Source organism: Gorilla gorilla, chromosome 20, assembly GCF_029281585.2.
Source record: "Gorilla gorilla gorilla isolate KB3781 chromosome 20, NHGRI_mGorGor1-v2.1_pri, whole genome shotgun sequence".
NCBI classification, from domain to species: domain Eukaryota; kingdom Metazoa; phylum Chordata; class Mammalia; order Primates; family Hominidae; genus Gorilla; species Gorilla gorilla.
In genome coordinates, this window is record NC_073244.2 from 61,017,209 (window position 1) to 61,142,070 (window position 124,862).

Sequence of the window (124,862 nt, forward strand, 5' to 3'; positions counted from 1 at the left end):
GGCAAGAGACCGAGGACATGAGCTGTTCCAGTATAATAAAATATAAAACAAGAATAATTATACCAGATATAGATCTTAGATATGATTATATATGAATATCATTAATCATTAGTTTGTAGCAATTACTCTTTATTCCAATATTATAATAATCCTCACTCTACAATCATAACCTAGGAAAAACCAGGCCATACAGAGATAGGAGCTGAGGAGTCATAGTGAGAAGTGACCACAAGCCAAGAGTGCGAGCCTTCTGTTATGCCCGGACAGGGCCAGCAGAAGGGCTCCTTGGTCTAGCGGTAACGCCAGCATCTGGGAAGATGCCCGTTGCCAAGTGGACCATGGTCTAGCGGTAGCCTCAGTGTCAAGGAAAAACACCCGCTACTTAGCGGACCAGGAAAGGGAGTCTCCCTTTCCCTGGGGGAGTTTAGAGAAGACTCTGCTCCTCTACCTCTTGTGGAGGGCCTGACATCAGTCAAGCTTGCCCGCAGTTATCCGGAGGCCTAACCGTCTCCCTGTGATGCTGTGCTTCAGTGGTCACGCTCCTGTTTCACTTTCCTGTTCCACTCTGTACACCTGGCTCCACCCTCTAGATAGCAGTAGCAAAATTAGTAAAAGTACTAAAAGTCTCTGAAATGCAGAAATAATGGCATAAGCTGTCTCCTCTCTCTCTCCACCTGGGCTGCCAAACAGGGAGGGGCCCCCTGTCTGGTGGAAACGTGACTCATGTGACCTTATCAATCACTGGAGATGACTCACACTCCTTACCCTGCCCCTTTTGCTCTGTATCCAATAAATATCAGCGCAGCCAGGCATTCGGGGCCACTGCTGGTCTCCGCGCATTGGTGGTAGTGGTCCCCCGGGCCCACCTGTCTTTTCTTTTATCTCTGTCTTGTGTCTTTATTTCTACACTCTCTCGTCGCCGCACACAGGGAGAAGCCCACCGACCCTGTGGGGCTGGTCCCTGCGCTGTTAGGTTCAAAAGAAGCCTCAGGATGAGTGGTAGCAAATTTGAGGAAAAGCAGTTTATCTGCCATTGAAGTGCTTTGTTTTATGCTATTCTCTTCCCAGCTCCCTCAGGGACCTGTAAGTAGAATGCTGTCAGTTTCTGACACACATACAGACGCTGCTCGCTACAAATCAAAAGGCTTTATTCCTTATATAAACTCACACTTAGAAAAAATAGTTAATAAATTATAGGCAAACCAGTTGGTCTTAGCCACGCCTCCCACTGAGGTCCAGGGCAGCCGCTGCAGCAGCAGACGAGCGGGAAGGTGTGGCCACAGCTTGACTCAAGGGCGTGGTCTGGACTGGGGACGAAGGGACAGAGGAGGAAGGCAAGGTCTGGGTGAGGGCAGGGATGGGGGCTAAAGGTGGGTTCCTGAGGCGTGCCCAGGCTCTGGCCCGGGCAGCAGGGGTGAGGCAGGGGCTCAGCTCCTCCTGGGCCTGGGCGATGCGGCGTGCGAAGCGGCTGCGATCCCGAGCAAGCTGCTCCCAGGGGCCCTGGCGGGCGGCCTGGGCCGGCCCTGCCCAGACAGCCAGGAAATGGACAGTGACCTTCTCGGAGAAGTGCACCTGCGGGCAGACATGGGGACACAGGCAGGAGATGCACACAGCCACGGGAATCCGGATGGGGAGGGCGGGGAAGAGAGAGAGAGAAGCAAACAAAAATTAGTTATTACACAAAAATGCTTTCTATCTGGCTAGTCACTTGCCTGTCACTGTCATTCTCCATCTGACTCACTGAAGGAAGATGTGGTTTCCTGGGGCTGCTGTGAGCCACAGCTGCTCCCTCCTCCCCCAGGGGCCTGGCCTCTTACAAGGGATTGCGTGACAGCGTGCACAGCCTTCTCCATGGAGATGACATGCAACCCTCTGCAACATACAGGGACCCAGAAGTCTCGGCCCCCAGCCCCCTTCCTCTCTAAGACTCAAGAATCTGGGCTGTCAGCCAGACGTGGTAGCTCACGCCTGTAATCCCAGCACTTTGGGAGGCTGACATGGGTGGATCACGTGATGTCAGGAGTTCGAGACCAGCCTGGCAAACATGGCAAAACCCCCATCTCTACTAAAAATACAAAAAAAATTAGCTGGGCTTGGTGTCATGCGCCTGTAATCCCAGATACTCCGGAGGAGGCTGAGGGACGAGAATCGCCTGAACTTCGGCGGCAGGAGTTGGCAGTGAGCCAAGATCGCGCCGCTGCACTCCAGCCTGGGTGACAGCCCAAGATTCCAACTCAATTAAAAAAAAAAAAATAGAATCTGGGCTCTCAGCACCTACCTTTCTGGCCTTTAGGGGAGTCTCAGGGTCCGGATCATGAGTAGGGGTTTCTGGGCGCTTGAGCCGCCTTTGCAGTCGGAGGGGCAGCCTAGGAGGAGCCCAGGGAGGCGGTGGCTTCTCTCCAGGTACATAGATGGCGACTTGGAAGGTGCAGGGCTCAGCTTCTCCCCAGTCCTCAGCAGCTTCCTCTTCCTCTGTCTCTTTTCCAGGTCGATATACCCAGCCCCTGAAGTGGGCACTCTGGTCCGGGTGGGAGGGATGTGGGTCTGACTCAGCTTCTCCCAAGGCTGCTTCTGAATCATCTTCCTTATCCTCACTATCCACATCCTCATCTTCCTCCTCCTCCGTGTCCTCTCCTGGCCGATACACCCAGGCCTTCAAGAAAGCACTTGCAGGGGGTGTGGAAGCAGAAGTCTCAGCTTCTCTTTCATCCTCGGCTGATCCTGTATCAGTGTCCTCATCTTCCTCCTCCTCTGTGTCCTCTCCTGGCTGATAGACCCAGGCCTTCAAGAAAGCACTTGCAAGGGGTGTGGAAGTGGAAATCTCAGCTTCTCTTTCATCCTCAGCTGATCCTGTATCACTGTCCTCATCTTCCTCCTCCTCTGTGTCCTCTCCCGGCTGATAGACCCAGGACTTCAAGAAGACACCTGTAGCAGGAGTGGAAGAGGAAGCCTCAGCTTCTCCCTCTTCCTCATCTGATCCAGAGTCACTGTCCTCATCTTCTTCCTCATCTTCCTCTTCCTCTGTGTCCTCTCCTGGCCAATACACCCAGGCCTTCAGGAAGGCACTTGGTGGGGGGATGCAGGGAGGACACTCAGCTTCTCCATCCTTCTCAGCTGCCCCCAAAGCCTTGACCTCACCCTCCTCTTCATCACTGGGTTGGCACCACCAGGACTTGAGCTGGGGCCTCTGGGCTGGGGCTGAGGACTGCAGCCCTGGGGCAGCTTCTCCTTTCCCAGTTTCTTCGTTTGCCTTTTCCTCCTTCTCCTCGGACGCCTCTCCTGAACGATACTCCCAGGACCTGGGGTCGGAGCCTGAAGATGGGGGGGACACGGAGGTCTTCCTGGCTCCTTTACTTCTTTCTGTTCTTTTATCCTCCGTGGCTTGATTCTCTTCCTCCCCTGGGCAAGACACCCAAGTGCTGGGCTTGGATCCTGGAGACAAGGCAGAAGTAGAGGTTCTGCGAGCTTCTTTCTTTACAGCTTCTTCATCGTCCTCCTCCTCCACTGCTGGACAAGACTCCCGGTGTGATGGTGGATAAGAGAACTTGTTAACTCCCTCCTCTTCAGCAACTCCCTCTTCCTCGGCTTTCTCCTCCCCTGGGTTCTTATCAGAACCTTGCAGTGTCCTTATCAGAAGGCTGGGAGACAGGGGAGCACACTGGCCATCTGCAAATTGACTTCCCTGCCCTCTAGGGACACTGGTTGCCTCTCGCTCACTATACATGTCATCATCATCATCCAAAAGTCCCCAGGCTTCAGGAAGGGAACTGCTGGTTTTCAGCCCCAGTGTTTCTCTGTCCTCTCCAGGGCCTCCACTGTCTTCAGCCTCCTCTTCAGGGCATCTGCCCCAAGGGGTATGGGGGATTGCCAGAGGAGTCCTAGCTTCTCCCTCCAGGCCAGCTTCTACCAGAGCTGCTCCTTTTACTGCTTCCACCAGCCAGGGCTCTAGAGGTCCCAGGCCCCTCAGGCGGCTCCAGGCCCGGCTGAGGAGGCCCATCACTGGGGACAGGAGGAAGAAAGGGTGGGCATCCCTCCACGGGGTAGCCTGATGGGGTGCTTGGCCTGGGGCCATGTGTCTGGGCTGGAAAAGGGGGAGAAAAAAATAAAGTTTAGGGGCCATTTAGAGGATGGCATCTGGGCATGACTATGAGTCATAGCAACGGAAATAGTAACACAACTATTGTAAATAGCAACGCGACAGTCCCAAATTCCTTTCTGATCTCAGCCACGCCCATCTCTGTCCCTTGGCTCTGTTCTTATCTCTCAATAGCCAGGAGTCTGAGCCCCTAGTTCTGCCTTAGATCCAAGGGTCCAAGCCCCCAGCCCTCTCTTTCTTCAGACGCAGAAGTCCCAGTCCCAAGAACCAAGAACAAAAGTCTTTACTTGCTTCCCTTGGCGACAAAGTCATAGTCCCTAGCTCTCTCATTCTGCTGAAGATTGACAAATCAAACCCTCACACCCTCCTCCCTCGCAGACTGAAACATTCTGACCCGACCCCCAACTTGGCAGATGATTCCTTCACGGGGGACCCAAGAATCTGGCTTCCAGATCCCTCCTCCCTCAGGCTCAGGACTCCAGGCTCCCAACCCCTTCTCCTTTCTAAATCCGGGTCCCCAGCCCCGTGGGGACCCAGGCGTTCCGACCCCTTACTCACCGGCTGGGGGCTGCGCGTCACCCCGGGGGCAGGAGCGCCGGCTCGGTCTGCCAGAAGCGATCACAGGTCCGGACGGTTAGGGAGGCCAGCGCGTTCATCTCACCCTCAGGCGTCGGGCTCCGGGTAACTCAGAGTATCTCCGGCTGCCTCAAGTGCAGTGGCGACAAGCGGGCGCGGGGTCGTGCAGCGTCTTGCATAAGATCAACAACTAGGATGGGAACCGATAAGAGCAGCGCACACAATGGCCACTAGGCTTTTATAGCCTACCGCGCCCGGCGTGCTGACGTCACGAAGAGAGGCGGGGTTTCGAGACCGCAACCCGAAGGGTGGGAAGTGGAAGTAAGACAGGACTTCTCGCGGAGATTCCAGCTTTTGCAACGTCACGGCGGAGTTTCCGAGCGTGACCACGTCCCTCCAACAAGCGAACTGTCAATCAAATGCGTGGCCCTGCTTCAGCAGCGAGCCAGTTCTCTCTCAGCTCAGGGCCAATGCCTTCCCACCCCAATTTATTTATTTATTTAGTTAGTTATTTTGAGGCGGAGGTTTGCTCTTGTTGCTCAGGCTGGAATGCAAAGGGGCGATCTCGGCTCACCGCAACCTCCGCCTCCGGGGTTCAAGCGATTCTCCTGCCTCAGCATCCCGAGTATCTGGGATTGCAGGCATGTGCCGCCACGCCCGGCTAATTTTGTATTTTTTTAGTAGAGACGTAGTTTCTCCATGTTGGTCAGGCTGGTCTGGAACTCCCGACGTCAGGGGATCCTCCCGCCTTGGCCTCCCAAAGTGCTGGGATTACAGGCGTGAGTCACCGCGCCCGGCCTATTTATTTATTTATTTATTCATTATTTATTTTTCCGAGGCGGGATTTCACCATGTTTGCTAGGCTGGTCTCGAACTCCTGACCTCAGATGTTCTGCCTGCCTTGGCCTCCCAAAGTGCTGGGATTACAGGCGTGAGCCACCACTCCAGGCCTATTTATTTATTTGTTATTATTATTTTTTATTTTTTTATTTTTTTTTGAGATGGAGTCTCTCTCTGTCACCGAGGCTGGAGTGCAATGGCGTGATCTCGGCTCACTGCAACCTCCATCTTCCGGGTTCAAGCGATTCTCCCTCTTCAGCCTCTGAATAGCTGGGATTACAGGCACGCACTACCACACTCAGCTAATTTTTTGTGTTTTTAGTAGAGACAGTGTTTCGCCATGTTGCCCAGGCTGTTCTCGAACTCCTGAGCTCAGGCAATCTGCCTGCCTCGGCTTCCCAAAGTGTTAGGATTATAGGCGTGAGCTACTGCACCCAGCCTATTTATTTTTTGAGTAGGCGTCTCACTCTGTCGCCCAGGCTGGAGTTCAGTGGCGCCATCTCGGTTCACTGCAACCTCCACCTCCTGGGTTCCAGCGATTCTCCTGCCTGAGCCTCTGGAGTAGCTGGGATTACAGGCATGTGCCACAATGCCTGGGTAATTTTTGTATTTTTAGTAGAGACAGTGCTTCGCCATGTTGACCAGGCAGGTCTTTCTTTTTTTTTTTTTTTTTTTGAGACGGAGTCTCGCTCTGTCGCCCAGGCTGGAGTGCAGTGGCACGATCTCGGCTCACTGCAAGCTCCTCCTCCCTGGTTCTCGCCATTCTCCTGCCTCAGCCTCCCGAGTAGCTGGGACTACAGGCGCCCACCACCACGCCCGGCTAATTTTTTTTGTATTTTTAGTAGAGACGGGGTTTCACCATGTTAGCCAGGATGGTCTCGATCTCCTGACCTCGTAATCCGCCTGCCTCGGCCTCCCAAAGTGCTGGGATTACAGGTGTGAGCCACCGCACCCGGCCGACCAGGCTGGTCTTGAACTCCTGACCTCAGGTGATCTGCCCGCCTTGGCTTCCCAAAGTGCTGGAATTACAGGCGAGATCCACTGTGCCCGGCCTCCTACCCCAATTTAGCCCACAGGCCCCAGCCTAGAGTCTCCCATTTTCTTTTTTTTTCTTTTCTTTCTTTTTTCTTTTTCTTTTTGAGATGGTGTCTCACTCTGTCACCCAGGCTGGAGTGCAATGGTGCGATCTTGGCCCACTGCAACCTCCACCTCCCAGGCTGAAGCAATTCTCCTGCCTCAGCCTCCCGAGTAGTTGGGAGTACAGGAGCTCGCCACCACGCCCGGCTAGAGTCTCCTATTTTCACATGTGGTTGGTTTCCTCCCCGAGTGCGAGGGTGTCGTTGTTCCCATTTCACAGATGGGGAAACAGACTTGGAAATGAAGCCACTTGACCAAGATAGTCACAGCAGGGTCCAGATTCCTTGCAAATGAGAATGAGGATGTAAGCACTATGAGATCAAGCACTTTGCTGGGCTCAATGCTTTTCGAAAAAAAGTAATTAGGCTGAGCGCGGTGGCTCACGCCTGTAATCCTAGCACTTTGGGAGGCCGAGGCAGGTGGATCACGAGGTCAGGAGATCAAGACCATCCTGGCTAACACGGTGAAACCCCGTCTCTACTAAAAATACAAAATAAATTAGCCGGGCGTGGTGGTGGGCACCTGTAGTCCCAGCTACTTGGGAGGCTGAGGCAGGAGAATGGCGTGAACCTGGGAGGCAGAGCTTGCAGTGAGCTGAGATCGTGCTACTGTACTCCAGCCTGGGCGACAGAGCGAGACTCTGTCTCAAAAAAAAAAATAATAATAATTAATTTAGGCCGGGTGCGGTGGCATGCGCCTGTAGTTCCAGCTACTCAGGAGGCTGAGTCAGGAGAATCGCTTGAACCCGGGAGGCAGAGGTTGCAGTGAGCCGAGATCACGCCACTGCACTCCAGCCTGGCGACAGAGCAAAACACCGCCTCAAAAAAAAAAAACAAATTCTTTTTCTAAATAGAGACAGGGTCTCGCTATGATGCCCAGGCTGGTCTTGAACTCCTCGTCTCAAGCGATCCTCCTGCCTTGGCCTCCCAAAGTGCTGGGATTACAGGCGTGAGTGATTGCACCCAGCCAGGGCTCACTGCTTTCTTCTCAGTGGCTGCAACAGACAGTGCCTGCACACAGTAGGTGCTCAACAGGTGCATGGTGAATGGCAGTTAAACCAAAAGCTCGGATTCCTTTCCGGTCCCAGGCACGAGGCTCCACTCCTGGGTGTCATCTGCTTCAGACTTAGGCAATAGCTCTGCCTCCACAAGCCACGATTCTGCCTGGGTGGCACTCTTCGTGCGGGTGGGGGCGCTTCTGCTACAAGTTCCAGGCCCTGGGTGACAGTTCCAGCCCCCAGCTCTCCTCCCCTACCTACGGATGCATAATCTTGTTCCTCAAAATATACCAAGGAATCATGTCTCTCTCCTGAGGGAGTTGTCCTCAGTCTAGAAGAGAATTCTCACCTGGATCTGAGGTGGAGGTTTGGAACTCTCCATTTCACCCTGCCCTACTGGGACCATCCCCTTTTCTCCCTAGGGGACCTGGACAAACCATCCCTGGCCCCTTCCAAGCACAGCCATGTTTCCAGACCCCCAGCTCTTTCACGACTCAGGAGTCCTGACTCCTAGCTCAGACCTTCTCGGGCACCCAGGAGTCTGGATCCCTAACCCATTCCCTCCAGGGCTTTGGAAGTCTGAGTCCCCACCCCTTGCAAGACACAAGCCTCCTCCGTTTAGGACACCAGTGGCCCAGGCCCCCAACCACAGCAGCAAACCCACGGGGGCCCTGGAGTGCAGGCCTCAAGTCCAACTCTCCAAACACTGAAAAGTCCCAACCTTGGTCCTTAGGGGACCCGGGAATTGGGGGCCCAAGCCCCTCCCTTCAGCTATGGGGGCAGCTGAGCCAGAGGTCAGGCTGTAGTGGGGAGGCCAGAAGGGGCGGGGACAGCCGGGATTGGGAGGGGAGAACAGCAGCGTGGGCGGCTGGCGGAGGCAGGGAAAGACCAGCAGAGAGGAAAGAGAAACTGGGAGAGGGAGGAAGGGAGAAAGTGAGAAGGGAAATCGGAAAGAGAAAAGGGAGGAAACGGCAGAGACAGAGAGAGAAAGAGGAAGAGACTGAGTGTGAAGGAAAGAGGACACAGGGGATGACTGACAGATGAGACAGAGAGAGAGAGAGAGAGAGAGAGAGAATGAGATAGAGACTTAAGGAAGAGACCCTGTGAGTCTGACAATAAAAGATTTGGACAGAAACAGAAAGATTGGAGAGAGAGAGAGAGGGAGAGAATGAGTGAGAGAGAGACTGGAAGAGACAGAGATCAGAGGGAGACACAGAAAGTGAGAGTGGGGAGAGAGGTAGTGTAAAAAGAAGAGAGAGAGAGAGAGAGAGAGAGACCGTAAGAGACGGGAGACAAAGAGACAAAAAGTGTGAGTGAGCAGGTGAGGAGAGAGATTGAGAACTATGAGAGACAGCAGCTAAGAGACAAAGGAGGCGGGAGACTGCCTGGGTGCCGCAGCACCCACACCGTCCTCTTGCCCCCTGTCATTGGGACCCCAGAGCTGGGTAAGTTCCCTGGCTGGGCTGGGAGGGGCTCTCTGGGTTCACATTCCTGGTGCCGCAGGGCTTGGCTTGGGGAGTTGGCAGGGGTGGTTTGGGGGTGCGTGTGGGAGGGCGGGAGACAGGTAGCCTGGGGCAGCCGGAAGGAGGCAGGGAATGGGGGGTCCCTAAGCACAGAGAGGGTCAAATTCCTGGCCTGAGTGCAGTGGGCAGGAATAAAGAAGCCCCTATTCTCTGGCCCGGGCTGCAGACAGCTGCCCCCTCCCGCAGCTGCCAGGGCCGCCTACCTCTCTTGGCACCACTCTTGGTATGTGGTCACGGGCCATGGCCTCCCCCAGCCCCCCAGTCCCGAAACAACAGGCTCTTTCTCTGCAGCCTCCTCCGACCTCCAAGCCCCTGACCCCATCTCTGTCTTGCACCCGTCACTGCAGAGACACAGCCCCTTTCTTTCTCTCCCCCAGCCCTTGATGGAGGGGAGCCGACCTCGCAGCAACCTGAGCCTGGCCAGCAGCGCCTCCACCATCTCCTCGCTCAGCAGCCTGAGCCCCAAGGTTTGAGCTTCCTGGTGGGGATGGGGAGGAAGGTGGGGCTCTGGGCCGCCCATCCTTCTGTTTCCCCAAGGACTCTGGTTGTTAAGGACAAAGATCCTTAGCAACGGGGTCTGCCAGACATAGTAAGGTCCCAAATTGCCTACCAGCCGCAGCTAGGAATTCAGAGGCACTCCCAGCTCTGTCCCCACCCTTTGTATTTTCCTAATTCTAAACCAGAGTAACAACCTCCCTTGACCCTGGTTGCTAAGATAAAGCCGCTCCCCAGCCATGAGGCCCCTCGAGTTCTGAGAAGTAGTGGCTGCTCTTGATTAGTGCCAGAACTTGCTGTCCTATCTCTCGCCATCCAATCTACCCACTAATGAAATCCTATAAGGAGAGACCCTTCTCTGACAATAAGACCCAAGGGGCCTCCAGATACTTGCATCCCAAATCGGCATCCCAGCCAAAAGCTTAGGGAGACACTCATTTCTTTTTCCTCCTGCCATTCCACACATATTGTTTCTCAAGTTCAGAGCCCAGAGATCTGATCTCAGCCTTGGTCAGTACCACCGCTTCCAAGGAAGGGCATATTGTCGGGACCTGGCTAAGGATGCCTGAGATATCTGTGGGCATCAGGAGATGAGGCTCCATCCGGGCAGGATGGAGGGATTTGAGGCTTCCTCTCCTTGGACTTGGTTGCTAAGGGGTGTGACCGCAGGGCACAAGGGCATCCTTTGATTCACTGGAGACTCAGACCCTGATTATGGGGACCTCCCAGCCCACAGTCCCAGTTCAGATCCCAAAGGACCTACTACAGCTCTGGCTCTGGTGGCCAAGGGCATCTGCTTCTTGGCAGTGGGCCCTTGATCCCCAAATTGCTTCCCTACAGCCTCTTCCTTGCCTCTGAACACCTCCCTCCGCCCATCAAAAAAAGAGTCTCGGCCCGGCACAGTGGCTCACGCCTATAATCCCAGCACTTTAAGAGGCTGAGGCGGGTGGATCACCTGAGGTCAGGAGTTCAAGACCAGCCTGACTGACATGGCGAAACCGCGTCTCTGCTAAAAATACAAAAATTAGCCAGGCGTGGTGGCACGTGCCTGCAATCTCAGCTACTTGGGAGGCTGAGGCAGGAGAATCACTTGAACCCGAGAGGCAGGGGTTGCAGTGAGCCAAGATGGTACCACTGCACTCCAGCCTGGGGGACAGAGCGAGACTCTGTCTCAAAAGAAAAAAAAAAAGTCTCTCCCAGCCTGGGCAACAAAGTGAGACCCCCGCCCCCTACAAAAAGTAAGAAAATTAGCTGGGCATGGTGGGACATGCCTGTGGTCCCAGCTACATGGGAGGCTGAGGCTGGAGGATCACCTGAGTCCAGGAGGTAAAGGCTGCAGTGTTTAGGCCACTGCACTCCAAACAGCCTGTCAAAAAAAAAAAGAGTCTCTTAACTCTGCAATAAGAACACCTCCCAATTCTGATCTCCAATTTCAGCCCCCACCTTGACCCTTTTCTTTCTTTCTTTTTTTTTTTTTGAGACGGAGTCTCGCTCTGTCTCCCAGGCTGGAGTGCAGTGGCGCGATCTTGGCTCACTGCAAGCCCCACCTCCCGGGTTCATGCCATTCTTCTGCCTCAGCCTCCCGAGTAACTGGGACTACAGGCACCCGCCACCACGCCCGGCTAATTTTTTGTATTTTTAGTAGAGACGGGGTTTCACCGTGTTAGCCAGGATGGTCTCGATCTCCTGACCTCGTGATCCGCCCGTCTCAACCTCCGAAAGTGCTGGGATTACAGATGTGAGGCACCACGCCCGGCTGGTCCTTGACCCATTTCTCAGGGCAGCCAAGCGAGAGCCTACGGTTGCCTGTGTCCACCCTCATCCCCTCCCAGGACCATCCTAGGCTCTCCCTGTTCACTTCTGTCCCCTTCTCTCCTCAGAAGCCCACCCGGGCAGTAAACAAGGTCCACGCCTTTGGGAAGAGAGGCAATGCGCTCAGGAGGGATCCCAACCTTCCCGTGCACATCCGAGGCTGGCTTCATAAGCAGGTGGGGTCAGTAGGAGAAGGAAAAGGACACTGAAGTCTGTGCCCCGGCTGTCCTCTGTCTGTCTCCTTGCAAGTCCCCAAATAGGCTTTCTTTTTCTTGCTATCACTGCCCCTCCCCTTAGTCTGTCATTGTTTGTTTGTTTATTTATTTATTTATTTATTTATTTTTAAGACAGTGTCTCTTTCTGTCGCCCAGGCTGGAGGGCAGTGGTATGATCTCGGCTCAATGCAACCTCTGGCCTCCAGTTCAAGCAATTCTCGTGCCTCAGCCTCCCGAGTAGCTGGGCTTACAGGCATGCGCCATCATGCCTAGCTAATATTTGTATTTTTAGTAGAGATGGGGTTTTATCATGTTGGCCAGGGTGGTCTCAAACTCCCGACCTCAAGTGATCCACCCGCCTCGGCTCCCTAAAATGCTGGGATTACAGGCGTGAGCCACCGTGCCTGGCCCATTCATTCATTCTTTCTTGACTACTTCTTGAACACTTACAGTGTTCCCAATCCCAGGGCACACACCATGCAAATAACACAAAAGTATTTATATTACATTCCAGATTGGGTGGAGCATGGGTGAATAATAAATTAGTAAATAAATAAATGGACTTGGTCATTTCAGATCGCAGGATGGGCTATGAAGAAGTAACATAGGGGCCAGGTTCAGTGGCGTAACCCCAGCATTTTGGGAGGCCAAGAAGGGAAGATCGCTTGAGCTTAGGAATTCTAGACCAGCCTGGGCAACATGAAGAAACCTCATCTCTACAACAAATACACACACACACACACACACAAAACCTAGCTGAGCGTGGTGGTGTGCGCCTATAGTCCCAGCTACTCGGGAGGCTAAGGCAGGAGGATTGCTGAAGCCCAGGAGGCTGAGGCTGCAGTGAACTGTGTTATGTCACTGCACACCAGCCTGGGTGACAGAGTGAGACCCTGTCTCAAAAACAAAAACAAAAAAACGGAATATGATGTGCTTGAACGTGGCTGAGAGAGGAGAACTTCAATTTGACATTTGGTCAGGGAAAATTATCTCTGAGGTGACATTTGAGCTGGCTGAGCATAGTGGGTCATGCCGGTAATTCAAACGCTTTGGGAGGCTGAGGCGGGCGGATCACCTGAGGTCAGGAGTTCAAGACCAGCCTGGTCAACATGGCGAAACCCTGGCTCTACTAAAAAATACAAAAATTAGCCGGGCCCAGCTGGGGGGTGCTTGTAATCCCAACTACTTGGGAGGCTGAGACAAGGAAAATTTGAATCTGGGAGGTGGAGGTTGCAGTGAGCTGAGGTTGCGCCATTGCACTCCAGCCTGGAAGATAGAGTGAGACTCCATGTCAAAAAAAAAAAAAAAAAAAAAAAAGATCTGGAGGCAGATCGCATCCAAAAGGAAAAGGCCTGCAGCAGGCAAAACCTTGGTGTCGAGTGAGGCCAGGGGAAAAAGCCAGGAGGAGCAGCAGAGCAGTGGTTCTCAAAGTGTGGTCCCAGACCAGCAGCATCAGTGTCATCTGGGGACTTGCTAGAAATGCAAATGATGAGGTACCATCATAGATTTGCCAAATCAGGAACTCTGGGGATGGGGCCCCAGAATCTGTGTTTTAACACACCTTCCTGGTGATTCTTATGCACCTTCAAACTCAAAACTCCCTGCAAAGCAGTACATGGGCTGGGCGCGATGGCTGACGCCTGTAATCCCAGCACTTCGGGAGGTCGAGGCAGGTGGATCACAAGGTCAAGAGTTCGAGACAAGCCTGGCCAATATGGTGAAACCCCGTCTCTACTAAAAATACAAAAATTAGGCTGGGCGTGGTGGCTCACACCTGTAATCTCAGCACTTTGGGAGGCCGAGGTGGGCGGATCATGAGGTCAGGAGATCGAGACCATCCTGGCTAACATGGTGAACCCCCGTCTCTACTAAAAAATACACAAAAAATAATTAGCCGGGCGTGGTGGTGGTCGCCTGTAGTCCCAGCTACTTGGGAGGCTGAGGCAGGAGAATGGCGTGAACCCGGGAGGTGGAGCTTGCAGCGAGCCAAGATCATGCCACTGCACTCCAGCCTGGGTGACAGAGCGAAGACTCCGTCTCAAAAAAAAAAAAAAAAAAAAACAAAAAAAAAAAACCTAAATTAGCCTGCATGGTGGCAGGCACCTGTAGTCCCAGCTACTCAGGAGGCTGAGCCAGGAGAATCGCTTGAACCTGGGAGGCAGAGATTGCAGTCAGCCAAGATTGTGCCACTGCACTCCAGCCTGGGTGACAGAGCGAGACTTGATCTCAAAACAAAACAAAACAAACAAACAAACAAATAACAGTAAGTGATGGTAAGGAATTTGAGACTGAATTTTAAGTGTTCTTAATTCTCTGTTTTGAAAAGGGGACTCACGTGATCTAACTTATAATTTTAAAAGATCATGTGGGCTTCTATGGGAATGGGTTGAGGAGAAGAGGCACACGAGGTTGGAGATAGTTAGTGGAGTAGTTCAGGCAGAGGCGATGAGTAGTTCAAGCAGGTGGAGACGCTGCATTTGGGTCATGGCTCATTGCCACCTTCCTGGCCTCTCTGTGTCTCAGGCTCCAGAATAATTGGACTAAGTCTCTGGAGCTAAAGTCTGCCCATATGTGGTCCATGTCTCATCCAAACCTCCCTAAAACTTCTCAATCTCCAGCGGATAGATGAGAAAACATGAAGGTGGATTCTAGGTGGAAATGACTTGTTCCAGAGCATAGTTTGAAAGTGGGGGCTGGGTGGGGTGGCTCACGCCTGTAATCCCAGCACTTTGGGAGGCCGAGGCAGGCGGATCACAAGGTCAGGAGATCGAGACCATCCTGGCTAACACGGTGAAACCCCGTCTCTACTAAAAATACAAAAACAAAATTAGCCGGGTGTGGTGGCGGGCGCCTGTAGTCCCAGCTACTCGGGAGGCTGAGGCAGGAGAATGGCGTGAACCCAGGAGGCGGAGCTTGCAGTGAGCTGAGATCGTGCCACTGCACTCCAGCCTGGGCGACAGAGCGAGAGTCCATCTCAAAAAACAAAAAAAGAAAGTGGGGGAGGCCAGACGCAGTGGCTCACGCCTGTAACCCCAGCACTTTGGGAGGCCGAGGTGGGTAGATCATTTGAGGTCAGGAGTTCAAGACCAGCCTGGCCAACATAGTGAAACCCTGTCTCTACTAAAAATACAAAAATTAGCTGGGTGTGGTGGTGCGTGCCTGTAATCCCAGCTACTCGGGAGGCTGAGGCAGGAGAATCATTTGAACCTGGGAGGCAGAGGTTGCCGTGAGCCGAGATCATGCCACTGCTCTCCAGCTTAAGCTACAGAGCAAGACTCTGTCAAAAAAAAAAAAAAAAAAAAAAAGAGAGAGAGAGAAAAGAAAAGAAGTAGGGCTACTATTCTATTCTATCATGTTCAGAGGGCTTCCAGCTCTCCTTCTTATCCACTCCATTGCCCCAAACATGTGTCTCTGTCTCTTCTGTCTCTCTGGGTCTTTCTCCTGTGCCTCCACCCCACTCCCAGGCTCAAGTGATCCTCCCTCCTCAGCCTCCCGAGTAGCTGGGGCTACAGGCACGCGCCACCACACCCGGCTAATTTTTTTTTTTTAGTAGTAGAGATGGGGTTTCGCCATGTTACCCAAGCTGGTCTCAAACTCCTGGAATTGAGTGATCCGCCTGCCTTGGCCTCTCTAAGTGCTGGGATTACAGGTGTGAGCCATTGTGCTCGGCCTCACCCCACTCTCTTGATCCCTGCTTTATGTCTCTGTTCTCCTCTCTCCAAGTTTCTTTCTCTCTCCGGCTCTCTGTCCCCATCGTCACTGCCTTCATCTCCTTTTTCTGTTTCCCTTTACTCAGGCCCCTCCTCCCATCTCTCTCCCCAGGACAGCTCGGGGCTCCGTCTCTGGAAACGCCGCTGGTTCGTCCTCTCCGGCCATTGCCTCTTTTATTACAAGGGTCAGTGGCTGGCTGGCTGGCTTGGGGTGGGAGGGCCCCCCCGCCCAGTCTGCCCTTCTCTCTAGCATCTTGGCCTTCTGATCCCTGTGTGATCCTTGACCCCAGCCCCTCTTTGCAGACAGCCGCGAGGAGAGTGTCCTGGGCAGCGTCCTGCTCCCCAGCTACAATATTAGACCAGATGGGCCGGGAGCCCCCCGAGGGCGGCGCTTCACCTTCACCGTGAGTCCATCCATCCATGTTGTGCACCAGGCGATGGGAAATGGAGATGAGGGCGGGTAGATATCTGTCGAGGAAACTCCAAGTCCTAACAAGCACTGGAATATCCATTACTGGAGATAAAAGGTCTTGACAAGCGTCAATTGCATCCTCGTTTTGTTTTTTTTTTTTGGTTTGTTTTTTTGTTTTGTTGTGTTTTGAGACAGAGTCTCACTCTGTCACCCAGGCTGGAGTGCAGTGGTGCGATCTCGGCTCACTGCAACCTCCGCCTCCTGGGTTCAACGGATTCTCCTGCCTCAGCCTCTGGAGTAGCTGGGATTACAGGCGCACGCCACCACGCCCGGCTAATTTTTTGTATTTTTAGTAGAGATGGGGTTTCGCCATGTTGGCCAGGCTGGTCTCAAACTCCTGGCCTCAGGTGATCCGCCTACCTCAGCCTCCCAAAGTGCTGGGATTACAGGCATGAGCCACCGCGTCTGTCCAGTCCTTTCCTTTCCTTTCCATTTTCCTTTCCTTTCCTTTTTCCTTTCCTTTCCTTTTTTTCTTTCTCTCTTTCCCTCTTTCCTTTCTTTCTTGACGGTCTTGCTCTGTCACCCAGGCTGGCGTGCAGCGAGGCAAAGTGCAGTCTTCCTGCCTCAGTCTCCCCGGTAGCTGGGACTACAGGTGCGCTCCACCACGTCCGGCTAATTTTTTGATTTTTTTGTAGAGACGGGGGCGGAAGGAGGTGGAGGGGGGTGTCTCATTATGTTGCCTAGGCTGGTCTCAAGCCAACCTCCCGCATCGGCCTCCCAAAGCACTGGGTTTTCGGGAATGAGTCACCGGCCCGGCCTGTCCTCCTTTTTACAAGGCCCGGGAGTCCGGATTCCAAGCCTTCTCTTCCCGCAGGCAGAGCACCCGGGCATGAGGACCTACGTTTTGGCCGCTGACACCTTAGAAGACCTGCGGGGCTGGCTACGGGCGCTGGGCCGGGCCTCCCGTGCGGAGGGGGACGACTAGTGAGTAGAGGTCCAAGCCATGCTCCTGACCCTCCACCCTGAGTCAGTCTCATCATCCCAACTCCTCCCCTTTGGGGCCCTGCCCCCTTCAGTGTCCAATCACCAGTCTTCTAGCTAAGGCGCCTCGTCTTCTAGGCCCCACCTCCAGGGAACTTTTCCAATCAGCAAAAGTCTTTCTCCCTTAAGTTCCGCCCACCACTTTGTCCGTCCCCGCCCCCAAGCTGACCCTTCAGTCACGCACTCAGCTCTGCTCCAGGAATGATCAATATTCCACACTCTCTGATTGGCTCCTTCTGAAGTCCCCTGAGCTGCCACCTAAACAATGCCAGGTAAAAGATAGTGTCAGATTTTAAAAAAATGTCAGACTATCTCTTAGGCTCTGACATGGCCTGCGCCAATTATCAGGCTGGAAACTGGACTACCTGGCTGAGTCTATCCCATATTCCGGGGCATTGGGTCCAGCAACCTGGATAGACGTTGTGGCCTGGCGCACAGGTCAGTTTCACATTGGAGGCCTCAGTTTCCCCGTCTGAAGAAGGGGGACGATGATTTATAGCGCACAACTTTCCTTTTTTGGGTGCATCCTTGTGTTCTCACCTGTGACAAGAGAATAGGGCTGTTATGAAGTTCGAAGGAGTGATATCTTGTCTGTGTCCACTCGCTAGTGGGCAACCCAGGTCACCTGCACGACCCCAGCCCGGGGAGGGCCCCGGCGGCCCCGGTGGTCCCCCGGAGGTGAGCAGAGGGGAAGAGGGGCGCATCTCAGAATCACCGGAAGTGGCTCGACTCTCCAGAGGTCGTGGTAGACCCAGGCTGCTCACTCCCAGCCCCACAACCGACCTCCACTCTGGACTCCAGATGCGGAGGGCGAGGAGCCCCGAGTGAGTAGGGAGGACATGGTTGGGGGCGTGGCCTAAGAGAAGGGCAGGGCCGGAAACTGGTTGGGGGCGGGCCTTAGCGCTTTCTGCTTGAGTGTGTGTGACTTGCTGGGGCTCGCGTGGGGGTCACAGCCTGTAGCGGAAAAGAGTGGAGGGGAAGATGCCACAAAGCAGACATCACTGAGGATTTGGACAGTAGAGGAGGATTCTAACCCAGTGGGACAGTAAGACACAGTGAAGTGAGACATGTCCTTGAGGCTGACTTGATGGGTAAGGAGGTGGATGGAGAGGGCTCTAGTTGACTCAGTTCCCCGATTCTCTCCTTCCCACAGCCTGTTCACCGCCCTCTCTCGCCCTCCCTCGCCTCTGAGCCTCCCCCGTCCCCGTTCTGCCCCTGCGCGGCGACCCCCTGCCCCCTCAGGAGACACAGCACCCCCTGCCCGACCTCACACCCCGTTGAGTCGCATTGATGTCCGACCTCCTCTGGATTGGGGCCCCCAACGCCAGACCCTCTCCCGACCCCCTACTCCCCGCCGAGGACCTCCCTCTGAGGCTGGGGGAGGAAAGCCCCCCAGGAGTCCCCAGCACTGGAGTCAGGAGCCCAGAACACAGGTGAGCAGAGAGGTGAGAAGGAGGGGACTACGTCTCCCATCAGGCCTCAGGGCTGTCTTTCCGTATTCTCAAGGCCATTGCTCCCTGGGTGTCATGGGTATTGTAGTCCGTAATGATTTCAGCTGGGCTCAGGTGAGAGAGAGCTTGAACCTATCAGGTGTCCAGCTCCTATCAGGTGTCTGGGCTGTCTTTCTAGGCTGGTCTTCGGCCATTGCTTTTTTTTTTTTTTTTTTTTTTTTTGAGACGGAGGTCTTGCTCTGTCGCCAAGGTTAGAGGGCAGTGGCACGATCTCGGCTCACTACAACCTCTGTCTCCCGGGTTCAAGCGATTCTCCTGCCTCAGCCTCCCGAGTAGCTAGGATTACAGGCACCTGCCACCACGTCTGGCTGATTTTTATATTTTTGGTAGAGATGAGGTTTCACCATGTTGACCAAGCTGGTCTCGAACTCCTGACCAGCAGCTGACAGGTGATCTGCCCATCTCAGCCTCCCAAAGTACTGGGATTACAGGCGTGAGCCACCGCGCCTGGCCCAGCCATTGCTCTTTAAGCATCATGGGGATTGTAGTCCTGGATACTCTGTGCCAAGACAGTGCGGTGAGAGGTTTGCATCTCCCTTGTGTCCCCAGTTCACCTTGCAAGTTGGTTGCCTGCTGTTTTGTCTGAGCATCATGGGACGGTAGCTCAGAATATCCACAGCTGACTGCAAATCTGAGAATGAGAGTAGCAAATTCCATCATCTCGTGGAGCTGTTTTGCCAGGCTGGTGCATTTATTATCACCCTCTGTGTCCCCACAGTGGCACACAGCTGGAGAGCAGGTAGTTGAGGAAGTTGAGAGGGCCCAGTTCTGAACCTCAAAATATCTCCTAAAGCACTTCAATTATGGACATGCCCACTCTACTATTTGTCACTAAGACATGCCAGTTTCTTTTTTTTTTTTTTTAATTATTATTTTTTTTAATTTATCATTCTTGGGTGTTTCTCGCAGAGGGGGATTTGGCAGGGTCATAGGACAATAGTGGAGGGAAGGTCAGCAGATAAACAAGTGAACAAAGGTCTCTGGTTTTCCTAGGCAGAGGGCCCTGTGGCCTTCCGCAGTGTTTGTGTCCCTGGGTACTTGAGATTAGGGAGTGGTGATGACTCTTAAGGAGCATGCTGCCTTCAAGCATCTGTTTAACAAAGCACATCTTGCACCGCCCTTAATTCATTTAACCCTGAGTGGACACAGCACATGTTTCAGAGAGCACAGGGTTGGGGGTAAGGTCATAGATCAACAGGATCCCAAGGCAGAAGAATTTTTCTTAGTACAGAACAAAATGAAAAGTCTCCCAGACATGCCAGTTTCTAAACATCTCCATTTCAACGTTCCTCCCAGGCACCCTCTGGCGCCTCCACTTATCTCCAGCTCCCCCCGCGGCCCCCTGGGACCCGGGCCTCCATGGTTTTATTGGTAGGTATCCGGGAGTACCCCATATCTACCGGAGCCCCCTCCCTTCCTTTCTTCTCTATAAGGAATGTCATCTCCTGGCCTAGGGTGCCTAGAGAACTGTAGATATTTCAAAGCCCCTGGGTAGGTATTAGATTCAAGTGGTTGCTGTAACAAAGCACGTGGCCGAAAACAACAGAAATGGATTATCTTGCGGTTCTGGAGGCCAGAGGCCTGGAGTCAAGGGATTGGCAGGGCTATACTTCCACTGAAGGTTCTAAGGCGGAGCTTTCATTGACTCTCTCTTAGCTTCTGGTGGTTGCCAGCAATTCCTGAGGTTCTGTGGGTTTTTTTATGGCTACATCTTTGCCTGCATCATCCCATGATGATCTTCCTTTGTGTTTTTGTTGCTGTCCGTCTCCTCCTATTAGGACACCCCATGACATCGTCGTAACTTAACTTAAATCCACAAAAACCTCTTTCTTTCTTTCTCTTTCTTTTTCTTTTCTTTTCTTTCTTTTTTTTTTTTTTTTTTTTTTGAGACGGGGTCTCACTCTGTCGCCCAGGCTGGAGTGCAGTGGTGCGATCTCAGCTCACTGCAAGCTCTGCCTCCCGGGTTCATGCCATTCTCCTGCCTCAGCCTCCTGAATAGCTGGGACTACAGGCGCCCGCCACCACGCCGGGCTAATTTTTTTGTATTTTTTTCTTTGTTTTTTTCTTGAGACAGAGTCCCGCTCTGTCGCCCAGGCTGGAGTGCAGTGGCGCGATCTCGGCTCACTGCAACCTTCGCCTCCCTGGTTCAAGCAATTCTCCTGCCTCAACCTCCTGAATAGCTGGGATTACAGGCATGTGCCACCATGCCTGGATAATTTTTGTATTTTTAGTAGAGACGGGGTTTCACCATGTTGGTCAGGCTGGTCTCGAACTCCTAACCTCGTGATCTGCCCGCCTCGGCCTCCCAAAGTGCTGGGATTACAGGCGTGAGCTACCGCGACTGGCCTGCCTTCCTTTCTTTCTTTCTTTCCCCCTTCCCCTTCCCTCCCCTTTCTTTCCTTTCTCTCTCTCTTTCTTTCTTTCTTTCCTTCTTTCCTTCCTTTTTCTTTTTTTTTTTTTTGAGAAGGAGTTTCACTCTTGTTGCCCAGGCTGGAGTGCAATGGCGTGATCTCGGCTCACCGCAACCTCCGCCTCCTGGATTCAAGTGATTCTCCTGCCTCAGCCGCCCGAGTAGCTGGGATTACAGGCACCCATCACCATGCCCTGCTAATTTTGTATTTTTAGTAAAGACAGGGTTTCTCCATGTTGGTCAGGCTGGTCTTGAACTCCCGACCTCAGGTGATCTGCCTGCCTCGGCCTCCCAAAATGCTGGGATTACAGGCATGAGCCACTGCGCCTGGCCGCCTAGCTAACTTTTTCTACTTTTTATAGAGACAGGGTTTTGCCATGTTACCCAGGCTGTTTTTTTTTTTTCTTAATTAAAAAAATTATTTATTTTCTTGAGACAGAGTCTCACTCTGTCACCCAGGCTGGAGTGCAGTGGTGCAATCATGGCTCACTGCAGTCTCAGTCTCCTGGGCCCAAGCGATACTCCCACCTCAGCCTCCCTAGTAGCTGAGACTACAGGCGTGTACCACCATGCTCAGCTTATTTTATTTATTTATTTATTTATTTATTTGAGATGAAATCTCACTCTGTCACCCGGGCTGGAGTGCAATGGCACGATCTCGGCTCGCTGCAACCTCTGCCTCCCGGGTTCAAGTGATTCTCCTTCCTCAGCCTCCCAAGTAGCTGGGATTACAGGCACCCGTCACTACGCCTGGCTAATTTTTGTATTTTTAGTAGAGACAGGGTTTCACCATGTTGGTCAGGCTGGTCTCGAACTCCTGACCTCAGGTGATCCACCCGCCTCGGCCTCCCAAAGTGTTGGGATTATAGGCATGAGCCACCGCACCCGGTCCTATTTTTTTATTTTTATTTTTTTTGCAGACACAGGGTCTCCCTATGTTGCCCAGACTGGTCTTGAACTCCTGGGCTCAAGTGATCTTCCCTCTTTGGCCTCCCAAAGCTTTAGGATTACAGGAGTGAGTCACTGTGCCCTGCACTTTGTTTTATTCTTAGTCATAAATAAAATGCTAAATTTCTCCATTAATTATAATATTTGCCATGGCTATTTGATCAAGAGCCCATTATTGATCTTTCTGAAGCCAAGAATGTGGAAGTTGGCCTACTGAAATTTGCTAATGCTTAGAAGGAAGCTGATAAGGAGAGGGGTCGCTAGGCTTGGTGGCTCATGCCTGTAATCCTGGAACTTCAGGAGGCCAAGGCAGGAGGATTATTTGAGATCAGGAGTTCAAGACTGGTCTGGGTGACATAGTGGGACCCCAGCCCTAAAAACAAACAAACAACCAACCTTAGCTGGCACCGGTGGCTGGCATCTGTTGTCCCACCTACTTGGGAGGCTGAGGTGGGAGGATCCTTTGAGCCTAAGAGTTCAAGGCTGCAGTGAGCCATGATCATGCCACTGCACCCCAGCCTGGGTGACAGACCTTAACTCAAAAAAAAAAAAAGGCCAGGCATGATATGGTGGTGCATGCCTATAATCCCAGCACTTTGGGAGGCCGAGGCAGGACGATTGCTTGAGCCCAGGAGTTTGAGATCAGCCTGGGCAACATGGCAAAACCCCATCGCTACCAAAATCAACAACAACAAAAATTTTAAAACTACAAAAATTAGCCGGGCATGATGTGTGCGCCTGTGGTCCCAGCTACTCAGGAGACTGAAGTGGGAGGATTGCTTGAGCCCAGGAGGTTGAGCCTGCAGCGAACCATGATCGCACGACTGCACGCCAGCCTGGGTGACAGAGCAAGACCCTATCTCTAAATAAATAAATAGTGCAGTACCTATCAGTAGAGACAGGGCGTGGCTCAGCACTGAGTTACAAGAATGACCAGCCTGTCCCCTTTGACCCCTGACTTTTTTTCTTTTCTTCAGCCGGGTCCTCCCCTGGAGTCAACTTTCCACCAAAGCTTGGAGACAGATGTAAGTTCTCACTGATCTAATCCTTGCTGAGTTCCCAGAGTTGGGGAGAGAATGTTCTAGATGATGGGAGGAGCAGCAGGGGAAGAGCCAGATCTGGACCATCAGTAGCTCCCGCTCTCCTTTCTCCAGACGCTGCTGACCAAGTTGTGCGGGCAGGACCGGCTTCTGCGGAGGCTGCAGGAGGAGATAGACCAGAAGCAGGAGGAGAAGGTGCGGGGCCCTGGGCCGAGGACAGGGCGCCTGGCCTCTCTGCCTGCCCTGAGCCCTTCCTGACTGCGGAAGTCAGGATGCTGACTGGACGTCCAGGACGTGAAAGGACATCTTTTCTTTCTTCCTGGGACTAGGCATTGCTTCTGAAGTCTAACCACCTTCTGTCTTGGTGCAGGAGCAACTAGAAGCAGCTCTGGAGTTGACCCGGCAACAGCTGGGCCAAGCCACCAGGGAGGCTGGGGCTCCCGGGAGGGCCTGGGGTCGCCAGCGCCTCCTGCAGGACCGGCTGGTCAGTGTGAGGGCCACCCTCTGTCACTTGACTCAGGTGAGCACCTGGGAAGGGGCCTGCCCTCCTAGGAGGCCCCAGGACTATGCAAGTCGTTACGAAGGGGACCTGCCCCAGAGGGCTCATAGGAAGATCGTTCTTCAGAAGTCTACACTCCAAATTTTATTATTTTTTCTCTCTCCTCATTGTCTTGTAACCACTCTAATTTTGTTTTTTTTTTGGGGGGGACAGAGTCTTGCTCTGTCGCCCAGGCTGGAGTACAGTGGTGCCATCTCAGCTCACTGCAACCTCAGCCTCCTGAGTAACTGGGATTACAGGCATGTGCCACCACACCTGGCTAATTTTTGTATTTTTAGTAGAGATGGGGTTTTGCCATGTTGGCCAGGCTGGTCTCGAACTCCTAACCTCAGGTGATCAGCCTGCCTCAGCCTCCCAAAGTGCTGGGATTACAGGCATGAGCCACTGCGCCCGGCCTTAAGTAACTCTGAGAATTATTATATGTGATATGTGAAAATGAGTGAACGAATGAATGAATGAATGAATGAATAACACTTAAGGTACTTGGTACTTGGTAAAGCAATACTTAAGTGTCAGTTATAATTATTATCTGTAAAATGGAGACAATAATAGTAACTACCTCATAGGAATTAAATGAGAGCTGAGAACAATGCCTAGCACATGGTCAGTGCCCAATAAGTGTTAGCTGATATTATCATTGTTATTGTTGGTATTGGCAAGGAAGTTTCTGCTGCCCCAGGGTGAGTAGGTGCTGTGGTTATTTTTTTTGAGATGGATTCTTGCTCTGTTGCTCAGGCTGGAGTGCAGCGCCTGGATCCAGGCTCACTGCAACTTCTGTCTCCCTGGTTCAAGTGATCCTCCTGCCTCAGCCTCCCGAATACCAGGGATTACAGGCCCTCGCCACCATTCCTGGCTAATTTTTGTATTTTTAGTAGGGACGGGGTTTCACCATGTTGGCCAGGCTGGTCTCGAACTCCTGACCTCAAGTGATCCGCCCGCCTTGGCCTCCCAAATTGCTGGGATTAAAGGCCTGAACCACCGTGTCTGGATGGGTGCTGTGGTCTTTTAACTGTCTAATGAAATTCATTAGATCTGTAGACTCTGCTACCTAGGAGAGAGCAGAAGTAATCCTGGGGATTCAGGGAATGCTGTTATTTGTCTACACTAGCAGTGCACTGGAATTGCAGGTTCCATACAGACTTTGGGGTTCCCAGTAGTCCAAGCAAAGAGGCCCATGGGAATTGTAGTCCATATGCCTGCAGGGCTGCAGGGACCAAACTCCCTTATCTCCTCCTTAGCTGACAAATGATGGGGTGGGGAAGGATCTGGTGGGAGAGGGACCTAACCTGTCTCCCCCTTTATGCAACCTGAGGAGCGAGAGAGGGTTTGGGACACGTACAGTGGCCTGGAGCAGGAGCTGGGCACCTTAAGAGAGACGCTGGAGTACCTGCTGCACCTCGGTTCTCCCCAGGTAAATCGCTGCTTGGAGACCCCAAGACCCACCCCCAACTCCAAGTTCTGCCTGGAAATCCTTTCAGCATTTAATCTTCGCCCACAGAATCGAGGCCCCGCCCAGTTGACCCTTAGCCTCCTTTCTGTCGTTTCAATCTAAGCCCCTTATTTTAGTTAAGACCATGCCCTTTAGGGGTTTTTTTTTAATTCTCTCATTAAAATTTTAATTAAGCTTCAATTTTGAATGCCGTTTTCTCGAGCTGTTATTTAATTTCTGCTGTAAAGTTGTTTATTTGTTTGTTTTTAAGACAGTCTCACTCTGTCGCCCAGGCTGGAGTGTAGTAGCGCAATCTTGGCGCACTGCAACCTCTGCCTCCCATGTTCAAGTGATTCTCCCACCTCAGCCTCCCAAGTAGCTAGGATTTCAGGCACATGCCACCATGCCCAGCTACTTTTTATATTTTTAGTAGAGATATGTTGGTCAGGCTGGTCTTGAACTCCTGACCTCAAGTGATCTGCCTGCCACGGCCTCCCAAAGTGCTGGGATTACAAGCATGAGCCACTGCGCCAGACCTAATTTCTGCTGTAAAGTTGGCTATAATTTTACAACATTTTTTTTGGGGGGGGAGGGGGACAGAGTTTAACTCTTGTTGCCCGGGCTGGAGTGCAATGGCACGATCTCAGCTCACCACAACCTCTGCCTCCCGGGCTCAAGCGATTCACCCACCTCAGCCTCCCGAGTAACTGGGATGACAGGTGCCCGCCACCACGCCCAGCTAATTTTGTATTTTTAGTAGAGACGGGGTTTCTCTATGTTGGTCAGGCTGGTCTTGAACTCCCGACCTCAGGTGATCTGCCTGCCTCGGCCTCCCAAAGTGCTGGGATTACAGGCATGAGCCACTGCGCCCGGCCTACAACATTCTTTCTAAAAAATGTATTGTGGGTACATAGCAGATGAATATATTTATGAAGTGCATAAGATATTTTGGTACAGGCATGCAATGTATAATAATCCCATCATGGAAAATGGGGTGTCCATCCCCTCAAGCATTTATCTTTTGTGTTACAAACAATCCATTATACTCTTTTATTTTTTATTTTTATTTTTATTTTTATTTTTGAGACAGTCTCGCTCTATTGCCCAGGCTGGAGTGCAGTGGCACAATCTTGGCCCACTGCAACTTCTGCCTCCCAAGTTCAAACGATTCTCCTCCCTCAGCCTCCCAAGTAGCTGGGATTACAGATGACCGCCACTATGCCCGGTTAATTTTTCTATTTTCGGTAGAGAGGGGGTTTCACCATGTTGGTCAGGCTGGTCTCGAACTCCTGACCTCAGGTGATCCACCCGCCTCGGCCTCCCAAAGTTCTGGGATTACCGGTGTGAGCCACTGTGCCCGGCCTACTCTTTTATTTTTATTTTATTTATTTTATTATATTTTTTGAGATAGAGTCTCGTTCTGTTGCCCAGACCGGAGTGCAATGGTGCAATCTCGGTTCACCGCAACATCCGCCTCCCAGGTTCAAGCAATTCTCCTGCCTCAGCCTCCCGAGTAGCTGGGATTACAGGCATGCGCCACCATGTCTGGCTAATTTTGTAGTTTTATGACAGACGGGGTTTCTCCATGTTGGTCCGGCTGGCCTTGAACTCCCGACCTCAGGTGATCCACCCGCCTCAGCTTCCCAAAGTGCTGAGATTACAGGTGTGAGCCACCGCACACAGCCCTTCTATTTTTTCTTTTCTTTTTTTTTTTTTTTGTGAGACGGAGTCTTGCTCTGTCGCCAGGCTGGAGTGCAGTGGCACAATCTCGACTCACTGCAACCTCCACCTCCCAGGCTCAAGCAATTCTCCTGCCGCAGCTTCCCCAGTAGCTGAGACTACAGGTGTGTGCCACCATGCCCAGCTAATTTTTGTATTTTTAGTAGAGACGGGGTTTCACCATGTTGGCCAGGATGGTCTAGATCTCTTGACCTCATGATCCGCCCGCCTCGGCCTCCCAAAGTGCTGGGATTACAGGCGTGAGTCACGGCGCCTGGCCGCCCTCTTATTTATTTATTTATGAGATGGAGTCTCGCTCTATTGCCCAGGCTGGAGTGCAGTGGTGCGATCTCGGCTCACTGCAACCTCTGCCTCCTGGGTTCAAGTGATTCTCCTGCCTCAGCCTCTAGCTGGGACTACAGGCGTGTGCCACCATGCCCGGCTAATTTTTGTATTTTTAGTAGAGACGGGGTTTCACCATGTTGATTAGGCTGGTCTTGAACTCCTGACCTTCTGATCCGCCTGCCTCGGCCTCCCAAAGTGCTGGGATTATAGGCATGAGCTACTGCGCCCGGCCAATGCCTTTCGTTTTAATACCTACTTCAGATCCAGAGCTGCTCTCTCCTCTGGTTCTAAATCTCTCCTCTTGTTGAAGCCATGCTCTCACTAGCAAAACTCCAACCCTCAGCCTTTTTTCCATCTTGCAAGTTCATCTCTTGCATCCTGCATCCTGACTTTTGCTGTTAAATTTATCCTCTGGAGTTCCAGTTCTGAACCCATTCCCTTAGTGCAAGCTCTGCTCCTAAAATATAAACCTCATTGCTTAGCCTCAGACCTGCTTTTTCACTCTAAATCTAGCCATCAAGTTCTAAATCATGTATCTTTAAAAACACTGACACGGCCTGGCGTGTTGGCTCACGCCTGTAGTCCCAGCACTTTGGGAGGCCAAGGCAGGTGGATCACTTGAGGTCAGGAGTTGGAGACCAACCTGACGAACATGGTGAAACCCTGTCTCTACTAAAAATACAAAAATTTGCTGGGTGTGCTGATGCACGCCTGTAGTCCCAGCTACTCAGGAGGCTGAGGCAGGAGAATCGCTTGAACCCGGGAGGCGGAGGTTGCAGTGAGCCGAGATCGTGCCACTGCACTCCAGCCTGGGTGATAGGGAGAGACTCCATCTTAAAAAACAACACAACCCCAAAAAACAAAAAACCATTGATGCCTAGTTTTAAATGCATCTTCTCACTCTAAGCTGCTCCCACTAGATCTACAATCCAGACTTGGCAAAAACAGACCCATGCCAGCTGCAGTGGCTCACACCTGTAATCCCAGCACTTTGGGAGGATGAGGCAGGTGGATCACCTGAGCCCAGGAGTTTGAGGCTAGCCTGGGCAACATGGTGAAACTCTGTCTCTACTAAAAATAAAAGTGAAAAAATTAGCTGGGCCTGGTTGTGCACGCCTGTGGTCCCAGTTACTCAGGAGGCTGAGGTGGAAGGATCGCTTAAGCCCAAGAGTTCGAGGATGCAGTGAGCTATGATCAAGCCATTGCACGCCAGCCTGGGTGACAGAGGGAGGGACTGTCTCCAAAAACAAACAAAAAGAACAGACTCTCATATTCGTATGGTCACCTATTTATAATAGATGTAACACAGTAAAACAACATAGAAAAGACAGTTTTTTCTTTTTCTTTTTTTTTTAGAGACAGTGTCTCGCTCTGTTGCACAGGCTGGAGTGCAGTGGCGCGATCTCAGCTCACTGCAACCTCCACCTCCTGGGTTCAAGCAATTCTCCTGCCTCAGCCTCCCGAGTGGCTGGGATCACAGGCATGCACCACCACCCCCGGCTAATTTTTTTTTGTATTTTTAGTAGACACGAGTGTTCACCATATTGGCCAGGCTGGTCTTGAACTTCTGACCTCTGGTGATCCACCCGCCTCGGCTTCCCAAAATGCTGGGATTACAGGTGTGAGCCACCACACCTGGCCAAAAGACAGTTTTTTTCAATTCAACTGGATAACCACATGGGAAAAAAAATAAATCCCAACTCCATAAATATAGCCCAGCTGATTTCAGACCTTTGCAGGGGCCTATTAGCTGAAACCCTCCTGCGTTTTCCCACCTTTAAGTAACAAATTCCTTTCCTCCCTGCAGGACAGAGTGTCTGCTCAGCAGCAGCTGTGGATGGTGGAAGACACGCTGGCAGGTCTGGGTGGCCCCCAGAAACCGCCCCCACACACTGAGCCTGACTCCCCATCTCCCGTGCTCCAGGGCGAGGAGTCCTCAGAGAGGGAGGTAAGACGCACATAATTCCTCCCCACCCCCAGCTTCCTGTCCCACCTGTCCTTGACTCAGTCTATTCCCCACCCACCTCTTTAATTCTTCCTTGATCAGCTAACCCACCTGGCGCAAGTGTCCTAACCTCTGGAAGCCTTTGTTTTCTTTTTTTTGGGGGGGGGTTTTTGAGACGTAGTCTCACTCTGTCATCCAGGCTGGAGTCCAGTGGTGCAATCTTGGCTCACTGCAACCTCCACCTCCTGGGTTTAAGTGGTTCTCCTGCCTCAGCCTCCGAAGTAGCTGTGATTACAGGCACCCACAACCAAGCCTGGCTAAGTTTTGTATTTTTAGTAGAAACGGAGTTTCACCATGTTGGCCAGACTGGTCATGTACTCCTGGCCTCGAGTAATCCGCCTGCCTCGGCCTCCCAAAGTGTTGGGATTACAGGTGTGAGCCACCTCGCCCAACCAGGATTTTTTTTTAAAGATGGGATCTCATTCTGTCGGCCAGGCTGGAGTGCAGTGGTGTGATCATGGCTCACTGCAGCCTCGAATTCTTGGGCTCAAGCAATCCTCCTGCTTCAGCTTCCTGAGTAGCTGGGACCGCAGGCTCGTGCCATCATGCCTGGCTAATTTTTGGTTGTTTGTTTATTGTGGAGATGGAACCTCACTTTGCTGCCAAGTCTGGTCTTAAACTCCTGGCTTAAAATGATCCTCCAGTCTCAGTATCCCAAAATGCCAGGATTACAGGAGTGAGGCACCGCACCCAGCCCTAATATGATTATATATATAATGCACTTAGACACCAGGCACTGTTTTAAGTGCCACATATATATGGACTCAATCCTAATATCAAAAAGTAAAATGTTAATGAGCCAGGCACAGTGGTGCACACCTGTAATCCCAGCTACTTGGGAGGCTGAGGCAGGAGAATCGCTTGAACCAGGGAGGCAGAGGTTGCAGTAAGCTGAGCCAAGATTGCACCACTGCACTCCAGCCTGGCTGAAAGAGCGAGACTGTGTCTCAAATAAAATAAAATATGGCTCAGAGAGGTAAAGCAGCTTGCCGAAGGTCACACAGCTAATAAATGGCACAGTTGGGATTTGAAGCCAGGACATCTGGCTCCTGGTTTACAGTTTTTTTTGTTTTTTTGGTGACAGAGGGTCTTGCTCTGTCACCCAGGCTGGAGTGCAGTGGTGCCATCACAGCTCACTGGAACCTCCATCTCTGGGGCTTAAGTGATTCTCTCACCTCAGCTTCCCAAGTAGCTAGGACTACAGGTGTCTGCCACCATGCCTGGCTAATTCTTTAACTTTTTTGTAGAGACGGGGTCTCCCTATGTTGCCTAGGCTGGTCTTGACCTCCTGGTCTCAAGTGATCCTCCCATCTCGGCCTCCTAAAATGCTGGGATTACAGACGTGAACCCACTGTGCCCAGCCTAAAACGTTTGTTTTGTTTTTTGAGACGAAGTCTCTCTCTGTTGCTCAGGCTGGAGTGCAAGTGGCTCGATCTTGGCTCACTGCAAGCTCTACCTCCCGGGTTCACGCCATTCTCCTGCCTCAGCCTCCCGAGTAGCTGGGACTACAGGCACCTGCCACCACGCCCGGCTAATGTTTTTTTTTTTTTGTATTTTTAGTAGAGACGGGGTTTCACCGTTTTAGCCAGGATGGTCTCCTGACCTTGTGATCTGCCTGCCTGCCTCGGCCTCCCAAAGTGCTGGGATTACAGGCATGAGCCACCGCGCCCAGCCTTAAAAAATTTTTAAGGGAAGGGGTCTTGCTATGTTGCCCAGCTGGTCTCTAGCTCCTGGCCTCAAGTGAGCCTCCTACCTTGGCCTCTCAAAGGGCTGAGATTACAAGCACAAGCCTCCATGCTCAGATCTGGTTTATAGTCTTTTTTTTTTTTTTTTTTTTGAGGCAGAGTCTTGCTCTGTCGCCCAGGCTGGAGTGCAGTGGTGCGATCTCGGCTCACTGCAACCTCCAACTCCCGAGTTCAAGCGATTCTTCTGCCTCAGCCTCCTAAGTAGCTGGGATTACAGGCGCCTGCCACCACGCCCAGCTAATTTTTGTATTTTTAGTAGAGACGGGGTTTCACTATGTTGGACTAAGCTGGTCTGGAACTCCTCAGGTGGTCTGCCTGCCTCGGCCTCCCAAAGCGCTGGGATTACAGGTGTGAGCCACTGCACCCGGCCTGGTTTATGGTCTGAATCCTATTCAGACTGTATTCCAATGCCTAAATGCTTGCAACATGTTAATAATAATAATTATTATAATGATCATCATTATCCCCCTTTTCTAATCCGCACAGAGCCTGCCAGAGTCCTTGGAACTGAGCTCCCCTAGGTCCCCCGAAACTGACTGGGGGCGGCCTCCTGGAGGCGACAAAGACCTCGCCAGCCCTCACTTAGGTGAGCATCCTGGTTGGGTGGGACTTTACGGAAATTCCCGTCCTCACAAGTCCCGTTCTGTCTTTCCAGGTCTTGGGTCTCCGAGGGTCTCCCGGGCTTCCAGCCCTGAGGGTCGCCACCTCCCTTCCCCACAGCTGGGAACCAAGGTAGGCTGTAGGTCCATCCTGTAATCCTTGCATCTGACCATCAGGGACCCCCACACTTCTGGGAAACAGCTAGGAGTAGAGCGTTCTAAGGCCATACTCAGAGCAGAGAGAGCACTGCTTGTTAAGAGCATTGAGATTGATTTTTGTCTCTGTCGCTTCTAAGCTGTTTGACTTTGGGTCAGTTATTAAACCTCTCTGTGCCTTCATTTTTTCTTCTCTAAAATGGGGCTAATAGCAGAACCTACCACCTAGAGCTGACATCAAGATGAAAACTAGATGAATGAGGCCAGGCGCGGTGGCTCACGCCTGTAATCCCAGCACTTTGTCAGGAGTTCCAGACCAGCCTGGCTAACATGGTGAAACCCCGTCTCTACTAAAAGTACAAAAATTAGCCAGGCGTGGTGGTGGGCGCCTGTAATCCCAGCCACTCGGGAGGCTGAGGCAGGAGAATCACTTGAACTCGGGAGGCAGAGGTTGCAGTGAGCTGAGATCGCACCATTGCACTCCAGCTTGTGCGACAAGAGCAAAAATCTGTCTCAAAAAAAAAAAAGACACCCTGAGTGGAGCAGAATGCTGATCTCATGTGGCCCTGGAGTTCAGAAACTGGTTGACTTCTAGTGGCAGGAATGTTTAGGAATTGGTTGACTTTAAGCTGTGGAAGGGCTGTGCTCTGTGTCTGTTGCTGATTGGCTGGTTTTCAGAAGCATGGAGCTATCAATGATTGGCTGATTTTCAGAAGTACGGATCCATCACTGATTGGCCAGCCCTCAGAAGCATGTGACCATCACTGATTGGCTGATTTTCAGAAGCTTGGCTCCATCACTGATTGGCTGGCTTTCAGAAGTCTTTGGGGTACCTGTTGGGATTACTTGATCAAATAGATTTAAAAGCACTTCTTGGGGCTGGGAACCGTGGCTCGTACCTGTAATCCCAGCACTTTGGGAGGCCGAGGCAGGCAGATCACTTGAGGTCAGGAGTTTGAGACCAGATTGACCAACATGGTGAAAACCCTGTCTCTACAAAAATACAAAAATTATCCGAGCGTGATGGCGGGTGCCTGTAATCCCAGCTACTCGGGAGGCTGAGGCAGGACAATCGCGTGAACCCAGGAGGCAGAGGTGGCAAAGACCCAAGATTGCACCGTTGCGCTTCAGCCTGGGCAACAGAGCGAGACTCTGTCTCGAAAATAATAATAATAATAATAAATAAAATAAATAAGGCATTTCTTGGCCAGTGGTGTTGGCTCATGCCTGTAATCCCAACACTTTGAGAGGCCAAGGTAGGTGGATCAGTTGAGCCCAGGCGTTCAAGAGCAGCCTGGCTAACGTAGCAAGACCCATCTCTACAAAAAAATAATGAAAAGTTAGCTGTGACCGGGTGCAGTGGCTCACGCCTGTAATCCCAGCACTTTGGGAGGCCGAGGCGGGTGGATCACCTGAGGTCAGGAGTTCAAGAGCACCCTGGCCAACATGGCAAAAACCCATCTCTACTAAAAATACAAAAATTAGCCGGGTGTAGCAGCACGCACCTGTAATCCCAGCTACTTAGGAGGCTGAGACAGGAGAATCGCTTGAACCTGGGTGGCTGAGATTGCAGTGAGCTGAGACTGCGCCACTGCACTCCAGCCTGGGTGACAGAGCAAGACTCCATCTCAAAAAATAAAAAAATAAAAAATAAAAAGTTAGCTGTGCGTGGTGGTGCCCACCTGTGGTCCCAGCTGCTTGGGAGGTTGAGACGTGAGGATTGCTTGAGTCCAGGAGGTCAAGGCTGCACTGAGCCATGATTGCATCACTGCACTCCATCCTGGGCAACAGAGGGAAACCATGTCTTTAAAAAAAAAAAAGAAAAGAAAAGACCACGTGCGGTGGCTAACGCCTGTAATCCCAGCACTTTGGGAGGCCAAGGTAGGCGGATCACAAGGTCAGGAGTTCGAAACCAGCCTGACCAACATAGTGAAACCCCGTCTCTACTAAAAATACAAAAAAATTAGCCAGGCGTGGTGGCACATGCCTGTAATCCCAGCTACTCGGGAGGCTGAGGCAGGAGAATCGCTTGAACCTGGGAGGCAGAGGTTGCAGTGAGCCAAGATCATGCCATTGCACTCCAGCCTGGGCAGTAAGAGTGAAACTCCATCTCAAAAATAAAATAAAATAAAATAATTTTAAAAAAAGAAGGCATTTCTTGTGCTTACTTGTTATCATGGATACAAAAGCAATCGAGCCTTTCCTAGGAAGAGAGGAGAGGCACTTTTTGATTCTCAGTGGTGTGTCATGGGCATGGATGATTGGAGCCTCCTGGGAACATCACTTGTCTTGGGACATGCTCCTCCCTCACCCCAACCCCGTGGTTTCAGGGGCTGCCAAGGTCCAGAGCACAGGCGTGGTCTAGTGAGTTCCAGGGATTTCAGGGTTTAGCAAAGAAAAAGCTATGACCACCAGATGGCAGTAGCACACAGGAGCTTTATTTGGTGGACGCTGACAGATTTGTCTATGGGGGAGTCACACCCAGTGTGAGACCCTCCAGAGGTTGCTGTGTGAGGGTGAGGACCACTGCACAGGAAAGGAGGAAGGCAAGGGAGCTCCCAAGAGAAAGGGACTGGAGAAGGGGCTTACGTCTGGGTGATGCCAGCCACCAGCATGTGGAGGGTTCTCTGGATCAGAGAGGTCCAAAGAGCAGCAGGGGCTTGGGGCTCATCTTATCTATGGGTAGCAGATGTTGGGCACAGTTTCAGGGTATACAAAGCAGGCAGACTGCATGGCTAAAAATACCTGCTTATTAAGACTATGTTTAAAACAATTGGATGTGTAGAAATCTGAGTGTGCTGCTACCAAGCTTTTAGGCCAAAGGTCTGGCCTGCTGTGAAGAAATTAACAACATTGGCTGGGCACGGTGGCTCACGCCTGTAATCCCAGCACTTTGGGAGGCCGAGGAAGGTGGATCACGAGATCAGGAGTTCAAGACCAGCCTGGCCAAGATGGTGAAACCCTGTCTGTACTAAAAATACAAAAAAATTAGCTGGGCGTGGTGGCGGGTGCCACCTACTTAATCCCAGCTACTTGAGAGGCTGAGGCAGAGAATTGCTTGAACCCAGGAGGCAGAGGTTGCAGTGAGCAGAGATTGCGCCACTGCACTCCAGCCTAGGTGACAAAGCGAGACTCTGTCTCAAAAAAAAAAAAAAAAAAAAAAAGAAATTAACAACATAGGGTAATACACAGTGGCCACTGGCCATCGTTTATATAAACAGGACTCAGGATTGGTCAAAGCAGAGGAAACTGCAGGGACTGGTTCTACAATAAGCACAGATCCATGCTGTCTCACTGGGATGTTTAACTGGAAGCTTCAGCAATGAGTGTTCTCTCTCTCTTTACTTTTTACTTTTAGATACGGGATCTTGCCCTGTCACCCAGAGTGGGGTGCAGTGGCACGATCATAGCTCCCTGAAGCCTTGAACTCCTGGGCTTAAGTGATCCCCCTGCCTCAGCCTCTTGAGTAGCTGACAGGCATCCACCACCACATCTAACAAATTTATTTTTTGTAGAGATGGGGTCTTGCTATGTTGCCCAGGCTGGTCTCAAACTCTTGGCCACAAGTGATCCTCCCACCTCAGCCTCCCAAAGCTCTGGGATTACAGTCACCCACCACTGCACCCGGCCTTCTCCCTCTCTCCTTGTTTAAGCAACATATATATATATATATTTGAGACAGAGTCTTGCTCTGTTGTGCAGGCTGGAGTACAGTGGCATGATCTCAGCTCACTGCAACCTCCACCTCCGGCGTTCAAACAATTCTCCTGCCTCAGCCTCCTGAGTAATTAGGATTACAGGTGCCTGCCACCACACCCAACTAATTTTTGTATTTTTAGTAGAGATGGTATTTCGCCACAAGTTGGCCAGGCTGGTCTTCAACTCCTGACCTCGAGTGATCCTCTCTACTCAGCCTCCCAAAAGTGCTGGGATTACACAAGCCACTGTGCCTGGCCTAAAGGTTGGGTCTTGGGACGTTTCTCGCCTCCCTAGGCCCCGGTGGCCCGGCCCCGGATGAGTGCCCAGGAGCAGCTGGAGCGGATGCGCAGAAACCAGGAATGTGGACGGCCCCTCCCTCGCCCGACCTCCCCCCGGCTCCTCACCCTGGGAAGGACACTGTCCCCAGCCAGACGCCAGCCTGACGTGGAGCAAAGGGTGAGGGGAGGAGGGCTGGGGCTGGGCGGTGGGGTGGTAGTAGGTCCTCTTCGCCTACTTTGAGTCCCTTTCTGTAAAATGGAGATAATCTCTACCTCCTTCCTCCAAACTGGATTTCCGAATTTACCCCAGTTTGTACTTGTGTTAGAGTCAGCTTCCTCGCCTGGATAGTGGTGGGTGGACAGGAGTGGCAGTGAGGGGAGGACAGTGGGTGGGGGCGGGGGTCACACATTTGGATTGGAAGCCTAGTTTTTCTTCTCAGTTGCTATGTGTTGTCAATAGCAGGAAAGCAAAAAAGAAAATGTAAGCCAGCAAGAAAATTGATTTTATTCATGCCCTTTCAATAGGAAGAACGTCCCAGATCTGAACATCAGAGTGTCTCAGATATCTCAGGATGGTTCCCCCTTAGACGTTTTCCTTTTTCGGCCAGGCATGGTGGCTCACGCCTGTAATCCCAGCACTTTGGGAGGCCGAGGCGGGCGGATCACCTGAGGTCGGGAGTTCAAGACCAGCCTGACCAACATGGAGAAACCGTGTCTCTACTAAAAATACAAAATTAGCTGGGCATGGTGGCGCATGCCTGTAATCCCAGCTCCTTGGGAGGCTGAGGCAGGAGAATCGCTTGAACCCAGGAGGTGGAGGTTGTGGTGAGCTAAGATTTTGCCATTGCACTCCAGCTTGCGCAACAAGAGTGAAACTCTGTCTCAAAAAAAAAAAAAAAAAAAAGATGTTTTCTTTTTTTTTCAGGGACAAGGTCGCCCAGGCTGGAGTGCAGTGGTGCGATCTCCACTCACTGCAACCTCCCCCTCCTGGGTTCAAGTGATATTCATGCCTCAGCCTCCCGAGTAGCTAGGACTACAGGGATATGCCACTACATCCAGCCAATTTTTGTATTTTTAGTAGAGACAGATTTTTACCACGTTGGCCAGGCTGGTGTCGAGCTCCTGAGCTCAAGTGATCCTCCTGCGTTGGAAGGAGGTGCTAAGAATATAGGTGTGAGCTACTGCACCTAACCTTCCCTTAGATTTTTTTTTTTCTTTTTTTGAGACAGAGTCTCCCTTTGTTGCCCATGATGGAGTGTAGTGGTGGAATCTCGACTCACTGCAACCGCTGTCTCCCGGGTTCAAACGATTCTCCTGCCTCAGCCTCCCAAGTAGCTGGGATTACAGGCCCATGCCACCACACCCTGCTAATTTTTTTTTTTTTTTTTGTATTTTTAGTAGAGACGGGGTTTACACCATATTGACCAGGCTGTTCTTAAACTCCTGACCTCAAGTGATCTGCTCACCTCGGCCTCCCAAAGTGCTGGGATTACAGGTGTGAGCCACCAGACCCGGCCCCTTAGACTTTTATAGAAAGGATTTAGACAAGTCACAGGTGGTGGTGGTGGAGGTGGGATTTCTGAACTCATGTGCTGCTTTATAGGAACACAGGTAAAGTTAAACATTGTCAGTCACTGGGTGCTATGGCTCACCCCTGTAATACCAGTACTTTGGGAGGCCGAGGCAGGAGTAAGAGACCAGCCTGGGCAACATAGCAAGACCTTGTCTCTACTAAAAATAAAAATAAAAATAATTAGCCAGGCATGGTGGTGCGAGCCTGTAGTTCTATTTACTCAGGAGGCTGAAGCAGGATTAGTCCAAGCCTGGGAAGTCGAGACTACAGTGAGTTATGATCACACCACTGTACTCCATCCTTTCTAAAAAATGAATAAATAAAATAAATTAATTTTTAAAAGTGCAGTGCCTACAGAAGCATAGGAAAAACAAAACAAAACATTGCCAGTGTTTTTGGGCAATTTCATTCTCTTTTGGAGCCGCCTTCACTTCACCCTCAAAATGAGAATGTGGGGCTTCCAGGTGAGGAGTTCTAATGCCCCAATTCCTTTCCAGCCTGTCGTAGGACACTCGGGAGCCCAGAAATGGCTCAGAAGCTCTGGGTCCTGGAGTAGGTAAGGAACTGGAGGGCGTATCAAGGGAGCAGGAAAAAAAAATTTGCAAAAGCAAAGGGGAGTAGCATTATTATTAAAGTCTCCTGAATATGGAACTACAAATCGCAACCCTTCTAGAGATGCCTAAGTTCCCGGGGCATCTGCAACAAAACCAGAAAGCCCTAGATCCGTAGTGATATCTTTAGTTCCCCAAATTCCCTTGGTCAATAGCAGATCCTACTTCTGCATCAAGGAAATTGGGTGATAGTGACGCGTGAATGGACTACAAATCCCATAATGCATGTGGGCGTTATGAGGGTGGTGCCATGTTTAACATCTTTTAGAGACACGTGCTAGGAACTACAACTCCCAGAAAGGCATGTGCGGTACCCGGGTCTCCCCTGTGCCAGCTGTTTATTTTTTATTTTTATTTTTATTTTTTACTTTTTTTTTTTTTGAGACGGAGTCTTGCTCTGTCTCCCAGGCTGGAGTGCAATGGTGTGATCTCAGTTCACTGCAACCTCCGCCTTCTGGGTTCAAATGATTCTCCTTCCTCAGCCTCCCTAGTAGCTGGAATTACAGGCATCCACCACCATGCCTGGCTAACTTTTTTGTATTTTTTGGTAGAGACTGGGTTTCACCATCTTGGCCAGGGTGGTCTCAAAGTCCTGACCTCAAGTGATCCACCCGCCTCGGCCTCCCAAGGTGCTGGGATTACAGGGATAAGCTGTGGCACCTGGCCTGTTTTTTATTTTTATTTTTTTAATTTTTAATTTTTGTTGGTACATACTAGGTATACATATATTTACGAGATAAATGAGATGTTTTGATACAGACAGGCAATGTGAAATAAGCACATCATGGGGAATAGGGTATCCATCCCCTTTCAAGGATTTACCCTTTGATGTATAAACAATCTAGTTACACCCTTTAATTTATTTAAAAATGTACAATTAAATTATTATTGACTATAGTCATTCTGTTGTGCTATCTAATAGTAGGTCTTATTCATCCTTTTCTTTTTGTACCAATTAACCATCCCCTACCTCTCCCCCATGTACACACCCCCACCCCCAATCTTCTTTTTTTTTCTAGTCCAAGGAACACCACCCCTTACTTGCCGACTTCCGAAGGTCACCGGGAGCGGGTTCTCAGCCTCTCCCAAGCCCTGGCTACTGAGGCGTCGCAGTGGCACAGAATGATGACAGGTGACTGGCTGGGGATGTTGGACTTCTGGGTTTTAGGGAGGAGAGAGCTGGAGACCTGGAATCCCAGGTCCTGGAAAGGAGAGGTCTGGGGGCCGGTGGGAATTTTTTATCTTGGTGAGTAAAGAGTTGGGCAGGGTTTGGGAGTTTTAGGTCTCAGGCAAGAGGTGACTGGGGTCCGGGACACTTGGGAGGAGGGGAGGAAGAGGTCAGGGGGCAGGGAGAGGGCCGACAACTGAGTCTCAGAGAGGACTGGACTGGGGTATCCAGACTCCTGGGTCTGAGGGAGGAGGGGCTGGGGGCCTGGACTCCTGGGTCTGAGGGAGGAGGGGCTGGGAATCCGGAGTCCTAGCGCTGAAATTTGCCATTCTCATGTCCCACTCATCCTCTCCAGGTGGAAATTTGGACTCCCAGGGAGACCCTCTTCCCGGTGTGCCGCTGCCTCCTTCGGACCCCACGCGCCAGGAGACCCCTCCCCCCAGATCTCCCCCGGTGGCTAATTCGGGTTCTACGGGGTTCTCTCGCCGAGGGAGTGGGCGTGGAGGAGGTCCCACCCGCTGGGGGCCCGCATGGGATGCCGGGATCGCCCCTCCGGTCCTGCCACAAGACGAGGGGGCATGGCCTCTGCGAGTCACTCTGCTACAGTCCAGCTTCTAATCCGCCCACAAGCGGCAGCCAATCGGAGCGCGAGGACGTGGTCTGGAGGTACCGCCGGAGATCTGGGACCACTCAGGGCATCAGGGGGCGTGGTCTGGTCCCCATTGCGGGCCCGGGAGGGGAATGGTTTCTATGGCCAACGTTTGGTTTTCTCAACACTGTCTAAATTTGGATTAAAACTTTGAACTTTTAGTCAATAGCTTTGTTTCTGTCTGTTTGGGGTTGTGGCACTGGGGTCTCTGAGGGGCAGAGCTGGAGTCGTGGACTCCTGGGTCCTGAGAGAGGAAGGGACAGGGGGCTTGGACTTATAGGTCTCTGGGAAGAAGGGATAGAGAACCTGATCCCTCGGTCTGAGAGTGGAGGGGGCTGGGCCAGGATTCCCGGGTCTGAGGGAGGAGGGGCTGGGACCCTGACTCCTGGGTCTGAGGGAGGAGGGGCTGGGAGGCTGGACTCCTGGGTCTGAGGGAGGAGGGGCTGGGACCCTGACTCCTGGGTCTGAGGGAGGAGGGGCTGGGAGGCTGGACTCCTGGGTCTGAGGGAGGAGGGGCTGGGACCCTGACTCCTGGGTCTGAGGGAGGAGGGGCTGGGAGGCTGGACTCCTGGGTCTGAGGGAGGAGGGGCTGGGAGGCTGGACTCCTGGGTCTGAGGGAGGAGGGGCTGAGGGCCTGGACTCCCGGGTCTGAGGGAGGAGGGACTGGGGCTTCTGGATTCCTGGGTCTGTGGGAGGAGGGGCTGGGGCTCCTGGATTCCTGAGTCTGTGGGAAGAGAGGAGTGTCTGAGGGAGGAGGGGCTGGGGACAAACTTCCAGGTCTCTAGCCTTCCTGGCAACGCCCCCCGAGGCCGGACTTCCAGGATCCAGCCTCTATTGAGGATTTGATGCGACGGCCTCACGGGGCTTTGGAGGTGAAAGAGGCCCAGAGTAGAGAGAGAGACCGACGTACACGGGATGGCTACGGGAACGCGCTATGCCGGGAAGGTGGTGGTTGTGACCGGGGGCGGGCGCGGCATCGGAGCTGGGATCGTGCGCGCCTTCGGTGAGCCGGGTCTGACTGCTGGGAGCTGTGGAGTGTGAGAAAGGAAGGATGGGGGCGGGGTGATGGGGGCGGAAAATAGGGACTCCAGTACTGCAGCCAGGATTCTGATATTATAAAAGCCAATTTGCAGGCTAAAGTAAGCGTGTGGCGCTGTAGGCTAGGGCTGAGTCTGGCAGGGTCTCCGAAGGCAGTGGCCCCTTTCTCTGGGTCTGTTGGTGTAGCTACAAAACCAGTGGTTTGAGGAATGGCTCTGTCAGTCGTGGAGTTTGCTCTGGAACCCACGAACGGGGGTTCAGGAGCCTCAGCAGAAACAAGGCAAGGAGAGTATGTGTCAAGGCGTCTGCCCTCTGTCCTATGGGTGATCATGAGACTGGGGTCACGAGGGGAGAGGGAGATCAGCCCCAATCCAGGTGGCCACAAGAGGGCGGCAGAGGCTTTAACCAAGGCTCGGAGAGTAACCTGTTCCCTTCCTATTCTCAGTGGACAGCGGGGCCCGAGTGGTTATCTGCGACAAGGATGGTGAGTGACGGTCCCTCAGCCCTCACCCTGGCCCTTCCTCCCTCAGACCCAGGGGCCCAGGCACCCAGCCCCTCCTCCCTCAGACCCAGGGGTCCAGACCCCCAGCACCTCCTCCCTCAGACCCCGGAGTCCAGGCCCCCAGGCCCTACTTCCTCAGACCCAGGAGTCCAGACCTCAGCCCCTCCTCCCTCAGACCTAGGAGTCCAGGCCCCCAGCCCCTCTGCCCTCAGACCCAGGAGTCCAGGTCCCCAGCCCCTCCTCCCTCAGACCCAGAAGTCCAGGCTCCGGCACCTCCTCCCTCAGACCCAGGAATCCAAGTCCCCAACCCCTCCTCCCTCAGACCCAGGGGTCCAGGCTCCCAGCCCCTCTTCCCTCAGACCCAGGAGTCCAGGCTCTGGCACCTCCTCCCTCAGACCCAGGAGTCCAGGCCCCCAGGCCCTACTTTCTCAGACCCAGGAGTCCAGACCTCAGCCCCTCCTCCCTCAGACCCAGGAGTCCAGGCCCCCAGCCCCTCCTCCCTCAGACCCAGGAGTCCAGCCTCCCAGCCCCTCCTCCCTCAGACCCAGGAGTCCAGGCTCCCAGCCCCTCTTCCCTCAGACCCAGGAGTCCAGGCCCCCAGCACCTCCTCCCTCAGACCCAGGAATCAAGTCCCCAACCCCTCCTCCCTCAGACCCAGGGGTCCAGGCTCACAGCCCCTCTTCCCTCAGACCCAGGAGTCCAGGCTCTGGCACCTCCTCCCTCAGACCCAGGAGTCCAGGCCCCCAGCCCCTCCTCCCTCTGACCCAGGAGTCCAGGCTCCCAGCCCTTCCTCCCTCAGACCCAGGAGTCCAGGCCCCCAGCACCTCCTCCCTCAGACCCAGGAATCCAAGTCCCCAACCCCTCCTCCCTCAGACCCAGGGGTCCAGGCTCCCAGCTCTTCTCTCCCTGCAGAGTCTGGGGGCTGGGCCCTGGAGCAGGAGCTCCCTGGAGCTGTCTTTATCCTCTGTGATGTGACTCAGGAAGATGATGTGAAGGTAAGCCGAGTTCCTGTTCCTACCCCCATCTCCGCTAATGACCAGTTCTTTGTTCTCCTCCAGCCATTTGCATATGCCTTTCCCTCTACTTTTCCTTCCTCTCCTGGCTCTGCTGGACTCGTCAAAGGTTTCCACCCAGTGTCACTCCACACACAAGGTCTTCTGTGACTGATGGGCAGGTCACATGTTCCTTCTGTCACACCTCTCCAAGGCTCTTAGCACATTTAACAAGTGGATGGAAATGAATAAGTCCCTCAAGGTGGGTCAACTGGAACTGATTTTTCTGTCTCTTTTTTTTGTAAGTGTCACTGAGGCTCGAGTGCAGTGGTGTGATCTTGGCTCACTGCAACCTCAGCCTCCTGGGTTCAAGCCATTCTCCTATCTCAGCCTCCCGAGTAGCTGGGATTACAGGCGTGCGCCACCATGCCCGGCTAATTTTTTTTTTTTTTTTAAGACAGAGTTTCGCTCTTGTTGCCCAGGCTGGAGTGCAATGGTGCGATCTCGGCTCACCACAACATCTGCCTCCCAGCTTCAAGTGATTCTCCTCTCTCAGCCTCCCGAGTAGCTGAGATTTCAGGCATGTGCCACCACACCTGGCTAATTTTGTATTTTTAGTAGAGACGGTGTTTCTCCATGTTGGTCAGGCTGGTCTTGAACTCCCAACCTCAGGTGATCCGCCCGCCTCAGCCTCCCAAAGTGCTGGGATTACAAGCATGAGCCACCGTGTCCGGCTAATTTTTGTAGTTTTAGTAGAGACAGGGTTTCACCATGTTGGCCAGGCTGGTCTCGAACTCCTGACCTCAGGTGATCCGCCCACCTCAGCCTCCCAAAGTGTTGGGATTACAGGTGTGAGCCACTGCACGTGGTCTCTAACTGATTTTTTCTCCATTATTTCTGGGTTCCTATTTCTTCCTTTTAATCAGTATCTCTCTGTTATCTGCCCCCCTTGGGTAACTGTCCCCTACGCTCTCTCTGAATCCTTGTCACCCCCCTGCCCCACCCCCTGACCCTGGGTGTGACGACTGCAGTGTGGCTCTGACCAGCCCTCTGTCTCCTTCCTGTCTCCTGCTTGCCTGCTGTGTCTGCTGATCTTGGAGTTCCCTCTTCCTCTAGCTCTTGTCCCCTGACCTGGGAGTTCAGCTTCCCCCTCCTGCCTTGCATTTGGGAGCCCTGTCTTCTTTATGGCTGGACACCCCATCTACTGCTCATTCAAAGGACATTTCCTGGGCTGGGCGTGGCACCTGTAATCCCAGCACTTTGGGAGGCTGAGGCGGGTGGATCATTTGAGCTCAGGAGTTTGAGACCAGCCTGGCCAACATAGTGAATCCCTGTCTCTACTAAAAAGTACAAAAATTAGCCGGGCATGGTGGCAGTCGCCTGTAATCCCAGCTACTTGGGAGGCTGAGGTAAGAGAGTTGCTTGAACGCAGGAGGCTGAAGTTGCAGTGAGCCAAGATCATGCCAATGCACTCCAGCCTGAGTGACAAGAGGGAGACACCGTCTCCAAAAAAAAAAACAAAGGACATTTCCTTTCTCCTCAGACCCTGGTTTCTGAGACCATCCGCCGATTTGGCCGCCTGGATTGTGTTGTCAACAACGCTGGCCACCGTGAGTTGTGAGACCCCAGGGCCATTCTCCACCTCCTGCCCCCCAACTCTGTTTCCTGCACCTCAGTTTCTCCACTCCCTGCCCCTGATTCCCTCATCCTGCCTCATACCTCTTTCTAGCCACTTGGACAGGAGAGTAAAGCAATGGAAGCCCCCCAGGCCTGTGCTGAAACTGTGGCCCTGTTCCATCCCTCCTGTGTGTCCCCAGGGCTGTGCCCTCACCTGGCCATGTCTCTCTTCTTTTCTTTTCTTTTTTCTTCTCTTCTCTTCTCTTCTTTCTTTTCTTTTTTTTTCAGATGGAGTCGCACTCTGTCGTCCAGGCTGGAGTGCAGTGGTGTGATCTCAGCTCACTGCAACCTCTGCCTCTTGGGTTCAAGTGATTCTTCTGCCTCAGCCTCCCAAGTAGCTGGGATTACAGGCGCCCACCAGCACGCCAGGCTAATTTTTATATTTTTAGTAGAGATGGGGTTCATCATGTTAGCCAGGCTGGTCTTGAACTCCTGACCTCAGATGATCTGCCCACCTCGGCCTCCCCAAATGCTGGGATTACAGGCATGAGCCACTGCACCCGGCTTTTTTTTTTTTTTTTTTTTTTTTTCTGAGATGGGGTCTCACTCTGTCGCCCAGGCTGGAGTGCAGTGGCTCAATCTAGGCTCACTGCAACCTACACCTCCCAGGTTCAAGCAATTCTCCTGCCTCAGCCTCCTGAGTAGCTGGGAATATAGGCACCCGCCACCACACCCAGCTAATTTTTGTATTTTTAGTAGAGACAGGGTTTCGCCCTGTCGGCCAGGTTGGTCTTGAACTTCTGACCTCATGATCCACCTGCCTCAGCCTCCCAAAGTGCTGGGATTACAGGCGTGAGCCACTGTGTCCAGCCCCCGTCACTTCCTCTCTCTCTCACTCCCCACTTTAGACCCACCCCCACAGAGGCCTGAGGAGACCTCTGCCCAGGGATTCCGCCAGCTGCTGGAGCTGAACCTACTGGGGACGTACACCTTGACCAAGGTGAGGGCTGGCGACCCTGCCGCCAGGCCCGAGCAGCCTCCTGATAGGTGGATTGTGTGATGCATTTTGTCTAAGAGCAAAATGTTTTCCGTTCTTTTTATTTGTTTGTTTGTTGGAGACAGGGTCTCTCTCTGTTGCCCAGGCTGGAGGACAGTGGTGCGATCTCGGCTCACTGCAACCTCCACCTCCTGGGTTCAAGCGATTCTCGTGCCTCAGCCTCCTGAGTAGCTGGGATTACAGGTGCGGGCCACAAAACCAGCTAAATTTCATAATTTTTGGTAGCTATGCTTCTGACTGCAAGTGATCTGCCTGCCTTGGCCTTCCAAAGTGCTGGGATTACAGACTTGAGTCACCATGCCTGGCCATCTATTTTCTGTTCTTTAGTTTAATCTCCTTATTCCAAAAGGAAGATAAATGACTGCAAATCTCTACATCCAGCAAAAGCTACCTTTGTAGCTACATAGCCCAGTCTTAGGAACCTTCTAGAACCTTCCAGACCGGTGGTGGTAGGAGGGGATGTTAAGAACATATTGGGGCCAGACACAGTGGCTCACACCTTTAATCCCAGTGCTTTGGGAGGTCCTTGTGGGAGGTTCACTTGAGGTCAGGAGTTCAAGACAGCTGGGGCCATACAGCGAAACCCCCCATCGCTACAAAAAGTTTAAAAAATTAGGCGTGGTGGTGCCCTTGTAGTCCCAGCTACTCAGGTGGCTGAGGTGGGAGGATCGTTTGAGCCCAGGAAGTCAAGGCTGCCATGAGCTATGTACACACCACTGCACTACAGCCTGGGCAACATTGCAAGACGCTGTCTCAAAAATAAATAAATAAATAAATAAATAAATAGGCCAGGTCCGGTAGCTCACAGCTGTAATCCCAGCACTTTGGGAGGCCGAGGCAAGAGGATCCCTTAAGCCCAGGAATTCGAGACTAGCCTGGGCAACATAGTGAAACCCTCGTCTCTACAAAAAATACAGAAATCAGCTGAGCATGGTGGTGCGCCTCAGGTACTTGGGAGGCTGAGGCGGGAGGATTGCTTTGTTGTAACCGAGCGAGTTATAGAGAAACGCCACACTCTCAGACAAGCTCAGGAGTCCTTTATTAGCCGGCGACCGAGAGACGGCTAGCGCTCAAAATTCTCTCGGCCCCGAAGAAGGGGCTAGATTTTCTTTTATACTTTGGTTTAGAAAGGGGAGGGGGGAGTCTAGTTAAAACCGTCTTACAGAAGTAAAGCAGGCAAAAAAAGTTAAAAAGGTAAATGGTTACAGGAAAGCAGACAGTTCCAGGTGCAGGGGCTTTAAACACATCACAAGGTGATAGACGCTGGACGTTGGGCGCTACCAACCAGACAGAAACGCGGGGGCTTAGGGTACTATTAATCGGGCGACTGCCTGGGAACTGCGGATATAACTTGCCACAGTATCTTATCAGTAATTGCATTCTTTGATGTGCTGGGAGTCAGCTTGCACAAGTTAAGTCCTTGAAGAAAGGGGGGTGGGTAAGGGGCTGCAAGTGAAGGAGCCAGGATAGAGTCTGTCTGGCTCGCTCAGCTAAGGGAGAGTCAATTCAGGTTAAAACAAGGTTAGGGTATCACAGCTTGAGCCCAGGAGGCGGAGGTTGCAGTGAGCTGAGATCGTGCAACTGCACTCCAGCCTAGGTGACAGAGTGAGACCTTGTCTCAAAAAAAAAATAATTCATTAATTAATTTTTAAAAAGAGCATGGAGTCCAGGCATGGTGGCTCACGCCTGTAATCCCAGCACTTTGGGAGGCTGAGGCAGGCGGATCACCTGAGGTCGGGAGTTTGAGACCAGCCTGACCAACATGGAGAAACCCCATCTCTAATAAAAATACAAAATTAGCCGGGTGCGGTGGCACATGCCTATAATCCCAGCTACTCAAGAGGCTGAGGCGGTAGAATTGCTTGAACCTGGGAGGCGGAGGTTGCAGTGAGCTGAGATTGCGCCACTGCACTCCAGCCTGGGTGACAGAGTGAAACTCTTTCTCAGAAAAAAAAAAAAAAAATTAGCTGAGTATGGTGGTGCTCCTGTAATCCCAGCTACACGGGAGGCTGAGGTGAGAGGATCGCTTCAACCTGGGAGCTGGAGGTTGCAGTGAGCCGTGATTGTGCCACTGCACTCCAGCCTGGGCAACAGAGCGAGACCTTGTCTTAAACAAGAATTGGGGGAGAGCTGGGGAGGGAATGAGAAAGAAAACAAACATTTTTATCTGAGAAAGGAGAGCCCCTTTAGATGATCAGGATCAGGCCCAGAGGGGCTTTTTAACAACTTTTTAAAAAATTAATTTATTTATTTTTTGAGACAGAGTCTTACTCTGTCACCCAGGCTGGAGTACAGTGGCACAATCTCGGCTCACGGCAACCTCTGCCTCCCAGGTTTAAGCAATTCTCTGCCTCAGCCTCCCTAGTGGCTGGGATTATAGGCACTCACCACCACGCCTGGCTAATTTTTTTGTATTTTTAGTAGAGACGAGGTTTCACCATGTTGGCCAGGCTGGTCTTGAACTCCTGACCCCGTGATCCACCCACCTCAGCCTCCCAAAGTGCTGGGATTACAGGCATGAGCCAGTGTGCCTGGCCTTTTTATTTTTTAATAGAGGTGGGGTTTCACTATGTTGTCCAGGCTGGTCTCAAACTCTTGGGCTCAAGTGATTCTCCCGCCTCAGCCTTTCAAACTCCTGGGATTACAGGTGTAAGCCACCACACCTGGCTCAGAGGGACTTTATAAAAATGTATTTTAATTACTTTTTGAGACAGGGACTCACTCTGTTGCCCAGGCTGGAGTACCATCATAGCTCACAGCAGCCTCGAACCCCTGGGCTCAAGTGATCCTCTTGTATCAGCCTCCTGAGCAGCTGGGACCACAGGGGTGCACCACTATGACTGACTAATTTTTAACTTTTTTGTAGAGACAGGGTCTTTCTATGCTGCTCAGGCTGGTCTCGAACTCCTTGCCTCAAGCTGGGATTATAGGCATGAGCTACTGCACCCGTCCAATAATTACCTTTTGAGGCTACTTGGTTTCCGGACTCTAGACGACCTGATACCAAGTAGCTCTAAAGTGTCACACACTCTATAGTTCAACCATGTATAGCCAATCACTAATCAATGTGATGTCTGTAAACCAATGACAATTCCTGATGAACAACTTTTGTAATCACCGCCTCTCTTGATTCGTCCTTTTTTCTTTAAAAAGTTGAGCCCTTTGCCAGATGCGGCACCTCATGCCTGTAATCCCAGCACTTTGGGAGGCTGAGGCGGGCGGATCACGAGGTCAGGAGATCGAGACCATCTTGGCTAACGCGGTGAAACCCCGTCTCTACTAAAAAATACAAAAAATTAGCCGGGCATGGTGGCAGGTGCCTGTAGTCCCAGCTACTTGGGAGGCTGAGGCAGGAGAATGGCATGAACCCAGGAGGCGGAGCTTGCAGTGAGCCGAGATTGCGTCACTGCACTCCAGCCTGGGCAACAGAGCAAGACTCCGCCTCAAAAAAAAAAAAAAAAAGTTGAGCCTTTTTAATTATTATTATAGAGTTGGGGTCTTGCTCTGTTGCCCAGGCTGGTCTGGAACTCCTGGCCTCAAGCCATCCTACCTAGGCCTCCCGAAGTTCTGGGATTACAGACATGAGCCACTGTGCCTGGCCTGAGCCATTTTTTTTTCTTTTGCTCTCTGGAGCACTCCCCAGTACAACCTGGAAGTGTGTCCCAGGTGGCAGGGGACACACTTCTATATTAATAATCTCCTATATTAAAAAGGAAGAAGGTTCTCAGCCTGCCGCCCGGGACACACTCCTGTATTAAATAAATTCTTTGTTGGGCACAGTGGCTCACGCCTGTAATCCCAGAACTTTGGGAGGCCGAGGCAGGCGGATCACTTGAGGTCAGGAGTTTGGCCAACATGGTGAAACCCCATCTCTACGAAAAATACAAAAATTAGCCAGACGTTGTGGCACACACTTGTAATTCCAGCACTCAGGAGGCTGAGGCAGGAGGATCACTTAACCCTGGGAGGTGGAGGTTCCAGCGAGCTGACATGGTGCCGCTGCACTCCACCCTGAGTGACAGAACAAGACTCTGTCTCAAAAAACAAAAATAAATAAATAAATAAATAGGTAGATAAACTCAGTCCTATATTAAAAAGGAAGAAGGTCCTGAACCTGCAGCCCAGAATACATTCCTATATTAATAATCTCCTCTTATATAATCTCCTATATTAAAAAGGAAGGAGGCCGGGCGCGGTGGCTCACACCTGTAATCCCAGCACTTTGGGAGGCCGAGGCGGGCAGATCACGAGGTCAGGAGATCGAGACCATCTTGGCTAACATGGTGAAACCCCATCTCTACTAAAAATACAAAAAATTAGCTGGGCGCAGTGGCGGGCTCCTGTAGTCCCAGCTACTTGGGAGGCTGAGGCAGGAGAATGGCATGAACCCGGGAGGCGGAGGTTGCAGTGAACCGAGATGGCACCACTGCACTCCAGCCTGGGCAACAGAGCGAGACTCCGTCTCAAAAAAAAAAAAGAAAAAAAAAAGGAAGCAGAAGGGTTGGTCACGGTGGCTCACACCTGTAATCCCAGCACTTTGGGAAGCCAAGGGGGGTGGATCACTCATCAGGAGTTCAAGACCAGCCTGTCCAATATGGTGAGACCCTGTCTCTACTAAAAATACACAAAAAATTAGCCGGGCATGGTGGTGAGCGCCTGTAATCCCAATTCCTCGTGAGGCTGAGGCAGGAGAATTGCTGGAACCTGGGAGATGGAGGTTGCAGTGAGCCGAGATCGCACCACTGCACTCCAGCCTGGGCAACAGAGCAAGACTCTGTCTAAAAAAAAAAGGAAGGAGAAGAACACACATCAAAGCCTTTCCCTACACCCTTGCTTATGCAACAGCTGCACACAAACATCCACTCTCCATAACATCTTTATTCTCCGCATAGCACTTTTTAATTAATTAACTCAACAAGTAGTTATATAGCACCAGCAACGTGCGGAGCCCTGCGCATACAGCTATGAACACACAACAGAAGAAAATCCCTGTCCTTGCCAGGCGCGGTGGCTCATGTCTTTGTAATCCCAGCACTTTGGGAGGCTGAGGCGGGCAGATCATGAGGTCAGGAGTTCGAGACCAGCCTGGCCAACATGGTGAAACTCCGTCTCTACTAAAAATACAAAAATTAGCCAGGCGTGGTGGTGGGCGCCTGTAATCCCAGCTTCTTATGAGGCTGAGGCAGGACAATCTCATGAACCCAGGAGGCAGAGGTTGAGGTGAGCTGAGATCACACCACTGCACTCCAGCCTGGGCGACAGAGCGAGACTCCATCTCAAAAAAAAAAAAAAAAAAAGTGGGGTTTTAGGTTTGTTCTCCCCACCTCCAGCAACTGAGCAACTGACCAGACAGAGCTGCCATTCACTGTGGCAGGAAAGCCTGGGGAGGGCGCTGTTGAGCATGAACTGCCTGGTGGACGTCCTGGTGGGAATGGGCATTGGGCATGAGATCGTGGAGGTGGGGCTCTGGAGATACCAGCTTGCAGCTGACCAGTTTGAGGCTGGAGGAACTCAGGGGAGCAAGAGTAGGCAAAGAGGGGAGAGGCCTGGGGGCGGGCCCAGTGTCCAGGAAGCTTCAGGTGCTGACTCTGAGGTCGCATCCAAGATCCAGGTGAAATGTTCCCGGGAGGTTGGGCAATCCCCCGCTCAACCAGTGAACCCTGGCTCCTGTTCCAAATTTGTGTTGAATTTCTAGGATTAACCCAACACTAAAAACACCTCCACACGTAAAACGCACCTACACCTCAGCCCATGAAGAGTTAATATATGTATATATATATATATATATATATATTTTTTTTTTTTTTTCTTTTTCTTCTTTTCTTTTACTTTTTTTTTTTTTTTTGAGACAGTCTTGCTCCATCACCCAGGCTGGAGTGCAGTGGCAGGATCTTGGCTCACTGCAACCTTGACTACCTGGGCTCAAGAAATTCTCCTGCCTCAGCCTCCCGAGCAGCTGAGACTACAGGTGCCCACCACTACGCCCAGCTGATTTTTGTATTTTTTGTGGAGTTGGGGGTCTCACTATGTTGTTCAGGCAGGTCTCAAATTCCTGAGCTATAGCCGTCTGCCTGCCTCGGCCACCCAAAGTGCTAGGATTACAGGCGTAAGCCACCATGTCCGGCCTATGTTTTTTCATTCATTGCCAACATTTCACAAGACAGATTTCACATAAACCACCACATTTCTTGTTTCTCTTAGAAAGTTGGTCAAGTTGGGCCGGGCACGGTGGCTTACGCCTGTAATCCCAGCACTTTGGGAGGCTGAGGCGGGCGGATCCCGAGGTCAGGAGATCGAGACCATCCTGGCTAACACGGTGAAACCCCATCTCTACTAAAAATACAAAAAATTAGCTGTGTGCGGTGGCGGGTGCCTGTAGTCCCAGCTACTCAGGAGGCTGAGGTGGGAGAATGGCGTGAACCCAGGAGGCGGAGCTTGCAGTGAGCCGAGATCGCGCCACTGCACTCCAGCCTGGGTGACAGAGCAAGACTCCATCTCAAAATAAATAAAGTTGGTCAAGTTGGTCAACAGGACCTGCGGGGCAGGGAGGCAGAAATAACAAGTGGCTTGTTTGCCTAAATTCTCTGCCACTTCTTACCTGCAACGTCATGCAAGTTACTCAGCATTTCTGCTCCTCTGTTTTCTCACCTGTGAAATGGGGCCAATTGTGACAGAGTTGTTCTGAGGATTTAATGAGATTAGATTAAATACCCATGAAACCCTTATCAATATTTATCATGCTGCAATCTCAGCACTTCGGGAGGCTGAGGTGGGAAAATCACTTGAGCTCAGGAGCTCAAGACCAGCCTGGGCAACATAGCACCAGACCCCATCTCAACCAAAAATAAACAAAATTAGCCAGACAGGGTGGCACACATCTGTAGTCGCAGCTACTCAAGAGGCTGAGGAGGATCACTTGAGCCCAGGAGGTTGAGGCTGTAGTGAGCTGTGATTGCGCCGCTGCACTCCAGCCTGGGCAACAGAGTAAGAACTTGTCTCAAACAAAACAAAGCAAGAATAACTTGCTCTACCCGTTGACTCCTGCCCCCCCCACCACCCAGATCATACATTTTTTTTTTTTTTTTTTTTGCGACGGAGTCTCGCTCTATCGCCCAGGCTGGAGTGCAGTGGCACCATCTCAGCTCATGGCAACCTCCACCTGCTGGGTTCAAGTGATTCTCCTGCCTCACCCTCCCAAGTAGCTGGGACTACAGGCACACGCCACCACACCTGGCTAATTTTTGTGTTTTTAGTAGAGATGAGGTTTCATCATGTTGGCCAGGCTGGTCTGGAACTCCTGACCTCAAGTGATCCGCCTGCCTCGGCCTCCCAAAGTGCTGGGAGGCGTGAGCCACCGCACCCAGCCCAGATCATACAATTTTATCAGTAGGAACTTCATGCATACCATACCACCAGTGTATTAGAATGCTTTTTATTTTTATTTTGACATAATTTAAGACTTACAAAATATTCCTAGAATAGTACAGATAATTCATGTATACTGAAACTCCCCATTGTTCTTTTCTTTTCTTTCTTTCCTTTTTTTTTTTTTTTTTTTTTGTCTTTTTTTAGACAGAGTCTTGCTCTGTCGCCAGGCTGGCATGCAGTGACACGATCTCAGCTCACTGCAATCTCTGCCTCCCGGGTTCAAGCTATTCTCCTGCCTCAGCCTCCCGAGTAGCTGGGATTACAGGCACGCACCACTACACCCGGCTAATTTTTTTTTAGTAGAGGCAGGGTTTCACCATGTTGGCCAGGATGATCTCAATCTCCTGAGCTCGTGATCCGCCTGCCTCAGCCTCTCAAAGTGCTGGGATTACAGGTGTGAGCCACTGCGCCCGGCCGTTTCTTTCTTTCTCTCTTTCTTTCTTCCTTCCTTCCTTCCTTCCTCCCTCCCTTCCTTTTTTCTTTCCTTCTTTCCTCCTTTCCTTGTCTTCCCAGCTGGTGAGCAGTGGTGCCATCACAGCTCACTGCAGCCTTGAACTCTTGGGCTCAAGGGATCCTCCCACCTCAGCCTCTCAGCCCTCCGAGTAGCTGGGACTACAGATGCATGCCACAGCACCTGACTAATTTTTTTTTTTTTAGTTTCAGTAGAGAGGAGGTCTTGCTATGTTGCCCAGGCTGTTCTTGAACTCCTGAGTTCAAACTGTCTTCCTGCCTTGGCCTCCTAAAGTGTTAGGATTACAGGCGTGAGCCACCATACCTGGCCTTCTTTCTTTTTTTCTTGACTTTTACTTGTGGTTCAATGTTTAACATTTATTTATTTATTTATTTGATGGAATCTCGCTCTGTTGCCCAGGCTGGAGTGCAATGGCATGATCTTGGCTCACTGCAACCTCTGCCTTCCTGGGTTCAAGCCATTCTCCTGCCTCAGCCTACCAAGTAGCTGGACTACAGACATGTACCACCATGCCCAGCTAATTTTTGTATTTTTAGGAGAGACAGGGTTTCACCATGTTGGCCAGGCTGGTCTTGAACTCTTGACCTCAAGTGATCTGCCCGCCTCGGCCTCCCAAAGTGCTGGGATTACAGGTGTGACCCACCATGCCTGGCCTCAATGTTTAACATTTTTAAAAAAGAAAAATAGGCCGGATGCAGTGGCTCATGCGTGTAATCCCAGCACTTTGGGAGGCCTAGGTGGGCGGATTGCCTGAGGTCAGGAGTTCAAGACCAGCCTGGCTAACATGGTGAAACCGCGTCTCTACTGAAAATACAAAAAAAATTAGCTGGGCAGGGTGGCGCATACCTGTAATCCCAGCTACTCGGGAGGCTGAGGCAGGAGAATCACTTGGACCCAGGGAGGCGGAGGTTGCAGTGGGCTGAAATTGCGCCACTGTACTCCAGCCTGGGCAACAGAGCAAGACTCAGTCTCAAAAAAAAAAAAAGAAAAAAGAAAAGAAAAACATAGTAGTATAATAAATACCTATATGCCCATCATTTGTATTAGCATTTATTCACATTTTGTACACCATATATATGTGTCTGTATATACATAAATGTATATATTTCTTTTTGTCAAAGTATTATAAAGCATATTACGACACAATGACTGTTCATTTCCAAACACGTTAGTAAGCATCTCCTAAAAATAAAGCGTTATTATTATTATTATTTTGAGATAGTGTCTTGCTGTGTCACCCAGGCTGGAGTGCAGTGAAATGATCATGGCTCACTGCAGTCCCGACTTCCTAGGCTCAAGTTATCCTCCTACCTCAGCCTCTCAGGTTGCTGGGACAACAGACATGCACCACCACGCCCAGCCAATCTTTTATTTTTTTGTAGAGACAGAGTCTCACCATTTTGTCCAGGCTCAGGCCTTTTTTACATAACAAAAATACCATTATATCACCTAATACAATTAACAGAAATGTCTTAATACCATCTCATATTTAACTCTATTTAAATACACCCAGAAGTTCCCAAATGTTTTATTACAGCTGATTTGTTCACACCAGGATCCCGACAACATTTGCATATTGCCTTTGTTTTCCCTGAGGGCAAAGACTTTTGTCTGCTTGTTCATGCACTTGTTGCAAAGAAATCTTGTGAACACTTGTGTCGCTGCCATTATCACCGTCGTTATTTCCATCACCATCATTACCATTGTTACCACCCTCACCATCATTCTCACCATCATCCTCACCATCACCATTTTCACCATCACCATCAACACCATCTTCACCACCATCATTACCATCCCCAACCTCACCATCATCATCGTCACCATCATTACCACCATCATCACCATCAACACTGTCATTACCACAATCATCACCATCACCATCAACATCAGCATCACCATCATTGCCACCATCATCACCACCATCATCACCATCACCATCATTACCACAATCATCATCACCATCACCACCATCATTACCACAATCATCACCATCACCATCCTCATCATCACCACCGTCATTACTAAAATTTATCATCACCAACATCACCACCGTCATTACCACAATCATCACCATCACCATTACCACCGTCATCACCATCCTCATCATCATCACCACCATCACTACAATTACCATCACCATCATCACCACCATCATTACCACAATCATCACCATCACCACCATCACCATCCTCACCAGTATCACCATCATCATCACCATTACCACAATCATCACCATCATTACCACAATCATAACCATCATTACCACCGTCACCATCTTCACCAACATCACCATTATCATCACCATCATCATTACCAAAATCACCATCATGATCATCACTATCATTATCATCATCATCCTCACCATCATCACCATCTTCACCATCACCGTCACCATCATCATCACTACCATCATCAGCATCTTCACCATCATCCTTATCATCATCATCCTCATCACCATCCTCACCATCACCATCCTCATCACCACCATTATCACCATCATACTCACCATCACCATCATGACCACCATTATCATCATCACCATCATCACCATTATCACTATCATCGCCATCATCACCATCACCATCAAAATCCCATAGAAGCTCTCTTTTTTTCTCTTCTCTCTCAGCCATGTGACTTTGGAAGCTCTTTAAATGTTGATTCTGGGGCCCCTGCCCAGATCCCTTGAATTAGAATCTCCAGGTCTTTGGCCTTCCTGGTGGATTCTGATACAAGCCAAAGTTTGTGACTCCCTAGGCTAGGGAAAACAAGGGCGGGATTAAGGATATTTAGATAGTCAAGGAAATTATATTTTGTGGGCAGTAGGGATCCACAGAAGGTGTTGGAGCACAGGGGTTTCAGTTGTAGTCTCTCAGAGCTGGATTGTTCCTTAAAGATCTATCCATTCTGAGGCCAGGCGCGGTGGCTCATGCCTGTAATCCCAGCACTTTGGGAGGCCAAGGCGGGTGGATCACGAGGTCGGGAGATCAAGACCATCCTGGCTAACATGGTGAAACCCTGTCTCTACTAAAAAATACAAAAAATTAGCTGGGCGTGGTGGCGGGCGCCTGTAGTCCCAGCTACTCAGGAGGCTGAAATGGGAGAATAGAGTGAACCTGGGAGGCGGAGCTTGCAGTGAGCTGAGATCGCGCCACTGCACTCCAGCCTGGGTGACAGAGTGAGACTCTGTCAAAAAAAAAAAAAAAAAAAAAGTCTATCCATCCTGGCTTGGTGGGGTGGCTCACGCCTGTAATCCTAGCATTTTGGGAGGCCCAAGCAGGCAGATCACAAGGTCAGGGTTTTGAGACCAGCCTGGCCAATATGGTGAAACCCTGTCTCTACTTATTTATTTTTGTCTTTTTTTTTTCTTACTTTTTGTGGAGAATGGGGTCTCACCATATTGCCCAGGCAGGTCTAGAACTCCTGGGCTCAAGCTATCCTTCCGCCTCTGCCTCCCTGAGAGCTGGGATTACAGATGTGAGCCACCACACCCGGCCGAAACCCTGTCTATACTAAAAAATTACAAAAATTAGCCGGGCGTGGTGGTAGTCCCAGCTACTCGGGAGGCTGAGGCAGGAGAATTGCTTGAACCTGGGAGGAGGAGGTAGCAGTGAGCCGAGATTGCGCCACTGCACTCCAGCCTGGGCAAGACAGAGCGAGACTCCATCTCAAAAAAAAAAAAAACCTATCCATTCAGTCCTCTATTTAGTCAAGTACTGACCAAGCCAGGCAACGTTCTTTTATTTTGGAGATGGTGTCTCACTCTTTCACCCAGGCTGGAGTGCAGTGGTGCAATCTTGGCTCACTGCAACCTCCACCTCCCAGGTTCAAGCAATTCTCATGTCTCAACCTCCCAAGTAGCTGGGATTACAGGTATGTGCCACCACGCCTGGCTAATGTATTTTTAGCAGAGACAGGGTTTCACCATATTGGTCAGGCCGGTCTCGAACTCTTGACCTTAGGTGATCCACCTGCCTTGGCCTCCCAAAATGCTGGGATTACAGGCAGGAGCCACTGCACCCAGCCTCAGGCAACGTTCTTTTTCGGTTTGTTTTTTGTTAGAGATCGGGTCTTGCTGTGTTGCCCACGCTGGAGTGCCATGGTGTGATCATAGTTCATTGAAGCCCTGACCTCCCAGGCTCAAGTAATCCTCCCACCTCAGCCTCCCGAATACCTGGGACCACAAACACACACCACTATGCCTGGCTAATTTTTGTATTTTTGTTGAGATGGCTGCGAGGGAGTCTCACCATGTTGTCCAGACTGGTCTCAAACTCCTTGGGCTGAAGTGATCCTCCCACTTCAGCCTCCCCAGATGCTGGGATTACAGGCGTGAGCCACCGCACCTGGCCCTGGCAGTGTTATAGGTTCTGGAGATACGGCAGGGAGCCAGGTACATGTAGGCTCTGTCCTTGGGGAGTTTACAGTCCTGGGCAGCCAGGTCTTCCTAAACAGAGACATGAGTTCAGAAGAGTGTGTTTTGCTTTACGAGGGGGATGGGTGTGGTTCTGGGAGAGTGTGACCTGGAGGCTGGCCCGTTCAGGGAATGTAGCCAAACTTCCTGGAAGTAATGAAATCTGAGCAGCATTGACCAGTGGAGGAGGTGGAGAAAGAGATGGCAGGGCGAGGGCCTGGCAGCGAGACAGGGTTTGGTGCTGCTGCCAGCTGGGCCCAGTGAGAGAACGGGATGTTGCAAGAAGAGATTGGGGTGGGAACCAGCTCAGGCAGGGCCTTGAAGGGCATGCTGAATCATCTGGTCTTTATGTCAAGAGCAATAGGGAGCTGTGGCAGGTATTTGAGCAAGGGAGTGATGTGATCCTGTTAATATTATTAACAGATCATAGGCTCTGGCTCCTGTAGGTATGAGGGACAAATCTGAGGGTTAAGCATGAGAGTGGGAGAACCAGTATTAGGAGTTGATTGCATTTGAGCTGGGCATGGTGGCTCACGCCTGTAATCCCAGCACTTTGGGAGGCCGAGGTGGGCAGGTTGCCTGAGATCAGCAGTTCAAAACCAGTCTGGCCCACATGGAGAAACCCCGTTGCTACTAAAAATACAAAAATTAGCCAGGCGTGGTGGTGGGCGCCTGTAATCCCAGCTACTCGGGAGGCTGAGGCAGAATTGCTTGAACCTGGGAGGTGGAGGTTGCAGTGAGCCGAGATTGTGCCACTGCGCTCAAGCCTGGGTGACAGAGCAATACTCTGTCTCTAAAACAAACAAACAAAAAAAGGAGTTGATTGCATTTGTCCAAGGGAGAAGTGGGGGCCTTCAAGGCCTCATGATCTGGCCCCTGTTCTTCTCTGACCTCACCTCCGGCCACACTGGCCTCATTGCTCCCAAACACAACAGGCCTGCTCCTGTCTCAGAACCTTGGCACTTAAGAACTGGGGTCTCAGTATGTTGCCCAGGCTGGCCTTGAACTTCTGGGCTGAAGCGATCCTCCCACCTCGGTCTCCCAAAGCACTGACATTACAGGTACCTGCCACTGCACCTGGCCCCCAGCAGGTCCTTGATATAGAGCAGGTGCTTAGCAACCTTGAGGGGTGCGGGGAGAAGGACACTCAGGGAGTGTGGGACAAATATTTACTGAGCTCCAGCTGTGTGCCTCGTGCAGGGGTGAGGGTGGCAAGATCCATGTCTCAGCCCTGGTGAGACTCACGTTTGCAGGGTCAGGTGGGGGAGGAGATTAAACAGCAGGGCAGGTGCACAGACTGAGAGAGAAATGGAGCAAGGCGGGTGGGGTGGGCACTGGGAGGGAGGGAGGGTGTCACGGCTGGTGGGAGTGAGAGGAGGCGAGGATGAGAGGTTCCCTGAGGAGGAGGGCAGAGGCTGGTCAATGCCCACATCATTCACGTTCATATTAGAGCATGGTTTCTCTTTTTCTTTTTCTTTCTTTTTTTTTTTTTGAGACAGTCTTTATCTGCTGCCCAGGCTGGAGTGCAGTGGTGCGATTGTGGCTTACTGCAACCTCTGCCTCCCGGGATCAAGAGATTCTCCTGCCTCAGCCTCCCGAGTAGCTGGGATTACAGGCACGCACCACCACACCCGGCTAATTTTTGTATTTTTAGTAGAGATGGGGTTTTGCCATGTTGACCAGTCTGGTCTTGAACTCCTGACCTCAGGTGACTGCCCGCCTCAGCCTCCCAGAGTTCTAGGATTACAGGTGTGAGCCACTGTGCCTCGCCTAAAGTTCTTAATACTTAGAATTGTGAGAAATTGTTGTTTGTTTATGGGTTTGGGTCTCAGCCTGTCCAGCAGCAAATGCTGGTGCTGTCAGCTGTCACATGATGCCCTGTGGGCGTCAATCATCCCTCCATTCCTTAGTCTCCTCGCTTTTGAAATGGGACTCTCAGCTGTACCTCCTTCTTGTAGGTACAGGAGAATGTTAGAAGGATGCAATGAGCTAATCCATGTAAATTGCTGAGGACAGGGCTGGACACATACCAGGTCCTCCATTCATTCATTAATTCACCCATTCATTCATTCAAAGGATATTTATGAAGCGTGTGCTATGTGCCAGGCACCTTTAGTGCTGGGGAAGAAACAAAATAAGAAATCTTGACCATCCCTCATAGGTTTCTGCATGCTGGTGGGAGAGACAGAACATGAACAAACAAGTAAAATATATACGGCCTGTCAGAAGGGAGTGTGTGACACAGAGAAAAGACATCTGAAAGAGGGAAGGGGACCCAGGGGTGTGGGAACTGCAGTTTTATTTTATTATTTTATTTTTTGGGGCCAGGTGTGGTGGCTGACACCTGTAATCCCAGCACTTTGGGAGGCCGAAGCAGGCAGATTACTTGACCTCAGGAGTTCAAGACCAGCCTGGCTAACATGGTGAAACCCCATCTCTACTAAAAAATACAAAAATTAGCCAGGCATGGTGACACATGCCTGTAGTCCCAGCTACTCAGGAGACTGAGGCAGGAGAAGGGCTTGAACCTGGGGGGAGGAGGTTGCAGTGAGCCAAGATGACATCACTGCACTCCAGCCTGGGCAACAGAGTGAGACTCTGTCTCAAAAAATAAAACAAAACAAAAAATATTTTTTTGTTGTTAGAAAAAATAAAGACAGGCCAGGCACGGTGGCTCAAGCCTGGAATCCCAGCACTTTGGGAGGCCGAGCCAGGCAGATCATGTGAGATCAGGAGTTTGAGACCAGCCTGGCTAATATAGTGAAACCCTGTCTCCACTAAAAAAAAAAAAAAAAAATTATCCTGGTGTGGGGGCACATGCCTGTAGTCCCAGCTACTTGGGAGGCCGAGGCAGGAGAATCGCTTGAACCTGGGAAGTGGAGGTTGCAATGAGCTGAGATTGCACCACTGCATTCCAGCCTAGACAACAGAGCGATACCCTATCTGAAAGAAAGAGAGAGAGAGAGAGAGAAAGAAAAGAAAGAAAGAAAGAAAGAAAGAAAGAAAGAAAGAAAGAAAGAAAGAAAGGGTCTTGCTAAGTTGCCCAGGCTGGCCTCAAACACCTGGCTTCAAGCAATCCTCCCTCCTCGGCTTCCCAAGGTGCAAGGATTACAGGTGTGAGCTAGTGATCCTGGCTTGCAGCTTTAAACAGTATAGCCAGGGAAGGCCTCACTGAGGAGGTGACCTCGGATCAGGGTTTGAGGGAGCTGAGGGAGTGTTTACCCAGGACAGTCCCCGCTTAGCATTGACACTGTGGACTGAAAATACCATGTCCCCAAAAACCCTTCAGTCCTGGGCAAACTGGGATGGCTGGCCACCCTGAGTGGGTCATGTGGCTCTCTTAGGAAAAGGCACTCCAGGCAGAGGGAACAGCAAGTTCAAAGGCCCTGAGGTTGGAACACGCAGGGTGTGTCGAAGATACAGCACAGAAAAGGGTGGAGGTCATTTTGGAGGGGAGCAGAAATGGCTTGAAAGAGTCGGTGGGGGGAACCGGGCAGGGAGCTCATTTAGATTCCCACTCGGAGAGCCTGCTAGGGGTGCCGCCTTGTACCAATTAGTCTTAAGTGGCAGGAACAGGCCTTGCCTGGCCAGCTCAGCTTTCTAAGGCAAGCGAGATCAAAGATAGAATTTGAGTTTATCCAAGGTCATGTGTAGTCAACGAACACACACGCACACACACACAATATTTAGGGACTTCCCAGGTGGCCAGGGAGTTGAATTGCAGGAGAAACGGTGGCAGGAAACAGTGCATTTTTTTTTTTTTTTTTTTTGAAACGGAGTCTCGCTCTGTTGCCCAGGCTCGAGTGCAGTAGCGCGATCTTGGCTCACTGCAACCTCCACCTCCCGGGTTCAAGTAGTTCTCCTGCCTCAGCCTCCCAAGTAGCTGAGATTACAGGAATGCACCACCATGCCTGGCTAATTTTGTATTTTTAGTACAGATGGGGTTTCATCATGTTGGCCAGGCTGGTCTCAAAATTCTGACCTCAGATGATCCACCCACCTCAGCCTCCCAAAGTGCTGGGATTACAGGTGTGAGACACTGAGCCTGGTCTAGAGTGCCTTTCATGAAGGCCTCATAGAAACCATCTTCCCCTCCATGGATAAAAGAACTTCCTGGCTGGGTGTGATGCCTCACGCCTGTAATCCCAACACTTTGGGAGGCCGAGCGGGGAGGATTGCTTGAGCCCAGGAGTTCGAGGCTGCAGTGAGCTACGATCGTGCCACTGCAGTCCAGCCTGGGCCACAGAGACTTCACCGGAAAATAACTTCATCCCATTTTTGAAAAATATGCAGCCTTCTGGATCTCTCATCCATTTTCCTGTCTTGATATGGACAGGAATTTGAGTAACATACAAAGACCAAGGGAGAAGGGAACAGAGATAGAGACAAAGACAGAGAGTCAGAGACCGAGGAGAAGAGAGAGAAATCCCTTCCCGCCAAGGAGAGACTCCTTGAGTGCTGAGACCCAGCGACCCCAGGGCAAACCAGAGAGGGTGTTATGTTAGATGCCGTCTCTAGCAGTCACTGAGATCAACTAGGAATACGCCAGGGAGGTGGCTGTCATCCCAGACATCAGGATGGCTGTGGCTGTGTTTCAGTGGTCTGGGAAGATGCAGGGCTTGTGTAGCTTACTTGGCCTCTTGTCTCCCTAGCTCGCCCTCCCCTACCTGCGGAAGAGTCAAGGGAATGTCATCAACATCTCCAGCCTGGTGGGGGCAATCGGCCAGGCCCAGGCAGTTCCCTATGTGGCCACCAAGGTATGGCAGCCCCTACCCCTTCCTTCCCTCCCTACTCCTTCCCATGGGCCTTGGCTTTGAGTCCAGACAACTTAGGAGCCAGACCTAGCAAGATCTTGGCCCTAGAGAGTCTCACACCTAACTCCCAGATTCAGCACCCAGGCATAACTGCCTGTGACAGATTTCTGTTTTATCTTTTCTTTTCTTTTCTTTTTTTTTTTTTTTAAAGATGGAGTCTCACTCTGTCACCAGGCTGGAGTTCCGTGGTGCGATCTCAGCTGCAACCTCTGCCTCCCAGTTTCAAGGGATTCTCCTGACTCAGCCTCCCGAGTAGCTGGGACTACAGGCGCACGCCACCGCACCCAGCTAATTTTTTTTGTATTTTTTAGTAGAGACGGGGTTTCACCATGTTAGCCAGGATGGTCTCAATCTTCTGACCTCATGATCCGCCTGCCTTGGCCTCCCAAAGTGCTGGGATTACAGGCATGAGCCACCGCACCCAGCAGATTTCTGTTTTTTCTTTTCTTTCTTTCTTTTTTTTTGAGATGGAGTTTCGCTCTTATTGCCCAGGTTGGAGTGCAATGGTGTGATCTTGGCTCACTGCAACTTCCGCCTCCCGGGTTCAAGTGATTCTCCTGTCTCAGCCTCCCAAGTAGCTGAGATTACAGGTGGCTGCCACCACGCCCAGCTAGATTTTTGTATTTTTTAGTAGAGACGAGATTTCACCATGTTGGTCAGGCTGGTCTCGAACTCCCCACCTCAGGTGATCCACCCGCCTCGGCCTCCCAAAGTGCTGGGATTACAGGCGTGAGCCACTGCGCCCGGCTAACTTTCTTTTTTTCTTTTCTTTTCTTTTCTTTTCTTTTTTTTTTTTTTTAGATAGGGTCTCACTCTGTCACCCAGGTTGCAGTGTGGTGGCATGATCTCAGCTCACTGCAACCCCTGCCTCATGGGTTCAAGTGATTCTCATGCCTCAGCCTCCCCAGTAGCTGGGATTACAGGCGTGCACCACCATGTCCAGTTAATTTTTGTATTTATAGCAGAGATGGGGTTTTGCCATGTTGGCCAGGCTGGTCTCGAACTCCTGGCCGCAAGTGATCCACCCATCCCGGCCTCCCAAAGTGCTGGGATTACAGGTGTGAGCCACTGCACCTGGCCTTCCTGTGACAGATTTCTATGCCAAGTTTCTCCCAAGAAACCAAGCTTGGTGCCTCTGAAGGCAGCCTTCAAGGAGGGCATGACTTCCCCATTCTGATGCCCCCCTGGCTGGCAGGAGACAATGGATGGCAGGGACCCCATGTCCCGGGGACTGAACTTTCTTCCCCGCTCCATTTTCTGCAGGGGGCAGTAACAGCCATGACCAAAGCTTTGGCCCTGGATGAAAGTCCATATGGTGTCCGAGTCAACTGGTGAGCTGCTCTGAGCAGGCGGAGAGCCTCCTGGGGGGACTGGGGTGACTGGGAGTGATCCCAAGTGATTCGAGACAGATTGCTTTGATCCCCCCTCTCCCTTCCTCTAGTATCTCCCCAGGAAACATCTGGACCCCACTGTGGGAGGAGCTGGCAGCCTTAACGCCAGACCCTAGGGCCACAATCCGAGAGGGCATGCTGGCCCAGGTAGGAGTGGGGTTCAGATCCAGGTGGTAGAAGGTGGCATGGGGGTGGGGGGCATGGCGATCAAGTGGGGCTCCTCTTGACCTCCTTCCCCCCTCTTTTCTCCCCAGCCACTGGGCCGCATGGGCCAGCCCGCTGAGGTCGGGGCTGCGGCAGTGTTCCTGGCCTCTGAAGCCAACTTCTGCACGGGCATTGAACTGCTCGTGACGGGGGGTGCAGAGCTGGGGTACGGGCGCAAGGCCAGTCGGAGCACCCCCGTGGACGCCCCCGATATCCCTTCCTGATTTCTCTCATTTCTACTTGGGGCCCCCTTCCTAGGACTCTCCCACCCCAAACTCCAACCTGTATCAGATGCAGCCCCCAAGCCCTTAGACTCTAAGCCCAGTTAGCAAGGTGCCAGGTCACCCTGCAGGTTCCCATAAAAACGATTTGCAGCCAGAAGGAGGAGGATATCGTTATTATTTATTTCCCATCCTTTAGACGAGTCCTTCTGCCCCACTTAGCCCTTGCACCCCAGACCCACAAGTTGCCTCGACCCTGAAGGACTGCAGCTCCCCCCGCCCCCCAACCCCAGGCCTTGCAGCAAGCAGGTGCCTGATGTTGCTAGCCCTGTCGCTGTCGCCAGGGGCTCCTGGGAAGGGTAGAGCGGTTTGGCTTCACCAGCGCGCTAACTAAAGGCCCACAGGGGAGAGTAAATTAAGCGCTAATTAGGAGGTAATGGAGGGGGAGACGCAGAAGGCCCTCTTACTCTTGGCCCTCAGGGAAAAGGAGTTTTCCTCTCACTGCCTGTAGAATAGGAAGGTGGCTGGCAAGAAAAGTCCAAGGGGAAGAGAAAGTAGGGGGTTGAGACATCTGGATCAGAGGGAGGAGGGGCTGAAACTCCTGGGTTTTGGTCCGCAGGACACTTGGGGACGCAGACTCCCCAGCTGGACCCAGGAGGGGCGCAGGGCCCGGGTGCGCTGGCGTCCCCCAGGTGAGGGGTGGAGCTGCAGGGCTGCTGCGGATTGGCTGTGGCCGGGGGGGCGTGTACACCAACCGCTGATTGGCCGCGGCGGGGGCGGGAGCTGTCAGTGGGCCCCGACCCTACAGCCCGGGGCTGGCGGGTGGGGCAGGAGGACTGGGGCGGAGCGCAGAAAAACAGGGCGACGCCCTGTGAGGGAAGGGTCCCGCGGTTTGGCTGTTTGGGCCTGTGGCTCTTAGGGGTGGCAGGATGACCTGTGACCCGGGGACAGGACTTGGGGGCACTGTGGGGGTAGAATTTGGAGACAGAGTGTCCCAGGGTAGGATTGCCGAGACACAATGGCCGAGGGATCCGATTTTTTTTTTTTTTTTTTTTTTTTAATTTGAGACGGAGTCTCACTCTGTCGCCCAGGCTGGAGTGCTGTGGTGCAATGTCGGCTCACTGCAACCTCCGCCTCCCGGGTTCAAGCGATTCTCCTGCCTCAGCCTCCCGAGTAGCTGGGATTACAGGCCCCGGCAGCACGCCCGACTAATTTTTGTATTTTTATTTATTTATTTTTTTTGAGACGGAGTCTCGCCCTGTCACCCAGGCTGGAATGCAGTGGCGCGATCTCGGCTCACCGCAACCTCCGCCTCCAGGGTTCAAATGATTCTCCTGCCTCAGCCTCCCTAGTAGCTGGGATTACAGGCGCACGCCACCACACCCGGCTAATTTTTGTATCTTTAGTAGAGACGGGGTTTCACCATGTTGGTCAGGCGGGTCTTGAACTCCTGACCTTGTGATCCGCCCACCTCGGCCTCCCAAAGTGCTGGGATTACAGGCGTGAGCCACCGCGCTCGGCCGGGGACCTGATTTGAGTGCCGCAGTAACCCGCAGGTTTTGGGGGCACAGTAACAGAGGAGCACAATTTAGGGGCCGGTGCCGCAGCTTTGAGTTGCTAGAGGTCAGAGGCATCCTGAAGGGCAGTGGTTGGCGAACTCTGGGGTCCTGATGCTGTGGAGACACTCCTGGAGGGATAATCAGGAAGCCCTGCGCTGGGGACTGTTCACCGATGAGTGCAGGATTGACAGTTTTCAGGCTTCTCAGATGATAAGGGACTGGAAGGAGCCCTGGTGAACCGTGTGTGTTTCTTAAAGAGTCAAGCCAGGCACGGTGGCTCACGCCTGTAATCCCAGCACTTTGGGAGGCTGAGGTGGGGGGATCACGAGGTCAGGAGTTCCAAGACCAGCCATGGCCAACATGGTGAAACCCCAGTCTCTACTAAAAATACAAAAATTAGCCGGGCGTGGTGGCAGGCGCCTGTAATCCCAGCTACTCAGGAGGCTGAGGCAGGAGAACTGCTTGAACCCGGGAGGCGGAGGTTGCAGTGAGCCGAGATCGTGCCACTGCACTCCAGCCTGGGCTACACATATATCTTTTTCGTTGACAGGAAAAAATATTGGAACAGGGCAGTATCCAGGCTGCAAAGTGAGGCTGCCCTTTATCCCTACCTGCGGCCCTCTTCAGAAGCCCTTCTCCAAAGCACCATTCCCGTTCCTGTGCATTGACGTGGTGTCCGCGTCGCTGATATTTAAGATGTGCTTTTCCCTTTCACAAAGGGATCGTGATACACGGAACGTCCTGCTCCTTGCCTTTCCCTTCCTTTACCTCGTGCTGCTTATGCTTGCCAGCGGTCCGCGACAAAAAATGCATTTTTGCTCCCAAGGAAATGCTTTTTTGAAAACCGTTGCATGCACGTTAGTACCTGGCTTGAGTGTGGCTGGAACACAGCCTGGGTGGGGACCGTATTTCTTTTTTTTTTTTTTTTTCTTTTTTTTTTTTCTTTGAGACGGAGTTCTGCTCTTGTTGCCCAGGCTGGAGTGCAATGGCGCCATCTCGGCTCACCGCAACCTGGGCCTCCCGGGTTCAAGCAATTCTTCTACCTCAGCCTCCCGAGTAGCTGGGATTACAGGCGTCTACCACCACTCCCAGCTAATTTTTGTATTTTTAGTAGGGCGGGGTTTCACCATGTTGGTCAGGCTGGTCTCGAACTCTTGACCTCAGGTGATCCGCCCGCCTCGGCCTCCCAAAATGCTGGGATTACAGATGTGAGCCACCAAGCCAGGCTTTTTTTTTTTTTTTTTTTTTTTTTTTTTTGAGACGGAGTCTCACTCTGTCGCCCAGGCTGGAGTGCAGTGGCACCATGTCGGCTCACTGCAACCTCTGCCTCCCCGATTCAAGCAATTCTCCTGCCTCAGCTTTCCGAGTAGCTAAGATTACAGGCGCCCGCCACCACGCCCGGCTAATTTTTTGTATTTTTAGTAGAGATGGGGTTTCACCATGTTGGACCAGGCTGGTCTCTAACTCCTGACCTCAGGTAATCCGCCCGCTTCGGCCTCCCAAAGTGCTAAGATTACAGACCTGAGCCACTTCGCCTGGCAGGGACCGTATTTCAAGTCCTGCCCCCCCAACCAGCGCCTGCGCCCCGCAGCAGTGTCCGGTTCCCTGCCGACGCCCTGGAGCTGGGACGGCCTGGGGCGCTGGTCGGCCGCCTTCCCCCAGAAGGAGGCGTGAGCGGGGCGTGGCCGGAACGTCTCTCTTCGGGGCCGCGCCCCGGGCGGGCACAGTTACGCGCCGCACGGATCATGGCCGCAGCCGCTCTGGGGCAGGTGGGTTCGCAGCCCCGCGCCGGGGTCTGGGAAATAACCGGGGGAGGCGCACTTCCGGGAAGACCACTGGCCTGCAGCCGGTCCGACTCGGCGCCGCTCCTCCCGCCCTGGGGTTCCGCTGCAGGGCGCGGAGGAGGATGGCGCCCTTTGGAAAGGAGCACGAGGCTTTAATGGGGTGAGGGGGAGCAGGTAGACGCGGATGAGGTGGGGCAAGTAATTGGTGGGGAGGTAAAAAAAAAAAAAAAAAAAAGGGAAACATGGTGGGGGACCCTGTAATGAGGGAGGCGTGGGGGTGGGGAGGTTGTGATTTGGGGAGCGGAGCCCTGGGGTGCGGTGGGGCATCAGCCTGTGCGGGAGCTGGAATAAAGGGGCCCAGACCTCCAGGGCCGGGTGCAGGTGAGGGCAGAGTTGGACCTCAAGTCTCAGCTCTGGGAATTGGACTCAAGGTCCTATTTTCTTGGAATGAAAGTTGAAAAAAATAGAGATGGGGATTGCTGTGCTTCCCAAACTCCTATCTGAAGCTTTACACCTGGATTAGAAATCGAGGCAGGGTCTCATGGTCAAAGTGACAGATGCTGCAGGCTGGCTGAGACGATCCCTTCTGACTGTGCGATGTCAAACAGCAGCAGCGTTTCCCAGAGTCTATGATTTCAGCGAACAAGGTTTCTCAGTGAGGAAGGAAACAGCCAAAGAAAGGGGTCATTACAAGCCTTCACAGCTGCGGTGTAACCCTGGGAGAACTCTCTCTTTGTTAACTTTACACCTGACTTTATTTGAGTCTCTTATCCTAGCTGATGAATGTCAGGGCAGAATTTCACTTTTTTCGGCTCTTAGTGACTGATAGGGATAGTCCTGGGATACCTGGGGTATGTGGGCAATCTGGGCTTTAGTGGTGACACTCCTGGACTGTGGTGGGGCAGTACTGGGCTTTGACAGGTCCACTTGGGACTGATGTGGACCGTCTCATCATGGCACAGTTCTGGCGTCATAGAATGGCCCTGAACTCATGATGGGACATTCCTAGGCTCTGATGAAGATAGAGATATCCTGTAATGGAGATAATTGGGCTGAGTCCTCAGCTGTGATGGGGACAGTCCCGGGGTGTGGAGGGGACAGTGCTGGACCATGGTAGGGACAGTCTGGAAGGTACTGGCCTAGACAGCAACATAGGGATAGTCCTGGGGATTGAAAAAGACAACAATGGGATTTTTTTTTTTTTAAATTTCAGACCTGGTGAATAGAAAATAAGCCCTGATATTTGGCAGAGACAATGCTGGTTATAATGGGAAAAAGTGCTGGGCTTTGGATGGGGGACATTCCTGAGCTGTTTGGGACAGTAGTTGGCTCTGCTGGGGACCAGTTCTGATAAGTTACAGGCACAATCTGGGCTTGTGATGTGGAGCATCTTGGGCCGTCATAGAACAGCCCTGGTCTGTGATGGGGGAGAGTCCTGGGCTATAAAGGGGGCAGTTCTAGACGTGATGGGGTCATGCGTGGGCTGTGACAAGGGCAGACTGCGGTATGATGGGGTCTCTCCGGGGCCGTGATATGGGGACAGTCCTGGAGTATGGAGGGCATTGCTGGGCTTTGACAGTGACACTCCTGGTCTTTGATGGTGATACTCCTGGGCTGTATGGGACATAATGGAGGTTCTATCACATTATAGAGACCTGCCCTGTGAACCCCCAAACGTACTTTATTTCTTTGTCTCGTCTTTTCTTTTTGACCGAGTCTTGCTCTGTTGCTCAGGCTGGAGTGCCGTGGTACGATCTCGGCTCACTGTAACCTCCGCCTCATGGGTTCAAGCGACTGTCGTGCCTCAGCCTCCCGAGTAGATGGGCTCAAGTGATCCACCTGCCTCAGATTACAGGCGTGAGCCACCATGCTGGTCTTTTTTTTTTTTTTTTAGAGAGACACTCTATCACTCATGCTGGAGTGTAGCAGTGTGATCATAGCTCACCACAGCCTTGACCTACTGGGCTCAGGTGATCCTCCCACCTTAGCCTTCTGAGTAACTGGAATTACAGGTGTGTGCCACCATACCTGGCTAATTTTTAAATTGTTTGTAGAGACAGGGTCTTGCTATATTGCCCAGGCTGATCTTGAACTCCTGGCCTCATGCAGTCCTCCCACCTCTGTCTCCCAAAGTGCTGGGATTACAGGCATGAGCTACTGAGCTAGCTGCCTACTTTCTTTCTTTGTTTTTTCTTTTTAATTGAGACAGAGAGTCTTGCTCTGTCGCCCAGGCTGGAGTGCAGTGGCACCATCTCGGCTCACTACAACCTCTGCCTCCTGGGTTTAAGCAATTCTCCTGCCTCAGCTTCCCAAGTTGCTGGGACTACAGGCGCCCGCCACCACACCCAGCTAACTTGCATTTTCTGTAGAGACAGGGTCTCCCTATGTTGCCCAGGCTGGTCTTGAACACCTGGCCTCAAGCTATCCTCCTGCCTCGGCCTCCCACAGTGCTGGGATTACAGGCACGAGCCACTGCGTGTGGCCTCTTTCTACGATTAGATCTATTTTGGCATCTCTTGTTTCTTGGCGTCAATTTCTGTTTTTTTTTTTTTTTTCTGTTTGTGCGCCCCTTTCTGTGTTTCTTTTTCTCATCCTTCCTCTTCCGTCTCTTACTCTCTTTTTTTCATCTTGGCTCTGAGGGCAGCTCTCCTGCCCACAGGCTGGCTGTCGCACTGTGTTTGTCTCTCTCGTACTGTGGGTGTCCTATCCCTCTGGGCAGAAGCATGGCTGCAAGGCTGAGCAGTCTAGATGTCGCCACCCAAAGGCAATCCGGGGACCCACGCTCTGATCACCCCGGAATCCCTGGAGCCTCACACCAGCAAGACCACGCTGCAGGCCCATCTCCCAGCAACTCACCTAGCGACAAGTGACCACGCCCATTCACGTCCATCTTCCAGAATCAGTGCCAACTCACCCAGCTCACAGGGCAGGCCAGGCCAGGCCACTCTGTCTCTCTCAACCTCATGCCCCAACGCCTCCCCACAGGGCTGGGGAAAGAGGCATTGTGAGGTCAAAGGTCACCAGAGAGGGCCCAGCCTGCTGGACACAGCCAGACCTGCTCTTCCTACTCCCCTCTGGGAGGACCCGCCTGAGCCTCGTGCAGTGAGGACTGCAGTGGCTCCCCAGGCCCCTGTAGCTGCCCCTCAGCCCCAGGGGCTGAAGGGAATTGGAGTCACTGCCAAAGTGGGTTTGGGTTTCAGGTAATCAGAGCCTAGTTGATCGAATACCTTCAGACAATAAGCACCTGTACTCCTGGGTCTGGCGGAGGAGGGGCTGGGGAACTGGACTCCTGGGTCTGAGGGAGGAGGAGCTGGGGGCCCAGACTTCGGGTCTGAGGGAGGAGGCAGCTAGAGTCTGGACTCTTACTTAGGTCTGAGGGAGGCGGGCCTGGGGTCTGCAGCCCTGAGCTCTGGGGGGCAGGACCTGTCGCTCCCCTGGTCTTCTAAGGCCCGTCAGCACTTGGGTACCCGGAGGCCTTCACTTACCTGTGTGCCTTCCCTGGTCGTTTTCTTGTCTGAGCTGATCTCCAGGCTGCGACCAAAGGTCTCTGGGGTGGGAGGCGCTTGCGTTTGACTTTGCCCCAGCATGGAGGAGGGGGCGGGAGCTGACTCAGCTCTTTCCAGGGAGCCCTCGTCAGGGCAGGGAGGGGACTTGGCCTCCTTCAGGACCACCTGCCCCTGTCTAGAATGGACTGAAACTGGGACAGAACAGGCAGGCCAGTGGGACCTCCAAGTGCAGGAGGTGGCGAGCGGGCTGCCAGGGCCCCTGCTGTGCCCCACTCACCCCCTCTCTCACTTCTTTCTCCACCCAGATCTGGGCACGAAAGCTTCTCTCTGTCCCTTGGCTTCTGTGTGGTCCCAGAAGATATGCCTCCTCCAGTTTCAAGGTGAAAGGAGGGAACTCGATGCTTGGCTCTGAGAGAGGAGGGGGCTGGCAGCTGGTTTTGGGCATCTCCAAAAGGTCCACAGCCCAGAGATGGCAGTGAGTGGTGGTAGCTTAACAGCCTGCCATTGGGCCGTAGACAAGGGATGAAACTGCATGTCCCAGAATCCTCCAGGGTGACAGGTCCTTCTTCTCTATGGGTCTGAGGCCCAGGGCTTCATGGGAGTTGTAGTTTTTCAGCTGGGAGGTTGTGGCCAGATTCTAGGATACCCCTGTCTTTCCTCAGGCTGCAGACCTGCAGCTGGAAATGACACAGAAGCCTCATAAGAAGCCTGGCCCCGGCGAGCCCCTGGTGTTTGGGAAGACATTTACCGACCACATGCTGATGGTGGAATGGAATGACAAGGGCTGGGGCCAGCCCCGAATCCAGCCCTTCCAGAACCTCACGCTGCACCCAGCCTCCTCCAGCCTCCACTACTCCCTGCAGGTGGCATGGCGGCCGGCCTCTCTCCCTGTCCCTGTCTGCATCTCCTCCTCCTTGCTGTGTCTCTTGCCAGGTGCACCTCTCTTGGTTTGTTTGTTATGTGTTTCTCCTTTCTGTGCATTCATCATTTGTTTTCTGAGGCCTTCCATGCTCCAGGCTCATGCTTGGTGATGCTGGGTTCCCCGAGATGAGCAGACCCGGTTCCTTCACTTGGAAAACCCCATGCTGTGGGCATAACTCAGTATGATCTGTGCTCTGATGGAGGCCCTGTGGAGGCCAGTAGAGACCCCCCACCTCACTTGAAAGAAAGCATGGCTTCTTCTGGCATAGAGGGAAGCTTGGGGGGGGGGTGGGAGAGGTGACAGGGTGATGGTAGGAAAGGGGACAGCCGGGGGGCTGGCGGGAGAGGGACAGCCAGGATGATGGCAGGAGAGGGGACAGCCAGTGGGCGGGGGGGAGATGGTGGGGGAGGGCACAGCCAGGGGGATGGCGGGAGAGGGGACAGCCAGGGGAGGGATGGCGGGAGAGGGGACAGTCAGGGGAGGGATGGCGGGAGAGGGGACAGCCAGGGGAGCGATGGCGGGAGAGGGACAGCCAGGGGAGGGATGGCGGGAGAGGGGACAGCCAGGGGAGGGATGGCGGGAGAGGGACAGCCAGGGGAGGGATGGCGGGAGAGGGACAGCCAGGGGAGGGATGGCGGGAGAGGGGACAGCCAGGAGAGGGATGGCGGGAGAGGGGACAGCCGGGGAAGGATGGCGGGAGAGGGGACAGCCAGGGGAGGCATGGCGGGAGAGGGGACAGCCAGGGGAGGCATGGCGGGAGAGGGGACAGCCAGGAGAGGGATGGCGGGAGACGGACAGCCAGGGGAGGGATGGCGGGAGAGGGACAGCCAGGGGAGGGATGGCGGGAGAGGGACAGCCAGGGGAGGGATGGCGGGAGATGGACAGCCGGGGGAGGCATGGCGGGAGAGGGGACAGCCAGGGGAGGGATGGCGGGAGAGGGACAGCCGGGGAAGTGATGGTGGGAGAGGGACAGCCGGGGGAGGAATGGCGGGAGAGGGACAGCCGGGGAAGTGATGGTGGGAGAGGGACAGCCGGGGGAGGGATGGCGGGAGAGGGACAGCCGGGGGAGGGATGGTGGGAGAGGGACAGCCGGGGGAGGGATGGCGGGAGAGGGACAGCCGGGGGAGGGATGGCGGGAGAGGGACAGCCGGGGAAGTGATGGTGGGAGAGGGACAGCCGGGGGAGGGATGGCGGGAGAGGGACAGCCGGGGGAGGGATGGTGGGAGAGGGACAGCCGGGGGAGGGATGGCGGGAGAGGGACAGCCGGGGGAGGGATGGCGGGAGAGGGACAGCCGGGGAAGTGATGGTGGGAGAGGGACAGCCGGGGGAGGGATGGCGGGAGAGGGGACAGCCCGGGGGGTGGTGGGAGAGGGGACAGCTGGGGGCAGATGGCGGGAAGGGAGACAGTTGGAGATGGCGGGAAGGGGGACAGTCGGGGGGGATGGCAGGAGTGGAGACAGCCAGTCCAAACCCCAAACGGGACTAGAGCCTGGTACATTTGGGAGAAATTGCGGTGTTGGAGCATGGTTAAGGAGGCTGAAAATGTCAGGGCCATGGAGGAGCTGAGGGGCTGGGGCCTTGTCCAAGGGTGCTGGGAGCCACTGAGGGCTCTGAGGGAGGGAGGGGCAGGGCCATGTCTGGGTATAGTAAGAGCCCTCTCAGGCCATGTGGAGGGCAAGAGTTGCAGGCTAGGAAGCCGGGCTGGTGACCAGGTAGACCTTGGGCCTGTCCCCACATGGGGACCCAGGAGGAGGAGCGGCTTTGTGGCACCTGGTGAGCCTGAGATACTGTGAAGTTTCTAGGAGACAGATCCAGGAGGCATTTGGTTTTAGGACTTATAGCTGCGGCTGAAAGCAAAGTCTTCAGGAGGAAACTTTGGTTGAGACAAGATTTAAGTGAGCATCTTACAGCTCCAGTAACTGGTTAGCAGGTTGGCTGATGTTAGTCCTCCAGGGCACGGTTCTGTGGCATGAAGACTTTTATTCCATTCCTTTCTTTCCTTTCCCTCCCTCCCTCCGTTTTTTCCTTTCTTCCTTCCTTTCCAGAATTTTAAGGTTTTGTTTTTTCCCCTCTCCCCTCCCACTCTGGACATCTAAGCAACACCAGTCGATTCTGTACAGAGCACACACAACTCCAATCGCAGCCAGACACTCCTGCCAGGACATAAGCGTGATGGGCAGGATTCCGCCTGCTGAGCCCCCAGGAAGCTGGTTACTTGGAGACCACCACACACGTCTCCCTTCAGCCCAGCACAGCAGTTGTCCTCTGGCTGGGGACCCAGTACTTTTTCTTCAGTTGAGTGAGAGCAGAGGAAGCCTGTGGCCCTGGCAGACAGAACGCACTGCTGTGATCCCGCGGGTCCAGGGGGCGGAAGGGGGAGGATGAGGGAGTAGGACAATGCTGTCCCTATGTCACCCACACTCCGGGGCATGTATGGATTGCAGGCCAACCACGTGTATTATTTTTTATTTTATTTTTTCTTATTTATTTATTTAGAGACAGAGTCTCACTCTGTCCCCCAGGTTGGAGTGCAATGATACAATCTCGCTCACTGCAACCTCCGCCTCCTGGGTTCAAGTGATTCTCCTGCCTCAGCCTCCCCAGTAGCTGGGATTACAGGCGCCCACCACCACACCCGGCTAATTTTTGTATTTTTAGTAAAGCCAGGGTTTCACCATGTTGGCCAGGCTGTTTTCTAACTCCTGACCTCAAGTGATCTGCCCACCTCAGCCTCCCAAAGTGCTGGGATTGCAGGCGTGAGCCACCATGCCTGGCCTTATTTTTTATTATTGTGGTACTAATACGCATACATAATAACACACAGCATCAAATGTGGGATTCCAACCATTTTATTTGTTTATTTATTTATTTATTTATTTATGAGATAGAGTTTCACTCTTGTTGCCCAGGCTGGAGTGCAGTGGCACAATCTTGGCTCACTGCAACCTCTGCCTCCCAGGTTCAAGTGATTCTCCTGCCTCAGCCTCCTGAGTAGCTGGGATTATAGACATGCACCACTATTGGCTAATTTTTGTATATTTAGTAGAGACATGGTTTCACCACGTTGGCCAGGCTGGTCTCAAACTCCCGACCTCAGATGATCCACCGCCTCATCCTCCCGAAGGGCTGGGATTACTGGCGTGAGCCACGGCGCCCAGCCTCCAACCATTTTAAAGCCCATAATTCAGTGGCAGGCAATGTTATGCAACCATCACCACCGTCAAGGTTCAGAACTGTTTAATCCCCCATACCTATTAATCAGTACCCATTGTCCCTAACCCCAGCCCATGACAACCATTAGTCTGCTTTCTGTCTTTGTCTACCTGTATTTGTTTATTTATTATTTTTAAATAATAGGGATGGGGTTTCACCATGTTACCCAGGCTGGTCTTGAACTCCTGAGCTCAAGTGATCCACCTGCTTCGGCCTCCCAAAGTGCTGGGATTACAGGCGTGAGTCACCAAGCCCGGCCACCTGCATTTTTGTTGTTGTTGTTGTTATGACTCTTTTTTTGAGAAAGGGTCTTGCTCTGTAGCCCAGGCTGGAGTGCAGTGGCACGATCTTGGCTCACTGCAGCCTTGACCTCCCAGGCTCCAGCGATCCACCTGCGTCAGCCTTCCCAGTAGCTGGGACCGCAGGTGTGCACCACCATGCCCAGCTAATTTTTTTTTTTTTTTTTTTTTTTTAGGGATGGGGTCTTGTTATGCTGCCCAGGGTGATCTCAGATTTCTAAGTTCAAGTGATCCTCCTGCCTCAGCCTCCCAAACTGCTGGGATTGCAGGCATGAGCCACTACATCCGGTGTATCCGGGCTCTATTTACCTGGGTTTTGTTTTGTTTTGTTTTTGAGACGGTGTCTTGCTCTGTTTCCCAGGTTGGAGTGCAGTGGCATGGTCTCAGCTCACTGCAACCTCCGCCTCCTAGGCTCAAGTGATCCTCCTGCCTCTGCCTCCCGAGTGGCTAGGACTACAGGCACACACCACCTTGCCCAGTTAATTTTTAAATCTTGTGCAAAGACAGGATCTCACTTTGTTGCCCAGGCTGGTCTCAAACTCCTGGCTTCAAGCAGTTCTCCCACCTTAGCCTCCCAGTTCTGGGGTTACAGGTATGAGCCATCATACTGGGCCTGGAAATTCTTCTCTATACCTTAAAGCTTAAAGAGCTTTTTCCATCTTTCTTGCAGCCTCATGCTGTATCATCCTGACAATGCACCTCCTTAGGCAATCCCCTATTGTTGGACACTTAGATTGTTTCCAGTCTATTATAAACAATTTTGCAATAAAGAATCTAGTACAAGGCCGGCTGTGATGGCTCACCTGTAATCCCAGCACTTTGGGAGGCTGAGGCAGGTGGGTCACCTGAGGTCAGGAGTTCAAGACCAGCTTTGCCAACATGGTGAAACCCCATCTCTACTAAATATACAAAAATTAGCTGGGTGTGGTGGCGGGTGCCTGTAATCCCAGGTGCTCGGGAGGCTGAGGCAGGAGAATTGCTTGAACCCGGGAGGCGGAGGTTGCAGTGAGCCGAGATTGCGCCACTGCACTCCAGCCTGGGTGGCAGAGCGAGACTGCATCTCAAAAAAAAAAAAAAAAGGAATCCAGTACACACGTCCCTTCTTTAGTCACTCGTTTAAGTGCAAATGTATCTAGAGGCTCAATTTCGGGAACTGTAGGTCAAAGGATATGTATGCTTGTAATCTTGATACGTATGGCCACATCTACATCTACAGGGTGTGTCAGTTTCCACACCCACCAGCAGAGCCTGTTTCCATACCTTGGACAACCCTTGTCCAAGTTTTAGATCTTTTCCAATCTCCCATGTGGTTTTAAAGGTATCTGAAACTAATTTTAATTTGCATTTTTCTCCCTAATGATTAATGAAATTGACTATCTTCTCACGAGCTTAAGGGCCACCTGTATTTCCTTTCGTCTGAACTGTCCATTTGCTAGGCTGATTTTTCTATCAGGTTAGGTTTTAAAAAATTCGTCTGGGGCTGGGAAGAAGAGGCAGGGGGATTGCTTGAGCTCAGGAGTTCAAGACCAGCCTGGGCAACATAGTAAGACCCTATCTGTACAAGAAATTGGAAAAAAAAAAAAAAGTCCAGTCGTGGTGGCTCACGCCTGTAATCCCAGCACTTTGGGAGGCCGAGGTGGGCGGATCACCTGAGGTCAGGAGTTCAAGACCAGCCTGGCCAACATGGTGAAACCCCGTCTCTACCAAAAACACAAAAATTAGCCGGGCGTGGTTGTAGGCACCTGTAATCCCAGCTACTTGGGAGGTTGAGGCAAAAGAATTGCTTGAACCTGGGAGGTAGAGGTTGCAGTGAGCCAAGATAGAGCACTTCAGCCTGGGCCACAGAGTGAGACTCCATCTCAAATAAAATAAAAAATAAAATTCCCAATCCAAGATATAAAACAGTTATTTTTGTTTCCTTCTATAGCTTTTATGGTGTAATATATATATATATATATTTTGTTTAGACTTTTAATGCACCTGGAATTTTTTCTGGTGTGAGGTGTGAAATCGAGATTCAACGTAGTTTTTCTCTAGATGGATATTTGGTTATCCATTCCATTATTCAGTCTGTTCACTAATATAGCAGTGTCACTCTGTTTTAAGTATTGTAGATTTATAATCTGTTTTACTACCTGATATAGCTACTCCCTGCCCCTGCCCCATCTTGCCCCTCATTTTTGTGGTGGTGGTTTTTATCCCCCCAAAATATTGTAGCTAGTTTTGCTTGTCTTCCATTCATTTATCTATTCATTCATCAAAAACCCACTATGGGAAAAAAAAAAAAAAAAGTCTGGCTGGGCGCAGTGGCTCACACCTGTAATCCTAGCACTTTGGGAGGCCGAGGCGGGTGGATCAACTAAAAATACAAAAATTAGCTGGGCGTGGTGGCGGGCACCTGTAATCCCAGCTACCCAGGAGGCCGAGGCGCGAGAATCACTTGGACATGGGAGGCGGAGGTTGCAATGAGCAGAGATCACGCCACTGCACTCCAGCCTGGGCGACAGAGTGAGACCCTGTCTCAAAACAAAACAAAACAAAACAAACACTCTGTGCCAAGAACTGCCTACCCTGGTGCATGGGACTGCAGGATAGGCTGTCTGGTAAACGTGTCAAGGGTAATCCCTGCCTTCCAGGCTCTTCCACTCTGCAGTGGAGCAGATGCTGAACAAGCCAACTTGGAACCATGGGGCAGTGATCAGGGACAGTCTCCAGAAAAAAAAAAAACCAGGTCCCAGGCTGGAGTGCAGTGGCATGATCGTGGCTCACTGCAGTCTCAAACTCCCAGGCTCAAGTGATCCTCCCACCACCTTCCAAACACCTGGGACTCCAGTCACGTGCTACCACGTCTGGCTAATTTTCGTATTTTTTGGTGGAGATGGGGTCTTGCTATAATGCCTGGGCTGGTCACGAACTCCTACACTCAAGTGATCCTCCTGCCTCGGCCTCCCAAAGTGCTGGGATTACAGGCGTGAGCCACTGAGCCCGTTTATGTCCTTTGCTGTCTTGAGTCTCCGTGTGTCTCTACCTGTTTGTCTCTCTGTCTATATCTGTCTCTCTTTTTCTCCATCTCTCTGACCCAGCTGCTAAATCTCCCCGGTGCTCTCCTCTTGGCCTCCATCTTTCAGTTGTCTGTGTCTTTGTGTATCCGTCTCTGTCTGTCTTGGTGTCTCCCATGACTGTCTGGAGAAGTCTCTGAGCCTCCCCGCCCGCGTGTCCCCGCAGCTGTTTGAGGGCATGAAGGCGTTCAAAGGCAAAGACCAGCAGGTGCGCCTCTTCCGCCCCTGGCTCAACATGGACCGGATGCTGCGCTCAGCCACGCGCCTGTGCCTGCCGGTGAGGGGTCCCGGTCCACCGGGGTGGGGAGGAGGGCTGGGGCCGGGGCAGGAAGGGCCCCTTGACTCATTCAGAATGCCACCCAGAGTTTCGACAAGCTGGAGTTGCTGGAGTGCATCCGCCGGCTCATCGAAGTGGACAAGGACTGGGTCCCCGATGCCGCCGGCACCAGCCTCTATGTGCGGCCTGTGCTCATTGGGAACGAGGTGGGCCCAACTCCAGGGCTGGGAAGCTGGGCTGTGGGGGTTGGATTCTGCAGGGCAGGGGTGGGGTCCTGGAGGCCTGGGCCTGGGGACGGGAAGGGACTGGGGGCCTGGACTCCTGATGCTGCCCCTTTGCCCGTCGCAGCCCTCGCTGGGTGTCAGCCAGCCCACGCGCGCGCTCCTGTTCGTCATTCTCTGCCCAGTGGGTGCCTACTTCCCTGGAGGCTCCGTGACCCCGGTCTCCCTCCTGGCCGACCCAGCCTTCATCCGGGCCTGGGTGGGCGGGGTTGGCAACTACAAGTTAGGTGGGTAAGTAGCACCCCCATCCCCAGAACGACTGGCGCACTGGGCGTTGGAGACACAGGGACCAGCGTGCATGCTTTCGGCCATGCCTCTGGATGTCACATGAAGGTGACATCATCAGCACCGTGCAGGGCTCAGTGCTAAGTGACCTCCCTGGTCCCTGAAAACAAACCATGGAAGGAAGGAGGAGGGGATTATTTTTCAGATGGACAAAAAGACTCACAGATGGGAAGGCATTGGGTGGAGGTCAATGGGGAAACCAGGACTGGTCCCTGGAAGCCTCCAGGAGCGAAGCTTACACTCAGCTCATTGGCTTCTCACCCCAGAAGCCTCCCCTGATCCCCCAGGCTGGGCTGCGCTCCCCATACCCAGCTCCCACAGTCGTTTGAGCCTCCAAAGCCCCTCACCCCCGTGTGGACTTTCTGTGTAAATCTGTCTCCCAGTGGCCTCAGCTCAGCAGGGCAGGAAGGAGACAGCTGGGTCTCCTGGGCAACCAAGGCAGAGGGTGGGCACTGGCGTGTTGGGACAGGAATGTGGCCCCAGCTGGGGGTGCATTCAGGTCCTTTCAGCCACATCCTGTGAGGTCTCCTGAGGGCCAGGCCCTGTGCTGGCAGAAGCTGGGGACACAGATGAGTCAGCCCCGAGCCCTGCCCTCCTGGGTCTCCCAGGCTGGTGGGAGCCCCAGTATTCGGAGCTGCATGTTCTCTGGTGAGGTGACCCAGGGCATTGTGAAAGCCTTCACAGAGGCCAGAGGCGGTGGCTCACGCCTGTAATCCCAGCACTTTGGGAGGCTGAGGCAGGCGGATCACGAGGTCAGGAGATCGAGACCATCCTGATTAACACAGTGAAACCCCATCTCTACTAAAAATACAAAAAAAAAAAATTAGCCGGGCTTGGTGGCGGGCGCCTGTAGTCGCAGCTACTCAGGAGGCTGAGGCAGGAGAATGGCGAGAACCCAAGAGATAGAGCTTGCAGTGAGCCGAGATCGCGCCACTGCACTCCAGCCTGGGCGACAGAGCGAAAATCCATCTCAAAAAAAAAGAGAAAGGTTTCACAGAGGAGGCAACCCTTCAACTAGGTCTGACGAGGAGGGAGGAGGGGGTTTCCTGGGTACAAAAGTCAGCAAACTGTTTCCAGTCCTGGGAACCATGTGTACAGGGACAGAAGGAATAGGATCACAGAAGATGTTCAGGTTACAAAAATAAGTCTGGGTTTTGAAAAATGCTTAGCAAGTATTCATTAGACCCAGGCAGGCCTGGAACACCGGAAGGAGGCTAGGGTCTTGTCCTGGGGCACTGGGGAGCCATGGGAGGCTTGTTAGCAGCTGAGGGGAGAGGCTATCTCTGGGAGAGAGACTCAGAAAGTCATCCAGGTAGCCCAATTGACTGGGGGAGTCCAGGGAAGGTCCAGCACCCAGCCTGGAGGTCTGGAAACACCTCTCGAGGAGGTGACAACAGAAATGGTTTTGGAGCCAGGCACGGTAGCTCACGCCTGTAATCCCAGCACTTTGAGAGGCCGAGGTAGGCGGATCACTTGAGGTCAGGAGTTTGAGACCAGCCTGGCCAACATGGTGAAACCCCGTCTCTACTAAAAATATAAAAAGTAAGGCCGGGCGCTGTGGCTCACTCCTGTAATCCCAGCACTTTGGGAGGCTGAGGCGGGCATATAAATATAAATGTAAATATAAATTAGCCGGACATGGTGCTGCATGCCCCAGTTACTCCAGTTACTCAGGAGGCTGAGGCACGAGAATCGCTTGGACCCGAGAGGCAGAGGTTGCAGTGAGCTGAGATCGCACCACTGCACTGGCGACAGAGCAAGACTCTGTCTCAAAAAAAAAAAAAAAGAAAAAAGAAAAAAAGAAATGGTTTTGAATGACAGCTGAGGATTTGGTCAGTATGAAATGGGTGAGGGCTGGGCGCGGTGGCTCACGCCTGTAATCCCAGCACTTTGGGAGGCTGAGGTGGGCAGATCACCAGGTCAAGAGAGGCTGAGGCAGGAGAATCTCTTGAACCTGGGAGGCAGAGGTTGCAGTGAGCCAAGATCGCACCACTGCACTCCAGCCTGGGTGACAGAGCGAGACTCCGTTTTAAAAAAAAAAAAAGAAAAGAAAGAAAAATGGGAAGAGACAGGAGAGAGGGGACATAACCATTTAGGGTCCTGATGCCAAATGAAAAGTCAAGGATTCCATCTCAGGGGAACTGGGGAGCCCTGCGAGAGCTGTGAGCAGGGAGACGGGAGAGAGTAGGATGAGCCTCCTCTGGGGCTGGGCTGGGGAAGGATGGGGCTCCCTTGGCCCACCCAACCAGGCTGCCCTCCACCAGGAATTATGGGCCCACCGTGTTAGTGCAACAGGAGGCACTCAAGCGGGGCTGTGAACAGGTCCTCTGGCTGTATGGGCCCGACCACCAGCTCACCGAGGTGGGAACCATGAACATCTTTGTCTACTGGACCCACGAAGATGGGGGTAAGCCCACCCATGACCCAGCCCGAACCCTGGTGGAAGTGGGTGGCACCATCATTCCTGGCAGGTTACAGGCCCCAGGGATTCTGGGATGGGGGAAGGGGGTGGCTCTTAAGACTGGGGTGCTAGGGGGTGAGAGGTAACATCTTCCACCCTTTACACCTGCCCTAGTGCTGGAGCTGGTGACGCCCCCGCTGAATGGTGTTATCCTGCCTGGAGTGGTCAGACAGAGTCTACTGGACATGGCTCAGACCTGGGTGAGGACATGGCATCTTCTGGTGACGGGCGCCATGTGCCAGGGGCCAGGGCATCAGAGGGCTGGGACTGGGGCACACTGGCATGTCTCTGCCCCTTCTCCTGGGTCTGTCCTCCAGTTGGGCCTCTGTCTTTCTCACTATCCTCAGGGAGGGAGAGGTGGAGGTCTGCAGCAGGGCAACCCTCTGGGGACACATGTGTCTCTGCCAACTGCCCTGCAGGGTGAGTTCCGGGTGGTGGAGCGCACGATCACCATGAAGCAGTTGCTGCGGGCCCTGGAGGAGGGCCGCGTGCGGGAAGTCTTTGGCTCGGGCACCGCTTGCCAGGTCTGCCCAGTGCACCGAATCCTGTACAAAGACAGGGTGAGGCGGGGCTGCCATTGTGGGTGGGAGGGAAGGAGGGGAGGGGCTTGGTCCTCACCGCACCTTCTGTCCCAGAACCTCCACATTCCCACAATGGAAAATGGGCCTGAGCTGATCCTCCGCTTCCAGAAGGAGCTGAAGGAGATCCAGGTGAGCTGCAGGGAGCTGGGGAATGGGCTGGGAGCTTGTTCCCTGGAGAAGTTGGTGTCCCATGAGCCCCTGGACTAACAGCCAGCCTCCTTCAGTAGTACCAGGAACAGATAATGGCCTTTCTTATTGAGGCCCTGGAGAGTGGGCTTTCCGTGCTGCTCTGTGGCCTGGAAAACCCCTTGGGGCTAAATCACCCTTTCCTGGGAGCTCCCGGAGCCCTGGATATGTCTTCAGCTTTGAAAACCCCCTCCTGTGATCCTCTGCGGCTCCTGGGTGCCCTGGTAGGAGAAACCCCCTCTCCGTGGGCCTCTGAGGCCCCTGGGTGCCCTGGTGGGAGAAACTCCCTCCCTGTGATCCTCTGCTGCCCCGGGTGCCCTGGTGGGAGAAAGGCCCTTTCCATGAATCACTGAGACCTTAGCCAGCCCTCTGGCCATCTCAGAGGTTGGCCTCCCAGGATTCCCTGGAGCCCTGGGCTATCCCTTTGGCCCGAGAAAGCTTCCTCCCATGAGCCTCTGGACCTTGGCCCCTCTCTGGCACCAGACTGTTTAATCCCATAAATCTCTGGGGGTATTCCCGTCTTCTGGGCCAAGATCTCTTTCCCAAGAATCTCTGGGCTCCTTTTCCAGACCTAGAGCTACATTTCTGTAAACTTTTGTGCATCAGGACCTAGAACTACACATCCTCTGACTATCTGGGCTTTCTGAGCTGAAAGTGACTTTTTCCAAGAGCCTTAGAGGCCTGGCCATAATTCCTGTCTTCAGAACTACATCCCCCGGAAACCTCTGCGCCGCCTTAGCCTTGATTCCCCGTTCCCATCATTGTTGGGGGCCCTCTGGGAAGTGGACTGCATTTCCCGTGAGCCGCTGGGGCACAGCTCCGTAGGCACTCGGCCTGGAACACCCCAGGGCCTACTGGGAGTTGTAGTGCAGCTTCCACCTCACGCACTGCCTCCGTTGTTCCGCAGTACGGAATCAGAGCCCACGAGTGGATGTTCCCTGTGTGAAGCTGCAGGCTGTGCTCCAGATCCACCGACCCGTAGCATCTCGTCACGCCAGCACTCGCCTCCCTACCAATGACTCACCTGAAGTGCAATACGAAATAAAAGGCCAGCGGGCGGCGTCTGGGTCTCTGGCGCCCCCATGTGGTTGCGACACTCCCAAAGCCGTAAGGGCCGACCCAGGCATCTTGGCCCCCAGCCCCTCGTCGCGGGTTCAGGTCCGCCCATTACTCCTTGTCGTGAGGTCAAGGATACACCTTGGCCCCGATTCCGGATCTCTCCGTTCTCAGGCCAGACCCCTGGTGCTGCCGTTGATTTTTTTTTTCTCTGTCTTTGCTGCAATTTTGAAATAAAATGCCAAAGAACACACATTGTCGGGCTTCTTCAGTGGCGTGACTCTGGGGCTTTAACCCAGGAATCCTGCTTCCTCAGCCCATTTTATTCTGAAGGACTCAGTCATCCGAGCCCCCAGTGTTCTGACGGTTTCTCCAACCTGGGGGAGCATTTCATGTCTCCGACACTGAACTTACTATCTGCCCCCCACCAACCAGCTCCTCCCCTAATTTCCCGTCACCCAGTCTCTAGGCCGGACCCCTAGGTGCTGCATCCTTTCCTCTCAAAGCCCACGAGGCCCCGATCCCTGTTCCTCCTGCCCCCGACTGTGCTCTCCGTTCCCCCGCCTCTTTGTCCCCTAGGCCCTGGCCTCAGCTCAGCTGTTGTCTTCTACTGGCACCCTTGTTCCAGCCTGCAGTCTGCTACCTGGCCCAAAGGGTCTTTTCTACACCCAGACGTGGCCCAGTGCCCTCAGCCAGGACTGTAGTCACAGGACCCTAGTGGGTGTGGAGTGAGGCACGATACTCTCACCTGCTGGAGGGATTAAACGTGGAAGAGTTTAGGCTGGGTGTGGTGACTCCCACCTGCAATTCCAGCACTGTGGGAGGCTGAGGCGGGAGGATTGCTTGAGACCAGGCTGGGCAACACAGTGAGATCCCATCTGTACAGAAAATACAAAAAATTAACCAGGCGAGGTGGCATGTGAGTATAGTCCCAGCTACTCCAGAGGCTGAGGTGGGAGGATTGCCTGAGCCCAGGAGGTCGAGGCTGCAGTGAGCTGTGATTGTGCCACTACACTCCAGCCTGGGTGACAGAGCAAGACTGTCTTGAAAAAAAGGCCAGGCACTGTGGCTCATGCCCGTAATCCCAGCACTTTGGGAGGCCAAGGTGGGCGGATCACCTGAAGTCAGGAGTTCAAGAGCAGCCCGGCCAACATGGTGAAACCCCATCTCTACTAAAAATACAAAAAAACCAGCTGGACGTGGTGGAGGGCGCCTGTAATCCCATCTACTTGAGAGGCTGAGGCAGGAGAATCGCTTGAACCTAGGAGGCAGAGGTTGCAGTGAGCAGAGATCACGCCACTGCACTCCAGCACACACACACACACACACACACACACGCATACACACACACACTTTATTTTATTTTTTTCTTGAGACAGAGTCTTGCTCTGTCACTCAGGCTGGAGTGCAGTGGCATGATCTCGACTTACTGCAACCTCTGCCTCCTGGGTTCAAGCGATTGTCCTGCCTCAGCCTCCCCAGTAGCTGGGACTACAGGCATGCACTACCATGCCCAGCTAATTTTTGTATTTTTAGTAAAGATGGGAGTTTTGCCATGTTGGCCAGGCTGGTCTCAAACTGCTGACCTCAGGTGATCCACCTGCCTCAGCCTCTCAACATGCTGGGATGATAGGCATGAGCTACCCAACCTGGCCCACATGTACCTTTTCATATTATAATTGTTATGTGGAGGTGTAGAGAGAGCCAGGCATTCGGATGGACGAGGCACATCCTCTTGCAGATTCGGATTCACAGCCTGCCTTGGTTATCGGCTGGCTGTGTGACCTCGGGTGTGGTGCTTAATCTCCTTGATCCAATTTGCTGGAGGGACACCCTATGGGACTATTCTGGCAAACACGATCTGTGGCCCATCCAGCAGCCGTCGGCGTTGACACTGAAAGTCCAGTTTTTTACGGCGTCAGCAGACCCATTACCACATCCTCTCATTTCCGGTTGTCAATGATCCCTCAAGGAAAGGTTAGAGGCCAAGGGGATCCTAAGGGAAACTTGCCCGGAGGCCTCTGGGAAGCTTTCTTCCCTTGATAAAACAATCCATGTGCTCACTTCGGCAGCACATATACTAAAATTGGAGTGATACACAGAAGACTAGGATGGCCCCTGTGCGAGGATGACACACAAATTCGCAAAGCATTCCATATTTTTTTATCCTCAGCAAACTAACACAGGAACAGAAAACCAAACACCGGTCTGAGCACAGTGGCTCACGCCTGTAATCCCAGCACTTTCGGAGGCCGAGGCGGGCAGATCACTTGAGGTCTGGAGTTCGAGACCAGCCTGGCCAACATGGTGAAACCCCATTTCTACTAAAAATATGAAAATTAGCCAGGCATGGTGGCGCACACCTGTACTCTCAGTTACTCGGGAGGCTGAGGCACGAGAATTGCTTGAATCTGGGAAATGGAGGTTGCAGTGAGCCAAGATCACACCACTACACTCCAGCCTGGGTGACAGAGACCCTGTCTCAAAAAAATAAAGAAGCCGGGCGCGGTGGCTCACGCCTGTACTCCCAGCACTTTGGGAGGCTGAGGCAGGTGGATCACGAGGTCAGGAGATCAAGACCATCCTGGCTACCACGGTGAAACCCCGTCTCTACTAAAAATACAAAAAAAATTAACCGGGAGTGGTGGTGGGCGCCTGTAGTCCCAGCTACTTGGGAGGCTGAGGCAGGAGAATGGCATGAACCTGAGAGGCGGAGCTTGCAATGAGCCAAGATCGTGCCACTGCACTCCACCCTGGGCAACAGAGCGAGACTCCATCTAAAAAAAAAAAAAGAAAAAAAGAAAACCAACCAAACACCGCATGTTCTCATTTATAAGTGGGAGCTGAACAATGAGAACACAAGGACACGGGGAGGGGAACAACATACACCGGGGCCTGTTGCAGGGCGGCGGGGAGGGAAAGCATCAGGATAAATAGCTAATGGATGCGGGGCTTAATACCAGGTGATGGGTTAACAGGTGCAGCAAACCACCATGGCACACATTTACCCACGTAACAAACCTGCATGTCCTGCACATGTACCCCAGAACTTAAAATAAAATTAAGGCTGGGCTTGGTGGCTCATGCCTGTAATCCTAGCACTTTGGGAGGCCAAGGCAGGCTCATCACTTGAGGTCAGGGGTTCCAGACCAGCTTGGCCAACATGGGGAAACACTGTCTCTACTAAAAATACAAAAAATAGACTGGGTGAGGTGGCTCACGCCTATAATCCCAGCACTTTGGGAAGCCGAGATCAGGAGTTCGAGACCAGCCTGGCCAACGTGTTGAAACCCCATCTCTACTAAAAATACAAAAATTATCTGGGCGTGGTGGTGGGTGCCTGTAATCCCAGCTACTCAGGAGGCTGAGACAGGAGAATCGCTTGAATCCGGGAGGTAGAGGTTGCAGTGAGCCGAGATCACGCCATTGCACTCCAGCCTGGGCAACAAGAGCAAAACTCCGTCTCTAAATAAATACATAAATGAAATAAAAATACAGAAAATCACCAGGCATCATGGTGCATGCCTGTAATCCCAGCTACTTGGAAGGCTGAGGCAGGAGAATCACTTGAACTCAGGAGGCAGAGGTTGTAATGAGATGAGATTGTGCCACTGCACTCCAGCCAGTGTGACAGAGCAAGACTCTGTCTCAAAAAGAAAATAAAAATAATAAAATTAAAAAAGAATTCACAAGCGTCACCTCTACATATATATATACACACATGTATATCTATAGGCTGGAGTACAGTGACGCAATCAGTGTACTGCAGTAATCACTGCAGCCTTGACCTCCCAGACTCAAACGATTCTCTCACCTCAGCCTCCCAAGCAGCTGGAATCACAGGCATGTGCCACTATGCCTGCCTAATTTTTTATTTTTATTTTTGTAGAGACAAGGTCTCAATATAATGCCCAGGCTGGTCTCAAACTCCTGCGCTCAAGCGATCCGCCCATCTTATCCTCCCAAAGTGCTGGGATTACAGTCATGAGCCACTGCACCGAGCCTAATTTTATTATTTTTTATTTTTTGTAGAGACAAGGTCCCACTAGGCTGATCTCAAACGATCCTTCCACCTTGGTCTCCCAGTGTGGAGGTTACAGGCACGAGCCACCGCCCCCAACCTAAGAGACTATCATCAATGATTTTTTTTTCTTTTTTCTTTTCTAGAGCAGGTACAATGTAATCAATTATTATTATTATTATTAAGACCGAGTCTTGCTCTGTCGCCAGGCTGGAGTGCAGAGGCATGATCTTGGCTCACTGCAACCTCTGCCTCCTGGGTTCAAGCAATTGTCCTGTCTCAGCCCCCCGAGTAGCTAGGACTACAGTTGTGTGTCACCACACTCAGCTAATTTTTTTTTTTTTTGTATTTTTAGTAGAGAAGGGGTTTTACCATGTTAGCCAGGATGGTCTCTATCGCTTGACCTCACGATCCACCTGCCTCGGCCTCCCAAAGTGCTGGGATTATAGGCGTGAGCCACCGTGCCTGGCCATCAATTTATTATTATGATGATGATGATTTTTGAGATGGAGTCTCACTCTGTCACCCAGGCCAGAGTGCAGTGGCGCAGTCTTAGCTCACTGCAATCTCTGCCTCCTGGGTTCAAGCGATTCTTTTGCCTCAGCCTCTCAAGTAGCTGGGATTACAGGTGCCTGCCACCAAGCCTGGCTAATTTCTTTTTTTTTTTTTTTTTTGAGATGGAGTCTCACTCTGTCACCCAGGCTGCAGTGCAGTGGCGCCATCTCGGCTCGCTGCAAGCTCCGCCTCCAGGGTTCACGCCATTCTCCCGCCTCAGCCTCCCGAGTGGTTGGGACTACAGGCGCCCGCCACCACACCCAGCTAAATTTTTTGTATTTTTAGTAGAGATGGGGTTTCACTGTGTTAGCCAGGATGGTCTCGATCTCCTGACCTTGTGATCCACCCGCCTCGGCTTCCCAAAGTGCTGGGATTACAGGAGTGAGTCACCGCGCCTGGCCTTTTTTTTTGTATTTTTAGTAGAGATGGGGTTTCACCATGTTGGCCAGGCTGGTCTGGAACTCCTGACCTCAGGTGATCCGCCCGCCTCAGCCTCCCAAAGTGCTGGGATTACAGGCGTGAGCCACCATGCTCAGCCTCAGTGATTTTTGAGAATGTGAAGAGGTCTTGGGACCAACGGGTTCAAGAACTGCTGTCCATGAGCAGTGCCGGGCACACAGCAAGTAGGTGTGAGTGTTGGTGCTGCAGCTCACTTTAGAAAATAACTTTGTGTTAGTGCCTCATGCCTGTAATCCCAGCATTCTGGGAGGCCAAGGCAGGAGGATTACTTGAGCCCAGGAGTTCGAGACCACCCTGGGCAACAGAGTGAGACTCCCCCCTCCTCTACAAAAAATAAAAAAATTAGCTGCATGTGGTGGCGTGTGCCTATGGTCCCAGCTATTCGGTAGGCTGAGATAGGAGGATGGGTTTAGGCCAAGAATTCCAGGCTGCAGTGAGCTGTGTTCATGCCACTGCACTCCAGCCTGGGTAACAGAGCAAGACCCTGTCTCAAAAAAAGAAAAAAAAAAAAAGAAAGAAAGAAAGAAAAAGAAAAAAAAGTCCAATTCTGTGAGAAAATGAATATCTGCAAAGATTAATTTTTTTTTTTTTTTGAGATGGAGTCTCGCTCTGTCACCCAGGCTGCAGTGCAGTGGCGGGATCTCAACTCACTGCAAGCTCCGCCTCCCGGGTTCACGCCGTTCTCCTGCCTCAGCCTCCCCAGTAGCTGGGACTATAGGCGCCCGCTACGACGCCTGTCTCATTTTTTGTATTTTTAGTAGAGACGGGGTTTCACCATGTTAGCCAGGATGGTCTCCATCTCCTGACCTTGTGATCCTCCCGCCTCGGCCTCTTAAAGTGCTGGGATTACAGGTGTGAGCCACAGTGCCCAGCCAGATTAAATCTTTAATTATAATTTAATTATATAAGACTTAGGGTATTATAGGCCTTCATGGCTTTAGAAAACTTTTTTCAAAATATTTAAAGACATTTTCATGCTTAAGGATGTCTTCATTTTAAAATAACAAACAGGACTGGGCACCATGGCTCACGCCAGTAATCCCAGCATTTTGGGAGGCCGAGGTGGGTGGATCACCTGAGGCCAGGAGTTTGAGACCAGCCTGGCGAACATGGCGAGACCCCTGTCTCTACTAAAAATAGAAAAATTAGCCGGGTGTGGTGGCGGGCACCTGTAATCTCAGCTACTCTGGAGGCTGAGGCAGGAGAATCGCTTGAACCTGGGAGGTGGAGGCTGCAGTGAGCTGAGATCACAATGCTGCACTCTAGCCTAGGCAACAGAACAATACTCTGTCTCAAGAAAAATAAATAAGTGTGTGTGTGTGTGTGTGTGTGTGTGTGCCCAAGATTAGGACACAGAGAATCACACAGAGGCATAATGGGGCCTAAAAACTGTTCTTTTTTTTAACTGTGGTTTTTTTTTTTTTTTTTTTTTTTTTTTTTTTGAGATGGAGTCTCGCTCTGCCGCCCAGGCTAGAGTGCAATGGCGTGATCTCGGCTCACTGCAACCTCCGCCTCCCAGGTTCAAGCAATTCTCCTGCTTCAGACTCCCGAGTAGCTGGGACTACAGGTGTGAGCCACCACACCGGGCTAATTTTTGTATTTTTAGTAGAGACGGGGTTTCACCATGTTGGCCAGGCTGATCTTGAAGTCCTGACCTCAGGTCATCCTCCCGCCTCAGCCTCCTAAAATGCTGGGATTAAGCCATGAGCCACCGCGCCCGGCCGTTAAACTGTTTTGTAAGCTCTGTGTGTGTGTGTGTGTGTGTGTGTGTGTGTGTGTGTGTGTGTGTGTGTGTGTGTGTGTTTAAGACAGTCTTTCTCTGTCACTTAAAAAAAAAAACCCTGGTAAATAGCGGGCCCTACCTTTCCTACTGAAAAATAAATAAATAAATAAAATAATAAATCCAGGTAAATACATCTCAGCTGTAACAACCCAGCCACAGCATGCTGTGCGTCAGGCAACGCTGTGATGTGCCTGCAGCACCATCTGGTGGTCAGTGTTGAGTATAAAGTCAAAGGCCCAAAGAGGAGAAGGCCGGGCGCAGTGGCTCACACCTGTGATCCCAGCACTTTCCGAGGCCGAGGCGGGAAGATCACTTGAGGTCCGGAGTTTGAGACCAGCCTGGCCAACATAGTGAAACCAGCCTGGCAGGAGAATCCCTTGAACCCAGAAGGCAGAGTTTGCAATGAGCTGAGATTGAGCCACTGCACTCCAGCCTGGGTGACAGAGTGACACTGTGTCTCAAAATAAATAAGTAAACTAAAAATAAAAAATGGAGAAATAAGGAAAGAGGCAATTCACAGAGTGAGTCTCCAAATACAATTTCATCAGTTAGCAATGTGTAAAAATGAAAGTAGAGCTTCCTCTTCAAAGAGACTTTCCTCCTCGTCTAATTAGGAATAAATAGTAACTTCTCTTAGACGCAAAATGTATTCAAAGACCTGTGCTAACATTCTTAAATATCTGCTAGGCGTAATAAAGAAATCAGTGTACTTTACGTTTTTAGCTCCCACAATTTACCCTAAATATTTGCCCTGGCATGCTTATACCGGTCCAAGCAAGCATTAGGTCACAGCCTGTTCCTCTTCCTTATTTGAAGGTGTTTTTACCTTTCTCAACATTCCACAAGTTACTTCCCCCTTCCTTTGTTCTCCTCTGCCTTTGCCTCTTTTAAAAAGTTCCAAGTTGCTAGCCAGTTGGGACAAATACAGAATGTGAGGTCCCGTTCCAGCCAATGGAAACCCGACACGGCAGTAGGGTGGATGCGTCAGGTTATAAATGACCCTGTCTCCTTTGTTCGTTGTGCTCTTGTGGCAAAACTGCTGGCGAGTGTACCTTTTCTGCAGAAAGTAAAAATGGCCTTGCTGGCCGGACTCGGTGGCTCATGCCTGTAATCCCAGCACTTTGGGAGGTCAAGGCGGGCGGATCACCTGAGGTCAGGAGTTTGAGACCAGCCTGACCAACATGGAGAAACCCCGTCTCTACTAAAAAATACAATATTAGCCGGGCGTGGTGGTGCATGCCTGTAATCCCAGCTACTCGGGAGGCTGAGACAGGAGAATTGCTTGAACCTCGGAAGCCGAGGGTGCAGTGAGCTGAGATTGTGCCATTGCACTCCAGCCTGGGCAACAAGAGTGAAACTCTATCTCAAAAAATAAAAATAAAAATAAAAATAAAAATGGCCTTGCTGAGGAAATTAATGTTCAAGTGCTATGTCTTTTTTTTTTTTTTTTTTTTTTGAGGCGGAGTCTCACTCCGTTGCCCAGGCTGGAGTGTAGTGGCGCGATCTTGGCTCACTGCAAGCTCCGCCTCCCAGGTTCACGCCATTCTCCTGCCTCAGCCTCTCAAGTAGCTGGGACTACAGGCACCTGCCACCACGCCTGGCTAATTTTTTTTGTATTTTTATTAGAGACGGGGTTTCAACGTGTTAGCCAGGATGGTCTCGGTCTCCTGACCTTGTGATCCACCCGCCTCAGCCTCCCAAAGTGCTGGAATTACAGGCGTGAGCCACCGCGCCCGGCCTCAAGTGCTATTTCTTTATGGCACCAAGGAACAAGCATTTCTAACAATGTGTGAGTGGTTAAAACCATTTTTAGGGCATTATACAAGTTTACAAACATCTCCAGGGATGAGTGTTTGGAAAGACTCCCCTGAGGCGATGTAACACTGGCTGGCTGATCACGGTGGCTCAAGTTTGTAATCGTAGCACTTTGGGAGGCCGAGGCGGGTGGATCACCTGAGGTCAGGAGTTGGAGACCAGCCTGGCCAACATGGTGAAACCCTGTCTCTACTAAAAGTACAAAAATTGGCCCAGTGTGATGGTGGGCAGTAATCCCAGGTACTCAGGAGGCTGAGGCAGGAGAATCACTTGAACCCCGGAGGCACAGGTTGCAGTGAGCCGAGATTGTGCCATTGCACTCCAGCCTGGGCGACAGAGTGAGACTCCATCTCAAAAAAAAAAAAAAAAAAAAAAAACACTGGCTTAGGCAGGGCGCGGTGGCTCACATGTGTATTCCCAGCTTTTTGGGAGACTGAGGGCAGACAGATCACTTGAGGTCAGGGGTTCAAGTCCGGCCTGGCCAACATGGGGAAACCCTGCCTCCACTAAAAACACAAAAATTAGCCAGGCTTGGTGGCAGGCGTCTGTAATCCCAGCTATTTGGGAGGCTGAGGCGGGAGAATCGCTTGAACCCCGGAGGCAGAGTTTGCAGTGAGCCAAGATCACGCCACTGCACTCCAGCCTGAGTTAGACTCCATCTCAAAAAAGAAGAAAACAAAACAAAACAGAAACACTGGCTTAGGCATTTATGAAAAACCCACAGCAAACATCCTACTCAATGGTGAAAGACTGACAATCAATACACAAAAGAAAGAAAGAAATTCGTAACAGACATAAATGGAAAGACATCCCAAGTTTATAGACTGGAAGACAATAGTATTAAGATGACAATGCAGCTGGGCACGGTAGCTCATGCCTATAATCCCAGCACTTTGGGAGGCTGAGGCAGGAGGATTGCTGGAGCCCAGGAGTTTAAGATCAGCCTTGGCAACTGATATGGTTTGGCTCTGTGTCCCCACTGAAATCTCATTATGAATTATAATCTCAGCGGGTCCAGGGAGGGACATGGTGGGAGGTAATTGGATCGTGGGGGCAGTTTCCCCCATGCTGTTCTCGTAATCATGAGTGAGTTCGCACAAGATCTGATGGTTTGAAACTGTGGTGGTTCCCTCCTCTAGCTCTTTCTCCCTCCTGCCGCTATATAAGCTGTGCCTTGCTTCCCCTTCCCCTTTTGCTATGATTGTAAGTTTCCTGAGGACTCCCCAGCCCTGTGGAACTGTGAGTCAATTAAACCTCTTTTCTTTATAAATTACCCCGTCTCGGGTAGTTAGTTTTAACAGCATGGACCTGGTCTCTACAACAACAACAACAAAAACTTAGCTGGGTATGGTGGCACCTGCCTGTAGTCCCAACTACTGAGAAGGCTGAGGTGGGAGGATTGCTTGCGCATGAGGTCGAGGTTGCAATGAGCCATGGGGTCGTGCCACCACACTCCAGCCTGGGCAACACAGTAAGACCCTGTCTCAAAAAAAAAAAAAAAAAAAAAAAAGATGATGCTTTTGAAAGTGATCTAGTAACTGAATTTAATCCATATCAAAATTTGAACATCTGGCTGGGCGGGGTGGCTCACAACTGTAAATCCCAGCACTTTGGGAGGCTGAGGTGGGCGGATCACCTGAGGTCAGGAGTTCAAGACCAGCCTGGCCGACATGATGAAACCCCGTCTCTACTAAAAATACAAAAATTAGCCAGGCATGATGATGCCTGTAATTCCAGCTACTTGGGAGGCTGAGGCACGAGAATCACTTGAACCTGGGAGGTGGAGGTAGCAGTGAGCTGAGATCGCACCACTGCACTCTAGCCTGGGTGACAGAGAGAGACTCCATCTCAAACAAACAAAACGTGCAGAATGCTAAAGACTAAGCAAATAAGTAACAGCTACCATGTCCAGAGGCTTCTTCTAAGCCCGCTAGAAGGCACTGCCCTACAGTATTTCTCTCATTTCCACTTGTGCAGATAAGAATACTGAAATTCAGAAGTCTCCTGCCCCTGGTTACTCCAGTAGTAAGAGGTGGGGGAACTCGGGCTCTCTCTCTTCATTGCCCACATCCTGAACCACTGCTCATGTTATATGCCCATATTTTGCATGTAAATTCAAAAGTTTTAGGCGTCAGGCCCCGATCCTTTAACCCCTGGTTACCAGTCCCTGTTCTAGTCCACCCCTCAGGAGGAGGCAGCTGGAGTATCTGAGGTCAGTCACACGTGCAGTCTGCCACGCCCACATGACCAACACTTGTTTAAAATTTTGTCCCCTGGACTGCGCACGGTGCCTCACGAATGTAATCCCAGCACTTTGAGAGGCTGAGGCGGGCAGATTCCTTGAGCCCAGGAGTTCGGGACTAGCCTGGGCAACATGGCAAAACCCCGTCTCTACTAAAAATACAAAAATTAGGCCCGGCATGGTGGTGGCTCACGCCTGTAATCCTAGAACTTTGGGAGGCCGAGGCGGGTGGATCACAAGGTCCAAGAGTTTGAGAACAGCCTGGCCAACATGATGAAACCCCATCTCTACTAAAAATACAAAAAGTAGCCCGGCATGGTGGCGGGTGCCTGTAATCCCAGCTACCCAGGAGGCTGAGGCAGGAGAATCGCTTGAACCCAGGAGGCAGAGGTTGCAGTGAGCCGAGGCCGCGCCATTGCTCTCCAGCCTGGGCAACAGGGCGAGACTCCGTCTCAAAAAAAACAAAAAACAAAAACCAAAAATTAGCCAGGCGTAGTGGCGGGCGCCTGTAGTCCCAGCTACTTGGGAGGCTGAAGCAGGAGAATCACTTGAACCCAGGAGGCGGAAGCTGCAGTGAGCCGAGATCACGCCGCTGCACTCCAGCCTGGGTGACAGAGCAAGACTTCGTCTCAAAAATAAATAAATACATAAATAAATAAAAATTAAAAAATTAGCCAGATGTGGTGGCGTACCCTTGTAATCCCAGCTACTCGTGAGGCATGAGAATAGCTTGAACCTGGGAGGTTGAGTCTGCAGTGAGCCGAAATCATGACACTGCATTTCAGCCTGGGTGACAAAGCAAGACTCAAAAAAAAAAAATTTTTTTTTTCATCCTAAGATCCGGGGTGAGATTCCCTGGTTGGCAATACTGCATGCGTTTTGGCACACGTCATTACTGGGAGAATTGAGCACTGTCTAGGACTCCACTGGGGGAGGACATCTGAAAGTTTACGCCTGGCGTCTCCTGGACTCTGCCCCATCCATGTTTTCCCTTGGCTGATGATGGCGATGATGATGATGATGATGATTTTGAGACGGAGTCTCGCTCTGTCGCCCAGGCTGGAGTGCAGTGGTGCGATCTTGGCTCACTGCAACCTCCGCCTCCTGGGTTCATGCCATTCTCCTGCCTCAGCCTCCCAAGTAGCTGGGTTTACAGGCGTGTGCCACCACGCCCAGCTAATTTTTTGTATTTTTTAGTAGAGACGGGGTTTCACCATGTTGGTCAGCTGGTCTTGAACTCCTGACCTCAGGTGATCCACCTGCCTTGGACTCCCGAAGTGCTGGGATTACAGGCGTGAGCCACCACGCCCGGCGTACAGTTTAAATTTATAAACATAAAAGAATTTGGGGGCCAGGCGCGGTGGCTCACGCCTGTAATCCTAGCCCTTTGGGAGAACGAGGCGGGCAGATCGCTTGAGCTCAGAAGCTCGAGACCAGCCTGGGCAACATGGCAAAACCCCATCTCTACAAAAAATTTAAAAATTAGCTGAGCGTGGTAGCGAGTACCTGTAATCCCAGATACTTGGGAGGCTGAGGTGGGGGATCGCTTGAGTCCAGGAGTTCCGGGTTGCAGTGAGCAGAGATCGCGCCACTGCCCTCCATCCTGGGCGACAGAGTCAGATCTTGTTTCAAAAAATAAATAAATAAATAAATAAGGTGAGGGGGGTATTTCTGAAATGACGTGGAAGCTCGGATTCTTTTTTCCAGAAGCCTCAGTTCAGAGTCTTTTCCAAGGGCCGGTTGCGGAGTTTGAGGATAGAGCGCTAAGAGCACCCAATAGGAACGACTGAAAGCCCATGACGTCACTAGTGGCTAGGCAACAGCTCCAGAGTGCCTCTCTCTGACCTGCTTCGGGAAGTGGCCCCCGGTTCGCGTCACATGCCAGCCCCTGGCCTGAGTCACAGACCAGGATACACACCCAAATCCCAGGGGCCAGGAAATGTGTTCCCCGTGAAACCAAATTTAGCAAAGGAAAGAATGCAACAACTTTTAAACTCATTAAAGTCTCCCTGGCCGGGCGCGGGGGCTCACGCCTGTAATCCCAGCACTTTGGGAGGCCGAGGCGGGAGGATCACAGGGTCAGGAGATCGAGACCATCCTGGCTAACACGGTAAAAGCCCGTCTCTACTAAAAATACAAAAAATTAGCCGGGCGTGGTGGTGGGCGCCTGGAGTCCCCGCTACTCGGGAGGCGGGAGGCTGAGGCAGGAGAATGGGGTGAACCCGAGAGGCGGAGCTTGCAGTGAGCCGAGATCGCGCCACTGTACTCCAGCCTGGGCGACAGAGAGCTGTCTCAAAAAAAAAAAAAAAAAAAAAAAAAAAAATTGTGTTCCCCTTCCATGGATCTTATCTAGAAAAAAACACCTGTTTTTCTCAGGCTCACACTCAACACTTCTGTAACCAGGTGTATGGGGTTTTTCCCACGCTGACAAATTCTCCTACCCAAGCTGGGTGTCCCACAATTCAGTCCAACTCTGACATTATCTACCTGGAGATAGCATCGGATCCCACAGGTGAAAGGCTCAGTCCCACGAGGCTGTCCACGTGGTCTCACCCGAGCTTCTGACTGACTGGCTAGGAATGGGGGTTCCCATGACTCCCTCCTTAGGCTCAGAAATTTGCTACAATGCCTCACAGAACTAAGGAAAACACATTTATCAGTTTATCATATAATAAAATAAAACCTGTCAGATAAAGAGGTGCAAAGGGCAACATCTGAACGCCTCCCGAGCACGGGAGCACAGGATGGGTTTGGGGGAGCTTCCAGGTTGGGCGTCTCCGTGGAGTTGGGGTGCTTCCCCACCCGGAACTGTGGGCAGAGAGTCACCCAGGTGCTGAGGCAAGAGATTGAAGGCACATACTGTTTCAATATAATAAAGAAAATACTTAGAATAAGAAAAGTTATACTAGCAATAGGATATAGAGATGATTATATATGGATATTATCAATTATTAGTTTTAGTATTAATCTCTGTTTTATTATTATAACTGAGGAAAAACCAGGCGATACAGAGTCAGGAGCTGAAGGGACATGGTGAGAAGTGACCAGAAGACAAGAGTGAAAGTCCTCTGCCACGCCCAGATAAGGGCTTAAGGACGCCTTGGTCTGGTGGTAGCACCAGTGCCTGGGAAGGCACCCGTTACTTAGCAGACCTCGGTCTTGCGGTAGCGCCAGTGCCTAGGAAGGCACCCGTTACTTAGCAGACCGGGAAAGGGAGTTTCCCCTTCCTTGGGGGAGTTAGAGAACACTCTGCCTCACCAGCCTCTTGTGGGAGGCCGGACATTAGCCAGGCCTGCCCACAGTCATCCGGAGACTTAAACATCTCCCCGCGGTGCTGTGCTTCAGTGGTCATGATCCTTGTCCACTTTCATGTTCCGCCTGTACACCTGGTTCCTCTTTTAAGTTCCTAGGAGATAGCAGTAGCAGAAATAGTGAAAATATTAAAGTCTTTGATCTCTCTGATAAGTACATAGAAAAAATGCTGACGTATGCTGTCTTCCCTCTCTGCTTTGTCTACCAAAAAGGGAAAGGCCCCCTGTCACATGGACACGTGACTTGCTTGACCTTATTAATCATTTCAGATGACTCACACTCCTTACCCTGCCCCCTTGTCTTGTATACAATAAATAGCAGCACGTCCAGGCATTCGAGGCCACTAATGGACTCCATGCACTGGTGGTAGTGGCCCCCTGGGCCCAGCTGTCTTCCATACTCTCTCTTAGTCTCATGTCTTTCTTTCTACAATCTCTCATCTCCACACACGAAGAGAAAACCCACAAGGCCCTGTAGGGCTGGACGCTACACGGAACCTCTCCCACCCCCGTACTTTAGGGACTTTTATGGAGACTTCAGCGCATAAGTAGGATAGATTAGTAATTCCAGCTCCAGTTCCCTCTTCTTCCGGAAAGATGTGGAGTGGGATGGGGCTACAGGTTCCATGCTTCTAATATTGACTGAGTCTTGCTGGTGATCAGCCCCCATCAGGAGCCCACCAAGAGTCACCTCATTAGAAAAAAAGGTGCTCTCAGCTGGGTGTGGTGGCTCACGCCTGTAATCCCAGCACTTTGGGAGGCCAAGGGGGTAGATCACCTGAAGTCAGGAGTTCCAGACCAACCTTGCCAACATGGTGAAACCCCCGTCTCTACTAAAAATACAAAAATTAGCCAGGCATGGTGGCGGGCACCTGTAGTCCCAGCTACTTGGGAGGCTGAAGCAGGAGACTTGCTTGAACCCAGGAGGCAGAGGTTGCAGTGTGTGGAGATTGCACCACTGCACTCCAGCCTGGCGACAGAGCCAGACGCTGTCTCAAACAAAAAAAAAAAAAAAAAAGGAAGAAGAAAATAAAAAGAGAAAAGAAAAAATGATGCTCCCATTACTCAGGAAATTCGAAGGGATTTAGGAGCCCTTTGTCGGGAACTGGGGTCAAAGATCAAATATTAGAACAAAAGATGCTGCTGGCATCCCTAACATTGCGGAAATTATAAGGGGTTTCAGAGCTCTGTCCCAGAAACTGGGGGGACAGAGACCAAATATATATTTGTTATCGTGTGACAGTGCCCCTGGGGGGATTATATCTTCCAGCACCCCTTGCAAGTCACTGGGGTTATGTGAGTGGTTCTGGCCAATGAGAAGAGCCCTGCCTCACTTCCAGCCACACCCATTAGGGAACTTCTAATGTGCCCTCTCCCTCTTCTCCACCTGCCGGTTGGATGCAGATAGCAGTGTAGTAGTCATCTATTGCTGTCTAACAAATTACCCCTGAGTTAATTCCTCACAGCTTAAACAACAAATATTTATTGTATCACATGGTTTTTTTTTTTCCCTTCTCTCTCTCTTTTTTTTTTTTTTTTTTTTTTTTTGGTAGCAGGGATTACAGGCACCTACCACCACACCTGGCTAATTTTTTTTTTTTTTTTGAGACGGAGTCTCGAGGCTGGAGTGCAGTGGCATGATCTCTGCTCACTGCAAGCTCTGTCTCCTGGGTTCACGCCATTTTCCTGCCTCAGCCTCCCAAGTAGCTGGGACCACAGGCACCCACTGCCATGCCTGGCTAGTTTTTTGTATTTTTAGTAGAGATGGGGTTTCACCATGTTAGCCAGGATGGTCTCGATCTCCTGACCTCATGATCCACCTGCCTCGGCCTCCCAATTTTTGTATTTTTAGTAGAGATGGCCCTGAACTCCTGACCTCAAGTGGTCTGCCTGCCTCGGCCTCCCAAAGTTCTGGGATTACAGGTGTCAGCCGTGGCGCCTGGCCTTCTCACATAGTTTCTGGAGGGTCAGGAATCCAAAGCAGCTTGGCTGGGTGTTCCTGGTTCAGGTTTCAGTCAAGCTTGTCAGCCAGGACTGCCGTCATGTGAAGGCTCGACAGAGGCTGGAGAACCCTCTTTTTTTTTTTTTTTCTCTCGAGACAGAGTCTCAGAGTCTCACTCTGTTGCCCAGGCTGGAGTGCAGTGGCACAGTCTCCACTCACGGAAACCTTTGCCTCCCAGGTTCAAGTGATTCTCCTGCGTCAGCCTCCCGAGTAGCTGGGATTACAGGCACGTGCCACCACACCCAGCTAATTTTTTGTATTTTTAAGTAGAGACGGGATTTCACCATGTTGGCCAGGCTGGTTCTCGAACACCTGGCTTCAAGTTATCCACTTGCTTTGGCCTCCCAAAATGCTGGTATTACAGGTGTGAGCCACTGAGCCTGGCCTATAGAACCCTCTTCTGAGCTCACTCACAGGGCTGTTGGCTGGAGGCCTTAGTTCCTTGCTGGCTGTTGATGTCTGCATGGGCTGCTTGGGCATTCCTGGTGTCTTGGCCACTAGCTTCTCCTAGAGCAAGTGATGAAAGAGAGAGTGAGAGAGAGACCACGATGGAAGCCACAGTCTTTGTAGCCTAGTCTCAGATGTCATATCCCACCATTCCTTTTTTTTTTTTCCTTGAGACAGGGTCCCCCTCTGTCATGAAGGCTGGAGTGCAGTGGTGCGATCATGGCTCACTGTAGCCTCAACTTCCTAGGCTCAAGTGATACTCCTGCCTCAGCCTGCCAAGTAGCTGGGACCATGGGCACACGCCACCACACCCAGCCAATTAAAAAATTTTTTTTTATTTTTTGAGACGGAGTTTTGCTCTTATTGCCCAGGCTGGAGTGCAATGGTGCGATCTCAACTCACCACAACCTCCACCTCCCGGGTTTAAGCGATTCTCCTGCCTCAGCCTCCCAAGTAGCTGGGATTACATCCCACTACGCCCGGCTAATTTTGTATTTTTTTAGTAGAGACAGAGTTTCTCCATGTTGGTCAGGCTGGTCTCGAACTCCCGACCTCAGGTGATCCACCCACCTCTGCCTCCCAAAGTGCTGGGATTACAGGCATGAGCCACTGCGCCTGGCCTAATTTTTAAATTTTTTGTAGAGATGGGGGCCTCAGGCGGGTCTTGACCTCTTGGGCTCAAGTGATCCTCCTGCCTCAGCCTCCTAAAGTGCTGGGATTACAGGTGTGAGCCACTGCCTGGCCCATCCCACCACTTCTGCCCTGTGATATCCATCACAAAGGCCAACCCTAGTGCAATGTGGGAAAGGAATGCACATTGCATAGATACCAAGAGGTGGGGATCATTGCGGTTCACCTGGGAGCCTGCGTCCCACATCCAGAGAGACCTTGGAGGCCACGTGTGAAAATGGCAAAGCTGGCCGGGCGCAGTGGCTCACACCTGTAATCCCAGCACTTTGGGAGGCCGAGGCGGGCGGATTACCTGAGGTCAGGAGTTCGAGATCAGCCTGGGCAACACCGTGAAACCCCGTCTCTACTAAAAATACAAAATTAGCTGGGCGTGGTGACACATGCCTGTAATCCCAGCTACTTGGGAGGCTGAAGCAGGAGAATCGCTTGAACCCGGGAGGCGGAGGATGCGGTGAGCCGAGATCGCGCCATTGCACTCCAGCCGGGGCAACAAGAGCAAATCTCCATCTCACCAAAAAAAAAAGAAGAAGAAAAAAAAAAAAAGAAAATGACAGAGCTGCTATCAGCCTGAGTCCTTGACCCTCTGTCTTTCTACTAATTCGACTTTACATGAATAGAAACAAAAGTCAACTGTAGGGCCAGGTGCAGTGGCTCACACCTGTAATCCCAGTGCTTTGGGAGGCCAAGGCAAGAGGGTTGCTTGAACCCAGGAGTTTGAGACTACTGGGCAACATAGTGAGACCCCACCTCTCTGTAAAAAAAAAAAAAAAATCAATTAGGCCAGGCACGGTGGCTCACGGCCACTCAGCACTTTGGGAGGCCGAGGCCGGCAAATCACGAGATCAGGAGTTCCAGACCAGCCTGGCCAACATGGTGAAACCCTGTGTCTACTAAAAATACAAAAAATTAGCTGGGCGTAGTGGCAGGTGCCTGTAATCCCACCTACCCCGGAGACTGAGGCAGGAGAATCGCTTGAACCTGGGAGGCAGAGGTTGCAGTGATCGCACCACTGCACTCCAGCCCGGATGAAAGAGTGAGACTCCGTCTCAAAAAAAAAAATTGTTCAAACCACTGATATTTAAGTGTGGGTCCGTCCCAGTGTTTCACATTGCTATAACTAATTCAGAGATCAATTACCAATGGGACAGCATGGGGAAGGTTAAACTGAACACGTAGCACCGTGTGACTTTACTGTGTACATATATAACTTTGATTAAAAAAGTAAATATGAAAAAGTGGGAATACAGAAAACCCATTCAATCCAAGTGAAGGAAGGAATAAAAAAATAAAAATAACCCACTGAATAAACTCCAGATGGATCAAAGACTTCAGTATCAGATAGGAAACCATAACGAGTGAGAAGTAAGCATTGGAAAATTATTTTATAACATGGGCATGACCGTGACTCAAACTTCAGAGGCCGGAAAAGAAAACATTGATATGGTCAAATACATTAAATAGAAATCGGCATTCTTCCCCTTCCCTAAATTTGTCTTCCTGAACGATAAAGTTCTAAGGTTTGAGGTGGGGCAGGCAAGGCCAGCTTGGGGTGTTGGGGGCACAGCGGCCCAGAAGTGGGGTGTCAGGGCCTTAGTGGGGTGAAGGAGGCATTTACTGATGTGAGCAGCTCAGCACAGTGGGGGGCACCCAAGTAGGAAATATAAGTCCCCCAAGCTAATAGGATTGGGGGGCTGTAGCTCGGGGAGTCAGCCCAAACTGGGTGCAGAGGGCGCAGGGAAGGTGGAAGGAGGGGACAGCTGTGGAGGTGAGAGATGGCTAACATAGAGGAGAATTGACCGATAAGGAAATTAAGAAAATGAAGTCATATTTCTCACTGTCAGAAAAGGCAGATATAAATATGCAAAGGGAGAGAACTAGAGGTATTGAATTTGTCTTTATTTATTTATTTTTTTGAGACAGAGTCTCACTCTGTTGTCCAAGCTGGAGTGAAGTGGCATAATCTTGGCTCACTGCAACCTCCACCTCCTGGATTCAAGCGATTGTCCTGCCTCAGCCACCCGAGTAGCTAGGATTAGAGGCCTCCAGCACCACGCCCAGCTAATTTTTGTATTTTTAGTGGAGACAGCGTTTCACCATGTTGGCCAGGTTGGTCTCAAACTCCTGACCTCTAGTGATCTGCCCGCCTTGGCCTCCCAAAGTGCTGGGATTACAGGCGTGAGCCACGGTACCCAGTCTAGGTGTTGGATTTCTTTTTTTTTTTTTTTGAGATGGAGTCTCACTCTGTCTCCCAGGCTGAAGTGCAGTGGCACCATCTTGGCTCACTGCAGCCTCTGCCTCCCAGGTTCAAGTGATTCTTCCACCTCAGCCTCCTGAGTAGCTGGGATTGTGGGCGCCTGCCACCACACTCAGCTAATTTTTATATTTTTAGTAGAGATGGGGTTTTGCCATGTTGGCCAGGCTGGTCTCAAACTCCTGACCTCAAGTGATCCACCCACCTCGGCCTTCCAAAGTGTTGGTATTACAGGCATCAGCCACCATGCCTGGCCAGATATTGGATTTGAATTGGATGTGTCATTCTCAATATGCAGAAATAGATATGGAAATATACAAATGTATACATACCTAATATATGTGTGTCTATGTATACATACCTCCTAAGTAGATATATATACACATATATACATAACATGCACAAAATAGATATAATAGATATATTACATGGTGGATATATAATATACAATGTGATATCTGTAGTATATAATGTAATATATGATGTACAATGTGATATATACAATATACTACACACATACATGTATATATTTGTTCGTTGAGACGGAGTGTCTCTCTGTTGCTCAGGCTGGAATGCAGTGGCACAATCATGCGTCACTGCAGACTCTGCCTCATGGGCTCGAGCGATCCTCCAGCCTCAGCCTTCTGAGTAGCTGGGACCACAGGTGTGCACCACCACGCCCGGCTAATTTTTTATTAGTAGAGACTGGGCCTCACTATGTTGTCTAGGCTGGTCTCGAACTCTTGGGCTCAAGCAGTCCTCCTGCCTCAGCCTCCCAAAGTGCTGAGATTACAGGTGTGAGCCACTGTGCCTGGCCCCACATATGTGCGTGGTGTGTGTGTGTGTGTGTGTGTGTGTGTGTGTGTGTGTGTGTAATCCGTCCACTCAGAGGATCCATTAGCAGACAAAATTCAAAAACAAAAGCAACGAGCCCTGTTAGTGTTTGGATCTTGGCTTCCCATTCTAAAAGGAACCAGGGCTCCTTGGAGAAACGGCTGATTCTAGAGCTGGTTTAGAGAAAGAAAAAAAATGAGCCTAGAACATTTTGCTGTACCAGAAATCGGGAACGACTCAAGTGTGACTAATGGAGGCATGTCAAAAACGCATAGTTTCCAAGCCCTTGAGAGCTGATTAAAACAAACAAACAGGCTGGGCGCGGTGGCTCACATCTGCAATCCCAGCACTTTGCGAGGCTGAGAGGCAGGCAGATCACTTGAGGCCAGGAGTTCAAGACCAGCCTGGGGAACATGGTGAAACCCCGTCTCTACTAAAAATACAAAAATTAGCCAGGCGTGGTGGTGCATGCCTGGTAATCCCAGCTACTTGGGGGGCTGAAGTGGGAGGAAGGCTTGAGCCTGGGAGGCAGAGGTAGCAGTGAGCCGAATCGCACCACTGCACTCCAGCCTGGGTGACAGAGCAAGACCCTGTCTCAAAAACAAACAAACAAACAAACAAAGCACATAGCCACCAGCTTGAGGGGGCTCCCATTGGGAAAATAGAGGACTAAATACAGAGTACCCCAAAAAGTAAATAAAGAGCCGGGTACGGTGGCTCACGCCTATAATCCCAGCACTTTGGGAGGCTGAGGCAGGCAGATCACAAGGTCAGGGATTTGAGACCAGCCTGACCAACATGGTGAAACCTCATCTCTACTAAAAATACAAAAAAATTAGCCGAATGTGGTGGTGCACGCCTGTAGTCCCAGCTACTCAGGAGGCTGAGGCAGGAGAATCACTTGAACCCAGGAGGTGGAGGTTGCAGTGAGCCAAGATCGCGCCACTGCACTCTAGGCTGGGTGACAGATGGAGACTCTGTCTTGAAAGAAAAAAAAGTAAATAAAAAGAGCATCAAAATAAATAAGTTTGAACACCAAAAATAGAGAATGATATAACTGATTATAACTCATGGAATAAAATAGGAAACCATGAGTCCATACAGACATAAATAAATCCATTAATAACTGGAAGGGCCAGGCATGGCATCCTGCAGTGATGGCATTCTGTTCCCAGCTACTCAGGAGGCTGAGGTGGGAGGATCACTGAGTCCAGTGAGGTCAAGGCTGCAGTGAGCTGTGATTGCATCACTGCATTCCAGCCTGGGCAATAGAGCAAGACCCTGTCTCTAAAAAATATAATTAAAAAAATAATAACTTGGGCCAGGCACGGTGGTTCACACCTGTAATCCCAGCACTTTGGGAGGCCGAGGTGGTGGATCACTTGAGGTCAGGAGTTCGAGACCAGCCTGGGCAACATGATGAAACCCCATCTCTACCAAAAATACAAACAATTAGCTGGGTGTCATAGCGTGTGCCTGTGGTCCTAGCTCCTTGGGAGGCTGAGGTGGGAGTCGCCTGAGGCTGGGAGACTGAAGTTGTAGTGAGCCAAATTGTACCACTGCACTCCAGCCTGGGTGACACAGCAAGACTCCATCTCAAAAAAAAAAAAAAAAAAAAAGGGCCAGGCGCTGTGGGTCACGCCTGTAATCTCAGCACTTTGAGAGGCCAAGGCGGGTGGATCACGAGGTCAGGAGTTCGAGACCAGCCTGACCAACATGCTGAAACCTCATCTTTACTAAAAATACAAAAATTAGCTGGCTGTGGTGGCATGCGCCTGTAATCCCAGCTACTCAGAAGGCTGAGGCAGGAGAATTGCTTGAACCCGGGAGGCAGAGGTTGCAGTGAGCCAAGATCGCGCTATTGCACTCCAGCCTGGGCGACAGAGTGAGACTCTGTCTCAAAAAAAAAAAGAAAAAAAGAAAACAAAAAATCCTGAAGATTTCCTGAGGAATGTGATATTAGTATAGTTTCAAAGCTCTCATGCTTGGCAAAGACAAGTCCGGCTGATGCCACTTGCATCATGTGACTGAAGCAAATGTCATCAGAAACTGGAGAGGTGGACGCCGTGAGTGACCTGACTTCCAGTGAGAAACACACAACATGATCTCAGTCGTTGTGCTGCCAAAGAATCCGATCACGAGGAAACATCAAATAAATCCACACGGAGGGAGAGACGACTCGATAACTGGCCTGTAATGTTCCAAATGCCAAGGTCATGAACACCAGCGAAGACTGAGGAACTGTCCTTCCTGACTTTCAAAGAGACCTGCCCTCAGAAGCAGTGCATGACCCTGAACTGCATTCTTTTTTTGGTGGTGGGGAGAGCAGAGTCTCGCTTTGTTGCCCAGGCTGGAGTGCAGTGGTGCAATCATGGCTCACTACAACCTCCACCTCCCGGGTTCAAGAGATTCTCCTGCCTCAGCCTCCTGAGTAGCTGGGATTACAGATGCCCGCCACCACGCCCGGCTATTTTATTATTATTATTATTATTATTTTTGAGACAGAGTTTCACTCTTGTCATCTGGGCTGGAGTGCAGTGGCACGATCTCGGCTCACTGCAACCTCCTCCTCCAGGGTTCAAGTGATTCTCCTGCCTCAGCCTTCCGAGTAGCTGGGGTTACAGCCACCCATTTTTGGTAATTTTTGCATTTTTAGTAGAGACGGGGTTTTGCCATGTTGGCCAGACTGGTCTCGAACTCCTGACTTCAGGTGATCCGCCCGCCTTGGCCTCCCAAAGTGTTGGGATTACAGGTGTGAGCCACCGCGCCTGGCTCTGAACTGCATTCTTTTGCCATAAAAAGCATCACTGGGACATGTGGCAAACATGAAGGAGGTCTGATGATTCCAGAGTAGTCGTGGGTCAAGGCTACTTTCCTGATTTTGGCGGCTATGCTGTGGTTGTGTAGGAGAATGTCCTTGTTTGCAGAAAGTACACACTGGAGTATGTGTTAATGTAGTGATGGGGTTTCAAGGGCACATGTGACTTTCAAATGGTTCTGGAAAATAAGAATTGCTTGCACTGTACTTCCAAATTTTTAAATGTTTGTGACTGTTTCCAAGTTAAGAAAATTTATTTATTTATTTTTAGAGACAGGGTCTTGCTCTGTCACCTAGGCTGGAGTGCAACGGTGCAATCATAGCTCACTGCAGCCTCAAACTCCTGAATTCAGGTGACCCACCCACTTCAGCCTCCCAAGTAGCTGGGACTGTAGGTGTGTGCCACCATGCCCGGCACATTTTTGTATGTGTTTTTAGAGACGGTGTTTCACCATGTTACCCAGGCTGGTCTCGAACTCCTGGGCTCAAGGAATCGATCCTCCTGCCTCGGTCTCCCAAAGTGCTCGGACCACAGGCGTGTGCCACAGCGCCTGGCCCACTCTTGAAATTTTAACAGGCATCCTTAAAGTGACCAAATCTAAATATAATCATTCTGTCATATTCCAGAATAACAAAATATTTCAAAGCATTCTAATCCTGATCACCTGCCACCTGTTTTATAGGTTTTAATTGGTCTTTTTTTTTTTTAAGTTTTATTATGAAAAAACGGCGACTATGCAAACGAAATAGACCTCTAGGGAGTGGGCTGCAGGCAGCGGGTCTCTGACCTCCAAGAGGCTAATGGAGGCTGGGACCTCTCTCTGAGGGGCCTGGAAATCTACTTCCGGAAGAGCAGAAAGTAACAGGAAGCTGGAGCCATTGCTGTCCCTGGCTCCTGGCAAGATGCAGTGTGGAACTAGGGGCTGGTGAGAAATCCCTACACCCCTCCTCCTGCCAGCCAGCGCCCTGCCAGGGCCCCGTGCTGCTGGTGCCAGCTGCCAAGGGGGTCACAGAGCTGGAGGGTCAGCTTTGTGGCAGAGACAGCGGCGAAGCTTCACCCAAACAAGTAGAGGAAAAATGGGCTCACCCTGAGTGTGTAACAAAGAGGAAATGCCCCACACGTTTCCCGGAGAAGGTCCTGGAACAAACAGCCGTGAAATAATCTCATGTCCCAACCTATTACAATACTATGACTTAGAACAAGTTTTTCAGGCTGTATTATAAAAATAAGACACTCTGAGTCGACTGGGCGCGGTGGCTCACGCCTGAAATCCCAACACTTTGGGACGCCGAGGCGGACAGATCACCTGAGGTCAGGAGTTTGAGACCAGCCAGGCCAACATGGTGAAACCCCGTCTCTACTAAAAATACAAAAAAATTAGCTGGGCGTGGTGGCGGGTGCCTGTAATCCCAGCTACTCAGGAGCCTGAGGCAGGAGAATCATTTGAATCTAGGAGGGGGAGGTTGCAGTGAACCGAGATCTTGCCATTGCACTCCAGCCTGGGTGACAAGAGCAAAACTGCGTCTCATAAATAAATAAATAAATAACCCAATTCATGTGGTTATGACGAACTCTAAGATAACACAGGCTTTGCCCTGGAATGTCGGCTTGGTGAGAATTGACTTGGAAGAGGGCATTCAGGCTGTTGTAACAAAAATACCACAGACTGTGTAGCTTAAGGAACAAATATGTATCTCTCATAGTTCTGGAGGGTGTGGAGTCCAACATCAAGGCAGCAGCATATTCTGTGTCTGGCGTGGGCCAGTTTCCTGGTTCATTGCTGGCACCTTCTTGCTGTGTTTCCACTTGGTGAAAGGGTAAGGGAGCTCTCTGGGAGGGTATTTTTTGAGACGGAGTTTCGCTTTTGTTGCCCAGGCTGGAGTTCAATGGCGTGATCTCAGCTCACTGCAACCTCCGCCTCCCAGGTTCAAGTGATTCTCCTGCCTCAGCCACTTAATTAGCTGGGATTACAGGCACGCGCCACCATACTGGGCTACTTTCGGCTAATTTTTGTATTTTTAGTAGGGACGGGGTTTCACCATGACTTCAGGTGATCTGCCCACCTCGGCCTCCCAAAGTGCTGGGATTACAGGCGTGAACCACCACACCGGCCATATTTATTTATTTTTGAGACAGGGTCTCTCTCTATCACCCAGGTTGGAGTGCAGTGGTGTGATCACAGCTCACTGTAGCCTTGACCTCCGCAGCTCGAGTGATCCTCCCACCTCAGCCTCTTAACTAGCTGGGACTACAGGTGTGCTTCACCACACTTGGCTAATTTTTTTTTTTTGTTTGTTTGGTAGAGATGGGCTTTTGCTATGTTGCCCAGTCTGGTTTAGAACTCCTGGGCTCAGGTGATCCTTCTACCTTGGCCTCTCAAAGTGCTGAGATTACAGGTGTAAGCCACCTTGCCCAGCCTTCTCGAAAATATTTAAAGCATTTGTAAGAATCTGGTATATCAGACTTGTGAAAAGTATGACAGAGTGTATTACTGTTTTTCTCCTATTCATGGCATTTAAGGGAAACCACAATATCAGATTTGTGAAAAGTTCACTGATTAAATGTGCAATCACTGTTCAAATATTTAGGTGAAATCTACAATTGTGAAATTTGTGGCTTGTTATTTTTAGCTGTAGAAGTAGTCTGTGAATGTTTAAAGGAAAGATAATTGTTTAAAAATTCGTTGATCATTAACAAAAAAACAAATTGTTGTGAATTTTCCTGTCCATGTACAAAAGCGTCTCAGTCATTGAAGGAGCTCACCACCATGTTTTCAACAAATGGGGCTGGAAAAAGTGGCCAGGAGCTGAAGGGAGGAGAATTGGGGAAGTGGGATTTAATTGCGGTAGAGAGTTTCAATTTTATAAGATGAAAAAATTCTGAAGATTGGTTGTGCAACAATGTGAATATACTCAACGCGACTTAACTGTACACTTAGAAATGATTCAGGTGCCGTGGGGTTATGATACAGATTGGTTTTCGGCCAGGTGCAATGGCTTACGCGTGTAATCCAACACTTTGGGTGGCCGAGGCGGGCAGATCACTTGAGGTCAGGAGTTCGAGAGCCGCCTGGCCAACATGGTGAAACCCTGTCTCTACTAAAAATACAAAAATTAGCCGGGCATGGTAGCGCAAACCTGAAGTCCCAGCTACTTGGGAGGCTGAAGCACGAGAATCTCTTGAACCCGGGAGGCGGAGGTTCCAGTGAGCCCACTGCACTCCAGCCCGGGCAACAGAGCAAGATTCTTTCTCTCAAAAAAAGAAAAGAAAACAAGAACAGTAGTCAAATCTCTAGGGGCTCCAGTGAGTGGGTGAGGATAGGGTGTGGTGGAGAAGCTGAAAGATGCTAAATAGCCTGGCTCCCCAGGGATCTGGGAAGTGCTCACTCAGTAGAACCTCCCTCTTGGAAAGACAAAGCTCCACACTGGTGAAAACTAATAGAGAAACAAAACCCAAACTGATCTTGGCAGGCGCTCAGAGAGTAAAGCAGAGGGAAGGTTCTGATAATGGTGGGGGCAAGAACCAAGGAGAGTTTGCTCCTGAACATTGGAGAGGTGGCTGTGCTGAGTGGTTATATATTGCATACAATACTGTGGGGAAACAGCAAAGAGTCAGCCTATTTATTTATTTATTATTTATATATTTAATTTTTTGAGACAGGGGCTCGCTCTGTCACCCAGGCTGGAGTGCAGTGGTGTGATCTTGGCTCACTGCAACCTCTGCCTCCTGGGTTCAAGCGATTCTCCTTCCTCAGCCTCCCGAGTAGCTGGGATTACAGGTGCCCACCACCATGCCCAGATAGTTTTCTTGTTTTGTTTTGAGATGGAGTCTTGCTCTGTTGCCCAGGTTGGAGTGCAGTGGCGTGATCTCAGCTCACTGCAGCCTCTGCCTCCTGGGTTCAAGATATTCCTGTGCCTCAGCACTTTGGGAGGCCGAGGCAGGCGGATCACGAAGTCAAGAGAACGAGACCATCCTGGCTAACATGATGAAACCCCGTCTCTACCAAAAATACAAAAACAAAATTAGCTGGGCGTGGTGGTGGGTGACTGTAGTCCCAGCTACCCGGGAGGCTGAGGCAGGAGAATGGCGTGAACGCGGGAAGTGGAGCTTGCAGTGAGCCGAGATCGCTCCACTGCACTCCAGCCTGGGCGATAGAGCGAGACTCCATCTCAAAAAAAATAAAAAATAAAAAATAAATAAGAGATTCCTGTGCCTCAACCTCCCAAGTAACTGGGACCGCAGGTGTGCACCACCACGCCCAGCTAATTTTGTAATTTTAGTAGAGACAGGGTTTCACCTTGTTGGGCAGACTGCTCTGGAACTCCTGACCTCAGGGGATTCGCTCACCTTGGCCTCCCAAAGTGCTGGGATTACAGGCATGAGCCACTGCGATCGGCAAAACTTTTAAGATTTTTAAGGCTCAGAAAGCTATCCTGGCCCACCCTAATGCCAAATGTGAAACTTCCTCCTAAGGGTACGGCTCACTTAAATGTGAGAAAAAGAAGAGGAGTGTGAGGCTAGGTGCGGTGGCTCATGCCTGTAATCCCAGCACTGTGGGAGGCCAAGGCAGGTGTATCACCTGAGGTCAGGAGTTCGAGACCAGCCTGACCAACATGGAGAAACCCTGTCTCTACTAAAAATACAAAATTAGCCGGACGTGGTGGCACATGCCTGTAATCCCAGCTACTTGGGAGGCTGAGGCAGGTGAATTGCTTGAACCCGAGAGGCAGAGGTTGCAGTGAGCCGAAATCATGCCATTGCACTCCAGCCTGGGCAACAAGAGAAACTGTCTTAAGAAAAAAAGAAGAAGAAGAAGAGGAGTGTGACTAACTCCGTGTAGAGGTGTGCATTGGGGAAATAGCGTCCTGGAAGCTTCATGTCTACCTGGTACCGCTGAATGTGTCCTTACTTGGAAATATGGCCTTTGTAGATGAAATCAAGTTCAGGTGAGGTTATACCGGGTTGGGATGTGTGCTAAGTCCTATATGATTGGCGTCCTTATAGGAAGAGGGAAATTAAGACAAAGAGCCAAGCGTGGTAGCTCACACCTATAACCCCAGCACTTTGAGAGGCCGAGGTGGGAGGATTGCTTGAGCCCAGGAGTTCAAGACCAGCCGGGCCAACATGACCCTGTCTGTACCAAAGTAAAAGTTAAAAAAACTAGCCAGGGCCAGGTGCAGTGGCTCACGCTTGTAATCCCAGCACTTTGGGAGGCCAAGGCAGGCAGTTCACTTGAGGTCAGGAGTTGGAGAGCAGCCTGGCCAACATGGCGAAACCCTGTCTCTACTAAAAATGCAAAAATTAGCCGGGCATGGTGGCACAAACCTGAAGTCCCAGCTACTTGGGAGGCTGAAGCATGAGAATCTCTTGAACCCAGGAGGCAGAGGTTCCAGTGAGCCCACTGCACTCCAGCCCGGGCAACAGAGCGAGATTCTCTCTCAAAAAAAAAGCAAAACAAAAACCCCCAAAAATTAACGAGGTGGGGGCACCTGTAATCCCAGCTACTTAGGAGGCTGAGGCAGAAGAATTGCTTGAACCTGGGAGGCAGAGGTTGCAGTGAGCCGAAATCATGCCACTGCACTCCAGCCTGGGCGACAGTGACCCTGTCCCCCTCCCCCACCCTCCAAAAAAAAGAAAAGAAAAGAAAACAAGAACAGTAGTCAAATCTCTAGGGGCTCCAGTGAGTAGGTGAGGATAGAGTGTGGTGGAGAAGCTGAAAGATGCTAAATAGCCTGGCTCCCCAGGGATCTGGGAAGTGCTCACTCAGTAGAACCTCCCTCTTGGAAGGACGAAGCTCCACGCTGGTGAAAACTAATAGAGAAACAAAACCCAAACTGATCTTGGCAGGCGCTCAGAGAGTAAAGCAGAGGGAAGGTTCTGATAATGGTGGGGGCAAGAACCAAGGAGATAGAGTTTGCTCCTGAACATTGGAGAGGTGGCTGTGCTGAGTGGTTATATATTGCATACAATACTGTGGGGAAACAGCAAAGAGCCAACCTATTTATTTATTGTGTGTGTGTATATATATATATGTAGACAGAGAGAGAGAGAGAGAGAGAGAGAGACAGGGGCTCGCTCTGTCGCCCAGGCTGAAGTGCAGTGGCATGATCTTGGCTCACTGCAACCTCCGCCTCCTGGGTTCAAGCGATTCTCCTTCCTCAGCCTCCTGAGTAGCTGGGACCTCAGGTGCCCACCACCATGCCCAGAGAGTTTTCTTTTTCTTTTCTTTTCTTTTTTTTTTAGACAGAGTCTTGCTCTCTCGCCCAGGTTGGAGTGCAGTGGCACGATCTCAGCTCTATACAGCCTCTGCCTCCTGGGTTCAAGAGATTCCTGTGCCTCAACCTCCCGAGTAGCTGGGACCTCAGGTGCACACCACTGCACCCAGCTAATTTTTGTAATTTTAGTAGAGGCAGGTTTCATCATGTTGACCAGATTGGTCTTGAACTCCTAACCTCAGGGGATTCACCTGCCTCAGCCTCCCAAACTGCTGGGATTACAGGTGTGAGCCACCGTGCCTGGCCAAACTTAAAATTTTTTTTTTTTTAGTTTTGTGAGATGGAGTTTCCCTCTTGTTGCCCAGGCTGGAGTGCAGTGGCGCAATCTTGGTTCACCACAACCTCTGCCTCCCAGGTTCAAGCGATTCTACTGCCTCAGCCTCCCGAGTAGCTGGGATTATAGGCATGCAGCACCACACCAAGCTACTTTTGTATTTTTAGTAGAGATGGGGTTTCTCCATGTTTGTCAGGCTGGTCTCAGCCAAACTTTAAGATTTTTAAGGCTCAGAAAGCTATCCTGGCCCACCCTAGTGCTAACTGTGCAACTTTCTCTTAAGGGTACAGCTCAGTTAAATGTGAGAAAAAGAAGAGGAGTGTGAGGCTGGGCGTGGTGGTTCACACCTGTAATCCCAGCACTTTGAGAGGCCGAGGCGGGCGGATCTCCTGAGGTTGGCAGTTCGAGACCAGCCTGACCAACATGGTGAAACCCCATCTCTACTAAAAATACAAAATTAGCCGGGCTTGGTGGTGCATGCCTGTAATCCCAGCCACTCCGGAGGCTGAGGCAGGGGAATCGCTTGAACCTGGGCAGTGGAGGTTGCGGTGAACCGAAATTGTGTCATTGCACCCCAGCCTGGGCAACAAGAGTGAAACTGTCTGCAAAAAAGAAGAAGAAGAAGAAGAGGAGTGTGACCAAATTTATGTAGAGCTGTGCACTGAGGGAAAATAGTGTCCTGGAAGCTTCAGGTCTACCTGGAACCTCTGAATGTGATCTTCCTGGGAAGTAGGGTCTTTGCAGATGGAATCAAGTTAAGGTGAGCTCATACTGGGTTGGGGTGTGTGCAAATCCTATGTGACTGGCGTCCTTATAGGAAGAGGGAAATTAAGACAAAGAGTCAGGCGCAGTAGCTCACACCTATATTCCCAGCACTGTGGGAGGCCGAGGTGGGAGGATGGCTTGAGCCCAGGAGTTCAAGACCAGCCTGGCCAACATAGTGAGACCCTGTCTGTACAAAAGTAAAAGTTAAACTAGCCAGGGCCAAGCACAGTGGCTCACGCTTGTAATCCCAGCACTTTGGGAGGCTGAGGTGGACGGATCACCTGAGGCCAGGAGTTGAAGAACAACCTGGTCAATAAGCAAAACCCCGTCACTACTAAAAATACAAAAATTAGCCAGGTGTGGTGGTGCATGCCTGTAGTCCCAGCTACCTGGGAGGCTGAGGCAGGAGAATTGCTTGATCCTGGGAGGCGGTGGTTGCAGTGAGCTGAGATCATGCCACTGCACTCCAGCCTGGGCGACAGAGTGAGACTCCATCTCAAAAAAAAAAAAAAAGAAAAAAAAATCATAAGCGAAGGCTCTATTAGAAAGAGCACGAGAGGAAACAGACACAACAGAGGAAAAAAAAATTTTTTTTTAGGTGGAGTCTTGCTCTGTAGCCTACTTGTTCTGGAGTGCAGTGGAGCCGTAATACCTCATGCAGCCTTGACCTCCTGGGCTCAAGGGAGCCTCCCACCTCAGCCCCACGAGTAGCTGGGATTACACCTGGCTAATTTTTCTATTTTTTGTAGAGACGGGAATCTCGCTATGTTACCCAGGCTGGTCTCAAACTCCTGGTCTCAAACAATCCTCCCCACTCAGCCTCCCAAAGTGCTGGGATTACAGGTGTAAGCCACCATGCCTGGTCTAATTTTTTATTTTTTAGAGACCAGATCTCACTGTGTCATGCAGGCTATGGTGCTGTGGCACAGCCACCATCAATCTTCCAGGCTCAGGTGATCCTCACACCTCAGGCTCCAGGGTAGTTGAATTTCTTTTTTTTTTTTTTTAAATAGAGTCTCGCTGTGTCGCCAGGCTGGAGTGCAGTGGCATGATCTCGGCTGACTGCAATCTTTGCCTCCTGGGTTCAAGCGATTCTCATGCCTCAGCCTCCCAAGTAGCTGGGATTACAGGCACACGAGACCACACCCAGCTAATTTTTGTATTTTTAGTAGAGACGGGGTTTCACCATGTTGACCAGGATGGTCTCCATCTCCTGACCTTGTGATCCGCCCACCCTGGCCTTACAAAGTGCTGGGATTACAGGCGTGAACCACCGTGCCTGGCCCGAAATTTTAATTTTTGTAGAGATGGTGTCTCGTTATGTTGCCCAGGCTGGTCTCAAATTCCTGGCCTTAAGTTATCCTCCTGCCTCAGCCTCCCAAAGTGCTGGGATTACAAGCGTGAGCCGCTGCACCTGGCCAACCTCTACAAAGGATTTGGGATCCAGATTTCACTCAACCAAAGAGCGAACTAGAGTCACTCCCAGCCCCTATAGCCAATGCTTGAGTGTGGAATCTCTGTCAATAAATTCATCCCAATTCAACATTCAATTGCTTCCATCATGCCCCATCATTCCCCAGCGATCCCGTCCCAGACCGGCTTCTCAGTGTGGGTTCTGTCAATATCAGTGAGCAAGGTCTTGCAGTTCTCCGGGTGCATATGGCAGCCCCTCACCGCCCACACCCTGCAGCTCATCCTGTGCAACCTGCCGGGAGCTGAGTCTGGATGCAGGTCTGGAAGCATCAAGAGCTGGGGGGCTTGACCCTGCGGAGGATCCGTGGTTCCCTGTGAGACAGCAACCTAGGACAGGCTTTGCAGACAGGGGGCCCCAGACTGTCCAGATGAGGAGAGGGGCTCCTTCTACAGGAAGTGGGTACAGCAGGGTTGGGAGTTCAAGGTCCTCAGGTACAGTGAAGTGTCCCCATTTGAACACATTTCTCAGCTTCCCTGCCTGCCTTTCCTCTCTCTGGGTCTCTGTCCCCCTCTGTCTGTGGGTCTCTGTTCCTCTCTCTCTGAGTCTCTGTCCCCCTCTCTCTCTGGGTCTCTGTCCCCCTCTCTCTCTGGGTCTCTGTCCCCCTCTCTCTCTGGGTCTCTGTCCCCCTCTCTCTCTGGGTCTCTGTCCCCCTCTCTCTCTGGGTCTCTGTCCCCCTCTCTCTCTGAGTCTCTGTCTTCCTTTTTCCCTGGGTCTCTGTCCCCCTCTCTCTCTGGGTCTCTGTCCCCCTCTCTCTCTGGGTCTCTGTCCCCCTCTCTCTCTGGGTCTCTGTCCCCCTCTCTCTCTGGGTCTCTGTCTCCCTCTCTCTGGGACTCTCCCTCTCTCTCTGGGTCTCTGTCTCCCTATCTCTGGGTCTCTGACCCCCCCATCAGGTCCCTGTCCCCACTTCTCTCTGGATGTTGGGCTCTTACCTTCCCTCTGGGTCTGTGTCTCCTGGTCTCCGTCCTGGCATGGCGGGCGGGTGGGAACCGGGTCAGGATGGTGCCCAGTGCTCCCTCCTCTTTCCACACTGGCCACCTCGCCTTTCCTTGACAGCAGTATGCGGTCTCTTCTGACAAGGAACTTACGTCTCACCTGAGTCACCCCCAGGACCTAAACCACTGCTCGGGAGCTTTGGGAAATTTCAAATTCTGTTTTCTTCCCTTGACTGAGCCAGGCTTGTGTGATCAGAGTTGAAAACTGCACTTTCTACAAATGGTGACTTTCATTTTTTCTGGGCATCGAGTCACTCCAGTGACTCTCGGCCACCCACAGTTAGGTCCTTTTGACTGTGACATTTCTCTCACTTGAACTTTGGACTTAAAATGAAGGGTCCAGGATGACAACTCCCACCGGGCTGCAGCAACCGGGGCTGGCCCAGGCCAGCTTCCTTCCTACCAGGAAGTGGCTTGAAGAACAATATGGAAATCTCGATTGTGTGAGGGGAGCGAGACCCGGCAACTTGCTTGCCGGGACTGGAATCTATGACGCTCATTACATAAGGACCCCCATGGAAGGAGTCCCAGCTGAAGTCCAAGCCAGGAGGGGTGGCACACGCCTGTAATCCCAGCTACTCGGGAGGCTGAGACAGGAGAATTGCTTGCAGGAGGTGGAGGTTGCAGTGAGCCGAGATCACACCACTGCACTCCAGCCTGGGTGGCAGAGAGAGACTCTGTCTCAAAAATAAACAAACAAACAAACAAACAAATAAATAAAAGTAAACGCCAGGTGCAGTGTCTCACGCCTGTAATCCCAGCACTTTGAGAGGCCAAGGTGGGCAGATCACTTGAGGTCAAGAGTTTGAGACCAGCCTGACCAACATGGTGAAACCCCGTCTCTACTAAAAACACAAAAATTAGCTGAGCATAGTGGTGGTGCCTGTAATCCTAGCTACTCCAGAGCTGAGAATCGCTTAAGCCCAGGAGACAGAGGTGGCAGTGAACCAAGATTGTGCCACTCCACTCCAGCCTGGGCAACAGAGCGAGACTCTGTCTCAAAAAACAAGCAGCCAGGCGCGGTGGCTCACGCCTATAACCCCAGCACTTTGGGAGGCTGAGGCGGGCGGATCACCTGAGGTGGGGAGTTCGAGACCAGCCTGACCAACATGGAGAAACCCCATCTCTACTAAAAATACAAAATTATCCGGGCATGGTGGCGCATGCCCATAATCCCAGCTACTCGGGAGGCTGAGGCAGGAGAATCACTTGAACCCGGGAGGCGGAGATTGTGGTGAGCCGAGATTGTGCCATTGCACTCCAGCCTTGGCAACAAGAGTGAAACTCCGTCTCAAAACAAACAAACAAGCAATCAAACAAACAAACGGGCGTGGTGGTGCTTGTCTGTAGTCCCAGCTACTCGGGAGGCTGAGGCAGGAGAATCGCTTGAACCCAGGAGACGGAGGTTGCAGGGAGCTGAGATTGTGCCACTGTACTCGGGCCTGGTGACAGAGCGAGACTCCATCTCAGAAAAAAAATAATAATAAGATAAATAAATAAATGAATATTCAAAAGTTCATAAGGACCCAGATGGAAGAATTCCAGGTTTCAGCTCCTTTTCCTGAGAACCCAAACTCCCACCCTCCAGCCTCTTTTTTCTCAGACCAGGATGCAGTCCCCAGTTCTCCTGTGATCCAGGTGTCCAGATGTCCAGCCCACTGATTCCCCAGAACTTGGGTGTTACACTAGCACCAAACCTACTCCAGGACCCAGGAGTCCTTGTCCCAGATTTGACGCCCAACAGATCTCTTTCCTGATGCTAAATGATGCCAGAAAACTACATCTCCCATGAGGATGTGAGTGTGCTGTGTCACCTCGTAAAAGCTCCCCTGTTATTGAGGTAGCTCTACGAAATAGTTACACAATGCTCACACAGGTTGAGGGGTTGTAGAAAGAAGTCCTCCTCTTTCATTTTATTTTTATATTTATTTATTTATTTATTTTTTGAGACGGAATCTCGCTCCGTGGCCTGGGCTGGAGTGCAGTGGCGCGATCTCGGCTCACTGCAAGCTCCGCCTCCCGCATTCACGCCATTCTGCCTCAGCCTCCGGAGTAGCTGGGACTACAGGCGCCCGCCACCACGCCCAGCTAATTTTGTTTTTGTATTTTTAGTAGAGACGGGGTTTCATCGTATTAGCCAGGATAGTCTCAATCTCCTGACCTCGTGATCCACCTGCCTCGGCCTCCCAAAGTGCTGGGTTTACAGGCGTGAGCCACCGCGCCTGGCTATTTTTATTTTTTAAATTAATTTATTATTTTTTTGAGACAGAGTCTTGCTGTACTACTCAGGCTGGAGGACAGTGGCACCATCTCGGCTCCCTGCAACCTCCACCTCCCAGGTTCAAGTGATTCTTCTGCCTCAGCACCCCCGAGTAACTGGGACAACAGACGCCCGCCACCACATCTGGCTAGATTTTGTATTTTTAGTAGAGATGGGGTTTCACCGTGTTGGCCAGGCTGGTCTAACTCCTGACCTCAGGCGATCCACCTGCCTCAGCTTCCCAAAGTGCTGGGATTACAGGCGTAAGCCATGGTGCCTGGTCTTATTTTATTTATTTGTTTACTTATTTATTTATTTTGAGACTTTTCGAGTCTTGCTCTGTCTCCCAGGCTGGAGTGCAATGGCTCGATCTCAGCTCACTGCAACCTCCACCTTCGGGATTCAAGCGATTCTCCTGCCTCAGCCTCCCAAGTAGCTGGGATTACAGGCATGTGCTACCACGCCTGGCTAATTTTTGTATTTTTGGTAGAGATGGGGTTTCACCATGTTGGCCAGGCTGGTCTCGAACTCCTGACCTCAGGTGATTTGCCCACCTGGGTCTCCCAAAGTGCTGGGATTACAGGCGTGAGCCACCACTCCCGGCCAGTCTTGTCCTTTCAGAGAGCAGGGATAGTCCACAGTCCCTGGGGACCCTTTAGCAGAGTAGAAAAGTGAGGCTGGGCTGGGCACAGTGGCTCAAGCCTGTAATCCCAGCACTTTGGGAGGCCAAGGCAGGCAGGTCATGAGGTCAAGAGATGGAGAGCATCCTGGCCAACATGGCGAAACCCTGTCTCTACTAAAATTACAAAATTAGCTGGGTGTGGTGGCACACGACTGTAATCACAGCTACTCGGGTGGCTGAGGCAGGAGAATTGCTTGAACCTGGGAGGCGGAGGTTGGAGTGAGCCAAGATCGCGCCACTGCACTCCAGCCTGGGTGACAGAGCGAGACTCCGTCTCAAAAAAAAAAAAAAAAAAAAACAAGAAAAGAAAAGAAAAAAGTGAGGCCCAGTGGGAAGCCAGGACCCTAGGACCATGTGAGGGGAGGTGTAAGGGGGGTTGTCTGGGGCAAGGGAGACAAAACAGCTGCCATGTCTTCCCTCAAACACTCACACATGCTCATTCTTATCCTCCTCTGGAACTCTTTATTATCTCAAGTAAGAAAAATAAAAAAATAAATAAGATAAATAACCTAATAAATAAAGAGGAGATGTCATAGTAAACAGCCTCTGGCTTCAGGAAGCGTAGCTGGGGCTTCGGCCCTGGGAAGGTCCCACCATGCTCAGAGGGTCCGAGGAGCCCACATCGGGGGGCTGGGGGGCCAGGATTCCGGGTGGCTCCGGGGGTGCGGGGGGCAGGCCTGGTAGTGGCAGGAAGCGAGCTGGTCCTCGGGGTGCAGGGTCCCGGTGTGGGGACTTGTTCCCCGGCAGGTGCAGCGGGAGGCCGTGGGCCTCGGACTGGTAAACATTGTATCCGTCCTCAAGAAGCAGCTCCCGGAAGCTGCAGGCCTCAGGGTCAAAGTGGAGCTAGGGGACAAAAACAGGATCAGAGACAGGGTTCCTCTATGTTTTCCTGATGTAAGACCCAGGATCCAGGCCCCAGCCCTGCCTCCCTCAGACCCGGGGGTCCAGGCCCCCAGCGCCTCCTCCCTCAGACCCAGGGGTCCAGACCCTAGTCTCTCCTCCATCCGACCCAGGAGTCCAGGCCCCCAGCGCCTCCTCCCTCAGACCCAGGAGTCCAGGCCTCAGCCCCTCCTCCCTCAGACCCAGGAGTCCAGGCCTCAGCCCCTCCTCCCTCAGACCCAGGAGTCCAGGCCCCAGCCCCTCCTCCCTCAGACCCAGGAGTCCAGGCCTCAGCCCCTCCTCCCTCAGACCCAGGAGTCCAGGCCTCAGCCCCTCCTCCCTCAGACCCAGGGGTCCAGGCCCCCAGCGCCTCCTCCCTCAGACCCAGGGGTCCAGGCCCCCAGCGCCTCCTCCCTCAGACCCAGGGGTCCAGACCCTAGTCTCTCCTCCATCCGACCCAGGAGTCCAGGCCCCCAGCGCCTCCTCCCTCAGACCCAGGGGTCCAGACCCTAGTCTCTCCTCCATCCGACCCAGGAGTCCAGGCCCCCAGCGCCTCCTCCCTCAGACCCAGGAGTCCAGGCTCCCAGCCCCTCCTCCCTCAGACCCAGGAGTCCAGGCCTCAGCCCCTCCTCCCTCAGACCCAGGAGTCCAGGCCCCAGCCCCTCCTCCCTCAGACCCAGGAGTCCAGGCCTCAGCCCCTCCTCCCTCAGACCCAGGAGTCCAGGCCTCAGCCCCTCCTCCCTCAGACCCAGGGGTCCAGGCCCCCAGCGCCTCCTCCCTCAGACCCAGGGGTCCAGGCCCCCAGCGCCTCCTCCCTCAGACCCAGGGGTCCAGGCCCCCAGCGCCTCCTCCCTCAGACCCAGGGGTCCAGACCCTAGTCTCTCCTCCATCCGACCCAGGAGTCCAGGCCCCCAGCGCCTCCTCCCTCAGACCCAGGGGTCCAGGCCCCAGCCCCTCCTCCCTCAGACCCAGGAGTCCAGGCCTCAGCCCCTCCCCTAGGAAACAAAACAGCGAAGGCAGGTTTTGTTTTTACCCCAGGGCTCTCCTGCAGGGACCTGCCTCCCAGTTCAGACTTCACAGAGAACATTCCAGCCCTTGGAGCCATCAGTGCTCTCTAAGGCCAGGCGGGGGGTCTCCCTAGCACTCAAGGTCCTGGTCACTTTACTGGCCATGGCTTCCCCGAGTGTCCCTGTGCCCAGCATGAGCCGTGCACACAGGGGCCGTGTGGGCAGGAGCAGGGGTTACTGAATCACGAGACTCCCAATAACCTGAGCCTCAGGCCGCTCCAGCATCCACACATCACATGATTGAGGTCAGTGGTGCCCCGGCCTGGGCCTCAGTTTCCTCATCTTGCAAACATTGATGACAACAACTTCAACCTCCAAAGGTTGCAGCTGGGGGCGTGCAGAGCAAATAGAATCAAGTCTGGCTCCAGGGGGGATGAGCAAGACACGGCACCCCAGGCTGTGAGGGCGACATATAGGAGGAGCATGGTGGGTGGTGAGGAGGGTCCTGGAAACTCACCGATCCATACAGGGCCCCATCTGGCCTCTGGCACAGGAACCTGGATGTCTTGACTCCCAAGATTTGAATAACTCCCGGCTTCAAGGCTTTCAGCTGCAGGAGACCTAAGGGGAGAAAGCGATAAGGTGGGTAGAGGACCTCTCCCACCCAGCACTGTCCCACCACCCGGCTCTGTCCCACCACCTGGCTCTGTCCCACCATCTGGCTCTGTCCCAGCCCTGGGAGTACAAGCCCACAGCCCACCTCCTCCCTCAGACCCAGGAGAAGTCCAAGCCAAAGCCCCCTCCCCACTCGGACCCAAGAGTCCAGGACCCCAGCCCTTCCTCCTTCAAACCCAAGAGTCCAGACCCCCAGCCCCTCCTCCCTCAGACCCAGGGGTCCAGACCCAGCCCCTCCTCCCTCAGACCCAAGGGCCCAGATCCCCAGCCCCTCCTCCCTCAGACCCAGGGGCCCAGATCCCCAGCCCCTCCTCCCTCAGACCCAGGGGCCCAGGCCCCCAGCCCCTCCTCCCTCAGACCCAGGAATCCAGACCCACAGCCCCTCCTCCCTCAGACCCAGGCTCTGGCCCACACTCACTTTCAGGGCTCTGGTCAGCAGCGCCCCCCACCGTCCCATCCTCCCTGATCTCCAGGTGGGCTTCTGTCTGCTGGGCATCATCTGTGTAGAGGTACCGCTGCCGGACTTGGCCCCCGAATTGCAGGAGAGGACTGGAGTCAGGGATGGGGTGTGCCTGGCAGGCTCCCAGCAGAAGACCAGCCAGCACAGAAACCCACAGTCCTGAGTGCTCGAACCCGGTCTCGTCCGAGTCCATCAATGGCTCGGGTCCTCAGGTGATCTCCGGGGTGTGAGCTCGGAGAAGCTGAGTGGTTTAGAATTGGTGCCAGATTCCGGTTGTCCAGGTGAGTAGACTCAGGTGGCCTGAGTGCCTGGGTCCTCTTTCGGCTGGATCCTCAGCTGACAGAACACCCCTGTTTTTTGGGATAGATGCAGAAGCTCCAGAATTTATACCCAGACAGGCCCGCCCAATCACCCTCCCTGCGCCTGAACCATGATATTTGACCCACTTGGCAGGAGCTACAGAATTCCATCGTGGCAAGGGCAGCCTGAATGGATGATGTAACCTGGGGTCCTTTCAATGGAGGGCCAGACTCCTGGTCTAGGGGATGAGGGAGGGGAGGATCGGGTTAGCTGGGACCCAGGTGAAAGGGGCTGGGGGCCCACATTCCTGAGTCTCAGAGAGAAGGATCTGGGGTCTCAAGCACCTGAGTCGGAGGGAGGAGGGGTGCTGGGCTCCTGGAAAAACCACCTCTTGGACCATTTATGCAGATCACGCAGAACAAGAGAAATTTCTGCGCCCCATCTGAATTTCTAAGTTTGGGGGGAGGGCGTGATCTGACACTGAGGTTCCTTGATCCTCAGCAAGGCGGCAATTGCTGTATGAAAGAAGCGACCGCATCTGAGACACAAGTGTCCTGCCTTGGAAGCCTCTCACCTGGCCGTGGGCCAACCTCAACCTCATCTGTCCCTGCTCAGATGCTCAGACCCTGGACATCCCAGCCTCCTCCTCCCTGATGCAATCCTGGTGTTTCTTTCACCAGAGAAGCCATCCCAGGCCCAGGCAGGTGCTCCTGAAATAACCTGGGGGGAGGGGTGGCTGAAAGTCCCTGACTGGAGTTGGCAGCCAAGCCAGGCCCTGGAGTGGGCACCCAGAGGGAAGACAGGTTGGCTAATTTCCTGGAGCCCCTAAGGGTGCAAGGGTAGGCCTTCTGTGTCTGAGGGAGGAGGGCTGGGGGTCTGGACTCCTGGGTCTGAGGGAGGAGGGGTGAGGGGCCTGGACTTCTGGGTCTGAGGGAGGAGGGGCAGGGGGCTTGGACTCCTGGGTCTGAGGGAGGAGGGGGCTTTGGTCTGGACTCCTGGGTCTGAGGGAGTAGGGGCTAGGGATCTGGACTCGTGGGTGTGAGGGAGGAGGGGCTGGGGGCCTGGACTCCTGGGTCTGAGGGAGGAGGGGCTGGGGTCCTGGATTCCTGGGTCTGAGGGAGGAGGGGCAGGGGGCTTGGACTCCTGGGTCTGAGGGAGGAGGGGCCGGGAGCCTGGACTCCTAAGTCTGAGGGAGGAGGGTCTGGGGGCCTGGACTGCTGGGTGTGAGCAGAAGGGTCTGGGTGCTGGGAGTCCTGAGCCTGGGGAGATGATGGTTAAACTTCTGGGAATCAAGTCAAACTCCTGAGTCCTTGACATTGATGTATCTTGAATGCGAGGGTCAGTCTGTGGGGAAGGATTACCCAGGTGCCGAGGCAAGAGACTGAAGGCACAAACTGTTTCAGTATAATAAAGAAAATAGTTAGAATAAGAATAGTTATAATACAAATTAGATATAGAGATGATCATGGACAGTATCAATCATTAGTGTAAACATTATTAATCATTAGCTGTTACTTTTACTCTTTGTTGTATTACTAATATAACCAGGAAACAACCGGTGGGTATAGGGTCAGGTACTGAAGGGACATTGTGAGAAGTGACCTAGAAGGCAAGAGGTGAGCCTTCTGTCACACTGGCATAAGGGCCGCTTGAGGGCTCCTTGGTCAAGCGGGAACGCCAGTGTCTGGGAAGGCACCCGTTACTCAGCAGACTGCGAAAGGGAATCTCCTTTTCTTGGAGGAGTCAGGGAACACTCTGCTCCACCAGCTTCTTGTGGGAGGCTGGGTATTACCTAGGCCTGCCCGCAGTCATCCTGCTGCGCTGTGCTTCAATGGTCACGCTCCTTGTCCTCTTGCATTTTCCTCCCGTACTCCTGGTTCCTCTTTGAAGTTCGTAGTAGATAGCGGTAGAAGAAATAGTGAAAGTCTTTTTTTTTTTTTTTTTTTTTTTGAGGCGGAGTCTCGCTCTGTCCCCCAGGCTGGAGTGCAGTGGCGTGATCTCGGCTCACTGCAATCTCCGCCTCCTGAGTTCACACCATTCTCCTGCCTCACCCTCCCAAATAGCTAGGACTACAGGCGCCCTCCACCACACGCCCGGATAATTTTTTGTATTTTTAGTAGAGACAGGGTTTCACCGTGTTAGCCAGGATGGTCTCGACCTCCTGACCTTGTGATCCGCCCGCCTCAGACTCCCAAAGTACTGGGATTACAGGCGTGAGCCACCGCGCCCGCCCGAAATAGTGAAAGTCTTAAAGTCTTTGATCTTTCTTGTAAGTGCAGAGAAGAAAACGCTGACGTATGCTGCCTTCTCTTTCTCCTTCGGCTGCCTAAAAGGGAAGGGCCCCCTGTCCCATGATCACGTGACTTGCTTGACCTTATCAGTCATTTGGACGACTCACCGTCCTTATCCTGCCCCCCTTGTCTTGTATACAATAAATATCAGCGCGCCCAGCCATTCGGGGCCACTACCGGTCTCTGCGTCTTGGTGGTAGTGGTCCCCCGGGCCCAGCTGTTTTCTTTTTATCTCTTTGTCTTGTGTCTTTATTTCTTACAATCTCTCCTCTCCGCACAGGGGAAGAACACCCACCCGCAAAGCCCCGTAGGGCTCACCCTACATCAGCCTGCCCTGCTCGGGGTTGGCGATGCTGGAGGTGGGCATTGGACCAGAGAAAAT

At 51.9% G+C, this 124,862-nt stretch overlaps 5 protein-coding genes, 1 long non-coding RNA gene and 1 other non-coding gene across 23 annotated transcripts; 4 read left to right on the forward strand and 3 right to left on the reverse strand.

Moving 5' to 3' along the window:
- Positions 1–1,131: 1,131 nt before the first annotated feature.
- On the reverse strand, positions 1,132–5,394 carry PPP1R15A (protein phosphatase 1 regulatory subunit 15A). Its single transcript, XM_004061107.5, has 3 exons — positions 4,655–5,394; positions 2,279–4,081; positions 1,132–1,572 (listed from the first exon to the last, which is right to left on the reverse strand). Exons 2-3 carry the CDS (start codon positions 4,070–4,072, stop codon positions 1,213–1,215), a joined length of 2,154 nt encoding a protein of 717 aa, XP_004061155.4. The 5' UTR covers positions 4,073–4,081; positions 4,655–5,394; the 3' UTR covers positions 1,132–1,212.
- Positions 5,395–8,458: 3,064 nt separating this feature from the next.
- PLEKHA4 (pleckstrin homology domain containing A4) lies at positions 8,459–39,464 on the forward strand. Of its 8 annotated transcripts, none has more exons than XM_031004615.3 (20): positions 8,459–9,091; positions 9,547–9,636; positions 11,545–11,652; positions 15,514–15,586; positions 15,705–15,805; positions 16,688–16,797; positions 17,463–17,678; positions 18,008–18,287; positions 19,662–19,736; positions 22,701–22,748; positions 22,878–22,958; positions 23,134–23,283; positions 24,635–24,733; positions 28,623–28,763; positions 31,052–31,151; positions 31,221–31,297; positions 35,314–35,475; positions 37,368–37,426; positions 38,501–38,613; positions 39,005–39,464. In XM_031004615.3, exons 2-20 carry the CDS (start codon positions 9,553–9,555, stop codon positions 39,265–39,267), a joined length of 2,340 nt encoding a protein of 779 aa, XP_030860475.2. In that variant the 5' UTR covers positions 8,459–9,091; positions 9,547–9,552; the 3' UTR covers positions 39,268–39,464. The 8 variants fall into 8 exon arrangements, with proteins under 8 accessions (XP_030860475.2, XP_055226027.1, XP_030860476.2 ...); XM_055370052.2 differs by having other exon boundaries at positions 8,495–9,091; positions 18,008–18,299; XM_031004616.3 differs by lacking the exon at positions 19,662–19,736 and having other exon boundaries at positions 8,495–9,091.
- A 484-nt stretch (positions 39,465–39,948) lies between these two features.
- HSD17B14 (hydroxysteroid 17-beta dehydrogenase 14) lies at positions 39,949–64,120 on the forward strand. 3 transcript variants are annotated; one of them, XM_055370058.2, is made up of 9 exons: positions 39,949–40,301; positions 40,782–40,820; positions 41,751–41,833; positions 43,374–43,440; positions 44,356–44,447; positions 61,471–61,575; positions 62,896–62,963; positions 63,074–63,170; positions 63,278–64,120. In XM_055370058.2, the coding sequence occupies exons 1-9, from the start codon at positions 40,214–40,216 to the stop codon at positions 63,449–63,451; spliced, it is 813 nt and encodes a 270-aa protein (XP_055226033.1). In that variant the 5' UTR covers positions 39,949–40,213; the 3' UTR covers positions 63,452–64,120. The 3 variants fall into 3 exon arrangements, with proteins under 3 accessions (XP_055226033.1, XP_055226036.1, XP_055226035.1); XM_055370060.2 differs by lacking the exons at positions 39,949–40,301; positions 40,782–40,820 and adding an exon at positions 41,961–42,092 and having other exon boundaries at positions 41,750–41,833; XM_055370061.2 differs by lacking the exons at positions 43,374–43,440; positions 44,356–44,447.
- Positions 64,121–65,975: 1,855 nt separating this feature from the next.
- BCAT2 (branched chain amino acid transaminase 2) lies at positions 65,976–83,170 on the forward strand. 8 transcript variants are annotated; one of them, XM_055370064.2, is made up of 11 exons: positions 65,976–66,776; positions 70,603–70,677; positions 70,960–71,160; positions 77,957–78,067; positions 78,154–78,273; positions 78,416–78,579; positions 80,898–81,040; positions 81,209–81,294; positions 81,514–81,654; positions 81,730–81,804; positions 82,769–83,170. In XM_055370064.2, the coding sequence occupies exons 1-11, from the start codon at positions 66,753–66,755 to the stop codon at positions 82,805–82,807; spliced, it is 1,179 nt and encodes a 392-aa protein (XP_055226039.1). In that variant the 5' UTR covers positions 65,976–66,752; the 3' UTR covers positions 82,808–83,170. The 8 variants fall into 8 exon arrangements, with proteins under 8 accessions (XP_055226039.1, XP_055226044.1, XP_055226045.1 ...); XM_055370062.2 differs by having other exon boundaries at positions 66,641–66,776; positions 81,442–81,654; XM_055370066.2 differs by lacking the exon at positions 65,976–66,776 and adding an exon at positions 66,784–66,965 and having other exon boundaries at positions 81,442–81,654.
- Positions 68,412–70,350, reverse strand: LOC129528629 (uncharacterized). The gene is made up of 3 exons (XR_008673898.2): positions 70,277–70,350; positions 69,648–69,778; positions 68,412–68,630 (listed from the first exon to the last, which is right to left on the reverse strand). It is a non-coding gene; the product is annotated as an uncharacterized lncRNA (long non-coding RNA).
- Positions 83,171–84,973: 1,803 nt separating the features above from the next.
- On the forward strand, positions 84,974–85,080 carry LOC129528973 (U6 spliceosomal RNA). Its single transcript, XR_008674329.1, has one exon. It is a non-coding gene; the product is annotated as a U6 spliceosomal RNA (small nuclear RNA).
- Positions 85,081–119,310: 34,230 nt separating this feature from the next.
- Positions 119,311–122,469, reverse strand: FGF21 (fibroblast growth factor 21). Its single transcript, XM_063701543.1, has 3 exons — positions 121,848–122,469; positions 121,272–121,375; positions 119,311–119,711 (listed from the first exon to the last, which is right to left on the reverse strand). The coding sequence occupies exons 1-3, from the start codon at positions 122,080–122,082 to the stop codon at positions 119,421–119,423; spliced, it is 630 nt and encodes a 209-aa protein (XP_063557613.1). The 5' UTR covers positions 122,083–122,469; the 3' UTR covers positions 119,311–119,420.
- Positions 122,470–124,862: the final 2,393 nt, after the last annotated feature.

Coding starts and splice junctions, on each gene's coding strand:
- PLEKHA4 (XM_055370052.2), top strand. CDS start 9,553: ATGGAGGGGAGCCGACCTCGCAGCAACCTGAGCCTGGCCAGCAGCGCC. Junction 15,587..15,704: donor TTGCCTCTTTTATTACAAGG/GTCAGTGGCTGG, acceptor CCCTCTTTGCAG/ACAGCCGCGAGGAGAGTGTC. Junction 15,806..16,687: donor GGCGGCGCTTCACCTTCACC/GTGAGTCCATCC, acceptor CTCTTCCCGCAG/GCAGAGCACCCGGGCATGAG.
- PPP1R15A (XM_004061107.5), bottom strand. CDS start 4,072: ATGGCCCCAGGCCAAGCACCCCATCAGGCTACCCCGTGGAGGGATGCC. Junction 1,573..2,278: donor CTCCCCTAAAGGCCAGAAAG/GTAGGTGCTGAG, acceptor GTCTGCCCGCAG/GTGCACTTCTCCGAGAAGGT.
- BCAT2 (XM_055370062.2), top strand. CDS start 66,753: ATGGCCGCAGCCGCTCTGGGGCAG. Junction 78,580..80,897: donor GGCAACTACAAGTTAGGTGG/GTAAGTAGCACC, acceptor GCCCTCCACCAG/GAATTATGGGCCCACCGTGT. Junction 81,655..81,729: donor GAATCCTGTACAAAGACAGG/GTGAGGCGGGGC, acceptor CTTCTGTCCCAG/AACCTCCACATTCCCACAAT.
- HSD17B14 (XM_055370058.2), top strand. CDS start 40,214: ATGGCTACGGGAACGCGCTATGCCGGGAAGGTGGTGGTTGTGACCGGG. Junction 41,834..43,373: donor CTCAGGAAGATGATGTGAAG/GTAAGCCGAGTT, acceptor CTTTCTCCTCAG/ACCCTGGTTTCTGAGACCAT. Junction 61,576..62,895: donor TTCCCTATGTGGCCACCAAG/GTATGGCAGCCC, acceptor CATTTTCTGCAG/GGGGCAGTAACAGCCATGAC.
- FGF21 (XM_063701543.1), bottom strand. CDS start 122,082: ATGGACTCGGACGAGACCGGGTTCGAGCACTCAGGACTGTGGGTTTCT. Junction 121,376..121,847: donor TGCTGACCAGAGCCCTGAAA/GTGAGTGTGGGC, acceptor TTCTCCCCTTAG/GTCTCCTGCAGCTGAAAGCC. Junction 119,712..121,271: donor ATGGGGCCCTGTATGGATCG/GTGAGTTTCCAG, acceptor TTTGTCCCCTAG/CTCCACTTTGACCCTGAGGC.